Source organism: Anomaloglossus baeobatrachus, chromosome 1 (assembly GCF_048569485.1).
Source record: "Anomaloglossus baeobatrachus isolate aAnoBae1 chromosome 1, aAnoBae1.hap1, whole genome shotgun sequence".
In the NCBI taxonomy this organism is placed as follows: Eukaryota; Metazoa; Chordata; class Amphibia; order Anura; family Aromobatidae; genus Anomaloglossus; species Anomaloglossus baeobatrachus.
In genome coordinates, this window is record NC_134353.1 from 151,211,955 (window position 1) to 151,333,850 (window position 121,896).

At 44.2% G+C, this 121,896-nt stretch overlaps 1 protein-coding gene across 2 annotated transcripts; it reads left to right on the plus strand.

The window, feature by feature from the left end:
- The first annotated feature begins 38,936 nt into the window (after positions 1 to 38,936).
- Positions 38,937 to 121,621, plus strand: PDLIM3 (PDZ and LIM domain 3). Of its 2 annotated transcripts, XM_075347128.1 has the most exons (8): positions 38,937 to 39,236; positions 74,424 to 74,575; positions 81,664 to 81,736; positions 92,471 to 92,538; positions 102,017 to 102,271; positions 115,156 to 115,286; positions 115,566 to 115,674; positions 120,631 to 121,621. In XM_075347128.1, the coding sequence occupies exons 1-8, from the start codon at positions 39,144 to 39,146 to the stop codon at positions 120,818 to 120,820; spliced, it is 1,071 nt and encodes a 356-aa protein (XP_075203243.1). In that variant the 5' UTR covers positions 38,937 to 39,143; the 3' UTR covers positions 120,821 to 121,621. The 2 variants fall into 2 exon arrangements, with proteins under 2 accessions (XP_075203243.1, XP_075203244.1); XM_075347129.1 differs by lacking the exons at positions 92,471 to 92,538; positions 102,017 to 102,271 and adding an exon at positions 89,942 to 90,129.
- Positions 121,622 to 121,896: the final 275 nt, after the last annotated feature.

Below are 121,896 nucleotides of genomic sequence, written 5' to 3' on the forward strand. Positions count from 1 at the left end.
TGTAACGTGAGCCTCAAACTGCGATTACTGACAGTGCTGGAACTGCACCAGAGGTGAATACATAGTCTTTTATTTTTGCTGGGGGAAAAAAAGTGGAATCCGAAGGGGTTGTTAATTGATTCCTTCACAAATAATCCCCCCTCACACTGCTTCTCTCCAAAATAGCCTCACAAAGTTCACCTTTCCATAGTGTCCCTCCATATCGTCCCCTTTCCATAATATCACCTCCATACTATTTCTCTCATTGCCCCATAATGTACCCAACTACAACATAATATCCCCCATTGCACCATAATGTCACAATCATTTTGCTCCATAATTTCCTCACTGCTCCACAATGTCACAATTTTATTCAAAATGTCCAGAATTGTCCCATAATGTCCCAATTTTCTGCATAATGTACCCCACTGCCCCATAAAGACACGCACACATTTGAATATGGAGGCGTTATGTCCAGATATGTGCACCGTTTATTGTTGAGGTCTAGACTCCCGCAGTACAGCTTTAAGGACCTTTGGTGAGTCACATGACTGTGATGTCACCAAAGGTCATTCTGCAACTGCAGTGATAGTACAAGTTCTGTCCTATCACTGCTGTTTATGATTGAAAGGCTGGGGGCCCTGGTTCAGCTGCCCTGTCTATTCGCACTTAACGCCGGCTCTGAAAAACAGCCTGCCCTTGGCCCAGCCAGCGGGTACAAGCCCGCAGTTACCCCACACTATATTAAGCATGGGGGCCCACTGAGGACCCGGGACCCATCGGGGTTTCACCGTTAGCCCGGTAGGTCAGTCCGATCCTGATTCAAGTAGTTTAATTACGCTTTTCTTGACTTGAAAAGAGCCCTTTTTCAAGTCAAACTTCCATCTGTAGTTTGATTTAAAAAAGACTTTGAACCAGGAACGTGTTATAAAACTACTTGAATCTACCAGAAGTGCAGAACCTTTCATTTTTTTAATATAAACACTATTGCACAACTCTATGAACTTTGAACGTGCACCATAATTAAAGTTGATTTATCTGATTTTTCACTAAAATGCCTAAGTAGGTGGATGTATATACAGTATATGTCATAGAAAATTCATAAAGAATCTCTAGAGAAAGGAGGCATATCCACACTTAACACATGGAACTAACTATAACTGAGTAGGAAAGAGAGCTTGCAATCTAACACTCCATATGAGCTCTATGCATCAAAGACAGCTTGCTATGGACAGGTAATTAACACTGGTATATCTGATGGGAGAGTGACCACAAGTAAGAAATTTGTACATGCAGAGCTGCCAGTTCAATGCTGTGCTCAGCTAGGCCCGGTAAGGCTGATGAGTGTTGTAGTCAATACCTGGCAACTCTAAATAGCGGTACTTTACTGCTATTCACAGTCGCTGGAGCTGCATTCATGGATTGTGGACTACAATGGAGCTTCATGGGAAGATTTTTGATAATAAATTGGTGAACCAGGGAAAAAGTTGTGGAGAGTTTTTTTTCTGTGTGTCTTTTCTCTTTTCACTTACTTGGTAAGTAATGAGGGTAGTCTGATAGTTTCTTCTCTATTATGTAAACCTACATTTACATGGTGGCAAACCAAGGGGCCAAACGAGAATAATAGATAAAAGTGAACCGAGTGGTCAAAAACCAGCCAAATATAATACACAAAAATATGACATCTCTTGGTAAAATAGTCTTTTTGCAAACATAATAAAAAAATTGATACAAAATTTATCACATGAACAATAAATGGGAAGGAATAAAGACTAGTGATGGGCGAACTCGCAGAAATCGGGTCTGGCCAGGAATTGTTCCTGGATATCTGGCCAGATGCCGGTCCCCACATAAGTCTATGGGGACCAGAATCTGGTGCTTAAAAATGGTGGTAGAAGCGATAGGGAGATTAGAGCAAGAGTGCTGTACTTGCCGAGCCTCCGGCGCAACTGTAACTGCTTCCGGTTCGCTCATTCTACTTCTGATGCCTCTCATTATTGCTCATGCATATTCACTGCTTCCACTGGCAGTCCTGGCGTCTGTTATTGGTTGCAGTCATACAACGCACCCAACCTGTGTGACAGCGTGTCTGGCTGCTTGCAATCACAGATCCTGTCTGCTTGTCACTGTAGATGGAGAAAAAACAAACAAATAAATAGTCGTACGGTCTCCCCCATAATATGATACCCAGTACAGATAAAGCATAAAGCTATAAGCTGCAGCCCCTAGCCGTGCGGTTATCTTGGCTGGGTATGAAAATAAGAGAAACCACAGGCAGCTTTTTTTTTTCTTAATTATTTAAATAAATAATTTAAAAAAAACGTTGTGCGGTCCATCCCCAATTTTGATACCCAGCCACAATAAATCCAACAGCTAGGGGCTGGTATTCTCAGGCTGGAGAGACCCATGGTTATTGGGCCCCCCAGCCTAAATATAGCAGGCAATAGCCGCTAAGTGCTGTTTTCAGTCAGGAGGTGCAAATGTGGTGCTGAAATGTCTGCACCAGATTTCAGCACCAAATTTGCACTTCCTGGCAGAAAACCACACCGAGATGGCATTAAAACCGTTTTTTTGGCGTCTTTCATGACTAGTTTGTGATTCCTTCTTATTGTATTCCTGCATGTGTGTTTTATATTTCTTTAACCTGTACCTGTTATGTTTGGTTGTTTAAGAAACAAATTTAAAAAGAAACAAAAAACCTTTGTTTGCATTTTTAAGCCAAGAAATGCAAATTTGGTTAAGACGTTTTTACACCATATTCATGCACCCAACCTACACCTCCAAAAAAACGCATCACTACCACATCATACCACATGAGGTAGTGAGGCAGGTTTTTAATTTAAAAAAAAGCTTGCGGTTCCTTTTATTTTGAAACACAGCCAAGATAAGGGCATGGCTGTGGGGCTGCAGCCTGTAGCCATATGCTTGATCTGTGATTGGTATCATAATATGGGGAGACCCTATGCCAATTTTTTTTTTTTTTTAATTTATTTAGTTTTACACCACGATAGGAAACCGCAGACAGGGTTTGTGATTGGGGTTGCAACCAATAACAGACGCGGGGACTGTCAGTGGGCGGGGAAAGCAGTGCTTATGGATGAGTGATAATAAGAGGCCCCGGAAGCAGTTACATATGTGCGGGAGACTCAATAAGTATAACGCCCTTGCTTTATTCTTTTTTTTTTTCCTGAGTTACCGGACACTGATCGTTACCCGGAGTTCCCTGAGAACTCAATCTGGGCCTGGATTCGGCACCCAGATACTTTTGAAACAGCGTAGATACGGACTTTTACAGTTCGAGTCCGCCCACTTCACATTAAATAGCAATGTGTGACATAATAAGGCATAAATGTTTAAATGAGTGCAGATTATACACTGCAGTGCAAACAGCAGTAATCAGATTAAATAATATCAGATTAAATAATAATGGTGTTCATAGTGTAAAGCAGGTAACATAATCCTATTAGTCAAAAGGTAAATGTGAAAAGGAAAAACAGATTTAAAAAACCATAATGAAATGTAATGCTATGACTAGTGATGGGCAGACCGTAAAAGTCCATACCAGCGCGGATTCAAATTCTCAAGGAATTCCGGGTATTAATATGGATCCGGTAATAAAAAAAAAAGAAAAAAGAAAGAAAAAATAACAAAGCAATCGCGCTATACTTACCAAGTCTCAGGTGTGGCTGTAACTGCTTCAAGGTCCGCTCATTCTACGTCCAGAGCCAAGTATTATCCTTCATGTGTATGCACTGCTTCCCTCGCCCACTGGCATATGTGCTTGATTGCAGTCAGACAGCGCTCCACCCTGAATGGCAGCATGTCTGACGCTTCCAATCACAGACCCTGTCTGTGGGTCTATATCATACAGTGAAAATAAATAGATTAAAAAAAAATGTCTAAGGGTACTTTCACACATCCGGATTTTTGCTCTGCGGCACAATACGGCGTTCTGCAGAAAAACCGCAACCGGCTTTTGCAATGCCGATTGCGGTTTTTTTTGCATTGACTTACATTAGTGCCGCATTGTGCCGCAGGGGCTTGCGTTCGGTCCGGTTTTTGCCGCATGCGGCAGATGTAGCCGATGCGGCGGCCGGATCGAACGTACCCTGCAACGTTTTTTGCTCCGGCAAAAAACACCGCATCGCGCCGCATCCGGCCGCTGCGGCGCATTTTTCAATGCATCCCTATGGAGGCCGGATGCGGCGCGATGCGGAAAAAACCGCATCCGGTCGCCGCATGCGGTATTTTCCACTGCGCATGCTCAGTAGCATGCCGCAACCGGAAAAAAACGGACCGGCCGCATGTAAAAACTTATGCAAAGGATGCGGTGTTTTCACCGCATCCGTTGCATAGTTTTCACAGCCGGATTGAGCCGCAGGGCTCAAACCGGATGTGTGAAAGTAGCCTTAGGGTCCCCCCATATTATGATACCCAGCACAGATAAAACATACGACTACAGACTGCAGCCCCCAGCTGTGCCCTTATCTTGGCTGTGTTTCAAAATAAAAGAAACCGCAAGCTTTTTTTTAAATTATTTAAAATAAATAATATAAACAAACAGTGTGTGCTGTCCCTCCAATTTTGATACCCAGCCAAGATAAAGCCCGACAGCTGTGGGCTGGTATTCTCAGGCTAAGGAGACCAATGCTTATTGGGTCTCCCAGCCTAAAAATAGCAGCCTGCAGCCACCCCGAATTGTCACATCCATTAGATGCGACAATCCAAACCGATTAACCCCTTATTACCCCGATTGCCCTGGTGCAGTGCAGTCGGGCTAATAAGACTTAATCGCAGCTCGCAGCTGCCATTAAACCCTAGATTAGCAATGGGACGCGTCTATGAGACCCCCACATTACTAATCTGTAAGTGAAAGTAAATTGTTATTATTTATTATTATAGCGCCATTTATTCCATGGCGCTTTACAGGTGAAAGAGGGTATACGTACAACAATCATTAAAACTACAAAACAGACTAGTATAGAAGGAGAGAGGACCCTGCCTGCGAGGGCTCACAGTCTACAGGGAATGGGTGATGGTACAATAGGTGAGGACAGAGCTGGTTGTGCAGTGGTGTACTGGACTGAGGGTTATTGTAGGTTGTAGGCTTGTTGAAAGAGATGGGTCTTGAGGTTCCTCCTGAAGCTTTCCACAGTAAGGGAGAGTCTGATATGCTGAGGTAGAGCATTCCAGAGTATGGGGGAGGCACGGGAGAAATCTTGTATGCGATTGTGGGAAGAGGAGATAAGAGAGGAGTAGAGAAGGAGATCTTGTGAGGATCTGAGGTTGCGTGCAGGTAGGTACCAGGAGACTAGGTCACAGATGTAAGGAGGAGACAGGTTGTGGATGGCTTTGTATGTCATGGTTAATGTTTTGACATGGAGTCGTTGGGCGATGGGAAGCCAGTGAAGGGATTGGCAGAGTGTCGAGGCTGGGAAATAGCGAGGGGAAAGGTGGATTAAGCAGGCCGCAGAGTTTAGGATAGATTGGAGGGTAGCAAGAGTGTTGGAAGGGAGGCCAGGGAGCAGGAGGTTGCAGTAGTCGAGGCGGGAGATGATGAGGGCATGCACTAATGTTTTTGCTGATTCTTGGTTAAGGAAAGCACGGATCCGGGAGATATTTTTGAGTTGTAGTCTGCATGAGGTGAAGAGGGCTTGGATGTGTGGCTTGAAGGATAGAGCAAAGTCGAGGGTTACTCCAAGGCAATGGGCTTGTGAGACTGGGTAGAGTGAGCAACCATCAAGTTTGATGGAAAGGCTTGTTGGAGGAGATGAGTGAGGAGGAGGAAAGACAATGAACTCTGTTTTGTCCATGTTAAGTTTTAGGAATCGCGCAGAGAAGAAGGATGAAATAGACAGATATTGTGGAATTTTGGTTAGTAGAGAGGTAATGTCAGGTCCAGAGAGGTAGATCTGTGTGTCATCGGCATAGAGATGATACTGGAAGCCGTGGGACTCTATGAGCTGTCCCAGGCTGAAGGTGTACATGGAGAACAGCAGGGGTCGAAGAACTGAGCCTTGGGGGACACCGACAGATAGGGGGCGAGATGAGGAAGTGGTGTGATAATGGGAGACGCTGAAAGTTCGGTCGGTTAGGTATGAGGATATCCAAGATAGGGCCAAGTCTGTGATGCCCAAAGACGAGAGAATCTGTAGTAGGAGAGAATGGTCTACTGTGTCGAAGGCAGAGGACAGGTCCAGGAGGAGGAGGCTAGAGTAGTGTCGCTTGGCTTTGGCGGTTAGTAGATCATTGGTGACTTTGGTTAGGGCAGTTTCAGTAGAGTGATGTGGTCGGAAGCCAGATTGTAGCCAGTCAAAGAGGGAGCAGGAGGAGAGGTATGAGGACAATTCAAGATGGACATGCTGTTCCATTAGTTTTGAGGCATATGGGAGAAGGGATATGGAGCGATAGTTTGACACAGAGGATGGATCAAGGGAGGGCTTTTTGAGGATGGGTGTAATGGAGGCATGTTTAAAGCATGAGGGGAATATACCACTTGTAATGATAGGTTGAAGAGATGGGTTAGGGCTGGGATGAGGACTGCGGTGATGTTGGGGATGAGGTGCGATGGGAGCGGTTCAATGATGAGAGGGAGGTGGTGCTGGAGGACGGAGGAGAGAATTGAAAGTGTTGAATAGCTGTTTAGGGTTGTGAGAGAGAGGATATGAGGGATGAGAAGTAGGTTTGTTTTGCAGCAGTGAGTGTGGACTTGAAGGTGGTGAGGGACTCTTTATATGCAATGAAGTGCTCAGTGGAATGAGACTTTTTCCATCTGCGCTCAGCAATTCTGGAAGCACGTCTCAGTTCTTTAGTCTGACTCGTGTGCCAGGGTTGTCTGTTGATTGTGCAGGTTTTGGTGTGTGTGAGGGGGGAAGCTGATTCGAGAGCTGCAGAGATTGTAGTGTTCTATAAAGTTGCAGCAGCATCTGCATCGTGTAAAAATGCAATGTCTGTGAGAGGGAGAAGGGACTGAGAAAGTCCGTGTAAATCAAGGTGTTTGATATTTCTGCGAGGGTGTGAAAGTTTGTGGAGGGGGGTTGCGTGCTTGGAGAAGAGAGGGAAGAGAATGTGAGTAGGTTGTGATCAGACAGGGGGAGAGGTGAGTTAGAGAGGTTACATAGGAAACAGAGGTGTAAATAAACACAAACACTGAAAAAATCCTTTATTTGAAATAAAATACAAAAAAAAACCCTCTTTCACACCAAATGTTCACCAGAGCCTGTAAAGGTGTGGGTGTTGTGCTACAGGTAGAAGCCAAATGCCATTCAGGAAGATGATGCAGCAATACCAATAGGGTACAAGGCAGCAGCAGGTAAAGCAAATTTGGCTGACAGGGTACGATGCAGCAGTGGCTGGTATAGCAATTTTGGCCAACAGGGTATGATGCAGCAGTGGCTGGTATAGAAAACTCTGGCCAATAGTGTATGATGCAGCAGCGGATATGTCAGATGCTGGAACACAAAACGGTATTAGCCATGTGGAACACAGCATTAAACAGCAGCAGCAATTAGGGACCTGAAAACTAGCAACATAAAGACGACGTTGCCCAGGCACCTTCCTTAACACTAGAACTACTGGACTCGTGACACCTATATAGAAATACATGGTGCAAAGTAGTCAAAATGACTACCTCAGTAGTGCTAGTGTTAAGCAGGGAATGCCTTAAATACCAGATCCCACTGAGAAGCACATCCAGGTTAGGGAACTGACCCTGTAAGACAAGGTGTGTGCTCTCTTAGAGCACTGCCAAGAGGCGTGTGGTGTGTGCAGGCTCCAGGAGGTGGCAGCAGGAAACGAGGATGGGACAGCCACTGCTGAGCAGCCGGGAGGGTGAGTGTGTCGGCGTCCCTGCCGGGGGAAGGGAGCAGGGCCTTACAAATTATGTCTTATCTGCCTTTTTTCTGTGTTTTTTTTTTGTGTTGTTCCAAAGCACAGAAAGGAAATAAACAAGAATTACAAAATGTGTAATTGCAATAATTTTTGGGGAGAAATGTTTCATTTTCTGGAACAGTTTCAAGAGTGCCAACCCTTTGGGCCATGAAACTATATAAATATATAAACCTGTGCAATATTCCTACTTTCATACTGAAACTTTTGCCAAACAAATATGATCTTGTGTCCTCTTATTTAAGCATAATATTGGAATGTAACTATCAGATGCATGCTTAAGCAGGCTTTACACGCAACGACATCGCTAATGAGATGTCGTTGGGGTCACGGAATTCGTGACGCACATCCGGCCTCATTAACGACGTTAACGATCAAAATTACTTACCAAATCGTTGATCGTTGACCAGTCGTTCCTATCCCGAATATCGTTGCTGCTGCAGGCACGATGTCATTCCTGCGGCAGCACACATCGCTATGTGTGACACTGCAGGAACGAGGAACATCACCGTACCTGCGGCCGCCTGCAATGAAGAAGGAAGGAGGTGGGCAGGATGTTACGTCCCGCTCATCTCCGCCCCTCCGCTTCTATTCGGCGGCCTCTTAGTGACGCCGCTGTGACGCCGAACAAACCTCTCCCTTAGAAAGGAGGTGGTTCGCTGGCTACAGCGACGTCGCTAGGCAGGTAAGTATGTGTGACGGGTGTAAGCGATGTTGTGCGCCACGGGCAGCGATGTCGCCCGTGACGCTAGCGATGTCGCCCGTGACGCTAGCGATGTCGCTGCATGTAAAGCGGGCTTTACAATCAAGAGGGTTACATATAAAAATTCCGATTACTGGAAGCCATGAACAGAAGTTACACTACACAACAATTTCTACAGTTTTCTTTTAACTAGTATTTCGTAACGGTTATTTAAAAAGCTTATGTGGGAGCATAAGAAGTTGAGGCTGTAGTTAGCTACACAGGAAGATAAAACTATAAAACTCTATTATTCTGAAATTTAGTTAATGTCTGAGATCACAGATTGTACCAATTTGATCTATGTTGTATATATGACTTATCAAAATATAATTTTGACTGGAAATACTGATATAGACATGAAGAACACAGTGAACACAGAAAAAATGTTTTGAATTATTTGTTCTAAAATAAACCAGAGCATTGTGTTCCTCATTTTGCTTTACCATATATTTGAAACAGATGGTCATGTTTGTGAACTGTGAGCCCTCGCGGGCAGTGTCCTCTGTCCTCCTGTACCAGACTGTGCCTTGTATTATTCATAATTATTGTACTTGTTTTAATTACGTATACCCTTTTCCATATGTAAAGTGCCATGGAATAAATGATGCTATAATAATCTAATATATAAAGCTGAGTGTATGTACAGTGCCTACAAATAGTATTCAACCCCCTGCAGATTTAGCAGGTTTGATAAGATGCAAATACGTTAGAGCCTGCAAACTTCAAACAAGAGCAGGATTTATTAACAGATGCATAAATCTTACAAACCAACAAGTTATGTTGCTCAGTTAAATTTTAATAAATTTTCAACATAAAAGTGTGGGTCAATTATTTTTCAACCCCTAGGTTTAATATTTTGTGGAATAACCCTTGTTTGCAATTACAGCTAATAATCGTCTTTTATAAGACCTGATCAGGCCGGCACAGGTCTCTGGAGTTATCTTGGCCCACTCCTCCATGCAGATCTTCTCCAAGTTATCTAGGTTCTTTGGGTGTCTCATGTGGACTTTAATCTTGAGTTCCTTCCACAAGTTTTCAATTTGGTTAAGGTCAGGAGACTGACTAGGCCACTGCAACACCTTGATTTTTTCCCTCTGGAACCAGGCCTTGGTTTTCTTGGCTGTGTGCTTTGGGTCGTTGTCTTGTTGGAAGATGAAATGATGACCCATCTTAAGATCCTTGATGGAGGAGCGGAGGTTCTTGGCCAAAATCTCCAGGTAGGCCGTGCTATCCATCTTCCCATGGATGCGGATCAGATGGCCAGGCCCCTTGGCTGAGAAACAGCCCCACAGCATGATGCTGCCACCACCATGCTTGACTGTAGGGATGGTATTCTTGGGGTCGTATGCAGTGCCATCCAGTCTCCAAACGTCACGTGTGTGGTTGGCACCAAAGATCTCGATCTTGGTCTCATCAGACCAGAGAACCTTGAACCAGTCTGTCTCAGAGTCCTCCAAGTGATCATGAGCAAACTGTAGACGAGCCTTGACATGACGCTTTGAAAGTAAAGGTACCTTACGGGCTCGTCTGGAACGGAGACCATTGCGGTGGAGTACGTTACTTATGGTATTGACTGAAACCAATGTCCCCACTGCCATGAGATCTTCCCGAAGCTCCTTCCTTGTTGTCCTTGGGTTAGCCTTGACTCTTCGGACAAGCCTGGCCTCGGCACGGGTGGAAACTTTCAAAGGCTGTCCAGGCCGTGGAAGGCTAACAGTAGTTCCATAAGCCTTCCACTTCTGGATGATGCTCCCAACAGTGGAGACAGGTAGGCCTAACTCCTTGGAAAGGGTTTTGTACCCCTTGCCAGCCTTGTGACCCTCCACGATCTTGTCTCTGATGGCCTTGGAATGCTCCTTTGTCTTTCCCATGTTGACCAAGTATGAGTGCTGTTCACAAGTTTGGGGAGGGTCTTAATTAGTCAGAAAAGGCTGGAAAAAGAGATAATTAATCCAAACATATGAAGCTCATTATTCTTTGTGCCTGAAATACTTCTTAATACTTTAGGGGAACTAAACAGAATTCTGGTGGTTTGAGGGGTTGAATAATAAATGACCCTTTGAATAAACTTTTCACAATTTAAAAAAAAAGAAATAACATTCTTTTTTGCTGCAGTGCATTTCACACTTCCAGGCTGATCTACAGTCCAAATGTCACAATGCCAAGTTAATTCCGAATGTGTAAACCTGCTAAATCTGCAGGGGGTTGAATACTACTTGTAGGCACTGTATGTATGTATGTTCGCTAAAGGAATACGCACCGTCGCACTTACAATCACGAAATTTTGCATAGCCACCTTATTTAACTCAGGGAATGTCATAGACTAGGTTTTGAGGGGAAATTTTAACCCCGTGCTTTACAATTATTCACACCCCCTCCCCCCCAAAAAATGCATATTTACTATTTGGATGTGTGAGGTAATATCTTGACTGGCGTTACCTATAAATATTAATAATTACAAAAAAAAGTAGGGTCCCCCCCAAATTGGATCACCAGCCAAGGTAAAGCGGACAGCTGTGGTCTGGTATTCTCAGGGTGGGAAGTTCCATAGTTATTGGACCTTCACAGCCTAAAAATAGCAGGCCGCAGGCGCCCCAGAAGTGGCGCATCCACTAGATGCGCCAATCCTGGCGCTTCACCCCAGCTCATCCCGTGCCCTGGTGCGGTGGAAAACGGGGTAATAAATGGGGTTGATACTAGCTGTAAGGTCACCTGACATCAAGCCCAGCAGTTTGTGATGTCATGGCGTCTATCAGATACCCGACATCACAAACTGTCAGTACTAAAAAAACAAATAGACAACAAAAAATGTATTTGAAAAAACACTCCCCAAAACATTCCCTCTTTCACCAATTTATTGTAAGGAAAAAAAATAAGGGGGTCCCACGATGACTCTGGACCGTCTAGAATATGGGGGGACACGCTCAGGGAACGTATCCCCCATTTTCTAGGAGTGCAGCTCCTCCATGTGAGGAGTGTAGGTGCAATGAATCTGCACCCACTCTCCCCGGGTCCACAGCAGCAGAGTCCATGTCGTAAGTCTTGCTATCAAAGCTGCAATGCCCTGCTCATGAGGAAAGGGCATGCCTAATCAGGAGAACTATTCTAAATTCCAAATATTGGTATTTGCTGATATTATTGCTATTCCACCTACTATATATTGTGGATAGGATCTTGGAGATGGAATACCCCTTTATGTCCACTTATCCAGCTGAATGAATACTAAACAACAGAGCTCGCTATTTAGACATGTTTTCTTGTGGAGTATAACGGACTCTCATGTTTGGTAGTCGTTCAGCAGGGCAACTATAAAATCAAATACCTCCATTTGGAAATGTAGTATAGCTCTCCTGATTAACTATGTTCCTTACCTCATGAGCATGGCATTGCAGTAGCTTACAGATGCATAGTTACCACCACTCACTGTGTCTGAACACAGGAAGCTGAGCTGACAGCCACTCTAGAGCAGCAGCGTCTATTGTGAAGGAGGGGGGCGCGGGGGATCGACACTGCACAGGTACCGTGGGACACCGGGGAACACCGGTGGGGTTATAGGGGGTGACCTGGCAGGGCCTGGGGAGGAGTTTTCTGTCGCATGTGTCATGGCACATGCGACAGAAATCAGAGGAATAGGGTGAATGTGGCCGGCGCGCTGCTGTGCACGCGGCCATCTTGGATTTCCGGGAGGGGGTCGGGGGGGGCACTTTGGCGACATCGGGGGACCAGAGGGGACTGGGGAGGAGATTTATCTCCCATCTGACATGTTTGTTCATGCCAGATGGGAGATAAATAATTTTTTACCGGCGCTGTCATTTACTGTAACGTGATCATCGGTATACGGTGTATACCTGTGATCACTTGAGCAGGGACCGGAAAAACCGGCCTGAATCATGATCTCCAGGGTCTCAGCTACCCCTGAAACCCCGGAGATTTTCTGACGCTGGGGGGGCGCTATTCACTTATTTCTGCCTGCTGTTTATAAACGGCAGACCAGAATAAGGCTACATTCACACGACCGATCCGTTTTTGCGGTCCACAATAAACGGTCCGTTTTTTTCACGGGTGCATCAGTGTGGCATCCGTTTCCGTTCCGTATACGGTCCGTATGTCATCTGTTTGTCATTCGTGTGCCTTTTTTTTTTTTGCGTACTACAAAAAAACTGAAGGAGGGAAAATACATAAATTTACCCAGGATCCATAGCTTCAACCTACATGAGGCGGTCACATGTTCACCCCAGTGCCATTTTCTACTGCTTTTCACAGCATAGAGCGCTCTGGTGATTTTCCTGTGCTTGTACACTTCATATCAGTCTTTTCTGTCATTATAATGGCAGAAAGACACATAATGTCCCACTCTCCTGCATTTTGTAATTTTGCGCCCTTTGGTGCCTTTCATGTGGCACTAAGGGGTGCTTAGCCTTGTATTTAGCCAAAAACAAAAATAAATTTAAAAAAAAATGACGTAGGGTTCCCCCTATTTTTGATAGCCAGCTAGGGTAAAGCAGATGGCTGCAGCCTGCAGACCACAGCTGGCAGCTTCCCCTTGGCTGGTAATCAAAAACTGAGGGCACCCCATGCTGTTATTTTAAATTAAATAAATAATTTAAAAAAAAAAACACGTGGGGGTCCCCCCCAAAATTGGATCACCAGCCAAGGTAAAGCAGACAACTGGGATCTGATATTCTCAGACTAGGGAGGTCCATGGTTATTGGACTCTCCCCAGCCTAAAAATAGCAGGTCGCAGCCGCCCCAGAAGTGGCGCATCCATTAGATGCGCCAATCCTGGTGCTTCACCCCAGCTCATTCCGTGCTAATACGGGTTAATACCAGATGTGTAATGTCACCTGGCATCAAAGCCTGGGGTTCATGAGGTCAGGCGTCTATCAGATACCCAACATCACCAACCCAGTCAGTAATAAAAAAAAAATAGATGACAAACCCATTTTTATTTGAAAAAACACTCCCCAAAAACATTCCCTTTTTCACCAATTTATTACAAAGAAAAACAAATCCAGGTCTGCTGTAATCCAAGGGGTTCCCATGAAGCTCCATACCATAGTCAATGTCCCAGTCAATGAAGAACAGAATGTTCCCCATTGGCTGGGAGAGCAATGCAGTGACCTGAGCTAACATCAATAGGTCAGCCCAGGTCACTGCAGGGCATGACAAGTGCTGCTGTCAGGAGCGAGGTACATTACTTGCGGTGACGATCTCCTGCACTGCTGATAGCAGAGCTGTCACTGCCTTCAATGACCGCCGCCTTCACAGCCAAGTATCGCGGGAGCCTGTGACGTCACTGCTAGTCACAGTCTCGGGTCGGCAGCGAGAGGAGGAGATGTGACAAGCGGCGACCATGGAGGACAGTGACAGCGCTGAGGTCTGGAGGGCGGGACTCTATCACCGCAGGTAAGCCGAGCTGCGTAATGTGTGCGGAGTGCGAGGTGGGTGGAGCCAAGCGAGGTAATGTGTGCGGAGTGCGAGGTGGGTGGAGTCAAGTGGGGTAATGTGTGCAGAGTGTGAGGTGGGTGGAGCCAAGCAGGCTAATGTGTGAGGAGTGCGAGGTGGGTGGCGCCAAGTGGAGTAATGTGTGCGGAGTGCGAGGTTGGTGGAGCCAAGCGGGGGTAATGTGTGCGGTACGGAGTGCGAGGTTGGTGGAGCCAAGCGGGGTAATGTGTGCGGTGCGGAGTGCGAGGTGGGTGGAGCCAAGCAGGGTAATGTTTGCGGTCAGCGGAGTGCGAGGTGGGTGGAGCCAAGCTGGGTAATGTGTGCGGAGTGGGAGGTGGGTGGAGCCATGCAGGGTAATGTGTGCGGAGTGCGAGGTGGGTGGAGCCAAGCAGGGTAATGTGTGCACAGTGCGAGGTGGGTGGAGCCTAGCGGGGTAATGTGTGCAGAGTGTGAGGTGGGTGGAGCCAAGCAGGGTAATGTGTGCGGAGTGCGAGGTGGGTGGAGCCAAGTAGGGTAATGTGTGCGGAGTGCGAGGAGGGTGGAGCCAAGCGGGGTAATGTGTGCAGAGTGCGAGGTGGGTGGAGCCAAGCGGGGTAATGTGTGCGGAGTGTGAGGTGGGTGGAGCCAAGCAGGGTAATGTGTGCAGAGTTCGAGGTGGGTGGAGCCAAGCAGGGTAATGTGTGCGGAGTGCGAGGTAGGTGGAGCCAAGTAGGGTTATGTGTGCGGAGTGCGAGGTGGGTGGATCCTAGCGGGGTAATGTGTGCGGAGTGTGAGGAGGGTGGAGCCAAGCAGGGTAATGTGTGTGGAGTGCGAGGTGGGTGGAGCCAAGCAGGGTAATGTATGCGGAGTGCGAGGTGGGTGGAGCCAAGCAGGGTAATGTGTGCGGAGTGCGAGGTGGGTGGAGCCAAGCAGGGTAATGTGTGCGGAGTGCAAGGTGGATGGAGCCTAGCGGGGTAATGTATGCGGAGTGCGAGGTGGGTGGAGCCAAGCAGGGTAATGTGTGCGGAGTGCGAGGTGGGTGGAGCCAAGCAGGGTAATGTGTGCGGAGTGCAAGGTGGATGGAGCCTAGCGGGGTAATGTGTGCGGAGTGCGAGGTGGGTGGAGCCAAGTAGGGTAATGTGTGCGGAGTGTGAGGTGGGTGGAGCTAAGCGGGGTAATGTGTGCGGAGTGCGAGGTGGGTGGAGCCAAGCAGGGTAATGTTGTGGAGTGCGAGGTGGGTGGAGCCAAGCAGGGTAGTGTGTGTGGAGTGCGAGGTGGGTGGAGCCAAGCGGGGTAATGTGTGCGGAGTGCGAGGTGGGTGGAGCTAAGCAGGTTAATGTGTGCGCAGTGCGAGGTGGGTGGAGCTAAGCGGGTTAATGTGTGCGGAGTGCGAGGTGGGTGGAACCGAGCTGGGCCATGTGTGCGGAATGTGAAGTGAGTGGAGCCTAGCGGGGCCATGTGTGCAGGCGGCGGAGTGCGAGGTGAGTGGAGCCTAGCGGGGCCATGTGGCGCTGAGGACGTCAGTGCTGGGGACTGCATGGCTGGGGACAGGTGAGTGTGTGTGTGTGTGTACATGCCGAGTGCAGGAGGGGGTGGAGCTGAGCGGGGAAGTGTCGGCTCCCTGCACACGTAACCAGGGTAAATATTGGGTTACCAAGCAGAGCGCTTTGCTTGGATACCCGATATTTACATTGGTTACCAGCTTACCGCAGGCTGCCAGCGATGGTTCCCTGCACACTGTAGCTGTAAAAACCCCTGCTTTTGGTGATTGAACCATTATCGAACGTAACTCGAACTGTCGAGCAAAAAGCTCAAGTTCGAGTTTGATCTCGAGCACCCCTCAAAATCACTCGAACATGAAATTGGCGAACCTCGAACCTCGTTCATCTCTACTCAGCATGCAAAAAAACAAGCCCTCACACACCTGCAGTTTTTGCAACAATCTATGCAAGTTTGTTATTGCTGTAATCACACTGACTTGGTGAATCAGGTTTCCATTTTTACCATACAATAAATACAATAAAAACAAAACCCAAAAAAATACTTCAGAATTGCATTTATATTTTTACTATTTTATGCCACTTGTAATTTTTTCCCTTTTCCAGTACATTGTATTGTAAAATTAATAGTGTAATTCGAAATAAATCTAATCCTACAAATAAGAGCCCTCATACAGCTATGTCGACAAAAAATTATAACATTTTTGGCTCTCGTAAAATCAAAAATTGTCTGTGAGACCAGGATGATAAAATTGTTCTGCAGGAATACAGGCCCTTGCAGAAAGGAGAGCTTCTCCCAGATGCCACAAACTACAGTGGAGGTATAAAGGCCCCCAGAACAACCTGTTCCACTTTGTCGCAGAGATGCTATATAGAAATTAGGATCTGGTAATTGTGAAAGCTGGGTTAAACAAGGAAAGCTCGGTGTACATGGTTTGATGCCGCACTCCAGGGAAACAGCTAATTAATAACTCCAATCATGAAGGACAAGTGTCTCGTAAACACATTTCTTTTACATTACAGGACTTAGTAATCTACATATAATCATCTACTTAAAAAGGTCGTTAGCTCTGAGGTTTTATTTAACCTAATTCACAAAGTTTTCTAACATTTCTTCAGATTTGCTGTGGCATGCTTAAGGGCTATAGTCTTCCCTTCTCATTTCTTACAGTGTTGGCTCAGTTCCCAGTTGGAGCCTTTCCAAATCATCTCTCTTGGAATGAGCCTGCTCAGTTTCCATTTGCCAGACGGGGATGTAAGCTCCAACCAAATATGGAAGCCGCCTGCCAAACATGAGGGTGACGTATGACTGAAGATATTAAGCATGGAGCTTAGCCACAGATGACCAGCCACAGAATTGGATTTTTACGTCTAAGCCTTCAGTGTTGACAGGTTTCCCTTTGAGAAAAAAAAAAACCCTAAAAAATGGTGCATAGTAAATAGTTCATGAACTTTTGTCCGAAGTAACAGAGTGCCACATCAAGTACAATACAGCAACAACATGAAAATCACAGTATTCAGAATATGTTTTTGGCTTAGTAGTTTACTTTTTTGTACCTGCTAGAATTCAACCACATATATTAATAAGCATTGCTCATATAAAGAATAATTGGGTTACAAAGAGGTATATCTCCAAATGTATTAAATGCCAATAGTGAATGGAACATGATAACGGACATAAATTCTCAAAGTTTACAAATGTTCTGTGTCCTCCCATTGTCACACGACGCGACACACACTTCTACGGTAATCGAGTTCGACCCACACACTCTGGGTCATTTTCCGTGGATGGTCATTATAGCGGTGTAGAATTTGATCCAAATGCCGTGGCCGGCTGGCCATAAATGTTGCAATAACTGAATGCGATATATTTCTGGCAAAATCGCCATCGCAGAATCTCTCAAACGGTCGGCTGAGGGATGCCAAGTTCACGACTTGCACGACATTGTAACACCAATACCGCTCTGTCCTGCCCCCCTCCTCCGACAGGGATGCTGAAACTCTCACCTTCTCGGCTGCCCAGCGGTGGTTTCCCCATCCCCGGTCCATTCTACTGTTCCCCATGTCCTCTGCACGAAACACAGCCTCTGTGGGAATGCCCGTAAGGTGCACACGCGGCCACACCCTTTTCTTAAAGGGCCAGTACACTCTGACCTGGAAGTGACCTTTCAGTTTGTTGAGAGGCTGCAGGCATTTAAGGCATCTTCCCCTTAAGGGAAGTGCCTTGTTAGTTTTCAGGTCCCATTGTGCTGCTACTGCTGTCATTGTGCTGTATTCTACTGCTGATTCATATCTGTGTTTCAGTGCATTACCAGTCCACTGCTGCTGCTGCTGCTGCATGTATCCACGCCAGCCACCTACCATGATACCTGCTGCCTCAAGTATCCTCATCGGCCGCTGCTACAGCATCCATCTATCCATACCAACCGAATCCATAACACCGGTTGCTGCTGCTACAACCAGAGATTGTATTGCATCTGTGGCAACAGCTTCCAGGGTACCGCTGATCCCCTGGGAATGCCCTCTGCCGGCTGCTTACCTACATGTGCACATATTGCCACTTCCGGTGCCAGTAGTGAAGATTCAGTGGCCGGTCCAGTTCGCTTCTCCAGGCTAGTGATCGGTATCTTTGATGCAGAGGACCCACTAATCCTGTGCAAGCATAACAGTTTGCCCAAGCCCTGGATCCCACTGGCACCAATGCTGCCCAACTGGCCGAAGTACAAAAGAAGCTTGTCCGCCAATGTGAGACACAGACCAGAATGCTGGCTTTTATGACACTGGTGGATGCTTGCCTGAACAGCCTGCAAGCCGTAATCTCTCCAGTCCCCATTCAGAGTGCAGTACCAGATCTGTTGGTCAGCTCCATCTCTGTCTCCAAACTCTCTTGGCTCACCCTTGGTTTAATGGTGGTCCAAAGTTATGTAGATGATTTCTAAATCAGTGGTCACTGCATTTTTAGCTTCTTTCTCACCACTTTGCCTCTAATCAAAGTGGCCTTCTTCATGTCCCACCTTGAAGGGGAGGCTTTAGCCTGGATAAATCTGTTGTGGGACAGAGATGATCCAGTTACCTCCAACCTCCCGGTTTTCTTGGAGACATTCCACAAGGTGTTCGACGATCCGGGACGGGTCTCTTCGGCTGCATCCTTGCTGCTCAGACTACGCCAAGGAATGTTAGCATAGGCCAATATGCTGTGCGGTTCTGCACCCTGCCCTCTGAACTAGGCTGGAATAATAAAGCACAGGTGGCTATCTTTTGGTCAGGTTTGTCTGGAACAATAAAGGATGAGCTGGCGGGTCAAGATGTGCCAACTTCACTGGATGTCCTAGTATTGCTGGCTACCCACATCGACCTTTGGTTCCAAGAACAATTGAGAGGGATGAACTGGGAGAAGAAGTTGTTGCGCCTGGCTCCTTCATTCCAAAGGCCCATCATGCCACTTTCTGCAGCTTCTTCTTAGCCTATTGAGGTAGATCAAGTGCACCTGGCAAGTCGCTACTATGTAGGTTGATGCACAGCTGAGGGGTGTTTCTACTTCAGAAGTTCCTTTCAAGTGATCTGTTTCTGTCCCAAGAAGCCAGAAAACTGCCCTGCCTAGGTCAGTAGGAGAGGCTACCTTAAGTAAGAGCAAGTCCTCTTCACCTATATATTTCTGTGTCCGTAACCAGTGGTGATTCCCGGATCTCTGAAATAGCCTTACTGGACTCTAGTGCTGACGGAAATTTCATACAGCAGGTCATAGTGGATCGTTATTAGATTCCTGTTCATCAGCTGCAAACTCCAATTATAGTGCTGTCAGTGAATAGAAAGACTCTCCAGTTTGTCACCAAGGAACTTGTCCTGCGTGTGGAAATGCTGCATACAGAGAGAATCGCATTCCACATTTTACCCGAAATGTCACATCCGCTGTTGCTGGGCCTGCCATTGTTTCTTAAGCATGAACCAGTTCTGGACTGGAGATTTAGAGACGTGCTCAGGTGGGGTCACTCCTGCCATGAAAGCTGTCACATTGCCGTGCAACTTACTTGGCCGTCCGTGAGACCTTCTATCCTCCCAGGTCTGCCGCCTACACACTGGGCCTATGAGGATGTATTTGACAAGAAAACAAGAAAGAGGATGAGACTCTGCCACCACACAGACAGTACGACAGCACTATTGACCTACTCCCTGGTTCTACTCTTCCCAGCAATCATATTTTCCCTATGTCTCAGGCTGAGACCCAAGCTATGTCTGAGTACATAAAGGAGAATCTAGCAAGAGGTGTCATCCAAAAGTCTTCCTCACTGGCCAGAGCCGGTTTCTTCTTTGTCAACAAAAATGATGAGTCACTTTGGCCTTGTATCAACTGCAGAGGTCTCAATCAAATCACGGGTAAGAACAAATATCAGCTGCCGCCTATACCATAATTATTCAACCTGATTCCAGTTCCAGAATTTTCTCCAAGCTCAAACTTTGTGGTGCGTACAATCTGATCTGGACCCGATCAGGTGACGAATGGAAGACAGCCTTTAACACCCGTGAAAGTCACTATGAGCAGCATGTAATGCCATTCGGGCTTAGCAATGCCCCTGCAGTCTTCCAGAAATTCATCAATTATATTTTCCAAGACCTTCTCTACACATGTGTGGTGGTATACCTGGACAATAGTCTCGTGTTTTCACCGGACCTACGCACAGGAGGAATGTTCGTCAGATGCTGCAGAGACTAAAGGACTACAGTTTGCATGCCAAATACAATAAGTGTTTCTTTCAGCAGTCCTCTCTGTCTTTCTTAAGCTAGATTATCTCGCATACTGGTCTAAAGCCTGCTTTACACGTTGCAATTTGTCGTGCGATCACATTTGCGATCGCACCTGCCCCCATCGTTTGTGCGGCACGGGCAATTTGTTGCCTGTGTTGCACAATGTTGTAAACACCCATCACCCGTGCTTACCTCCCGAATGACCTCGCTGTGGGCGGCGAACATCCACTTCCTGAAGGGGGAGGGACATTCGGCGTCACAGCGACGTCACACAGCGGCCGGCCAATAGCAGCGGAGGGGCGGAGATGAGTGGGACGTAAACATCCCGCCCACCTCTTTCCTTCAGCATTGCCGGCGGGACGCAGGTAAGCTGTGTTCATCGTTCCCGGGGTGTCACACGGAGCGATGTGTGCTGCCTCGGGAACAATGAACAACAGGACGTTCGATTTTTAGAAAATGAGCGACGTGTCAACGATGAACGAGAAGGTGAGTATTTCTGCTCGTTCATAGCTGTCACACACTACGATATCACTAACAATGCCGGATGTGCGTCACTTACAACGTGACCCCGCCGACATCTCGTTAGATATATCGTAGCATGTAAAGCCCGCTTAAGGATGAATCCAGACAAGCTGTCAGTCGTACTGAAGTGGACTCGTCCTGAAGGTCTGCAAGTGATCCACTGGTTCCTTGGTATCGCCAATTATTATAGGCAGTTCATCCCGCGGTTCTTATCAATGGTTCTTTCCGTCTCAGCCTTGACCCGCAAAAGGGCAAATCCGATTGTGTGGACCCAAAAGCAGAAGACCCCTTTATCTCCCTCAAGCAGTCCTTCTCTTCGGCCCCAAAGCTGCATAGATCGAGACTAGCAAGCAGTTTATCCTGGAGGTGGATGCTTTGTTCTCCGGTGCTGGGTCGGTCGTCACGCAAAAGTTGGCTATGGGTAAGACTGTAACTTACGGATTCTTTTCCAGAGCCTTCTCTCCGGCTGAGTGCAACTACTCAATCGGTAACGGTAACAGAGAACTGCTGGAGATCAAATTGGCATTGGAGGAGTGGTGATACCTTCTGGAGGGCGCGGTGCATCCAGTATTCATGTTCACTGAACACAAGAACCTGGCTTATCTCCAATCGGCTCAGAGGTAGAATCAGCGACAAGCTCAGTGGTTACTGTTCTTCGTCCACTGGCTGAGAAGAACGTCAAGACTGATGCACTGTCGCGGTCGTTTCTGTTGGCCGATCTAGAGAAGGATCCTCAGCATATTATCAAGCCTTCCATTATGGTGACAGTGGCTTTTATTGACGTGTGCCAAGACCCTCAAGATCCTCACAGTAAGGCATTTATTGCTAAAACAGACAGGAAGCAAGTTCTTCAGTGGGGTCATTCCTCCAAGCTGGCTTGCCAGCTGGACATAAGTCCCTGCAGCTGATCTCTCGGCATTATTGGTGGCCAACACTGCAACAAGATGTCCTGGAATTTGTTTCAGCCTAACCTTTATGTGCCCATGACAAAACCCCAAACAAGCTTCCTGCGGGGCAACTGCCTCCTTTACCAGTGCCATCTGCCCCTTAGCAGCATATTGGAATGGACTTTATGACCGACCTCCCGAAGTCCTCTGGTTGCACCATCATCTGGGTGGTGGTAGATGGGTTATCTAAAATGGCCCATCCCAGATAGATATAAGTATGACACATAGAGAGAGATAGATCGATAGATAGATAGATAGATAGATCGATAGATAAATAGATAGATGTAGATAAAATATAGATATAAGTAAGAGATACATATAAGTGAAACCAGAAATTTACATACACTATCTAAGGCCTGCGAAATACATCCGTGCCTCCGGTACGTGTGTGCCTTTTTTTTCACGTACCAGAGACACGGGCCCATGTGGTCCTATGTTTTGTTATTGCTTTGGACACACGTAAGTATTCAGGAACGGAACGTGTGTCCGTTCCGTACTTACGTGTGTCCGTTTTTTAAAAATGCTGACATGTCCGTGTTTCTCCGGCAGCACGGGTGTCACACGGCCCGCACCCGTACCACACGGATGTAGTGTGGATGCAGGCCCGTGTGACATGCGCCGGAGAAAGACACGTGTCAGAGTAAAAATAAAAAAAACACACACTCACCTCCACCATACCTGCAGTCTCTGCCGCAGCTGTCCCCTGCATCCGTCCCCCAGTGAATTTGAACAACGCTTCTCCTTCACTGGGGGGCAGAAGCAGCGTCAGCAGGGCGTGGCTTTGGCCAGACGCTGTCATTCAGCACCACAGACAGCGCCGGATGATGCAGGTAAGGCGGGGCTTTCCGTTCTCCGTGTGTTATTACGTATAACACACGGAGAACACGTACGTGCCACAAACACGGCACACGGGGACAAAACCACCCCTTTAACACGTACGTGACACAAACGTTATGTTTTGTCACGTAAGTGTGGCAGAGGCCTAAAAAGGTCAATTAGGATTACCAAGCCAAGTGCCATAATAATGAGAGAGAGAGTCAGAGGAATTTTATTACTTTCTGCAAAGTCAAAAGTTTACAGGAGTACTATGCCTTTAAACATCATGGGTCAGCCCATATGGTGATGTCATATCTGAGTTAGAGACTCACCTGTGGATCTATTTTAAAGCACACCGGAAACATACTGCTTCTTTGTGTAGCACCATCGGAAGGTCAAAGGAAATCAGCCAAGATCTCAGGAAGATAATTGTGGACTTGCACAAGGCTGGTTCATCCTTGGGTGCAATTTTGAGGGACCTAAAAGTGCCTCGTTTATCTGTACAAACAATTATATGCAAGTACAAACAAGATGGGAATCTCCACTCATCAAACCTCTCAGGAAGGAGACAGGTTCTGTTTACCAGAGAAGAACGTGCTTTGGTCAAATATGTGGATATCAACCCAAGAACAAAAGCAAAAGACCTTGTGAAGATTCTGGCGGAAGCTAGGAAGATTGTGTCATTATCCACAGTGAAACAAGTACTGTATCAACATGGGCTGAAAGGCCACTCTGCCAGGAAGAAGCCATTAGGCTATGTGCGCACGTTGCGACTTGACCAGTGCGGAAAAGAACGCACCCTTTGGCAGACGTGACGCTGCGTGTTGACAAAAAGAATGTATCCAAAACGCATGTATTTTGGATGCATTTTGCATGCATTTTACATGCTTTTTGGATGCATTTTTGTCAGAGCATTCCCCCATCAATTCAGCTCTGCTACATGTCCGCTGACAGCAGACAGAGTTGGGCGATGAGAATGAACTCGGATGAACTGCACCCGACTTCATTGTCATCCCGCGGCTTTGTCTCTGTGTGCTGTCATGAACTCAGATGAACCTCCGAGGTCAGTGCCAGGACACAGGAGTCCACAGCAATGATGTCAGAGCTTCACCCGATTTCACTGACATCGCGTGGCTCTCTGTGGCAGCCTGATTTGCGGTCACACGTGAAGGACTCATCTGTGATCACAAATCCCCTGAGTGACTGCAGTGAGCCGCGCGATCAGCTGTGCTTTCACTCAGGTTACTCACGGCCACAGCTGCAGTCCTCCACCTGAGAGCGGTGGCCGCAGGTAACCTCAGTGACAGCACAGCTGATCGAGCGACTCACTTCAGTTGCTGCATGGAGCTCACAGGAGCGGCCGTGTTTTACTGCCGCTCCTGTCAGCTTCCGATGTAGCAGAGCTGGAAGCGTCGTGGGACCTCTGTGGATTACGTCGGACCTGGAGGTGTTTTTGAGGGGTTAATAAAGTGGTGAAAGAGGGTTTTTTTTGTCTTTCATTACAAATAAAGGATTTTTTGGATGTGTTTGTTTATTTTCTTTAACTTACAGGTTAATCATGGAAGGTATCTCAGGGAGACGCCTGCCATAATTAACCTAGGACTTAGTGGCAGCTATGGGCTGCTGCCATTAACTCCTTATTACCCCATTTGCCACCGAACCAGGGCAATTCGGGATGAGCCAGGTAGAGTCCCGGGACTGTTGCATCTAATGGATGTGGCAATTCCAGGCGGCTGCTGGCCGATATTGTTAGGCTGGGGGGCTTCGCATAACGTGGAGCTCTCCATCCTGAGAATACCAGCCTTCAGCCGTGTGGTTTTACCCTGGCTGGTATCCAAATTGGGGGGACCGCACGTCGGGTTTTTTTTTAAATTATTTATTTATTTTTTTAACTGCTCAATATAGACACGCCCACCGGCGGCTGTCATTGGTTGCAGTGAGACAGCTGTCACTCAGCGTGGGGGAGTGTCTGACTGCATCCAATCATAGGCGCCGGTGGGCGGAGAAGCAGGGAATACGTGATGGATTAATGAGCGGCCGGCATTTTCAAAAGACGAGAAGCCGCTACAGTGTGAACGCCGTGCAGCGCAGCGCTGGTGATCGTGGATCTGTGAGTATGAGAGAGGGGGTGGGAGGGAGAGACCGACATGGACAGAGAGAGAGATAGAGACAGAGAGAGAGACCGACTGACAGACCGACCGACAGAGAGAGAGAGAGACCGAAAGACCTGCGTTTATTATGTCAAAAACACATTCAGATTGCTAGTAAAAAGCAAGTGAAACGCATTCTTTCTTGAAAAATATGCGTTTAGACATTTCTCATTGACTTCAATGTTATTAAAACGCTGCCAAAATGGCAAAAACAATTGACATGTTGCTTCTTCAAACGCAGGGATTTTGACAAATTTTCTGCAACTAAAATGCAGCGTTTATAAATGCATCGTGTGCACAAGAAAGCCCTATTTTCCATAGACTTTGCCTGGAAATCAAAACGCATGCAATTTTGTATTAATACACTGCAGTTCAAAACGCTGCTGAAATGCATGAAAAAAAGCAAAGTGCGCACATAGCCTTACTCCAAAAGAAACATAAAAAGCCATATTAATGTTTGCACATACACACAGGAATAAAGACCTTAATTTTTGGAGACATGTCCTGTGGTCTGTTTAAACTAAAATTGAACTGTTTGGCCATAATGACGATCGTTATGTTTGGAGGAAAAAGGGAGATGTTTTGGAGCCTAAGGACACCATACCAACTGTGAAAAAATGGGGGAGGCAGCATCATATTGTGGGGTTGTTTTGCTGCAGGAGGGACTGGTGCACGTCACAAAATAGATGGCATCATGAGGAAAAAAGATTATGTGGCAATACTGAAGCGACCTCTCAAGACATCAGCCAGAAACTTAAAGCTTGGGCAGAAATAGATCTTCCAAATGGACAATGATGACCCGAAGCATACTGCCAAACTGGTTACAAAGTGGCTTAAGGATAACAAAGTCAATATTTTGGAGTGGCCATCACAAAGACTTGATCTCAATCCCATTGAAAATGTATGGGCAAAGCTGAAAAGGCAGGTGCGAGGAAGGCGATCTAGAAACATGGCTCAGTTACACCAGTTCTGTCAGGAGGAATTGGGCCAAATTCCTACCAACTATTGTGAGAAGCTTATGGAAAGATATCCACAATGTTTGACAGTTTAACCCCTTCAGCCCCGGGCGATTTTCCGATTTTCATTTTCTTGCTTCCGTTCTTCAGAGAGCCGTAACATTTTCATTTTTCTGCCAATCTTGTCATATGAAGGCTTATTTTTTGCGGACAAGTTGTACTTTTAAATGAATATGGTTTTACCATATAGTGTACTAGAGAATGGGGGAAAAATTACAAATGCGGTGAAATTGAAAAAAAGTGCGCTTGCACGATTGTTTTGGGGATATTTTATTAACCGTGTTCCCTATATGGTACAACTAACGTTTCAGTATGATGCCTGAAGTCGGTGTGAGTTTGTAGATACCAAACATGTATATTTTTACTTTTATCTAAGGGGTTACAAAAAATTCTCAAGTTTGGCCAAAAAGAGTAGCACTTTTGGTGCCATTTTCTGAGACCTGCAGCGTTCTCATTTTCCAGGACCCTAGGCTCAGTGATGGCTTATTTTTGTGTCACCAGCTAGTGTTTTTAATTATACCATTTTTATGTGGATCCTACTGTTGCGGGCGGGGAGGACGCTGCTGCTGCTCTCGCTAACGCTCGGGTCTGGCACTGCTGCGGCTGCTGCTCGGTGGCTCGAGCGGTGGGCCGGATCCGGGGACTCGAGCGGCGCTCCTCTCCCGTGAGTGAAAAGGGTGGTTGGTTTGGGGGATTTAGTCTGTGACGCCACCCACGGGTTGTGGTGAAGATGGGCACCACCGCTGCTGGTGACGGGGATCCCGGGAGTGATGGTAGGGAGCAGCTGGGATGTTGTTTTCCCCCTCCGTGGGTAGGGGTCGGTGGTCCCGGGGCCCGATGGTGTGATGGGGAGGCAGGGTTGGTGAGGTGCAGGGTTGCAGGGACAGCGCGGCGCGGTGCCGGATGGCACGGGTGTACTCACTTAGTAAGAGATGCACAAAGTCCTCGGTAAACCAAACGGCTGGATGGACGGGTCCCGCAGCCAGCTGCAGTGTCTCTCCCCGTACAGGTGATGGCGGCTGTCTTTCCCTGCACCTTTGTGTACTGTTTGACTACGATGGATCCCCAACGGTAGTCCGCTCCCCGGTGTATGGATGCCGGAGGAGCCCGTTTGCCCGCAGGCACTGGCCCTTGGGTCTCTAGCCTTAGGCGGTAGCTCTATACCCTCACGGTGCGGACGGTTGCCTTCTAACGGGTCTTTGGCTGGTAGGAAACCCCTGGGGTTCCTGTCACACTCGGATTTGACTGTTGACGGCGACTCCAAGCCTAGTCTGGGTCCGATGGCCCTGACTGTGTGTGCTGGCTTCACTTCGCTCCCCGGTTGGTACCGGTGGGCCACGGCCTGACCCCGGTCCTATGGTTCCACGTTGATTCACCACTCCTGCAGACGGCCACCACCGTCTGCCAACCTTGTTGTCAGTGCCTGGGCCACAAACCCAGACACTCTCCACTTGACTCCTCTCACTTCAACCTCCTGAACTTCACTCCTCCACTCCTAAACTGAACTGTCACTTTTCCCGCCTCCAGACCTGTGTACTCCTCAGTGGGTGGGGCCAACCACTTGGCTCCGCCCTACCTGGTGTGGACATCAGACCCTGGAGGGAGGCAACAAGGGTTTTGTGTTTGCGTAATGTTGCTGTCTAGTGGGGGTGGAGGTGTGTGTGTTACCTGTGACGACCTGGCTAGTCCAGGGCGCCACATTCCCCCTTGGTGAAATGCAGACCGTCCGCAGGCTGCCCTTCTATCACCGGTTTTATTTTTCAAAACTTTAAAATATAAATTAGCATGTAAACATATAAAACATAGGCATTTTTGTCAGGTCACTTGAACGTTACACATAAAAACATCTTTAATAATGACGGACGGATGTCTTCCGCTCTCCCACCCAAGCAACCTCGCCCTGATGCTGCCCCTAAGAAGTGCACAGCACCCCTTGACCCCAGTCCAGGTTCAGGCTGCCCGAGCGGGAACGGGTACGGTAACTCGCACCCGACTGTCACTTTAGGGGACCCCACGTACAAGGGGGACCCCTGACCCCCGGAGATGGCCACCGGTCCTGGTGGTTGCCGGGCCTCAGCCTGCTCTGCTGCGGGCCCTTCCTCCAATCTGCCTCTCCGGAGGCGGCAACGGTTTCCATCCCACAACATTATTTACAAACCCACCAGTTCGTGGGTGGCCTGCAAGTTCTGGGCCATGTCCATGAGCAGTTTCTCATGTGGGTATGGGGGTGTTAACTGAACAGGGACTACTCCAGTCCCAACGGGGACGGTTCTCTTCTCGGACGGTAATCAGATGATTTTTCGGTTTGATTTATTGTCATTCACTCACATATTTAACGGTGCTGGGGGTCCCAACGGGGGACAACGGTATGCAACGGTGGACCGCTGCCTTCACTTCAGGTCGACCTCCTCGTAGACTTCCTCCACCTCGACATCCGGCTGGCAAGATGGGGGAGGGGACTGGGACTCCGCCTGGAAACTGCGACCTTCCCTCACCTTTACATCGAGGGCAAACCAGCCCCTCTCCCCGCAGTGTCGGATATAGGACCACAGGTCGCCTGGCAGCAGGTCTCGGCCTGGGTGGCCCGTTGGCAAATGGGCATGCACGTCACGGCGGGCCACGAACACCTTGGCCTCCAAGCCCGACTCATAAATAAAGCCATACCCCCAGTGGGGATCAAATCTTCGGACCTGTCCTTCATACACTGGGCCCTGTACCCGGAATGTAGCATGGCGGAGGTTATCCTTCTCGCGGATGGTGCGGACCACCACTTCGGCTCGGTGTCGCTCTTTTTCCGCAATTTCCCGGCCCAGCGGGGTCGGCTCCCTGTCCCAGTAAGGGGCGTCTGCATGCCCCCGCGCACGGGTCAGGCCCCACGGGACTTCCTTTACGCTGCCCACAACTGGCGCCCTTTTTGGAAGGTCCCGCGGTGACATGGCCTGGGGTGCTGCCTCACAGCGGCGACCCGGCGCAGCCTCCGCCGAGGTTTGGGGTTTGGGAACAGGGGTCCTCACCGGCTGGGCCTCCGCCTCCTTCGGGACCGGATGGACTACCGGAGCCGGGACGGACTTAGGTGCGGCCACTTCCGGTCCCGACGGCTCTTCCTCGCGGACGGGCACCTCCCGCTGGATCTTCCATGGCAGCGGTGCGGTTCGTCTACGGACATCACTTGCAGGCTGGTCCTCCAGGGCGGACGGCCGGAACTCCGCAACCGGTGGTGGGGGTAGCGGGCCTAGTGGCGGGGTAGCAGCGACCGAAGCGGGTAGCGGGGGAGGCAGCAGGGTGAGCGGGCGTAGACCAGGCCCCTCAGCCACAGCGACCGGTCCCTCGGGGACACAGGGGCGTAGGTCACCTACCCGCTCCTCCAACTCCGTCTCCACCTCGCGTCTCCGCACGGCCGCCTCCACTTCTGCCATGTTGGCCATCTATTCCTCCACAAGGGACTTCACTTGGGCCTGCAGGCGGCTGCACGGCTGCACATCCGCGTGGTCCGGACCTCCACCCACGCCGCTGTTCCTGGCGTGGGCTCTGGGGTTTCAGCGGTACCGGACGGACGGGACATCGTGCGCAGCAGTGTTCCAGGAACCAAATGTTTGAAGAGTCCTGGCGTCCCCGCTCTTATAGCCTCGGCTACATTAGGCAGACACACATCCGCCCCCCCTTGGTTCTCTTCAGCACTTCCACTTGTTGGGGGCAGGGCTTCACGTTCGCTCCTTCCCTGCTCGGGAAAGACGCTCGAGCGGGAGATTTTCGCGCCAAAGATGGCGGCGCTTCAAAATTTTCGGCCGGACACCGCCGGCGGAGATCACAAGACGCACTTCTACTGGTAAGTAGATGGGTTCAATCCTGTTCGTGACGCCAAGTTGTCGCGGGTGGGGAGGACGCCGCTGCTGCTCTCGCTAACGCTCGGGTCCAGCGCTGCTGCGGCTGCTGCTCGGTGGCTCGAGCGGTGGGCCGGATCCGGGGACTCGAGCGGCGCTCCTCGCTCGTGAGTGAAAAGGGTGGTTGGTTTGGGGGATTTAGTCTGTGACGCCACCCACGGGTTGTGGTGAAGATGGGCACCACCGCTGCTGGTGACGGGGATCCCGGGAGTGATGGTAGGGAGCAGCTGGGATGTTGTTTTCCCCCTCCGTGGGTAGGGGTCGGTGGTCCCGGGGCCCGATGGTGTGATGGGGAGGCAGGGTTGGTAAGGTGCAGGGTTGCAGGGACAGCGCGGCGCGGTGCCGGATGGCACGGGTGTACTCACTCAGTAAGAGATGCACAAAGTCCTCGGTAAACCAAACGGCTGGATGGACTGGTCCCGCAGCCAGCTGCAGTGTCTCTCCCCGTACAGGTGATGGCGGCTGTCTTTCCCTGCACCTTTGTGTACTGTTTGACTACGATGGATCCCCAACAGTAGTCCGCTCCCCGGTGCATGGATGCCGGAGGAGCCCGTTTGCCTGCAGGCACTGGCCCTTGGTTGGGTCTCTAGCCTTAGGCAGTAGCTCTATACCCTCACGGTGCGGACGGTTGCCTTCTAACGGGTCTTTGGCTGGTAGGAAACCCCAGGGGTTCCTTTCACACTCGGATTTGACTGTTGACGGCGACTCCAAGCCTAGTCTGGGTCCGATGGCCCTGACTGTGTGTGCTGGCTTCACTTCGCTCCCCGGTCGGTACCGGTGGGCCACCGCCCGACCCCGGTCCTACGGTTCCGCTTTGATTCACCACTCCTGCAGACGGCCACCACCGTCTGCAAACCTTATTGTCAGTGCCTGGGCCACAAACCCAGACACTCTCCACTTGACTCCTCTCACTTCAACCTCCTGAACTTCACTCCTCCACTCCTAAACTGAACTGTCACTTTTCCCGCCTACAGGCCTGTGTACTCCTCGGTGGGTGGGGCCAACCACTTGGCTCCGCCCTACCTGGTGTGGACATCAGACCCTGGAGGGAGGCAACAAGGGTTTTGTGTTTGGCTAATGTTGCTGTCTAGTGGGGGTGGGGGTGTGTGTGTGTAACCTGTGACGACCTGGCTAGTCCAGGGCGCCACACTACATTTTTATCACCTGTTATTGCAGTTTATAAAAAATTTGCGGAGACCAAAATAAATAATTTTGGCGTTTGGATTTTTTTTTCTTACCACGCCGTGTTCCGATCAGATTAATTGATTTTATATTTTGATAGATAGGGCATTTCTGAACTCGATGAGACCCATTTTTTTAACAGTTTTATTTTCAACTTTTAGTTTTTTGGGGGTGGGATTTCATATTTTTAAAAACTTTTTTTATACATTTTTTATTTATTTTACTGGTCCCCCAAGGGGAACTTTGTGGATCAGTAGTCTGATTGCTTGTTCATTTCTGTTGATCAGACCTGCACAGCTCTGATGAGCAGAAATGCACCGTTCCTGTGAGAGACGACAATCTGTCGGCTCACACAGGAAATATGTCATGGCAGCATCAGGGGTCATCATATGACCCCGAGCTACTGTGGTAACCATTGGCTCCTCATGATCACGTCACGGGCTTCCAATAGCAGCGGGGAACAGTGTGATCCCCACATCGGCCATTTAAATCGCACTGTCACATTGTGACAGTGCAATCTACATGGCAAGCAGGCGAAGGTGGATCGCGGATCCACTCATGCCTGTTAGCCCTACATGTTTGCTGTTCAAATCAGCAGACATGTGGGGGAATCACCACTGGCTCACCGCAGCAGCCAGCGGTGATTACCGCAACATGACCGATAATGTACCAGTACATCATTGGTCGTGAAAGGGTTAAAGGCAATGATACCAAATATTAATAAAATGTATGTAAACTTTTGACTTTGCAAAAAAGTAATAAAAATGTCTCATAACATTCTCTCTCTCTCATTATTCTGGCATTTTGCAAATATAAATTATTTTTTTAATCCTACTTGACCTAAAAAGGGGAAAGTTTATTTTGATTTCATGTCACATAGTGAGAAAAACATGCATATGTGTCTTTTTAGACAGTGTATATAAACTTCTGGTTTCAACTGTATATAGCAGAATTCATGGTCTGCTATGAACGCCCCCTACTGGCACGCATTAAATTCCACTGTAAAGCTATGACCAGTTACTTCTCTATTATGCTACCTAACCTTCCAGACTTTGACTATTTCTGACTATATTCTAGGAACCTGTCCCAATTACTAGGGACCCTAGAGTGAAGGCCAGATGCCTGTGTAAAAAATAAAGGGTTAATGCCAAGGAGTCACTGTTAATCAGAGTGGTCAGTACAAAAGTCTGATTGTGGAAGGCCATTTTGAAGTCAGAGATTGTTAAAGTACAACAGGAATTAATATGATAGTTGATCTCGTGAAAAGTTGTTCAATTGTTATAAACTCTATTTTATGTTGCACAAAAGGAAAGTATAACTTAGTTGTGATCAGGCCGTTGGTTACTTTAGCTTCTTAAGCACTTAATTAATATGTCATTGAATGCATGGCTCCTTTCCTGACCTCTTCAAGCTCTTAAAGTTTCTTATTACATGTTACAGTATTTCTTCCAGGAACTTGCCCTAAAGTGAAATATCACTACTGACTGTAGCAACATAGTAGTATTGTAGTTTGAATATAGATTCTACTTATCTAATTCACAGATAAAAAAAAAAATAACATTATTATTTATATAGCTTTAGAAAATAAAACAACTAGTAATATTAACATTGTGATATAGTCTAAGGCGGGCTTTACACGCTGCGACATCGCTAGCAATTGCTAGCAATGTCGAGCGCGATAGCACCCGCCCCCGTCGCACATGCGATATGTGGTGATTGTTGCCGTAGCGAACATTATCGCTACGGCAGCTTCACACGCACATATCTGGTCGGCGACGTCGCTGTGACCGCCGAACAATATCTCCTTCAAGGGGGAGGAGCGTTCGGCGTCACAGCGACGTCACCGCGACGTCACTAAGAGGCCGGCCAATAGAAGCGGAGGGGCGGAGATGAGCGGGACGTAACATCCCGCCCACCTTCTCCCTTCCGCATTGTCGGTGGAGGTAGGTAAGGAGATGTTTGTCGTTCCTGCGTTGTCACCACATGTGTGGTGCTGCAGGAATGACATACAACATCGGGCCGGCAGCAGCAGCGATATTATGAAAAGATGCGACGTGTCACCGCTCAACGATTTTTGCCGTTTTTGCGATCGGTGATCGTTGCTCCTAGGGTTTACACTCTGCAATGTTAGTAACGGCACCGGATGTGCGTCACTAATGACGTGACCCCGACGATATATCGTTACCGATGTCGCAACGTGTAAAGCCCGCCTTACAACTAGATGAGAATAAATGGAAAAGTAAATTAAAAACTTGAAAAATAAAGAATGGACCTGCAAAAGAAAACAAGAGAGTTAAGGCAATGAGCCCATTTGCAGTTGTCATCTGTTTGTAACAGTTAGAGCAAAGAAAAATAATTTAATAAAAAGCCAACACAGGTTCAAATTGACAACTAAAGTTTCCGTTTTTGAACAAAACCGTCTTTGTGAAAAAGTGATCTGTTTAAAAATGGACCCTTAATTTTTCATTGTGCATCGGTTTTGTTTGTTTCATTTGTAAGGATCTATTTTTATTAGCAATTGCTCTGAACAACTCTAGCGCAAAAATTAGATCTAATAGATGATATAAAGAATGACTGTTAAAATCTGTTTCCCTTATACTTCAATGCAAAGAAAAAAAAGAACAAAGGAAACATTTGCTATCCGTTTTGGGGTTTTTTTTTGGCGGGACAGACAAAAAAGCTGTGCAGACTAAATTTTTTATTCTGGCTGCAAAAAAAAAGGATAGCAGATAGAAAGTAGGCAAACTAATGACATTTATGATACTTTCATCTCCATTGAAATGAATGGGTCCTGTACTGAACATTTTATTTTAGATTTTAGGATTCAAACACAGAAATAACTAATGGACATGTGAATAGAGCCTAACAATAATAAAGAGAATCTGACATCTGATACGGGCTGCCCAAAACGTGGCCAGCATGTATCAGGCTCTGGCTGTATGAACTCAGCCCGGTATGTTTGATGCTGAAACACTTCACTTTTAATAGCCACGAGTGACTGAGCGACACTGTTAACTAAATGGACAAGCGGATCTCCATCGGCTTCTACTTTACTGCTGCTTTGGATTGACAGGTCTGTGCCTATAAGGGCACGTATGCAGAGACTTGTCATTCAAGGACAGCAGACGGGGAGAAGCCAGAGGGGACCTGCCTGTCCAACTAGTCTACAGCACAACTTGGTCCCGGGCGCCTATTGAAAGAATGTTTTTCTCTGAAATGCCATATTTCAGAGTCAAACATACCTGTCTGAGTCCATATAGCCAGTGTCTGATACATGCTACCCACAATTTGGGCAGCATGTATCAGCTGTCAGATTCTCTTTAAATTGTTGGACTAGTAATATGAGGAATAATGACACAGAAAAACAAAAAAGCCAGCCAATTACTACCTTCTAAAGGGGGCTTTACACGCAACGACATTGCTAATGAGATGACGTTGGGGTCACGGAATTCGTGACGCACATCCGGCCTCGTTAGCAACGTCGTTGCGTGTGAAACGCGCGAACGACCGCTAACGATCAAAATTACTTACCTAATCGTTGATTGTTGACACGTTGTTCTAATCCCAAATATCGTTGCTGTTGCAGGACGCAGGTTATTCGTCGTTCCTGAGGCAGCACACATCGCTACGTGTGACACCCCAGGAACGGGGAACAACACCGTACCTGCGTCCTCCGGCAACGAGGTGGGCGTCAGTTTCTTTTGGCTGCTCTCCGCCCCTCCGCTTCTATTGGACGGCTGTCGTGTGACGTCATTGTGACACCGCACAAAGCGTCCCCTTAGAAAGGAGGCAGTTCACCGGCCACAGCGACGTCGCTAGGCAGGTAAGTCCGTGTGACGGGTCCTAGCGATGTTGTGCGCCACGGGCAGCGATTTGCCCGTGACGCACAAACGACGGGGACGGGTGCTTTCACCAGCGACATCGCTAGCGATGTCACTGCGTGTAAAGCAGCCTTAAGGCAATATGATATCTTGAAGAAAAATAAATGCATTATAATAATTCACTTATATTAATACCATAGCACACATATACATTTACATGCAGAGTTTGAAACGGAAAGAAAAAGTTCTTCTTGATCACAGTATTATGGGATCATAATATATGATACATTGATACATGATTATGTGATACAGTACTATGTATAGCAGGTAAAATAAGTATTAGACACGTCACCAATTTTTTAACTAAATAAACTTCTAAAGGTACTATTGACATGAATTTCTCACCAGATGTCAGTAACAGCCCACCCAATCCACACAGCCAAAGAAATCAAACCATAGGTGTCGATATATTTAGTGATGTCTAATAATGAGAAATGACACAGGGAAAAAGTATTGAATACATGAAGAAAGGTGCAAAAAGCCATGGAAAGTCATGATACTAGATGAAATACATCAGTAATTAGAAAGCAATCCTGACACTTAGTTAAAAATAATGTCAGCTGGTTCAACTGATGGCCTATAAAGAGGTGTCTCATTACTAACGTGCCACACAAGAAACATCTCATGATGGGTAAAACCAGTGAGTTGTCTCAAGACCTTCACAACCTTATTTTTACAAAACATACTGATGATATTGATTACAGAAAATTTTCTAAACTACTGAAGGTTACAGTGAGCACTATTGGGGTTCTATAATCGGAAAGTGAAAAGAACACAATTTTACCATAAACCGGACACAACCAGGTGCTCACCACAAGATTTCAGACAGGGGAGTAAAAAGAATTAACAGAAGAATTGTCCAAAAGCCAAGGAGACCCTGTGGGGAGCTACAAAAAGACCTAGAATCCGCAGGTACAATTGCTTGAAGAAAACATTAAGTAATGCTCTCACCCTCTATGGCCTGTATGCACGCTCACCATGCAAGTCTCCATTTCTGAAAAACAAGAATACTAGTTTGCCAATTTTTGATATCTTGTCCATATTTGAAGAAATTAAGGGGATTGAGTGCATTTACTCTGAAATTTAGCCCAAAGTGCTCAATAGAAGGAAGACCAGGCACATGTTGCATATTGCCAATCAAATACTTCCCTTTATGGACTGGCTTCCTGGTTCTTTACCAAAAAGTATTCCAGAACTTTAAAGTAAAATTTGAATTGTTGTCCTTCAATATACATTTGCATCAATTAATAGCTAGTTTCTGAGGACAACATGATGCTGTAAAATAGTAACCTTGTAGTAACTTTTCTGAGTCTTAACTAAGTATAAATTGAAATGGGTGTAAATATTGTTCCATCATCCCAAATAATTTGTTCCATCTTCCTAAATAGTATCAGGGGCCTTCAAAAGAGAAACATATTATCGTAGTTTATCTTCACAATCCTAGGAAATAGCAAGGAAAAAGTAAATTTCAGGTCATCTGTAGAAAAAAGCTGAACCAACTAAAATAGTCCTTCTTGTACCCCCAAGCCTCTAGGGTTTGCAGTAAATTATTATCCATGTGATGGTACTGCTAATACCACATAGTAGAGAAAAATTTCTAAGGTCCTAACAGGTGTTTATACTGCAGCAGCAATGGCATCCCAACTGTAAGGTCAACACCGCATAATAGACTGACGAAGACATGTGCTTGTTGGACATCAGCAGTTCAGAAGGATTTGAAAGTTAAAAAGGTTGTCTCGAGACAGGCGTTTATGGCATGCTATAATTGTCTACCAGACGTGGGTTTCATCTATTAGATACTTGTTTAGCTGTATTCAGAACTAACCATAGCAGTCAATAACGAGAGCAGCACATTTACGACAACTTCTCCTGCCACCACAGCCCAGGTACTGGCTGGAATGGTAGATCAGGAGAGACACGTTCTGGAAACAGATGCAGAACTCATTAGTGGGACCCATATCTGATCTTCACAACACGTTTGTGGAAGAGTATCAGGGAACAGATAGAGGATATTACTGAGGAGCTCAAAAGAAAAGTTGCTGATGCTCATCAGGCTGGAAACGTTTACAAAACCATCACTCAAGAATTTGGACTACACCAAACCACAGTCAGATTGTTTACAGTTGGAGGAAATTCAAGATCCTTCCTTACCCTTTTTGGGAGTGGTCAACCAACAGTCCATGAGCTCACAAAGAAACCCAAGGTAACCTCTTAGCAACTAAAGGCCTCTCTCACATTAGCTAGTATTAATATTCATGAATTAATTATCTGGAGAATACTGGAAGAACATTTGTGAGCTTAGCCAGATTGCAAAGAGAAAGCCATTGCTCTCAAAAAAGAACATTGCTACCTGTTCTCAGTTTGCTAAAGATCACATAAACTATGCAGAAGGCTATAAGAACAATTTTTTTGTTAGATGAAACCAAGAGCTTTTTGATTTAAATGAAAAACATTATGTTTAGAGAAAGAAAAAGACTGCATTATGGCATCAAAACCTCACTAGCTATGAAACTATAGTAGTATGACTATGGGCTCATTTAGCTGCAATTGGGCCAGGATGGTTTGCCATTATGAACAATGAAATAAGAACAGCCACAAGGGCAAAACGTCCTAGACTAATGGAAAATTATTTAGTTGTGTAAACTGAGGAAAAAGTAATATCTTCTGAAAATTGTGGAAATATATATTATACTGGGTCCTAAAGGGTTACTGCTCAACATGCTAAATAGTTAAAATTACAAAGTGCTTGGAGATAAAAGAAACATTTAGCAGTTTACTTGTTATTAAAAATCTTCTCCATTCTCAAGAACAGAGGGAGTTTTAAAGTTGCTTACTGCTCATCACTAGAGAGGTGGCCGGTCTCCTAGGCGATTGGTTGCTGAGGTGCTTGAAATCACAAGCTGTATTGCTGAATCCGCCTGTGATTTCAAGTTGGCTGGAGGTGAAGGTGGCTGGATCACTGAATCCACCTGTGATTTCAATGTGGCTAGATTGATGAATCCACCTGTGATTTCAAGGTGGCAGTATTGCTGAATCGCCTGTGATTTCAAGGTGGCTGGAGGTGAAGGTGGCTAGAGGTGTAGGTGGCTGGATCACTGACTCCGCCTGTAATTTCAAGGTGGCTGGAGGTGAAGGTGGCTGAAGGTAAAGGTGGCTAGATCATTGAACCCGCCTGTGATTTCAAGGTGGCTGGAGGTGAAGGTGGCTGGAGTTGAAGGTGGCTGAAGGTAAAGGTGGCTAGATCATTGAACCCGCCTGTGATTTCAAGGTGGCTGGAGGTGAAGGTGGCTAGAGGTGAAGGTGGCTGGATCACTGACTCCGCCTGTAATTTCAAGGTGGCTGGAGGAGAAGGTGGCTAGGTCACTGTATCCGCTTGTAATTTCCAAGAGGCTGGAGGTGAGGGTGACTGGATTGCTGAATCCATTTGTGATTTCAAGGTGGGTGGATCGCTAAATCTGCCCAGCTTAAATTCCGCCCTTCTCTAATGCTTCAGAGCCAAAGTCGCCTTTGCATGCAGCACTGAACAGTGCACAGTTCAGCTTCAGGTCCAAACTGTCAATAACAAAGAGTAATTCTTGGCACTCAAATTGGTGAAAGAACTGAATATTTATTGAGAAAATCCAGACTAGAAACAGCACAGACGTTTCGGTCCAATATGGACCTTCATCAGTGTGAAGTGTTAAAGTCTGTTCAAGCCACAAGGAGAGCAAGCACTGAGATTAAGTCGCAGTATCCACCATGGTGTAGAGTGAGCGCTCATTCTGGTTTTTCTCAATAAATAATCAGTTCTTTCACCAATTTCAGTGCCAATTATTACTCTTTGCTATTAACAGAACTAGATCCTACTTGTGCACCTCCAACAGAAGTGCTGTGCTTATCTACAACACCAAACTGTCAATAAATCAGAAGCGCACTGCCTGACGCAGCAAGCAGAAAACCAGAAGACTGGGGAGCCCTGCGCTCCTCAAGATTGATATTGTGAAAAATCCTTTAACTAGTGTAGGTTCTCACAATGAAACACAGGATAATCTAAAGTATTAAATGATATATCTATATTCTGGCAAATATTTAAATATGATTTCATTCTTAACATTATACAGCAATCCTAAACCTGAATGAAAACAAGTTGTCAGGCTAATTTAAGAGTTAAAATACTGTAGCTGTAATGACTAAAGTATCTTGAGGTTCAGGAATGTCAGCTCCCAAACACATCCCTCGCTGTCTTTCTTTTCCCTCCCTCTGTTCATTCTCCTCCACTCATTCTCCCTTCTCGCTAGGTCTCTAGGTCTCTATTCGAGGCTATGACGTCGGTCTGAGTAAAAGCATAAAGAGAAGATCATTAGGCATTAAGCAGTTGGGCTGTTTCAGCTGCTGCTTGAAGAAGGCTATAATCTTTGGACTCTGGATCTGAGACTTTTTTCTTCCATTGTTTATTTTTTCTTTAAACACTAGATCTTCGAACAGGAAAAGGAAAATGCCACAAAATGTGGTCCTACCTGGACCTGCTCCTTGGGGCTTTAGATTGACAGGGGGCATAGATTTTAACCAGCCTCTAGTTATCTCAAGGGTAAGTAAAACTCCAAAATATATATTATTTCTTTACTATTGTCAGTGATCTGATAACTGGGATGTAACTGTAGTGAATGAGGGGCTGCAGTCACACCTGGGTCCTGGTGACTTAGGAAGGCTACACTAAATTAGCATGTGACACATCAGTGTGAAAGTTATTGTAAGGGCATAATGAATAGCATTTGGTGTAGAATAGGTAATGCAAAAAAACTGAGAATGAACTATACCAAGTGGTGACAAGAGCACACTCCGGGTACACAGAACTACTTAGTGCGAATCCAGTAATTTTGTTGGAAAATAAATAGCTATGTTTTGTTCCATATTTTAATTAGTAATACACTGCTTGTTATACTATTTAGTAATTACTCATAGAGAGTAAAAGTATGCAAAATTAAAGGGTTATTCCCACAATAGTGAGTTAACTCATGTACACAGGGTTCTACATAGACCCCCGTCATCCTGGGAATGGTACTCTGGACCTCAATGCAACCTACGCAAGTGCCCTGCCTTGAATGGAGCAGAGGTGCAGATACTTGACTTCTGCGCTATTCACTGTCTGTGGTGCTACCGGAAACAATGGAGGCTGTGCTTGGCTTTTTCTGGCAGGCTCATTGACAATAACTGGAGTGCATATCGAGCATGCACGCCTCCACTCCAGACATGGGCTTTCCAGGTTTTAGAATCCCATTCTTGGGTTACAAGTAGTCGGACTGACATTGATCATCTAAGTATTCCTACCCTATGGATAGAGGATAACTTACTATCTTGGGGATAACCCAGGGGCGAACACAGACAGATAATGGACCCTGTTAAAAAACAATATATGACCTCTTGGTACCTTCTTGAACTGCTCAATGGACACATGCCAATTGCATAAGTTAGCTATTTTAGGTTGCTTCTGGTCGCACGCGGGGGGGGGGGGCTGTTTTGATTATAATGTCATCAATGGAATGTTCTTTGTATAAGAGCAGATTGTAAAAGTAATTCTGTTAAAATTCAATAAAAAGATGTTTAAAAAAAAACCCAAAACAATATATGGGCCCTTTACAATCCAAGAGCTCATCAAAATGCACATTTCCACCTGGTTTTGGAGGTATAATGGTCCCCTTACCACTTGGTCCCCTGTGCGGCCGCAGATGTTGCACCAATGATATGTCTGCTCCTTGAATAACCAAAGTGCTTAATGCATTCAGTTAAAAATCACAGTAAATATACAAAATTACCAAACATCAAAAAATAAAGACAATAATTACACAGTTTATGTAGTATGTGCTAAGCAATTTTTTCATTAACAAGATGGATCTGAAAAGTGTTGTACTGCCCAAAACTATATAACTCTATACTGCAGTCATCGACCAAGGGTTCAGTTTCACTACCGACGTGCAAAGTATGATGAGAATAGGAATAATGCATCCTTCTCAGACCTCTCTTCTCAGTCCCTATCATTGCTCTGCTCTCTTTCCCAGGCATAGCGTTCCTCCTCTCAGTCCTTAGTAGCTTCTCGTCTCATTTTTCACATGTCCACAGTAAGTTGCTCTTCTTGCCGAGGTAGAATCAGGCTGTGCTCCAGCTTATAGCAGGGGCGAAGCCTTGATCATATGAAGGCTAACGATCAGAGTTGCAGAAGGGTCCATTAAGGTATGCGTGCTGTCTTTTTGCTTGAAAAGGCTGATCACCGGTCAGAATAAAATATAATTAGTCCTGTAGTTTCAAATTGTAATAGAAAATAATGGTCTTAACAATAATGAATATGACTAATGTATCGATCAAGATGCAGTCCGGAACAATGGCGTTTTGCTGAATCTACTACTTGCTCACATTGAATAATTTAGCTACATCTGTTTATATTTTAAAGTTTTAATCCAACCATCAATATTTCTCACTCAACAATGGAATAGGTGATCAATATTAGCTTAAAAGGAATCTGTCAGCAAGTTTTTGCTGTGTAAGCTGAAGACAGCATGTTGCAAGGGTTAAAACATAGAATTCAGGGATGCCTGTCTTGTCAAATTGTTTATTTGTTTATTCAATCTGTTGTTTATTTGTGATGTTAGTTTAACCGGCAGGACTTCTCATTGTACAGACTACAATGACACGCACACGGCAGTCCGACACGCCCTTTCCTCTGATTGACATCTGTCAATGTACAATCTTTATTGAGAGCCTAGTGTGGGCGGGAAAAGCTCTCTCAGCTCTGCTAGATCTAAAAATTCTGATTGCGTCATAACGGCTGCAGCCAGTAATCTAAGTGATACACTGTTGGATTCAGTATGTGTTTGCCTACATCATACTGCCCTCAGATGAGGTAGCAAAAACCTGCTGACAGATTCCCTATAATGGGAGTTTAAATTCCACAACCAGATCACTCTCTTTTAGGGTGAAGTTTTATGTAGCAGTTGCAGAGCTTGTGCATGGCTTTACTTAGTTCCTACTTTAAAGGAGTTGTCAAGTGAAAACAGGTTGTCACTTATTCACAGGATAGGTGATAACTTGTTGATCAGTGTGGATCTTGACCACTGGAACCCACACCGATAGGGAGAATGGGGAACTTTTATAACAGTCAGGATGGCGCAACAGTGCACAGCTCAACCAATGGGCCATGTATTCCTTATGGGGCTGCCAAATGTGAGGATAAAAATTACCAATCTGCAAAATGGTGCAGGTCCAGATGATGAGACTCTCACCAATCAGTAAGTTTTCACCTATCCTATGGATAGGTGATAAGTTGTTTTAAGTGGAAAAAAACTTTAAGCTGTGTGTGATATATATGCAAACAAGTGAGTGCGTTGTGGCAGTTATACTTTATTGGTTTAGTAATAATGTTTAATGTACATGTGGAGCCCCGCATTACCTTCTGATGCAGGGCGCCGCAGGGTCTCCATGGGCTTGGAAGTCTTCTGGTCACAGGTAGGTTACCTTAAATGGGGGATTCGTGACGCCACTCTCGGTATTTGCGGTCAGGGGGTGACCACCACTGCAGTTTAGGGGACGCCTGGGGCTGATGGTAAATGCAGTCTGATGTTACGGCCTCCCGAGAGTGAGGCTGGCCCCAGGGCCCAGTGTAAGTGTGTAGTACCACAGGTCGCAGAAGAACTCACACACAAGCAGCAAAGTATTTCAGGGTTTTTACTTACTTCAGGTGGCAGGGGTGAGGTAACCCAGGCGATGCTATGGTGAACCAGGTGGAACCAGGTATCCGTTCGGCTGATGTAGGGGTGACTGATGACTCGCCTTCCTAGCCTTTCTTGTTTTGAGGTGACCCCGACTTGAAGTCTTGCTGGGATCACTCAGGGAAGTCGCATACGCCATTCTCCCCTTTCTGGCCCGTTTGCGGGCAGCGTGGACCAAGTAATTCTGGCTGCTTGTCTTCTGTCACTTATCGGCCCCTTGTTGCTGCTGTAGCTGCAGACTCTGTGTAGGTTGGTGAGGCGCATAAAGTGCCCTCACCAGCAGGTTTGGCAGGCCAACTGAATAGGCACCCTGCTCTGGGGACCTGTAACCCCGTGCGGGCTCGGTCCACCGGCAGTCCCCTTACTCAGCCACCTCTCTGCACTCCGGCCTTAGGTGGTTTTCAGGCGGCCCTGCAAGGTAGCCGTTCTCCCCCGCCAGTAGCCACTGACTGGCGCAGTGTCAGCCTAGCTTCTCTGCACTCCACTTCCTTGCTCTCTCAGCTCCACTAGCCGACTGGCTCACCACTACCTCCCCTCTGTGCCTGCCTCTACACACTCCTCATCTCCAGTCTCACCACCCACCACTAGCTGGGAGGCTACTGCCACGCCCCCTCCCTGAGTCTACTCAGGGGTCCCCTCTAGCTGTGTGTGTGTTCCTGGTTACTGGTGTCTGTGTGTCCACACACTAGTAAGCCTCTGGGATTACCTGTGTTGTACTGACCCAGCATGGGTGCAGTACTCAGTGGTGCCTGACCAGGTCAGGGGCGCCACATACACATATTCAGTTACATAGAGCATTTTCTTATACATTTATTTTTTATAGCAACCAACATATAACTTGTACACACTCTTGGACCAAAAGCCATAAAACAGTTATGAAGGTCTATAACACAAATGAAAATTTCCCATTAAAGTATCAGTCCTGTGTTTTTATTTTAATTCAGTACCGGAGAGGTATCACTAATGATTGCTCCCTATGTGTAATCAAATACTTACCAGTCACAGTCGTCTACAAGTTTTGGCACCACTCCAGGCACTATCTGCCATATTGTGACCGCAGCTGTGTTTGACTGGAAGCCACAGCTAATGATCACAAGCTCTCAATCCAAGCTTATAAAAGACTAATTCTAACTCTTATAGACTTACATTGAGAAGGGACTTCACTTGAGCAATCCGGCAGGTCATAACCTCAGCCACATGGACTAGATCAATGACAGAAAAAGCAGAAGAGGACAAGGGGCAACTCTTGTACTATTGGAGAGAAAAAATGTGCCCTACAATAGCTTAGACCAGGTTTCTCAGTGTGTGAGATGTAACGATGCATTCCTTATCTTCTGGTCTACCTTCCTCCATGATTAGAAAGTGCTGGAAGTAGAGCACAGATGACTAACACCTTTCAGATAAGGTCATAATAGGCTGTCTTTATATGTCTTACAAAAGAGTAGCCTGCGCTACTCTCACTGCAGAATAGTTTCAAATTGCTGTGAGCACAAAGATATGTGTGATAATGACATCTTTTGAACCCATCTCTGGACAGGCAAGGGGGAGCAGTACAGCAGAGGTTACATTGCTATGAGAGCTGATAGAAGGGTTTGTAATGTGACACAGCTAAACTCTGTCCTGCATTCTCACCCCACACTGACTGCCGTAACCTTATCTAAGGCCCTGTGCGCACTTACCGGTTTATCCCACGGATTTCCTGCGGTTTTGCGGCATGTTTCACTGCAGAAAATGTTCATAACATCTCTGCAGTGATTCACCAGCAAAACCTATGGGAAAAAAAAATGCTGTGCGCACTATGCGGAATTTGACAGCTGCATGTTTTGCTGCGGGATTCCCGCAGCAAAAACAATTGCATGTCACTTCTTTTCCGCAGGTCTCTGCGGGATTTCACTCCATTGACTGCAATGTTATCGTGAAATCCCACAGGGAAGTGATGTCATTACAGGAAGAGGAAGCGGAGCAGACACACACACATCACAGACACAGACACAAACATAGAACACAGACACATCACTCACACACAGACATATAGACTACACATACAAATCAAACAGAAATCTAGAAAAAAAAACCACGTGGGCTCCACCGTATTTTTACCTTCCAGCCGAGGTAAGCACACAGCGGCGGCCCAGTATTCTCAGGCTGGGGAGGGCGGGGGGCAGGGTTAATGTCCCCCCTCCTCCTGCAGACGAGAATATCAGCCGCAGCATTATGCGACAGTCCCGGAGTGTCCCCGTCTCTTCCAGATGCCGTGATACGGTGGCTATCCAGGTAATAACGAGTTAATGGCAGCGGATCGCCGCCATTAACTCCAGGCTTGATCATGGCAGCGTCTATGTGACAGCTGACATGATCAACCCGTAAGTAAAGTGAATAAACACACACCAAAAAATCCTTTATTTTAAATAAAACACAAAAAAGTCTCCTCTTTCACCCGTTTATTAACCCCTCCCGAAACACAGCTCCGGCGTAATCCACAGAAGCGAGTGACACAGACACAGGTTGAATGCAGCCTCGCAACGAGACAACAGAGAGGTAACCACAGGGCATTTCCCTCGGCCGGTAATGTGAACTCACATTACCGCTCAGGAGAAATGCAGCGTGTGCTCACAGGGACTCTATCTATCCCGCTATCTATCCTTCTATCTGTCTATCTATCTATTCATCTATCTACTCTCTATCTCAGAAGGAAATGACCTTTTTTTTCAATGTGCTTTATTGCATGGAATGCAGTAAAGCACATGTACCAACCCATACGCGGCAAAACCGCAGCAATACCGCGAAAAATACTACGGTAAAACCGCGGCAAACCGCATGCAGTTTTCGGGTGCAGTTTGCCACTTTTATTTACCGCGGGTGTGATAATCTTTCAGACCCTGCGGAATTTTCATAAGAAAATTCCGTTTTCCAGTGCGCACAGGGCCTAAAACATGTTAATAATCTGTTTTCTATTTCCAGGACTATCTAATTATGCAGGATGTTGGACCAGGAGGTCATGGAAGTACACTGAGAAACCAAATATAAGCTATTGTTGAGTGAAGCAAGTTCTTTATTCTCCTGTATGGTACTGCCTGCTTATGTTTGGTCAGCATCGTAGAAGGAGAAGCACAGTCATGACCAAAAGTGTTTGCAACCTTGAAATTGTTCCAGAAAATGAAGCACTTCTCTCCTAAAATTATTGCAATTACCCAAGTTTTGTGATATACATGTTTATTTCTTTTGTGTATATTTGGACAACACAAAAAAAAAAAACAACAACAGAAAAAAGGTCAAATTTTACATCATTTCACACAAAACCCCAAAAATGGGCCGGACATAATTGTTGGCACTTTTCCAAAATTGTGGGTAAACAACTTTGATTCACGCGTGTGAAGATCATTACAACTCACCTATGCAAGTAACGGTGTGGGCAATATAAAAATCCCACTTGAAACCTCATAAACAGGGGAGAAGTTGACCCAATCTTTCATTGTGTATCTGTGTGTACCACACTAAGCATGAAGAATAGAAAGAGGAAAAAAGGACTGTGTGGAGGACTTGAGAACCAAAATTGTTGCACAATATCAACAAAATCAAGATTACAAGTACATCTTCAGAGATTTTGATGTTCCTTTGTCCACAGTGCACAACATATTCAAGACGTTTACAACCCATGGCACTGTAACTAAACTCCATGGACATGCACGGCAGAGAAAAATCGATGAAAGGTTGCAATGCAGGATACTACAGAGGGTGGATAAGCAGCGCCAATCATGTTACAAAGAAATTCAAGCTATCCTGCAAGCTCAGGTTGTATCAGTGTCAGAGCAAACTATCCGTCGAACATTTGAATCCTGACACAGAGACATAAAAAGTTAGATTGTAGTTTGCCAAAATATACGTACTCCAAAATCTTTCTGAGAAAGCGTCTTGTGGACAGATGAGACAAAGATAGAGCTTTTTGGTATACCACATAATTTTACTGTTTACCGAAAATGGAATGAGGCCTACAAAAAAAAACAAAAAAAAAAAGTACTGTCAAATATGGTGGAGGTTCAAAGATGTTTTGGGGTTGTTTTGCTACCTCTGGCACTGGGTGCCTTGATTATGTTTCCCTTGTCATATCTTTAAACTTGGAGTTGGATATTGACAAAAAGGGCCACTTAATATGGTGGTTACAGTGGTTTCCTAAAAAGAGCCTGTCCTTAGCTAGGTCCTTCCCGGAGGAATATCTGGCTAGTTTCTGTGTCAAGACTCCTAACAGAGGCTCCCAGACTTTTTTGATTTGCATATTTCCCAGGGGGCAATGCACCTAGGATTTCACTGTGTTGAGCGCCCTCTTTGGCTGCCTGGAGTGTTTTCTCTGGCTGGTCTCCCTGAGATCAGTGATTGTTTTGTCTTGTTGGTCTACTAGGCATTGCTCCCACCTGGCCAGAATCCTATTCCACACTGATGAGGGGCAATACCCCGAAACAGCTGTCTGTGGATGGATACCTGGCCTTGGTATTTCCCTTGTCATATCTTTAAACTTTTCAAAGAGTTGGATATTGACTGAAAGGGCCACTTAATATGGTAAATAGAGCAAAAGCAGAATCGGGCACTGCAGAGCAGGAACTGCCGGACAGTGGAGCCGTACTCACAATTACGTGGGATCAGATGTTCCTGGATCTCATATGCGCCTGAATATGAAGTGGCTGGTGAAGTGGTGCTCAGCAGTAACATAAGACAATGTCCCTAGACCCACTACGAGAAAAGCGACAAAGCGCTACTCAGCGCGAAACAGGCTGTCGTCCGCTCTCCGTCCCCCGCACCCCCTCTCTCCCCACTGCTCCTGAAGTTGTCTGCTACCGCAGAATAAAGACATTTTGTGCATATGATGGAGTGAGCTGCCACTTAATATGGTGGTTACAGTGGTTTCCTAAAAAGAGCCACTCCTTGGCTAGGTCCTTCCCGGAGGGATATCTGGCTAGTTTCTGTGTCGAGACTCCTAACAGAGGCTCCACTGACTTTTTCTATTTGACTGTGTGCAAGACATCATCAAATCTGAAGATTACCAAAGGAGTTTGGGTCACAATGTCGCAATGTATTGCACAGTGTGAGAAAGCTGGGTTTGTATTCTTGGTCATGGGTTTTCCAGCAGGACAATGACCCTAAACATACTTCAAAGCCCCAAGAAATGGATGAAATCAAATTGCAGGAGAGTTCTTAAAATTGCTGTTGGGAAAAGGCACCTTACAAATATGACATACCTGGGGCAGTTTGCAAAAGAGAGTGATCCAAAATTCCAGTTGAGAGGTGTAAGAAGCTTGTTGGTGGTCATAGGAAGCGATTGATTGTAGTTATTTATTCCAAAGGGTGTGCAACCAAATATTAAATTGAGGGTGCCAACAATTTTGTCCGGAGTTTGGTGTGACATTATGTTCCATTTGCCTTTTTTTCTCTGTTTTTTTTGTATTGTTCCAAGACACACAAAGAAAATAAACTTGTGTATGATAAAATGAGTAACTGCAAATATTTTCTAGGAGAAACACTTGATTTTCTGAACAATTGTAAGGGTGCCAATCAGGAATGACTGTACATGGCCCCGATACACCCTTTAACTTAACAAACGTTAACTGATTGGCTGCCAAATATTTTGACTGTTAACATCGTTGTAACAAAGAGGTAAACAAAAATAAAAAACAAAACATTTTATTCCACTCTGCAGCCCAAAAGACATTGTGTTTACAGTTCAACAAGAAAAATTGGGGGAAGGTCCCTTTTTAAGCACATTTATGTTTAAAAAAAACATACAGGATTTTTCCTGTATGATTTCCTCTTCCCATGTACCTGGGGATTGGTAAACGTCCATATATTACTTATGATTTCAGGAGACTCATTATTTAACCTTACTTCTAAAAGATTATACAGTGTGTCCACCCATATCCTGTCCACCGCCATGAACTTGAGAACGGCGGCAGCTATAGGCATGGAAGTGGTGTCTAGGTATAGTAAAGTAGCCATGCGCTATGCAATGAAACCACCTATTGCGCCACCTGGTGGAAAACAACGGAGTTGGCATTTTTATCTCGAAAACGGAACGAGATAGAGAAAAAAAGTGAATTAAAAAAATTGAAGGGCATGATCACTTCCATACGAATTGACACCTTTCAAACAGAAATGCTATGATATGAAACCCATGACCCCCCCAAAACATTGAATGCTGGTCACGCATATGGTGCTCATTTAACTTTGATGCTCAAAGTGGCCACCGTCAGCTGCAATACACATCTGGACTCTGGACAGCATACTGTATCTTGCTGCACGTTGTGCAATATCGTAGGTGACACGTTTGCACAAGCATCTGTGATACGTCGCCGTAGGTCCTGCAATGTTGGTGGAGGAATCGCATACATCTGCTGTTTGATGTGACCTCACAGAAAAAAGTCAAATGGGGTCAGGTCAGGTGAGCATGGAGGCCACTCCACGCAGCCGCCATACCCAATGACTTGTAGGAAGGTCTCCATGAGGTATTGCTTCATGTCCGCAGCCTTGTGAGTTTACTATGTTCTAATCATAGCATTTCTGTATGCAAGGTGTCGAAATCGTATTGAACTGATGATGCCCTACAACTTTGTAATTCACTTTTTTTCTCTATCTCGTTCCGTTTTCGAGATAAAAATGCTAACGCCGTTGTATTCCACCAGGTGGCGCTATAGGTGGTTTCATTGCGTAGCGCATGGATACTTTACTTTACCTAGACATCACATCTATGCCTATAGCTGCCGCCGTTCTCAAGTTAATGGCAGTGGACACACTGTATGAATGTGACTACAGCAATCTAGGGTATTTGTAACACAGACCCATATTGTTCCTATATTGCTATATTAGCTTAGCATAAAGATTTGAGGTGAGAAAAAAATTGGATAGCAGCTTTCAGTCGTCCAACTTTTCAGATTTTTTTATATGCACATGTGAACAAACCCTAATATGGTTTAGTCTGTATCAAAAAATACTATTTAATCCTATAAATATATTGAATGATCATCTTTTATTAGCGGAATACACTAGTATCTAAACCAAGATACGTGTGTTATAATAAAGTTCAGATTTAAATTTATGACATTCTAGAAATGTGATGCTACAAGCCATCTTTGGTATCTACTTGGCTCATAAATGCCAGGAAGGAAAACTTTATAGACACGCAAAGGAATGCTAGTAAGATTTACAGGACACAGTGCTGTTCTACGGAAACTCGCACTTTATTGATTTATTCCTTGCATGCATCTCACATAAAACGTTTAACATGCATTTTTTTAGTGGTGTTTGAAGAATGTTTTGTGCCGTTATGTGCAAAACGGACTCCCAAAACACCTTTATAATGAAAAAAAAACCCAAAAATGCACTTTCATAATATCAAACAGACTCCTCCACAAATAAAGACAAAGAAACACATGTAAAATGCTGCTAAACATTATTTGGGAGACGTATTAATATACGTACAGCTTTCTGGTGATTAAAAGGTACACATTTTGCCATATACATACTCATGACACTTTATTTTATATAGCAACTGTCAGATTTAGTAAAATTTTACATTTTTCTATACATTATAGCAGCAATCTGCTCACAGCTGGTACAGATATCAGATTGTGGTTCACAGACAACACAAGACTAGGATTGCTTCTCAATAAATGTAACACATCTTACTTCAGTAGGCTTCTGTTTAAGTCAAGGATATGAAAAAAAAACTAAAATGGTAAATTTCCTACTATGTTTTAAAAGATCAAAAATGAGCAAAAAGATTTGCAGTATTCCGTTCAAACCTCTAGTCAGGTCCTCTCTTCCATCCGTGCTTCACTTCTGTGGACAAACTCGTTGGCCCGGCATCTCTTCAATGCCTCTGCCGCTAGGCCACATAACTGCTTGAGGCCTTGTCATTAGATCAAGATATCATGATGTTTCAGGGCATAGTCAGACAGAACTGAGTACCACACATCTTTTTTCTCATCTAAATCTTAAAACAAAATCAAATCAACCACAATGGTAATCTTTTAATTAGACGGGTTGTTCAAAAATATTCATCTGTGTTGCCATTATAAATATATAAAAGTTACTAATATACTTTTATATCCAAATGTTCATGGAAAATCCTTGGTGAGGCTCCATTTCTAAATCAGTACATCAGTGCTAATTGTTAGGCTGAGTTCACGTTACATCAAAAATCTCTATATAAGGTGTCACCCAAAAAGTTATAGATTTCAAAAAGACCTCCTCGGAATAGTGGAAAGCAAATTCTCATCCGTCAGGGTCAACAGTGGCACAAGAAAAACAGCAGAACTATTAAAATATATATGCTTTATTACTAGCAAAAATTAAAATAATCTCCATAATATTTGGACAAACCATAGAAAGAGTTCAGGTAGACAATTCAAATTTGCAGGCTTCCATTGTGTGAGTCTCACAAACCCCCCCTGAGGAAGTCTAATGGCAACGAAACACGTGTTGGGAATGGAGGCCTGCAAATTTAATAGGCTCTTTAGCAGGTAACTCCTATATTGTGAATTTGGGATTGTCTACCTGAACTCTTTCTATTGGTTGTCCAAATATTTTGGCACTAAGCACTTTAATATAACATTGGACAATTATTGACTATTCGCATTTTTTCATTATTTTTTGGACACTATTTTAATCTTTTTTATTTTTGGATATTCATCTTAGGTTTTCTCAAAAAAAGGTAATTTACACATTATTTTGATATTTTTTTGTATTTATCCACATATAGAGCTCATCTTTCAACTGGTTATCCTGCACGGCCCCATATGTTAAATCCTTTTTTGTATAGCCTCCTTGGGGAGAAATCTGTCTTTATATTTGGCACACCGACCCTAGTTATGTAAAAGAGATTATTTTAATTTTTGCTATTAATAAAGCATATATATTTTTATAGTTCTGTTGTTTTTCTTGTGCCACTGTTGACCCTGACGGATGGGGATTTTCTTCCACCATTCCATGGGGGTCTTTTTGAAATCCATGAGTTCACATGTGCAGTAATCATCTGTTACAACGGATCCAGCAGCAATCCGTTGGTAAAAGAGTTGTGCAAACACAATTTTTCTTGTTAGTTTTGAAAAAATAGATTTTTGCAGGATCTGTTTTTTAACATGGGAGTCTATGAAAAATGCATCCGCTAACTGATTTCAAACGCATTGCTGCTGGATCCTAATTCAACATTAGCTGTTGATATGAGTAGTCAGCCAGCACTCTTCACACACAGCATCGGCCAGATGCCGACAAGGACACTTTGTGGCAAATAGTAGCTGCATACAGGCTTAATATCACCATGCTAAATCCCAAGGGTAGACTGGTATGGTATGAAGTTCATGTTTGCTGATACTGGACTTGGCACTGGAGTTGTGGAAACATGTTTGGAAAGCTGAATGTTTCACATTCTAGTTTTCTTATAGATTAATCTGGGTTTGGCAGATGTCAAAACAATATGTAACATAATTTATAGTACATAAGCTAAAATTTGGTACAGGAAGTCTAACAAAATGGAGACATTTTTCAGAATTTGGGCTAGGTTACTTATATCCAGTGAAGGTTAATGTTAATGCTATAGCTTACAAAGACATTTTAGAGGATTGTATGCTTCTGTTTGGCAACAGTATGAGGAAGATCTGCACACAAACCGACATCCATGGTTTCATGATTTGGTGCAGACTAGGGAGGCACAACCTTTTCTGGCATGAGGGCCACACTCTCAGATTGAACTAGACCCAACCTAAAGAGATATGGTATGGTGAAAGTATGTCATAAATTTATGACGGGTGTCTCAACCCCATCTCCATTCACACTCTAGAAAAGAAAAGACCATGCAACTATTTTAGTTCATGTGAATTGCTGAAGTGACAAGTGTTTTACTACTACTCTTGTAAAGCTACATTGAAAATAGCCGCACAGATGCATTGCCAATTCTTCACTTCATCTGGTCCTCACAGGAGTGCCAAAAGGGGGTCAGGAGAACACCCATTCTTCAAATATAAAGGGAATCCAAAGAGGGATACACACTGCTAGAATTTATCCGTCCCTGCTTCTACACTACATGCGACTCCCCTTCTCTTCAACATGGAAAATACATGTGAGCAGCCACCAAATAAAGCCACACATGTCTGTGATCAGACAGTTTTGGGCCGCACAGAAACTCATCAGGGGTTTTCGAGTCGCAAGTTGCGCCCCCCCGATGTAGAGGAACTTAAGTGCCTGTGTGACGCCCTGGACTAGCCAGGTAGTCACAGTTAGAGCCCCGCACAACACCTGTCCCCAACAAGGTGTCAGCAGCCAAGCACTTTAAACCCTAGTCACCCTCTCTGGGCTTGATGGGCACACCAGGGGGCGGAGCCAGGTGGTTGGCCCCGCCCACCGAGGAGTCCAGAGAGCCTGAGGCGGGATAACAGCCAGTGAGTTGCTAGTCAGTCAGTGAGTTCAGGAGGTGAAGGAGAGTGGAAGCAGGCCTGTGCCCAGGTCTGCAGCAGTCTGACAGGTGCCAGGGTTGGAGCCCGGGCACCTTTGGCTAAGAGGCATACAGAGGCCTTTGCCTACAGGAGCTGGGAAGACGACTCGGTGGTGGAACCGGGGTGGACCGGGACAGGGTAGTGGCCCGCCGGTACCGACCCGGGGAACTGACTCGGAAACCGGAGCACCGAGGGGGGTACTCAGACCCTGAAACGAGGTCCAGAAGCTACTGGACTGAGTTAATTAACTGATTGCGGCCAGGACTATAGGTCCTTTCCCACCCAAAGTCCCGACTGAAGACAACAGCTCAACGAGGGGGATAGAAAGCCACCGCTCAGGCAGAGAGATCCCACGGGCCAGCATCTGCGGGCAAAGGGCTCCTCCGACATACACAAGCCGGGGAGTGGACTCCTGTATTGCAAGTTCAGGTAGTCCATCAAAACTCAAAAAGGTGCAGGAGAAAGGCAGAGACCACCAACCGAGTGGGGGACCAGACTGCAGCCGGCAGCGGGCACCGACTACCATCATCTTGGTTTACCAGAGACTTGTGTGTGTTTCTAATCGTGAGTGCACCAGTGCCCTCCGGCCGCGCACCTCCCTGCACCACCCAACTACTCCCCCCCAACGGGTTCCGGGGTCACCATCCCTACCCACGGAGGGGTTAACATCTTGCTGCACAACATCTCCCCCGGGTGCCCCGTAACCGTAGCGGTGGTGTCCACCTTCACCACAACCACTTAACCAAGGCTCCGGCCGTAAACCTGCGTCCCCCAAAACGCCAGCCCTTTCAGATCGGAGTGACCACAGGGCCCCCGGGTCCGGAGAAGCTCGAGCCACCCAGCAGCCGAGCCCGGGGCGGTATACCTGCACAGTCTGACCTAAAGCATGATTGGGATGAATTGAAATACTTAGGCCAACCAGACCTTCTAGCCTAACATCAGTTGTTGAACTCACAAATGCTCTTTTGTTTTTTTTAAACAGGATAGGCAACAAATTCATACAGATGTAATGGTCAGGTGTCATATGCTTTTGGCTATATAGTGGAAATTATTTCCTGATGTGCCTATTTTAGGTTTCAGAGTAACTAGTCTTCCTTTGTCTTAGATATACAATTACAAGCAGAACTCTATGTATATTTTTAAATTATAGGACAGCCAGAAAGAAGTCGTCCACTACTTGTGCAACCCCTTCATAAATGCTGCAGAGCCCAGAATAAAATAAACTTTATAACCTCCTCTCATACCATCGCAATTATAGTGATTTTGGTGCAGAGTTCCTCAGCAATTCCGTGACATTATCTCATGTGACCACTGAAGCCAATCAACTTCTACTAAAAGGCTGCAGCGCTCACAGTTGCCCCATACTCATAAGTTTCGGTACAGGGAAGCGTGAGCACTCAAGTCCTTCAGTGGTCGCTGATTGCCTACAGGGCTCAAGTGAAAAAACAATGTCACATGAGGGCTGGCACCAGAGTCAACATTGCTAGAAGGGCAGCAATGCTGGAGGCGAGTATAAGGGTTTTGGGTTTTTTATCATTTTACTAAGGGGAACATAGTATTTCAGAGAGGGTTGTCCAAGAAGTGGACAACCCCTATAAAGTGGAAATCAAGGACATTATACTTATAACTTATTTTTATGACAGACCATCAATGCATCAATGTATGTGTAGTGGGTTATCCCTACAAGAAGGGTAAGCTTTGCCTTTGAGATGGTACCCCTGTTCCAATTCCCATGGATTGGCCGTCGAGCCAGTGCTTCTTCTGTGCAGTACGTGCCAAAGCTGACACCGAGACCAAAACCGTAGAAGTTGGATTTATTCCCCATCAGCAGTACCGTGAGTCGATACTGTGCGCGAACTCTGTAGGGTGTAGTGTAGACCTCATTAACCAGAGCACGGCATCTGCACGACCCTGTTAGCAGAGGACAGTTAGGTTGTAGCGTAGCATAGTAATTTCATTGCTTCATTTGTTCCGTACTCATAATCTTGTGTCTGTGATAGTTGGGGGATACATGCAGTTTGCTGGCCTCAGCTAGCAGCCTAAGCTTGTAATTTTGTATTGTTCTAAAAGATATCCCCTGACTGCTTTTACCATCGTGATGTGTCTTGCCTGTAAATAAAGCAAACCTTTCTTTTCTGAGACCTGATCTTGTATTTTGTGAATTCTCTGCACCACGGTGGTCCATCGGCCATCGCTACATATGATGAGTAGAAGGTTGGGGTCACACGAGCGTTGATTTGTTCATGCAAGAGAATCGGAATGATCATGGTAATGACACACTGATCAAACTTTTACCAGTGTTTGATCAGAGTCTCAGCTTAGCCCAACCCAATCCTCTCCTATGAGAGAATCGGAGCACACTGTCAGGAGAAAATGGAGAACAAAATATCTCCATCTTCTCTATTTTGTGAGTTTGTGGAAATTGGACTGCACTCAAATATCATCCAAGTGCTGTCCGATGATTTCCATGCACACATAGACTTGTAAAGGTGTGCACCATCAGATTTGCGCTGCCACTCACAGCATGCTTTGCCTTTTTTGTTTTCATGCCAAATTGGCATGAAAAGAAAAACGCTGATCGGCACAGTCCCATAGTATAAATTTGGTCCCAGTGCTATCCAATAAAACATCAGAATGATATTCTGGGGTCAGTGAGTCCGAAATCTCATCCCTGAAACACCCACCAATTACTAGACTGCAGGGGCAACAGAGCTCATTACTGCATCTTCAGCGTACACAGCCAATTAACTTGAATATACTGCATTAGGTAGAGCCACAATCATGTTGATATTGCTGTAATAAAGTGATTCCTTTAGTTCTGCTGATTAGTCAGGGTTGAGATTGTCAATCTCCATCATTCATATACTGATCTTAATTATTGTTGCATTAGAAAACCAGAAATGAAGTCCATAATTAATTTTTCAATGCAAGTCAATTGTATACATCTATGGCTAGACATTCAGATGCATGCTGGGAAAATAAATGCCCAAAAATATAGTGAACCTACCTTGATTTCATGTTCCCCCAAAAAGCTAGAAGAGAGGGATCACCGTCTGACTGCTCATCTCTCTTTACCTTGGAGATCTTAAGAATAAGTAAAATGTGACTTTTGCTTTTCTTCCACCAATTCCAGAGTGAAGTAGGCCTAAATAATGTTCTGAAGAGACTCCTCAAATGAGTGGGAGTGATGTAAATAGCTCATGATGCTTAATTTTAAGCTCAGAAATCTAGATCTGTTTACACCTTTCAGTATGCAGATTACATTTCACAACCAGGGCTTGCCTCAGTGAGGATCATGTAGACTGATCCAACTGAAGCGGGTTGCCCTTGTCAGGCAAATGAGGAATGAGGTGATGATATCACAGATCTGATGTACACTATGTATTCAGGGAGCATGAGGAGGTCATATACTCATGTGCACCTGCCCAGCAGCTGAGATGGACAGTATGTTATTCCCATAGCACCCTATGCATTTAGAACAGGACAACAAAGCAAAATATTTCAGCTTATTTAAACCATACATAAAATAAAATGGAATTGCAAATTTAAGACAGGTTCTTGGCTTAATTTTGGGTATCCCCATGCAAAGATGAAGCCACCTGTTTCATTCCCATTTTGTCCAAGTAGCTCTATGTCACACTCAAACAGAGCTCTGCATATAGGTTAGTCCTCAAAGTAACTTTTTCTGTGAATTGCTGACTTCTAACAAGAACTTAAAGAGAAACTTTTCTTTTTGATTATTGATGATCCACTGTAAAGTTATGAAAATTAGTAGTATTAGACTGAATTAACTTATTTTGCCACCTTCTAATGTTTAAAGGGATTGTCTGAGAGCATGAGAGAGGGGTGTTTAATACTGCGCCAAAAGATCACTGGAACAGATGTTTAGATTAATGTATCTTTATTTTCATCCAGGTCTACGCGTTTCAGGAGCCACTGCCCCTTCCACAGGACCGTCAGGAAAGACAAACATCAAAATGAGAGATTTAGAGATTTGATGTTTGTCTTTCCTGACGGTCCTGAGGAAGGGGACAGTGGCTCCTGAAACGCGTAGACCTGGATGAAAACAAAGATACATTAATCTAAACATCTGTTCCAGTGATCTTTTGGCGCAGTATTAAACACCCCTCTCTCATGCTCTCTGTTATCTGCCTTTTCGGGTGGCTGCAGCCTTTGATCAGATTCTACATGCGACTACAGTTGTTGTGACTTTCACAACGATATCTGGTGAGTAGTTTCACCCTCCTCCCACCCCTTATATACTGGGGTAAGACCCTATATGCGCTTTCTTTCCACAGCTTTCTTGTCTAAAGGGATTGTCTGGGACTTTTCCTATCTTTTTGTATGGGGATAAGGACTTACCGACAGGTATTTACCAACTACCTGACTGTTCTGCTCAGTAAGGATCTTATACAGTACAGTTGTGGGCTAATATTTTTAGGCAGGGAAGGGCCCAATAACTATGGACCTTTCCAGCCTGATAATATCAGACCTTAGCTGTCTGCTTTAACTTTGCTGGTTATCAACAAAAGAACCCCACGTTATTTTTTTACATTTAATTATTTGGCTAATTATATGTACTGTACAATCTATCTATCTTTGAACATCTTTTACACATTTTTGCCAGGACATACTACAAGTATGTCACACGGACAGGACACACATACACACGGATGACAACGACGTACCGAAGGATGATCAAATGGATGGACAAAACGGAACATGCCACACACGCATTTTTTCATGTGTGAAGGGGCCGAAAATATCTAGATAAAAAAAGTTATTGAGGGAAAAAAAGACGTAAGAGGTGGTCCTGGAGTTGCACTGGGGTTCTCAAGCCAGGACATTATATAAGTTAGCCAGTTAGGATCAGAACGCATGGTTGGGTTACTAGACTGTAGGGAGTTTGGAAAAATTATACTGGGATAACCCCTTTAATATTACCGATACTTTAAACAATAATTTACCTGACACTCAAATGGGCATACGTTGTTGGTAGGACCTGGTGTTATAGCCGAATCTCAATTTTTTATTCCAAATTTAAGCATGATTCTTGATCTTAATTGTCTTGGGGTTTTTTTGCTAAACAAGCTAAAATAAATACCAAATGTCCCTTGACTCTTTTACTGTGGCTACAAAGGTACTTTTTAGCACCCTTGAATGAATTTAACAGCTGAGGGAGTGTCAAGTGTAGTCCTAAAAATTGCATGCAATTCATGTCTTCCTTTTGCCTGCAGCACACAAGTACAAATCAATCAGTAGAGCACAAAAAGTCTTGGTGTAGCCCTTTCCATGGGATAAGGTCCAACCTACTGGACTTTTGCATAACTCTATGATTGTTAAACTGTGATGGGCAATTAATCTGAATTGTTGTCCCCAGCAGTCGATGTAAGAAACTGAACCATGAAAGGGTCAATTCTAATAACGGATCAGTTTGAAAGATGAAACAATTTTCAGAAAGTAGTTGAAAATGAAAATGAAGGTTAGAAATATTAGAGACTTGCAAAGCTTTCCTAGTGGTTAGGTAGCAACAACTGATGGAGGATGGTTGTCCCAATAGTAAGATCCCCCAATATAAACTTGTCACGTAAGGACTTAATTCTTCCCATCTAGGCAAGACTGTATGTGCAGCTCCCTACCAAATCACCTATACCCAAAAGCATAGCACTCAGCTACTCTTTGACTTACCCTATATCTAGTAGTGTATCAGCTGCTCCTATACCCAGCATTTATCAACTACCCGCTGCTGACTGAACCTAGTTCCAACAGTGTATCAGCTACTCCCTACTGACGGCCCCTATACCCAGCAGTGTATCAGCTACTGCCTGCTGACGGCCCCTATACCCAGCAGTACATTATCAGCACCCTGCTGACTGCTCCTATACATAGAAATACATCTGCTGCTCCCTGCTGACTGCCCCTATACCCCGCAGTATATCAGCTACTCCCTGATGACTGCTCCTATACCCAGAAATACATCTGCTCCCTGCTGACTCTCCTTATACCTAGCATGACATCAGCTGGCACTGCATATCAGGTGAGTAGTACTTTTGTGACTGGGTCTATATATTAGGCAGGTAATGTGTTGTGGCTAAAATGCCAATGCAATTAGTGATGGACAAAAATTATGGAACTATAGCGCCAGTACTAGCCAAATGTAAGTGCCAGCAGGGTATAAATATTTATTTTAACATTCAGTAGTAATTTTAGCTAGGAGGAGATTGTGGATGTACTGTTACTTGTTTGTATATGATCCTCCTGAATTGTAAAGCGCTGCGGAATATGTTGGCGCTATAGAAATAAAGATTATTATTATTATTATTATTATTAATTTGGGGCCGTGGTTTCAATAACGCCAAGTGTACAGCTTTCCTGTGCCCTGGCATAAGCTGTTTCTCTAAGACTATATGATGACATAAAGCTGCCCATAGACATCTATCACTCCTGGCCGAACAGTCCTGTGTTATCTATGAGAGTCGCCACCAGGCCGGCACTGATTGGGCGCAGGTCTCGTGTGACGTAGCAATCTTATGTGAGCCCTGGGAGAGTAAGTGCCAACACCACTGAAGCGGCGCCGGCGAGTGTAAGCTTTTATATTTTAACGGGGTCACACATGGGGAATGAGAAGGGACCGTCCTACTAGTGGATAACCCCTTTAAAGCTCCTGGGAGGAAAAGTAAAAATGGAAGCACAGAAAGAAACAGAAAATCTTCCTGTCCTTAAAGGGATAAATAGGTGAATACCATAAATAAAAACAAAAAAACAAAATGCCAGAAATGCTGTCATTTAGTCACCAACTTCCATCCAAAAAAAGTTAGTGAAACTTACAGCTCGGACCACAAAACACCAGCTCTTACATGGCTCCAGAGATGGAAAAATAAAGATAGACATATTAGAATATGGCAACAGAAATTAATTTTAAAACAGAATGTTAAAAGTTAGCAACAAAAAAGCTAAATAATTTTTATTATCAACATAATCAAACTGAATAATGTTAATATGCCACATATACGGCACAATTGATGTAAAAAACTAATCGAACCGTAAACTAATGGTGAAAGTGTTTCTTTCATCGGGTGGCATGGTGGCTCTGGGATTCTGGGTTCAAATCCCACCAAGGACAACATCTGCAAGGAGTTTGTATGTTCTCCCTGTGTTTGCGTGGGTTTCCTCCTAGTTCTCCGGTTTCCTCCCACATTCCAAAAACATACTGATAGGGAACTTAGATTGTGAGCCCTAATGGGGACAGTGTTACCATTGAATGTAAAGAGCTGTGGAATTAATAGCGCTATATAAATGAATAAATATTATTATTATTATTATATTTTTCTATTTTACCAAAGAAGGATTTTTATTTTTTTCAGTAGTTTATGTGGTAAATAAAATGGTGTTGTTAAAAATACAATTATTGTATTTTTCGGATTATAAGACGCACTTTTCCTCCCAAAAAGTAGCAGCCAGCAGTAGCGGCCTGCTGGATGCTACTCTGTGCGTGCGGATGGCTGTGCGGACTGCGGTGGCTGTGTGGCAGGTGTCCCAGTGTGTCCGTGGTCCCAGTTTCAAATGATGGCGCCAGGAGTCACCACGTGATGGATGAGATCTCCATCTGCGCATGCGCAGCTCCAGGAGCCATCATTTGAACCAGGACAGTCGACAGACTGGGACACTCACCGCACTGGCCTGCTCCACCACTGACCTGCCCCAGCTGCTGCCACTACAGACCCGCTGCCGCCAATGACCCTCCGCCACTGCAGCTGCCAGCACAACCTCTGCCTCCGGAGACCCCGCTTCACCCCCACTGCTGCCCCCTCCGGTAAGACAACACTAGAATATAAGATGGACCCCATTTTTTATTTTATTTTACCTTTTTTATCTCTAAATTTGGGGTGCGTATTATAATCCAGTGCGTCTTATAAAACGAAAAATATTGTATGTCGCTCATACAGCTATATGGCCAGAAAAAAAAAGTTGTAAGTCTTTAAAAATGAATGATAAAAAAATAGCCTAGCTAAGTTATTGCATATTCAAGAAATTAGTTTATCAAAATAAGCAATAATAAGGTAAAACAAACTTAGTGGCACTTTGCACACTATGACATCGCAAGCCGATGCTTGCGATGCCGAGCGCGATAGTCCCCGCCCCCGTCGCAGCAGCGATATCATGGTGATAGCTGCCATAGCAAACATTATCGCTATGCCAGCTTCACATGCACTCACCTGCCCTGCGACATTGCTCTGGCCGGCGACCCGTCTCCTTATTAAGGGGGCGGGTCGTGCGGCGTCATAGCGACGTCACACAGCAGGCGGCCAATAGAAGCGGAGGGGCGGAGATGAGCAGGACATAAACATCCCGCCCACCTCCTTCCTTTCGCATAGCCGGCGTGAGCCGCAGGACGCAGGTAGGAGATGTTCCTCGCTCCTGCGGCTTCGCACACAGCGATATGTGATGCCGCTGGAACGAGGAACAACATCGTAACATCGGTCATTTCCAAATTATGGAAATGACCGAGCCTACACCGATGATACGATTACGATTTTGCGCTCGTTAATCGTATCAAAAAGGCTTTACACACTACGATATCGCCTGCGACGCCGGATGTGCGTCACTTTCAATTTGACCCCACCGACATCGCAGCTGCGTTGTCATAGTGTGCAAAGTGCCCCTAAGACTTGGCCATTATATGATTTATTTTGCATTTTTAGCAGCTTTTTTCCTCTGTAGAAGAAGCATATCTCTCTATAAAGCCTCATTAAGATGTTCGTGATTCCTCTATGTTGTCTATCCGTGGTTTTTACTGATAAAACATGTGCCCATAAAAGTTAATAGAGTTGATCAAATGCCTGTGTGTCTGCAAAAAAATCATGGGCTCCGTGAAAATTACAGACAGCACATGGATATGATCAGTATGCAGATATCATCAAAGGAACAGTCTTGAATTAGGCAATCCCAATGGTCACAATGGATATGCAACTAATAAACATGCATCCAAGAGGCTTAAGTTCCCTTTACACACTGAGACTTTCTAGCGATCATGCTGCACAGCGGGAAACAAAGGACCAAAGAATGGTCCTGAACGATTTGTAGCGATCAGCAACTTCACAGCAGGGGCCAGGTCGCTGATGCGTGTCACACACTGCAATGTCGCTGGGGAGGTCGCTATTACGTCACAAAACCGGTGACGTTACAGCGATGTCGTTTGCGATGTTGCAGTGTGTAAAGCCACCTTTAGAAACAAGATGCATAAATTGTAGCACTAAAGGTAATACAGTAATATAATGTAACCAAATTATAGGAAAGATATCATGAGACTGCAATAATGGGGATCCTCCCTGAAATGTAGACTTAACTACAAAGCATTGTATGAAATCAATGAAGCATCAGGCTTAAAGATTGTGAAGTCATAAACTGAGATACACCAATCATGGATGGATCTGCATTTCAGGATCTGTCTCATGATATCTTTACTATAATTTGGTTATGTTATAATACTCTTTTCCCTCTAGTGCTACAATTTAACCAGCCTATATGATAGCATCCTGGGTGCATATTTTGTTCTCTGTTGTATATCCATTGTGACCATTGTGAGGGTTTGGACAGCTTCATTTAACCCCATAGCGACGGCCTAACGTCTCAAGACGTCGGAAAAACAGGGTACTTATTCTGTTCCGACGTCTTGAGACGTCAGGCCGGAAAAAGCTTGTAGCGCCCCCCAGTGACGAAAAATCTCGGGGGTTTCAGCTACCGGAGGTAGCTGAGACCCCCAAGATTATGAATCGGGGTGTTTTTTTTGGACCCCGTTAATGCGATCGCCGGTATACACCGTATACCGGCGACAACATTAAAAAAAAATAAATGGCCGGTAAAATTGATTTATTTCTCATCTGACATGATCAAACATGTCAGATGAGAAATAAATATGAGCCCTTAGTGCCCCCAAAGCCCCCGGTACCGGAGAGTCCCCCCACCACCCCTACCCCCCCTCCGGAAAATCCAAGATGGCGCCGACGCGCGCTGAAAACTCCCGCCGCCGCCGGCTCTGCATTCATTTCCCTCCGATCTGAAATGATCAAACATTTCAGATCGGAGGGAAATGTCCTCCCCCTGACCCCTCCTCCGGTCCACCGGAGATCTCTGGTCCCCGGAGCCCCCTCCGGTCTCCAGAGCCGCCTCCCCCCTCCCCCCTCCGGAGCGTGGAAGATGGCGGCCGCATTCATCCTGCACTTTCTGCCGCATGTGACACGTCACATGCGGCAGAGAGTTGTCCCCAGGTCCCACCGTCGCCCCCCCCCCCCAGCCCCCGGTTTTACGTTACCTGGCTGCTGGTGCTCCTGCTCCGGCCCCGCGATCACAGCACGCCGCCTCCTTCTTGAAAGCTGACGGCGCATGCGCAGACAGCGGCTGTCAGCTGGATCCCTGCAAGCAGGGATCCTGCTGACGTCGCTACTGCACAGGCTACTCCACTGTGGACCGGGGGAGGGTGAGTGCGGTAATCTGCAGTCACACTCCTCACATGGAGAGACTGCTTTTCTAGAAAATGGGGGGTACGTTCTGTGAGCGTGCCCCTCATATTCTAGAATGAGGTTACTGCAGGTCACTCTGCCCTAGGTTGGACCGGGGCAGTGTGAGTGCAGTATTCTCAGATTACTGCACCCACACTGCTCATGGAGAGCTTGCTGTTCCAGAAAATGGGGGATACGTTCCCTGAACGTGCACCCCATATTCTAGAAGATCCAGAGTCGGCGTGGGACCTCCAAAATGGATTACAGCGACCGAAATTTATTTATTTTCAATAAATTGGTAAAAGAGGAATGTTTCGGGGAGGTTTTTTTTCAAATAAATTTTTTTTTGTCTTTATTTTTTTCTATTACTTGACTGGGTTAGTAATGTCGGGTATCTGTTCAGATGCCGTGACATCACTAACCCCAGGGCTTGATGCCAGGTGACATTACAGCTGGTATCAACCCCATATATTACCCCGTCTGCCACCGCACCAGGGCGCGGGATGAGCTGGAGCGAAGCGCCAGGATTGGCGCATCTAATGGATGCGCCACTTCTGGGGCGGCTGCGGCCTGCTATTTTTAGGCTGGGAAGAGTCCAATAACCATGGCTCTTCCCACCCTGAGAATACCAGACCCCAGCTGTCCGCTTCACCTTGGCTGGTGATCTAATTTGGGGGGGACCCCACGTTTTTTTTTTTTTTTAAAAAAAACGCCTGGGGAGCCCTCCAAATTGATCACCAGCCAAGGTGAAGCTGTCAGCTGTGGTTTGCAGGCTACAGCTGTCTGCTTTACCCTAGCTGGCTATCAAAAATAGGGGGGACCCCACGTCGTTTATTTTAATTATTAATTTTTTGGGGGGCTAAATACAAGGCTAGGCACCCTTTAGTGCCACATGAAAGGCACTAAAGGGCGCCAGCTTAGAATATGCAGGGGGTGGGACGTTATATTTGTTTGACATCTATCCATTCATCCATTGTAGCATTTTAGGCTGTGTGCCCACGATCAGGGTTTGCAGCGTTTTGGGCGCAGAGTGTTTTCCCTGCGTCCATAACGCTGCGTTGTGCAGTAGAAGCACAGTGGAAGGATTTTTAGAAATCCCATGCCCACTGTGCTTCTCTTCTCCGCAGCATACACTGACCTGTGGTGCAGCTTCCCAAGCCTCCGCATGTCAATTTATGCTGCGGAGATGAGTGTCCTCTGCAGGTAGCATAGAGCTCCACAGCGGCCTGAACCCAAATCGTGGGCATGGCCAGCTGCGTTCTCCCGTGGACAACACTCACATCTCTGCAGGAAGGCTGACACTGTGTACTAGACGCCGTGTCGCTGGATCATGGCCACATAGCCTAAAAGTGAGACATTTGTTGCTACAGCAACATTTTTTTGAAGTACCTGTGGATTCAAAATGCTTACTATACTCCTGAATAAAATCCAGTTTCCAAAATGGGGTCACTTGTGGGGGGTTTCTAATGTATAGGTACCCAAGGGGCCCTGCAAATGTGACATGGTGCCCGCAATTTATCTCAACTTTTCCAGAATTCAAATGGTGCTCCTTCCATTCCAAGCCCTCCAATTTATCAAAACAGAGGTTTTTGGCCACATGTGGGGTATCCCTGTGCTCATAAGACATTGGATAAAAACCTGTTGGGTCCACGGTTTGTTGTTGTCTCTTGAAAAAGTGAGAAATTTGATGCTGAAGCAACATTTTTGTGAAAAAAATGAAAATTTTCAATATGGCAACCTAAGCTTATCAAATTCTGTGAAGTATTCGTGGATTCAAACTGCTCACTATACACCTAGATAAAAGCCTTGAGGTGTCTTGTTTCCAGAATGGAGTCACTTGTGGGGGACAGCCACTGTTTAGGCACCTCAAGGGCTCTCCAAATGCAACCTGGCGTCCGCTATTGATTACAGCCAATTTTGCAGTCAAATGGCACTCCTTCCCTTCCGAGCCCTGCCATGCGCCCAAACAGTTGATTTCCACCACATATAAGGTATCGCCAAACTCAGGAGAAATTGCACAATAAATGTTATGCTGAATTTTTTCCTTTTACTCTTGTAAAAAAAAAGCTACCTGGTTGAAATAACAATTTTGTGGTAAAATTTTTTTTTTTTTTTTTCATGGCTCAACGTTATAAAATTCTGTGAAGCACCTGGGGGTTCAAGGTACTCACCAAACATCTAGATAAATTCCTTGAGGGGCCTAGTTTCCAAAATGGGGTCACTTGTGCGGGGTTTCTGCTGTTTAGGTACCTTAGGGGTCCTCCAAATGTGACATGGTGCCCGCAATCTTTTTCAGCCAAATTTCCTTTCCAAAATTCAAATATTGCTCCTTTCGTTCCAAGCCCTCCCATTTGTCCAAACAAAGGTTTCAGACCCCATGTGAGGTATCACCGCGCTCATAAAAAAGTGGTTAACAAACCTTGAGGTCACATTTTTGGAATTACCTCTTGAAAAAGTGAGAAAATTGATGCTAAAGCAACATTTTTGAGAAAATTATTAAAATTTTCAATATGACAACGCAACGTTAACAAAATCTGTGAAGTACCTGTGGATCTAAAATGCTCACTATACCCCTAGATAGAAGCCTTGAGGGGTCTAGTTTCCAAAATGGTGTCACTTGTGAGGGGTTTCTTCTGTTTAGGTACCTTAGCGGACCTGTAAATGCAACATGGTGCCCGCAATCTATTTCAGCCAAATTTGCTTTCCAAAATTCAAATATTGCTCCTTCTGTTCCGAGCCCTCCCATTTGTCCAAACAGAGGTTTCTGACCACATGTGGGGTATCGGCGTGCTCATAAGAAAGTGGGGAACAAGTCTTGGGGTCCATTTTGTTGTGTTATTTCTTCTAAAAGTGAATAAATTTGGGTTAGAGCAACATTTTTAGGTAAAATTTAATTTTTGCTTTTTTTCATTCCACATTGCTTTTGTTCATGTGAAGCACCTGAAGGGTTAATAAATTTCTTGAATGTGGTTTTGAGTACTTTGGGGGGTGCAGTTTTTATAATGGTGTCACTTTTGGGTATTTTCTGTCATCTAGGCCTATTGAAGTCACTTCAAATGTGATGTGGTCCCTAAAAAACTGGTTTTGTAAATTTTGATGTAAAAATGAGAAATCGCTGATAAACTTTGAACCCCTCTAACGTCCTAACGAAAAAAAAATTTTGTTCCCAAAATTGTGCTGATGTAAAGTAGACATGTGGGAAATGTTATTTATTAACTATTTTGTGTCACAGAAATCTCTGGTTTAACGGTATAAAAATTCAAAAGTTGAAAATTGCAAAATTTTCAAAATTTTTGCCAATATTCAATTTTTTTCATTAATAAACGCAAAAAATATTGTCCTAAATTTGGTACTAACATGAAGTCCAATATGTGACGAAAAAACAATCTCAGAATCACCGGGATCCGTTGAAGCGTTCTAGAGTTATAACCTCATGAAGTGACACTGGTCAGAATTGCAAAATTTGGTCTGGTCATTAAGGTGAAAATTAGCTCCGTCACTAAAGGGTTAAGGCAGTTCCTTGGATGTTTATATATTCACTATAGTGATTTTAGGTGTTTTTATACTGTCCTTTTCTGGTGTAATTTTTGGATTGTCTTTTCACATATTTTTTCACACCAGACTTGTGCACTCACGTCTTACACACAATACATATTATTGATGCTTGTTTTTTCTTGCAAACGACCTTGATTAACATTGGATATTACAAGGGAACCTGTCACCAGATTTTGGTGTTCTAAACCAAGATTAGCACCTTAAGCAGTGTCTGTGCTGCACTCTATAGAGGTGCATTTTGTGCCCTGACGTCCTGGCACACCCTACAAATTGCTTTTATAAAATCTCCCACCATGTATGTAAATTTGTTGGTCTGGTCCGATGGATGTCCTATTTCACGGCTCCTGTGCCTCCTTTCGGCACTGACCTCAGCCTCCTTTGATGATTGATGTGGGTGACACCTCCGGCACTATCCACGTAGCTGGGCAGAATCTTGTGCCTGCGCAGAAACATTGCAGGCTCACTTCGTTCTGCCCTATTGTGGGCAAAGCTGAAAACATAAATGCATCTACGTAAACCGGTGAGTTCTCTGCGCAGGTGCGAGATTTTGCCAGTGATGTGGATCACATCACATGCGTCATCCATGTAGCCGGGCTATATCGCACCTGCACAGAGACATTGCCAGCTCATGCAGGCACACTTATGCTTTCCGCTCTGCCCGCAGTAGGGCACAACGAACTGCGCCTGCGTGAACCTGCAATGTCTCTGAGATTTTGCCCGGCTACGTGGATGGTGCTGGAGGTGTCATCCACATCAATCATCAGATGCAGAGATCAGCGCTGACCAACTGATTTCTGACCCCCCCTTCCCCGCCCTTCTGAACTAAATGGCAATTTAACTAACTGCTATTTAGTTACCTTAAGCAAAAACAGAAATGCACTTAAATGTGATCAAAGTCAATCATCTCCACACCTAACACAAATCATATAAATACTTAAACATCATCATAAAAATATTTTCCACTTTAAGGAGTGGCTCACAAATACAATAGTAGATGCGAGTGAAGGTAAACACAATGTTTAGGGTATTATAATTAATGAGTGGCAGATTATTTTTGATGAAATATGCGTGTTTCAGAGAGTGCTCTTAAAAAGTTGTTTAACAACACAGTAGATCAATGCCTGAGAATGTAAAATAAAGCTCTTAACCCTTAATAAGTGCCACAATTTTTACAGCAGTCATTAAGGGACCTTATTCTTCAGCTGCCATTTTACAGTGGTAGCAATATCAGCATCTAAATAGTTAACAGAAGGAGCAGCTATCTCTTTAACCCCATTGACACTCCACGATTACAGAATCATAAAGGTTACTACTATGACAATCTGAAGCCAAGTAATGGTGATCAGAATATTTAAGTCCCATAGTGGAACTAAAAAAAAATGAAGTTCAATAAAATTTGTAAAAAGGTAAGAAACCCCCCCCTACACACAAAATCATGAAAAAAAATGTGGAAATAACTGTTTTGCCATTAAAAAATAAGCTGTTATGTAAAAACAAAAATAAACCAAAAAAATGTACACAATTGGAATTGCATTGTACGGAATGACACGAAATATAAAACTGTCACATTTTTTATCCCATACATAAAAGAAGACGATATTACTAAAATTCTGTAATGCACCTGTGGGTTCAAAATGCTTACCATTACCAATGAACACCATAGGAGGGGTAGTTTTAAAAATGGTGTCACTTATGATGGGTTTCTACTGCTCTGGCACTTCAAAAACTAAAAACTGCTTTTCTAAGCCTTGAAGTGTGCCCAAAGTTTTTGACCATATCAACATGTTCAATAAAAATTTTAGAACAAATTATGCAGTCTATTTTCTCCTATTACCCCTTGTGAAAATGACAAATTTAGGGCCAAAAACACATTTTACTGGAAATAATGTAATGTGGATAAAAAATGCACACCAAAACCCTAGATGAATTCTTTAAGAAGTCATTTCTAAAATAGGGTCACGTGTGTGTGTGTGTGTGTGTGTGTGTAAGACGGGTTTCTGACACCTAAGGCACTATGCAAAAGAAACATGGTATACGCAATCTATTTCATCCCAATTTGTGCTCTAAAAATGAAATAGTAGTCTGTCCTTTCTAAGCCATGCCATGGGTCTAAACAATAGTTATTTTTATCACTTTCTCGGATATTGCCATGTTTGGGAGAAATTGTGCAACTCATTGTGGTGTCCATTTTCTCTTATTAGCCCTTATGAAAACAAATACTTTGGGGCTTAACCAATATGTTCGTGAAAACATTTAACATTTTTCTTTCCACTGTGCGTTAATTCTTGTGCGACATTTGAAAGATTAAGATATTTCCAGATAGCACTTTTGAATATTTTAAGGGATGTTGTTTTTAAAGGGAACCTGTCAAGTCCAATATGCACCCAGACTTTAGATTTTAGTGCAGGTTTTCGTTCAGCTTTTCGAAATGTAAATCCCATTTCAATTTGTCGATTTCACTCTTAAATATTGACAGCTGCTTTTGCACATTTGTTTTTCATTTGTTTTATGGAGCATTTTCTATGTTCGAGGCATATTGCTTTGAGTTTTCTGTCTCTGTGCTCTTTTATTTTAAGTCTCCAAAAACATGCTAACGCTCATAAAATTTAGTAAGAATATGGATGCCAGATTTCACTTTTGAGGGATAAAAATATTAATGTCTCGTAAGAGGTTGTGTTTTCTGTAAAGGTAACAGGAGCTTTAGTGAACGCCTGGCTGGCAGCAAAATCAGCTTGCCATTAGAGATGAGCAGTTCCGTGGAGGTTCGGTTTTCCGGCAGCAAACGAGCTAAGCCTTCACCGGCTCGAGCTTGATCCGAACCCCGGAGCAAGTAACTGATTGACAGTTTGAGTCTCTGTCTACAAACAGCCAGCCATAAGCAGATTACTTCCGGGGGAGGATGGACGGGCTTTTCAAACAATTTTTTGGGTTGCACACTACATGTAATTATGCTTATGTTACCCCCAGTGCAAGCCGTTGAAACACTGCAAGCGGCTCACACTGGGCTGAGCACCGCGTTGATTGCTCGAGTGAAGTAAGCACATAAAGCATCCAAACCCTGAACTCGATCCTTGAATTTTTAGTTGGTGTTCGGTTCAGCAATCGAAGCTCAGGTTCGCTCATCTCTACTTGCCATCACATAAAAGTTCAAGCCCAATTTGAACTATCATATGGAAAATCAAGATGTCAAATGACTGCTTTTCAGCTAACGCACCACAGCATTATCAATAACAGGCATCTACCTTGCTACTCTTCTTTTCCACTATATAGTTATGTAGAATATGTTGTTGATTGCATTACTCATTGTCAATTCTATTTTCATTCAGACAGGGATTGTTTCACATAATTTCTGTCTAGATGGAACATCTTATCTCCATCTTGTGAAGTCAACATCCCATAACAGCTGTTTTCTTTTGTCTAGAAAAAATAGCTTTTATGTGGTATCTAGCATCTTTTGTGGTATCAATATGAATCACATCAAACTTTTTTAACTATTAATTAGTTTATTAAAGAAAATCTCTTCTCAATCTTGCTTGAGGAGCCAGCATCAGTCTACAATGCACAATACAGACCAAAAGTTTGGACACACCTTATCATTCAAAGAGTTTTCTTTATTTTCATGACTCTGAAAACTGTAGATTCACATTGAAGGTATCAAAACTATGAATTAACACATGTGGAATGAAATACTTAACAAAAAAGTGTGAAACAACTGAAAATATGTCTTATGTTCTAGGTTCTTCAAAGTAGCCATCTTTTGCTTTGATTACTGCTTAGCACACTCTTGGCATTCTCTTGATGAGCTTCAAGAGGTAGTCACCGGAAATGGTTTTCCAACAGTCTTGAAGGAGTTCCCAGAGATGCTTAGCACTTGTTGGCCCTTTTGCCTTCACTCTGCGGTCCAGCTCACCCCAAACCATCTCGATTCGATTCAGGTCTGGTGACTGTGGAGGCCTGGTCATCTGGCGTAGCACCCCATCCCTCTCCTTCTTAGACAAATAGCCCTTACACAGCCTGGAGGTGTGTTTGGCGTCATTGTCCTGTTGAAAAATAAGTGATGGTCCAACTAAACGCAAACCGGATGGAATAGCATGCCGCTGCAAGATGCTGTGGTAGCCATGCTGGTTCAGTATGCCTTCAATTTTGAATAAATCCCCAACAGTATCACCAGCAAAGCACCCCCACACCATCACACCTCCTCCTCCATGCTTCACGGTGGGAACCAGGCATGTAGAGTCCATCCGTTCACCTTTTCTGCGTCGCACAAAGACACGGTGGTTGGATCCAAAGATTTCAAACCCCATTTATAAGGCAAGAAATCCCACTTATTAAACCTGACAGGGCACACCTGTGAAGTTAAAACCATTTCCGGTGACTACCTCTTGAAGCTCATCAAGAGAATGCCAAGAGTGTGCAAAGCAGTAATCAAAGCAAAAGGTGGCCACTTTGAAGAACCTAGAATACAAGACATTTTCAGTTGTTTCACACTTTAAGTATTTCATTCCACATGTGTTAATTCATAGTTTTGATGCCTTCCGTGTGAATCTACAATTTTCAGAGTCATGAAAATAAAGAAAACTCTTTGAATGAGAAGGTGTGTCCAAACTTTTGGTCTGTACTGTACGTTTATGCTGAATTGTTTCTTTAAGATGAAAGTTGAGTAGTCCTTCTGGCCTTGCCCCAATCGACCTTTCATCAAGTTATCAAATGACACTTGTGCCTCTCATCCCAATGATAGGTGATTCAATTCTTCACAAGAATAAAAGTATGAAATATGAGTTAGGAAATAGATTCATAAATTAAGAAACCTATTCTCAGTGCCATGTGGAAAGGATATATAAGAGTGGACGCATAAAGCTACCTTGCTGAACACCAGTAACGAGAAAGCTAGTCAAGTAGCAGAAAGATATTGCTGATATCTGTAGGAGCAACTCCAGTTCTGGAGAATGTGAGGTATCCTTGTATTACATGTAGGGGACATGCCTTCTGGCCACAGCTTTCCATTGAAAAAATAAGAATTTAGCGGTACAATGGAAGCAGATTGCTCAGGGACAGCATTTCTGATCCTTTCAAGGATTCTGACACCAAAAACAACCTATGAACAGTCTCTGAAGCTTTACTGTCATTAAGGTATTTTTAGCAACAGGTTAAAGGGCAGCTTTATTATAGAGGTCTCCAAAATAAGATGCTTCTGGACTGCTGTACTAGGGAACTAGAAGAAGGTCCTGCTATGACTACTGTAGAAAACATAAGGGGGGCTATTTTTGACTGCTGGAGGAATGGGGGATGCTGTGACTTTTGGGAAAATGATGCATGACTTTGCTGAGCCTACTGGATAAATGGAGTGTCAGCTCTGATGACTGACTAAGTGGGGAAGGAGAAATAGGGTAAAGAACAAACATGTGAGAACGATCTGACATAAAACATTACTTTAAATGATGGGCATACCAATAGAGGGCAGACATAAGAATTGTCCACGGCTTCCTGCTTCCCAACCGGCAGACACTATTACACAATATTTCCCAACATTATGGGAGTTAATTACAAAAATAGCCTAGTTATAACAAATTATTAAGGTAATTCCTGCTCATGCAATGTGAACATAGAGATTGTGCAAATCAGCAAACAATTCCCCTTAATGAATACAGTTTTGATTCTTTATATTTTTTTGGCAGTGTATTTTAACTACAAGGGAATGTTCACACGTACCTTAAAGTGTCGGTCCAGTACCTAAATTGTCCTTCCTAAATATGTATCCTTAAACCCTAACCACATTTGCAATATGCTTTATCACACATTACCCTATACTTCTCCTTATCTAGATAATCCCTAAATGTGTTTTTCTTATTGCACTTCCTGTAACGTTTAATTTAAGACGATTCTCAAATGTAATGTCCCAGAAACCTAGGGCTGCACTTACTCCCCGCAGCACCTATCACCCTACCTGGAGCAGGACGTCACCAGGAGGCAGCACTGCAGCTACTTACTAGTTTCATGCACAACAGCCCTTTAAAGATGTACTACATCCAAAGTAATAGATGCTGTGATAGATGTGATTGCAGGTCTAGCATTCTGCTTCTATATCTGTTTTAGCGTCTGTGAAAGAAGACATCAACAGGGGGTACAGATAGAAGCAGTGAGTGACACCAGTGCCGTCCCACAGCTTCTAGCGCCGCTTTCAAAGGAATCATTATCAAGGGTGGAGATAGAAGAAGCAAGTGACCCCATTGCCGCCACACAGCTTATAGCACTGCCCTCAAACAAATCATCATCAGGGGGCGGCACTGGTGTCACTCACTGCTTCTATCTCTGTTCCCTGATGATTCATTTGAGGGTGGTGCCAGATGTTGTGGGGCAGCACTGGTGTCACTGACTACTTCTATCCATGCCCCTGATGATGTTTTTTTTTCCCAGTAGCGACGTCAGAGATAGAAGTAGAGTGTCGATGTGCACTCACATCTCCCACAGAATTTATCAATATGGATCCAAGATGTCTTCAGAGGGGGCGGTGATACAGGGAACTAGGTACTTCTCCAGGAGGGGAGATAGATGCTGCAGAAGTAAGTGCAGCTCCAGCCTCCTGTGACATTATGTTTGAAACTCCTCTTAAAAGAAACATCACGGGAAGTGCAGCAAAAAAAAAATTAAGCTAGATGTGGAGAAATGTAGGGTAATATATTATAAAGCAAATTACAAAATTGGTTATGGTGTAAAGCTAGATATTTAAGAAGGACATTTTAGGTGCTGGACTACCTCTTTTATCTGCAGCAAACATGCCTTTTTTATTTTAATGGAAAAACAACTGTTCATACACCTCTAGTGCAGTTTCCAAGACTATTTTTAAAGGGAACCTGTCACCTGTAAAAATACTATTAATATGCAGATGTGGGGTTAATAGCATTTGAATCCTGGATAGTGTCCGCACATTGAACTCCGCTGCTGTGAGGAAATGAACTTTAATCCTGCCGACAACACTCAGGTTTCAGTAACGGGGGCCGCGTTGGTGCGGGTTCAGCCACTGCTCTGTGAATCTAGAGCGGCTGCTATAACGGCTCCCTCCACACTGACTGACAGCTGCTCATCATTAGAACCAGCTGTCAGTCAGTGCGGGGGCAGTTACAGCCGCCACTCTAGATTCACAGAGTGGTAACTGAACCAGCACCACCTCTGTGACTAAAACCCAAATGCTACCAGGAGGTTTAAAGTTTATTTCTTCCCGGCAGCGGGGATCAAAGTGCAAATGCTGGGAAGGATTCAAATGCTACTAACCTGCAGATTAACCCCATATCTGTAAGTTGTGTTTTTTAGGTGACAGGTTCCCTTTAATAAATTACATGTCATTCTGCCTGAAAACAGTGGCAAGTAGCAGAAAATGGCAGTATAAACTGCAAACCTTGAGTAGAAAACCGATGTCCGCTTCAGATTTCTGCAGCAAATACATGTCGTATTTTTCTTGCATGTGCTCAAGTATTGTTAACTTTTACAGATAACGCCAGGAAGTAAATCTTCTCTTGCTAATTTGTGCCCTGGAGATGTGATACTCGCCATCGATGGATACAGCACTGATACTATGACACATGCTGAAGCACAGGATAGGATTAAAGCTGCAACTGACCAGCTCTGTTTAAAGATTGACAGGTATACATTGCCGGTCTGTTTTGTACTATAATAACCCTGCAGGACTTGCAGGTGTCAGCTTACTAATGTGAGGCTAGAACTCATAATGCCAATTACAGTGTGAAGTTTTCTTGAGAGCAGTGCTTAAAAGGGAATCTGTCACCAGGGTTTTGCTTCTTTGAGAGTAGCATAATGTAGAGACAGAGATCCTGATTCCAGCGATGTGTCACTTACACACATTATTATCATTTTGATAAAATCAATGTTTTCTCTGCTGCAGATCTAGCAGTTATACAGAGCTCATGAATATGCTGGACTACCTGCAGCACACCAAGTAGTCCTCTAATGATAATCCCCTCCTAATTAAAGAGTGATTTTATCAAAACTACGCAAAGCAGCTCAGTAAGTGACACACGACTTGAATCAGGATCTCTGCCCTTATGTTAAGTTGCTCTCAGATTAGGTTTTAAAAACCTGGTAACAAATTCCCTTTTAAATTTAACCTATGTCAGTAGTGTTAAATATATGAAACATTATGATAATTTCTCAAACTTCATCTATGCTATTAATAATAACAATCATTATAAATACAATTATAGGAATATCATGTAATAGACAAAAATGTTCTCTTCAATATTGGTGTTTCCCACCATTAATATTTATTACCAATAGTTAAAAATGATTTAGTGATCCTTAAGTGAGGTTATCACTATTAAAATACCATAACTGCATCTTGTAAATTCACATGGAGGTAAACTGATAAGTGTCCCCTCTTCTCTTGATCCATTAATCAAACTTTACCCCCTTATCCTATTAATAAAATATACCATAAATGATGGTTTGTATTAAAAACATCACCATGATAAATACTTCATTTGGGGAACTCAAAGTAAATTAGTAAATGCCTTTATCAATCAATATTTTCATCGATGATGATTTTTGTAGCAATACAAACATCCTATCCTTGCTGGGCCTTTGATGGAAAGACGAAATGCAGAGATACAGTTATGTGGCTGGATCATGTGAGCGAAATACACACTTTTTATGCCTCTGGAACTCCAAATTAATAAGATTTGTTTTACGAGTACTCGGGAAATCAATACAGCACACACATGCCTTGTGGTGTACTCAAAGAATTCACCTTTATAAGGCTAGTTTCACACTTGCGTTGAACGGCATCCGTTGCATTGTGTTGTGTGACGGATGCAACGGATGTGTTGCATTTAGTGGCACAACGGATGCAACGGATCGTACAAAACGGAATCTTTTTTTTTTTTTTTCTTCTTTCGTTTTACCTGCGAAAGACTATTGTGAACGATCAGCTGATTGCTCACAGCAGCCGGCAGCCGATCGCCGGGTGATCAGCTGATCGCTCACAGCAGCCAGTCGCCGGGTGATCAGCTCATCGCTCACAGCAGCCGGTCGCCAGGTAATCAGGTGATCGTTCAGCCGCCAAAAATGTGTGAGGGGGAGGAGTGCGGGGGCGGAGTGCGTGGTGGGTGGAGCCGAGCAGGACCATGGCGCTGAGGACGTAAGTGCAGCGAGGAATGCAAGGCTGAGGACAGGTGAGTGTGAGTGTGTGTGTGTGTGTGTGTGTGTGTGTGTGCGTGCGTGCGTGTGTACATGTGGAGTGGAGTGCGGGAGGGGGCGGAGCCGAGCGGGAAAGTGTCGGGCTCTGTGCACGCGTAGCCAGGCTAATTATCGGGTAACTAGGCAAAGCACTTTGCTTAGTTACCCGATATTTACCTTGGTTACCAGCGTACACCGCTTAGCGCTGGCTACTTGCACCCGTAGCCAGGGTAAATATTGGGTAACTAGGCAAAGCGCATTGCTTAGTAACCCGATGTTTACCCTGGTTACGTGTGCAGGGAGCCAGAGAGAGCATGCGAAGCAAAATCCTACGGACTGCACTGCTCAAAAAACGCAACATGCAGCGTTCCCTCCGTCCGACGCGTCAAAATAACAACGCATGCATGCAGCGGATGCAACGCAAGACCATCCGTTGCTATCCGTAGCTAATAGAAGTCAGCCTGTCTTCTTCATTGTGAGCGTGAGTGAGCAAAGTGTGAGCAAAAGTAAGTGTGAATAGAATTGTTTGTATTTAGTTGTTTAATTACTTAACATTTGTTTAGTGCTATCCCCATTAGAAAATGTGCTCCACTATTGCTAATGCGATCCAGTGTACATCTTGTCTCATGTATGCAGTCCTTGAAAAGCCGTTCGAGGGTGCATACTGTTGTTCGAGATGTGAGCAAGTTGCACGTTTGGAAGCCCAGATACTGGATCTAAATGAGCAGCTGGCAACTCTGAGATGCATTAGCAATATGGAAAGGAGTGTGCTGCTCACTGAGCAGCAGCTTGCTGGGTCAGATGTGGGGGAGGATCGTAGTAGGGAGCGGCAGGACGGTGAGGTAGGTAGCTGGGTGACAGTTAGAAAGGGGGGTAAAGGGAAAAGTGCTAGGGAGGCTAGTCCTGAACTGACACACCCCAATAGGTTTGCAAACTTGGCAGATGAGGGGGATGTCATTACAGGGGTAGCATTGCTGCAGCAAGGCATGACCTCTGAACGCCAGAGGAGTGTCTGCTCCAGTAAGGGGGGGAATAGGAGTGCAGGGCAGGCAAGACAGGTACTGGTAGTGGGGGACTCAATTATTAGGGGGACAGATAGGGCAATCTGTCACAAAGACAGGGATCGCCGAACAGTGTGTTGTCTTCTTGGCGCTCGAGTTCGGCACATCGCTGATCGGGTTGACAGATTACTGGGAGGGGCTGGGGAGGACCCAGCGGTCATTGTACATATTGGCACAAATGACAAAGTTAGAGGTAGGTGGAAGGTCCTTAAAGATGATTTCAGGGAATTAGGTTGTAAGCTTAAAGCATGGACCTCAAAGGTGGTATTTTCGGAAATACTACCTGTGCCACGAGCCACACCAGAGAGGCAAAGAGAGATCAGGGAGGTTAACAGGTGGCTCAAGAATTGGTGTAGGAAAGAGGGTTTTGGGTTCCTGGAGAATTGGGCCGACTTTTCAGTTGGCTACAGATTCTATGCTAGGGATGGGCTGCATCTTAATGGGGAGGGTGCAGCTCTGCTGGGGCAGAAAATGGCTAGAAGGTTGGAGGAGTGTTTAAACTAGGAATGGGGGGCGAGGGTATTCACTTTATAGAAGGGGAATGTAGTGCAGATAGTGACCAGGGCACAAGTAATGAAATTGGGGGTGGTACGGGGGGAAGGGTTAGGACAGTCAATACAGTAAGCAGGAATATAGGTACAGAGTCATACGTAACGTGCATGTACACTAATGCCCGAAGCCTCACAAATAAGGTGGAGGAATTAGAATTAATATTGTTGGAAGAAAATTATGATATAGTGGGGATATCAGAGACATGGCTGGATGAGAGCTATGACTGGGCTGTTAATTTACAGGGTTATAGGCTATTCAGGAATGACCGTACAAATAAGCGAGGGGAGGGTGTGTCTATATGTAAAATCATCCTTAAAACCCATCCTGCGTGACAACATATGTGAGGGTACTGAGAATGTAGAGTCCCTATGGGTGGAGATAAGGGGGGGGAGAATGAATAATAAAATACTGATAGGGGTGTGTTATAAGACGCCGAATATTATGGAAGAGGTAGAGAATCTCCTCATAAAGCAAATTGATAAAGCAGCGAGTCTCGGAGAGGTAATTATTATGGGGGACTTTAACTATCCTGATATAAATTGGGGAACAGAAACTTGCAGTTCCAGCAAAGGAAATAGATTTTTGATAACAATGAAAGATAATTACCTTTCACAAATGGTACAGGACCCCACAAGAGGGGGAGCACTACTAGACCTTGTACTAACCAATAGGCCAGACCGCATATCAAATATACAAGTTGGGGGTTACTTGGGGAATAGTGATCACAAAATAATAAGTTTTCATGTATTCTTTAGTAAGATGTATAGTAGAGGGGCTACAAGGACACTAAACTTCAGGAAAGCAAATTTTAAACGGTTGAGAGATGATCTTAGTGCAATAAACTGGGATGATGTACTAAGTAATAAAAGTACACAAAGCAAATGGGAGACTTTTATGAGCATCCTGAATAGGGCTTGTGCAGAAAATATACCCTATGGGAACAAACATGCTAGAAATAGGAGGAAACCCCTATGGCTAAATAGAGCTGTAAGGGAAGCAATAAAAGAAAAACAGAAAGCCTTAAAAGAATTAAAGAGGGTAGGTAGTGATGAGGCATTATATAATTATAGAAAATTAAATAAAATATGTAAAAAGCAAATTAAGTTAGCTAAGTTTGAGACAGAGAGACTCATTGCGAGAGAAAGTAAAAATAATCCTAAAATATTCTTTAACTACATAAACAGTAAAAAACTGAAAAGCGATAGTGTTGGCCCCTTTAAAAATAGTCTTGGTGAAATGGTGGAAGGGGATGAGGGTAAAGCCAACCTGCTGAATGACTTTTTTTCTACGGTTTTTATACAAGAAAATGCCATGGCAGATGACATGACCAGTGATGCCATAAATTCACCCTTGAATATTACCTGCTTAACCCAGCAGGAAGTACGCCGCCGCCTCGAAATCACTAAGGTTGACAAATCTCCGGGCCCGGATGGCATACACCCCAGAGTACTACAGGAATTGAGATCCGTGATAGATAGACCATTATTTTTAATCTTCTCAGATTCCTTAATAACAGGGTCGGTACCGCAGGACTGGCGCATAGCAAATGTGGTGCCAATATTCAAAAAGGGGACAAAAACTGAGCCGGGAATTTATAGGCCGGTAAGTTTAACCTCTACGGTTGGTAAAATCCTTGAGGGTTTCTTGAGAGATGCTATACTGGAGTATCTCAAGAAAAATAACCTTATGACAGAGTATCAACATGGGTTTATGAGGGATCGATCCTGTCAAACTAATTTGATCAGCTTCTATGAAGAGGTAAGTTCAAGCCTGGACCAGGGAAATGCAGTGGATGTTGTGTATATGGACTTTTCAAAAGCTTTTGATACGGTGCCACACAAAAGGTTGGTACATAAAATGAGAATAATGGGGATAGGGGAAAATATTTGTAACTGGGTTAAAAACTGGCTCAGTGATAGGAAACAAAGGGTGGTTATTAATGGTACGTACTCGGACTGGGTCTCAGTTCATAGTGGGGTACCACAGGGGTCAGTATTGGGCCCGCTTCTTTTCAACATATTTATAAATGACCTTGTTGGGGGCATGCGGAGTAGAATTTCAATATTTGCAGATGATACTAAACTCTGCAGGGTAATCAATACAGAGGAGGATAATTTTATATTACAGGGAGATTTATGTAAATTGGAGGATTGGGCTGAGAAGTGGCAATTGAAGTTTAATGTAGATAAATGTAAGGTCATGCACTTGGGTAGAGGAAATAACATTTATGATTATGTACTTAATTGTAGAACACTGGGTAAAACAGACACAGAAAAAGACTTGGGTGTATGGGTGGATGGTAAACTTCACTTTAGTGGACAGTGTCAGGCAGCTGCTGCCAGGGCTAATAAAATAATGGGATGTATTAAAAGAGGTATAAGTGTTCATAAAAAAAATATAGTTCTACCTCTGTACAAGTCACTAGTGCGACCGCACGTAGAATACTGTGTACAATTCTGGTCACCGATATATAAGAAGGACATAGCTGAACTGGAGAGGGTGCAAAGAAGAGCGACCAAGATTATTAGAGGAATGGGGGGGCTGCAATACGAAGACAGGTTATTAAACTTGGGTTTATTTAGTCTGGAAAAACGAAGGCTTAGGGGAGATCTAATCACAATGTATAAATATATGAGGGGACAGTACAGAGACCTTTCCAAAGATCTATTTACACCTAGGCCTGCGACTGGAACACGGGGGCATCCGCTACGTCTTGAGGAAAGAAGGTTTAATCATAATCACAGACGAGGATTCTTTACTGTACGAGCAGTGAGACTATGGAACTCTCTGCCGCATGATGTTGTAATGAGTGATTCACTACTAACATTTAAGCAGAGCCTGGATGCCTTTCTTGAAAAATTTAATATAACCAGTTATGTATATTAGATTTTATGACAGGGTATTGATCCAGGGAACTAGTCTGATTGCCGGATGTGGAGTCAGGAAGGAAATTTTTTCTCCATTGGAACTTGTTTGCCACATTGGGGTTTTTTGCCTTCCTCTGGATCAACATGTTAGGCTACGGGTTGAACTAGATGGACTTAGAGTCTCCCTTCAACCTTAAAACTATGATACTATGATACTATGAAGTCTATGAGGAATATAACGGTTTCCTTCAATGGTTAACGTAATTCCTCAAGGCTGCGGATAGCAACGGAAGCGTCCAACGCAAATGTGAAAGTAGCCTTAGTGTATGCAACCAGTTATATAAGCTCACAGGCAAAGGCCTTGTCCATCTGAACTATGCACCAATAAGAACAATAGGGGCGTGAACGGAAATGTGAAACTTCCCCTCCCATCAGTGTTAGCTGAGCCCTATGACATCATTAGCTATAGGACAAGATGGACTATAAGAGCAAAATGGAATCTATTCTCTTACAATCATTAAGGAGAGACATTTTGTAGGTGCAATTTTGCAACAAAACTGCAATAGGGTTATCATTCTTACACAACCATTCACAATCTGCAATATATTTATATTTGGTTGAAATTGCAATTTATTTTAATATTCATCCTTACATGTCTGGATGAAGTTACAGACTACTATTGTATCTAGTTTACACAGTATCACTAGTGATGAGCGAGCACTCAAATGCTCGGTACTGGAATCGAGCAGGTCGGACTCGACTCAAGTAACGAACATAATGTAAGTCAATGGGAAATGCAAGCATTTTTCTAGAAGAGCCTAACAACATCTCTCTCTCCGGGCGAGGAGTCGAGCATGTCGAACACTCACAAGATACTTGATCGAGTACGTGCGTCTTAAGCACCCTGATGCTCGATTGAGTATCAAGCTGTGCCGAGCATGCTCACTCATCACTATTTATCCCTAGAAAAAGCTTCAGATGTTTCTCACACTGAAACAAGCAATATGGAGTTGATCTGTTAAAAGTTTATGAATCCTTAAAAGGGTACATGTATCTTTAGAGCTGAAACGAGGATGTGGTCTCCGCTCACTTGTGAAGATCCATATAAAATAAACCTTGAAGCTGAATCACAGGTAAGAAAAACTTATTGTACTGCTTTCTATTGAAATATTGATGTTACACATGAATGGTCATAGTGTCTGACTTTGTTATACCCAAATATTTTTTAATTTTCCTACAGAGCAGTGACACGCATACCTGTGTCCGCTGTCATGACCAGAAGTGCCCAGACTTCTGATCAGTGGTGACAGCAGACACAGTTACGCGTGTCACTGCTGATGACGCTGGCATTGAATAGCAATTTAGCATGCCCTTGTGGGCGTACTAACATGGTAAGAGGGCGGACTAGTTGGGGGATATACAGTGCTGGCCAAAAGCACCCCTGCAATTCTGTCAGATAATACTCAGTTTCTTCTTGAAAATGATTGCAATCACAAATTCTTTGGTATTATTATCTTCATTTATTTTGCTTGCAATGAAAAAACACAAAAGAGAATGAAACAAAAATCAAATCATTGATCATTTCACACAAAACTCCAAAAATGGGCCAGACAAAAGTATTGGCACCCTTAGCCTAATACTTGGTTGCACAACCTTTAGCCAAAATAACTGCGAACGACCGCTTCCGGTAACCATCAATGAGTTTCTTACAATGCTCTCCTGGAATTTTAGATCATTCTTCTTTGTCAAACTGCTCCAGGTCCCTGAGATTTGAAGGGCGCCTTCTCCAAACTGCATTTTGAGATCTCTCCACAGGTGTTCTATGGGATTCAGGTCTGGATTCATTGCTGGCCACTTTAGTAGTCTCCAGTGCTTTCTATCAAACCATTTTCTAGTGCTTTTTGAAGTGTGTTTTGGGTCATTGTCCTGCTGGAAGACCCATGACCTCTGAGGGAGACCCAGCTTTCTCACACTGGGCCCTACATTATGCTGCAAAATTTGTTGGTAGTCTTCAGACTTCATAATGCCATGTACATGGTCAAGCAGTCCAGTGCCAGAGGCAGCAAAGCAACCCCAAAACATCAGGGAACCTCTGCCATGTTTGACTGTAGGGACCGTGCTCTTTTCTTTGAATGCCTTTTTTTTTCCATGTAAACTCTATGTTGATGGCTTTCCCCAAAAAGCTCTACTTTTGTCTCATCTGAGCAGAGAACATTCTTCAAAAACATTTTAGGCTTTCTCAGGTAAGTTTTGGCAAACTCCAGCCTGGCTTTTTTATGTCTCGGGGTAAGAAGTGGGGTCTTCCTGGGTATCCTACCTTACAGTCCCTTTTCATTCAGACGCCGACGGATAGTACAGGTTGACACTGTTGTACCCTCGGACTGCAGGGCAGCTTGAACTTGTTTGGATGTTAGTCGAGGTTCTTTATCCACCATCCGCACAATCTTGCGTTGAAATCTCTCGGCAATTTTTCTTTTCCTTCCACATCTAGGGAGGTTAGCCACAGTGCCATGGGCTTTAAACTTGTTGATGACACCACGCACCGTAGACACAGGAACTTTCAGGTCTTTGGAGATGGACTTGTAGCCTTGAGATTGCTCATGCTTCTTCACAAGTTGGATTCTCAAGTCCTCAGACAGTTCTTTGGTCTTCTTTCTTTTCTCCATGCTCAATGTGGTACACACAAGGACACAGGACAGAGGTTGAGTCAACTTTAATCCATGTCAACTGGCTGTAAGTGTGATTTAGTTATTGCCAACACCTGTTAGGTGCCACAGGTAAGTTACAGGTGCTGTTAATTACACAAATTAGAGAAGCTTCATATGATTTTTCAAACAGTGCCAATACTTTTGTCCACCCCTTTTTTTATGTTTGGTGTGGAATTATATCCAATTTGACTTTATGACAAATTTATTTATTTTTTTTCATTGATGATAAATTAAATGAAGATAATAATACCAAAGAATTTGTGATTGCAAACATTTTCAAGAAGAAACTGAGTATTATCTGACAGAATTGCAGGGGTGCCAATACTTTTGGCCAGCACTGTAACTCCCTTGGGACTAGTCCCTGCACTCATTAGCATGTTATAAAGAATATTTAGAAATACTTTTTCTAAAGATCTCTTTATGTATGCTACTAGATCCATGGAGTTAGGCAGGGATTAGAAATATGCACCCAGAACTGCTCGTAGGTCTGGGTGCATAAGGGACCTGATAGGTTCACTTTAGTTAGTACTAGCACCAAAGTAGTATCACTAACTTTTTCAGCACTGGATTGGATTTTTAAATCTAAACTCCTGGCCCCATGTCATATACTCACCTTCCAACGGCTTCACCTTTTACTGATGTCGCTCCAATCCCACAGAATCATCTTCTGACTGTAACTTCTGGCTGGACAAAAGTCAGAAGTTAAGTCACAAACTCCCAATGCAAGAGTATGAGAGCCAAAACAAGGCTCTTGTAGACTTGTATTGAGTTGTGGCCTCCAGCACACTCCATGAAACACCGGATCTGCCAGCAAGTCACAAATCACGGGAGACCGATGGGAGCGGTAGCAACAGAAGATGATGCCGATGGAACATGAATATAAGACAGGGCGCAAGGGACTTACATTTTAAGCACCACTCCAGCAGTGCAATAACAAACGGAAAAAAAACCCAGCTGGAATTGGTTTTAAAATACTTTTATACAGTACTCAATTATTACCACCATATAAATCCAAAATAATTACACCATACAAAGCTCAAAAAATACCCCCAGGTATTCCACCCACAGTATATTCCTTTACACATAAAAAGTCCTTATATGTCGTTTCCCTGAACTCCATGATACCCATAACCTGTAAACCTTCATATTATAGACATATTATAAACAATGTACAACTTGTGCGGTAAAGCATCAGAGAAGATAAAAGAAGTCTACAGTAGCTGCATTGAAGGGAAACAAAACAGTATTGTCTCTACAGATGGCAGCATTAAATATAAAAATATTTCATATTCAACACCCACAAACTGACACACGTAACTGTAGGGGTGGAAAAAAGGCAGAAGAGAACAATATATGGCCCCTGCAGCCAATAGCTCATCATAAGGACAAATTCCTCATTTGTGGAAGGTGGATGTGGCCCACTTACCTCTTGGAAGAAATATACCAATCTTTCACCACCTAGTGATAAAATCATATAAAACTTGACTTTTGTTAGATAAAATAAAACTGTTTTGTAACCCTTTAAGGATTGGGGATTCTTTATTTTTGCGCTTTTATTTGTTCCTCCCCTTATTCCAGGAGCCATATCTTTTTTATTTTTCCATCTATATAGCCGTGTGAGGGCTTGTTTTTTGCGGGATGAGTTGTACTTTTGAAGGACAAAAAAAATATGTAATTATGCAGCTGATTTTTTTATTTATTAACTTTTTGTTTACTTTAAGGGTATGTGCGCACACTTTTCTGAAATTTTCTGTATCAAAATCTACACCTTGTGGCAGAAAAACGCACCAAAAAATGCATCCTTTTTGGTGTATATTTTTGGTGCATTTTTGTGCCATACGATTTTTTTAGTAAAATCAATGGCTGGAAGGGTTACAAAACACAGCAAAAAAGGCACCAACAATTGACATCCTGAAGATTTCTTTCTGCACCTAAACCTGCAAGAGAAAAAATAAGCAACGTGCGCACAGCACTACCGCAGTCACATTAACTTTGCTGTCATATGGATAGAAATGTGTTTTTTGTCACAAACTGCACAAAAAATGACATTAAAAAAATGCATAAAAAACGCAGTGTGAGCGCACCGCTTAAAACTGACCTGGCAAAATGATTCTCTAGGTCAGTATGATTACGCTGATAACAAACATGTACAGATTTGCTTTATTTAAGTGGTGAAAAAAATTCTGAAATTTAAAAAAAAAAAAAAAGTTTTGCTTGTGTCCCGACATTCCTGGTTTTTGCAGGAGTGCCGTGATGACAGACAGGGGTCTTCAGCTGACCCCTAGCTCATGACATCATGGTGCTCAAATGATCGGTTAGAACAGCACGATCCCCTGCTGGTGAGCATTAACTGCAGCTGTCAGAGATTGATAGCGCCATTTAACAGGTTAACAGCCACGGGTAGCAAATGAGACAAATGATGGCTGATTAATTCATCTATATATAAACCGTATTTTTCAGATTATAAAACGCATTTTTCCTCCCAAAAATTTGGGTGGAAAATGAGGGGTGCGTCTTATGCAAATGTAGCTTACCGGGCGGTGGTGAAGGGTTGCAAGAAGCAGGGGAAATGCTGCGGGCAATGAGCTGCTCTGTGCTGTGGGCGGTGCGCTGCAGGCGGGTGGTGCACTGCTCTGTGCTGCGGGCGGGCAGTTCACTGCATGTGGGTGGTGCGCTGCTCTGTGCTGCATTCGGGCGAAGCGATATGGATGGTGCTCTGCTCTGTGCTGCAAGTGGGCACTGCTCTGCTGCGGGCGGTGCACTGTGAGTTGTGGTGAAGCAAGGGCCATCCTGAAGATGTTGGCAGTGCAGGCTTCAAACAATGGCGCCCGGAGTCGGCGCATGAGCAGATAGAGCTCTCAACTCAAGCTCTCATCGCGTCACCTCCGGCCCTTTGATGTGCCAGCAGCGGACTTAAGGAAAATGGCACCCGATGCTGTCACATGCGTAGATGAGATCTCGAATTGTCAATGAGCCGAGAGCTCAATCTGCGCACGCGCCGACTCTGGGTGCCATTTCTTTGAAGCCTACACCACCGATAGTTCCTGGATGTTCTCTCTGTCTCACAGAGCCGTAAGCATCTGAAACATCCGCCGCATCATCGCCCTGCTCTACCACTGCCCCTGCCTCCTGGGACCCCCGCTGCACCACCGCTGCTCCGGTAAGACACCACCTTTTTTTTTTCACTAAATTTGGGGTGCGTCTTATAATCCGGTCCGTCTTATCAAACGAAAAATACGGTACTATTTGGTTTTGTCTGAGAGATTATGTTGGGCATATTTAGCTTGTATAAGCATTAACATAGAGATTAATTCTCAAGTATTGTTGGGAAGTGTGTTATTTTAACTACCATGAAGCACAATAAAGGCTAGTTTTATTATATCTAATAAAAGTCAAGTTTTCTATAATTATATAATTACATAATGAAAGATTGGTTTATATTATCATTTGGAACTTAGTATTTGTTTCTATCAATCATTCTATCAATAATTCTCACTGTTTCTCCCTCATACACGTATCTGTGATAAGGTGCCACAGCTATAGCTTTCAGGTGCCACAGCTACAGCTTTCAGGTGCCACAACTATAGCTTTCAGCTGCACAACTATAGCTTTCAGCTGCACACCTACAGCTTTCAGGTGCCACAGCTACAGCTTTCAGGTGGCACAGCTATAGCTTTCAGGTGCTGCTCTGCCCTCCTCATGATTAGACCATAGAGCATATATTCCTAATTTATGCCTGTACATGGTTGGATGGTTCACAGGGAGGTAAAACAGTGAGTGCACATTATAAGCTCTGCACAAAACAAGTAACCTTTTCAGCTTGATGCCTGGCCTTCCAAAGTGCTAGATTACATTAGAAACTTAATTATATAACTTATTGCTCCCCTGCACTACACTGAGCCTGCCAATCGTGGAATATGGAATATTACTGAACGCAGGATAATCTAGTGATAGCACATAAAATGCAAAGTAGGGGCATGTTATGAAGGAAATACTGTGTGAGAAATTATTTGTCTATCTTGAGACTTTATAGGAGTCTCAGGATGGAGTTTTGTAGGGATATGAGCGGGCACAGAGAGAGGGAGTGATCTGTAATCTGTGTGGCAGATACAGCTATGCCTCTTGGGAAATATAGTCTAAAAGCACAAAGAAGAGAGCCGTCAGGAAGTTGAGGATGTAACAATAACAAATCACAAGAAATGCTGTAGGGGGCTGAAGGGGAGCTAAAAAGGTAAAAAAAAAAAAAAGTAACAATGGGGACTTAATACAGGGACAGCCAGATGTTGTGTTGGTGTTAGTTACGCTAGTCCACATTTTTTAAGCATGTTAGTATGTTTCCTAAGGCGGGCTTTACATACTGCAACATCGCTAGCAATTGCTAGCGATGTCAAGCGCAATAGCACCCGCCCCCGTCGTTGTAACGATATGTGGTGATCGCTGCCGTAGCGAACATTATCGCTACGGCAGCATCACACGCATATACCTGCTCTGCGACGTTGCTGTGACCGCTGAACAATCTCTCCCTCAAGGGGGAGGTGCGTTCTGCCTCACCGCGACGTCACAGCGACATCACTAAGCGCCCACCCAATCAAAGCGGAGGGGCGGAGATGAGCGGGATGTAACATCCCGCCCACCTCCTTCCTTCCTCATTGCTGGCGGGAGGCAGGTAAGGTGAGGTTCTTCGTTCCTGTGGTGTCACACGTAGCGATATGTGCTGCCGCAGAAACGAGGAACAACATCGATACTGCAGCAGCAACGATAATTGGGAATAGGAGGGCATGTCATCGATTAGCGATTTTGAACATTTTTGCAACGATTCAAAATCGCTAATAGGTGTTACATACAACGACATCGCTAACGCGGCCGGATGTGCGTCACAAATTTCGTGACCCCAACGAGATCGATTTAGCGTGTAAAGTGACCTTAAATGTTAGATATGATCAGGAAACCAAATGTTTAAAATTTCTGACATCACAGCTTTTCTTTTTGTGCAAATTTTTAAATATTGATAAACTTCCCAATGTTTGAAAAGATCAGTGACCAATGTGTTAAATGTCACACAATAATGTAGAATTTTTCTATATTTGTGCCAATTTGATGTTGAAATACATTGACAAATATGGTACTTCATGCCAAAAGGTTATACTCCCTTTTCTTGTCATTTTTAAGTTTTGACATAACAACTAAAATATGATATATTAAATGGCATGAAACATTTATAAATTTCACATAAGCCTTTTTAATATGAAAATTTAGAGTGCAAACACAATGACAAATGTCCCCCAATGTCCTTTCTACAAACTAATAAGGTTTTGTGATTTGCATATGTTTTGTTATATTTGGATCAGAGCTAAGACAGGGGTTGATAACTTTATGAAACTTTGGCCTCCTTGGTGGTTTGATGAAGCTTTTAACCTGTTGGATTTAGTTGTGAACATTCTTTGGACATTATTTTACATTTTCTATGCAATGTGATCCGAAAATATCTAGTGATTGCTAATATATTTGTAGTTTGTGTCTACATTTATATTAGAAGAAAGTGTTAAAATTCTTTTAAAGGCAATGTATCAGTAGGACCCTTCAAGCCATCTTTATTTAGGTCCTTCAAAGTTGCATTAAATGATACCGTTATATCTGTAATCTGTTGTGTTATCCCAGAGATCTATGGGCCGGACATAGATCTACCTGAGAATCTGCCTCCAGAGTTTACTTGAAATAAAAGGGGGTGTTACTAGTGTGAGTCATGTAACGACTGACACTTTGCCTATATAATCACACATAACTCTGCATGAGATCAGAAACAACAGTACAGCTGAGCTACTATAGTACAGCCGAAGTGAACTTTGTCTTACTACAAATATTTGCAGCAGCACGTGTCCTCTCATAGTGCTGTCAGCTCTGCTGAACAGCTGTGCCTGATTATACCTAACATAGTTGAGCCTTGCCTCATTATAAACACATTAGCAGTTGTCCTCTCACACTGCTGTCAGCTCTGCTGTACTGCACTTTCCCCACACTGGTTGCCTATGAGATTGAAGCTGAAGCACTGTGAGAGGACAACTGTTTTTCTAATGAGACAAACTTCAACTTTACTGTGCAGTGTTAGTTCTGCTGTACTGTGTTAGTTCTGATATCACCGCAGAGCTGTATGTGATTATGAGAGCAGACTATCAGTCATTACATGTCTCACACTGTTAACGCCCCCTTTCATTTACAATAAACTCTGGATAAAGATTATCAGGGAGATCAGTGTTCAGTCCATAGATCTTAACAGCTCATTTGTTATAAGTAAAATGTGAATTCCTCCGCAACAAGACATTAGATCGCAGATATCAAAGTATCATTTTATTTGACTTTTTATGATCTGCAAGCCCATATACACAGCTTATGGGAGTTGATGCTGCCAGATTCCCATATAGAGAACTTTAAAGTTAAACATAATTTTATTTACTCTCCACTATCTAAGCTATCTACAAGCTACTTGGGGGTTCATCGTTCACAAAGTAGATAATTATTCAGAACTAATATGAGCATGCTATGTTTATGTGTGAAATATAACTGTTGGTCATTTGCTTGTGTGTTTAATCCGCATGAATTGTCGTTTGGTGTGTTTTATCCAAATGTACGCAGGAGTTCAAGCCTATTGGTACAGCTCATAACAGAAAAGCACAACCATTTTTAGCTGGTGCACATATTGGTGACAAAAAGCAGGTAGTGAGTTCTTCCTATAATACCCCAATTGGACTATATTCATCTGGCAACATTAAAGATGCCTTCCATGGACAAATGAGAGGTCTTATTCCGAATGCAGATCAAATGTGAGTATGCATGCAAAGACAATGTTGTGCTTAGTAAAAAAAAAAATAAAATCTAACCATTGTGACCAATGATTTGATCAATCCTAAACTCCTACTTTTATGTATCTTAAATGTCAATTAGATGTGTGATGCAAATATAACTGGAGAAGGTTGAAATTCTTATCATTTAACTGATGATCATTGCAATGGTAACTCACAACTGGGAAACAATGTCAGACAAGTGTTTGAACACTGTGCGCAATATTCGCTTTGGTCTAGACAGGTACGGTAATCTTATTTAGCATTCGACTTTCCACTTCTTTTTGCCAGTCAAATTGTTAATTGAGCGAAAAATCTTCACTTACATTATACAATTTGTGAAAGTTGAACAAGAGTTTTTTTCGCTCAAATGAATGATTTCATGCACGCTGAGCGTTTTTGGACACATTGTTCCACCCAGTCACATTACATAATTATTGTGAATGATGGATTGTTAGAGTTAAAATCTGACAGATCGGCCAGTCTAAATGAGCCTTATCATATTATGTTAGTTTTGGCTTATGGGTTCTTTAAAGGGAAGATACCATCAGAAAATTACCTATTGATTTTTCTGTTAAATTTATTATTCAGTTAAATATATTTGTAATTTCTATATTAAAAAATCACAATATCTATAAAAGTAAAAGAAAATGTGCTTTTTTAACTTTGGTCACTGAGGCTTTTTTTATAGACTCTTTTGTGTTTCAGGAAACAACATACGTATGTACATAGCTACAATAGTGAGAAATCGACCCTATATTTTGTATTGAAGTGTCTAATGAGAGAGTGCAAAGGCCATTGTGAAAAGAGGGGAAGCAGGATCAGGGTTATTGTGGATCTTGTGTTATCTGTTGTGTATTATCTGTCATTATAATCCTGTCCATGATGATATGAAGCCTTGCTAAAAACTATTAAGGCCCAGTCACACTAAACAACTTACCAGCGATCCCAACAACGATACAACCTGATAGGGATCGCTGGTAATTTGCTAGGAGGTCGCTGGTGAGATGTCACACTAAGCGACGCTCCAGTGATCCCACCAGCAACCTGACCTGGCAGGGATCGCTGGAGCGTCGCTACACATGGAAGCATGCTGCGCTTGGTAACTAAAGTAAATATCGGGTAACCAACCCGATATTTACCTTGGTTACCAGCGCACACCGCTTAGCGCTGGCTCCCTGCACTCCTAGCCAGAGTATACATCGGGTTAATTACCCGATGTGTACTCTGCTACGTGTGCAGGCAGTAGGGAGCCGGCTTCTGCGGACGCTGGTAACCACGGTAAACATCGGGTAACCAAGAAGCCCTTCCCTTAGTTACCCGATATTTACCTTCGTTACCAGCGTCCGCCGCTCTCACACTACCAGTGCCGGCTCCCTGTTCCCTGCACTCCTAGCCACAGTACACATCGGGTTAATTACGCGATGTGTACTCCAGCTACGTGTGCAGGGAGCAGGGAGCCTGCACTGACAGATGAGAGCGGCGGACGCTGGTAACGAAGGTAAATATCGGGTAACCAAGGAAAGGGCTTCTTGGTTACCCGATGTTTACTGTGGTTACCAGCGTCCGCAGAAGCCGGCTCCCTACTCACTGCACATTTAGTTGTTGCTCTGTCGCTGTCACACACAGCGATGTGCGCTTCACAGCGGGAGAGCAACAACTAAAAAATGGTCCAGGACATTCAGCAACAACCAACGACCTCACAGCAGGGGCCAGGTTGTTGCTGGATGTCACACACAGCGACATCACTAGCAACATCGCTGCTACATCACAAAAGTCGTGCCTCAGCAGCGATGTTGCTAGCGACGTTGCTTTGTGTGACGGTACCTTTACTGAAAGACAGAAATTCTAATTCTAAAGATGCCCCAGTATCCAGAGCAAAAATTGTAAGAATATATATTATATATATATACACTGTGTACTGTGATTTTTTAAATTGCATGTATACATGTAAAACAAAAGAACAAAGACCTAGATTAAACAATGGGTTATTCTAATGATAGCTTACCTTTAAAGGAAAACCAATAGATCCTTTTTGTCTCAAGGTTATGTTAATTGTAAAGATGGAGTAGTTCTATCCTTCAAAAATCATCTGTACAAAAAGATAAATGCAGTTGCTTTCCAGGATACTTAATTACCAAAGCACTAAGTTATTTGTATGTAACTTTTCTCATGGGAAATTATTGGTAGTCTTTACAATTGAAGTGCGGATATCTAATTTTTACCCTTGATTAATCTCTGAAAAAATATGCATTGATCATTCCTGATTTGAAATAATATATCCTTTATGGTTTACATTTACAAACCATTTTTTATCCTGCAGGATTTGGGATACTTTGAGCACAAGCATAATATCAGGCCTAAGCCTTTCATACTTCCAGGCAGGACCAGGTTATGATCATTTGAATTCTTTGTGTTGTATGCATGCTACTAAATAGTATTAAATTACTAGTAATATATTTGTGTAAGCTTCAAGATTAATTTGGCAAATATAGAGGTGAAACACAGGATTTACATTCAGAAATATAATTTATTATATAGAAATGAAGATAAGATATACTGTAAAAATGACACATAATAAGCATAAGTAGCTAGAAAAAATGTTGAAAAAGATACCTTTATAGTATATGCAAAACTTAAAGGGGTTGTTCAAAACTAGGACAACCCCTTTTGATTCCACATGTTTAGCCCCAATAAAATTATAAAGAATATACTCACCTCCCGCTCCGGCGTTGTTCAAGCGTTGCTGGGGCTCAAGTGGGGGTGTGACATCACGTGAACCCCGCGTCCAATCAGCAACCCATTTAAACATGTTTTAATTGAATGCTTGCAAACAAGTAAATTCAAATACTGCAAGCCAAAAATATATATATAAGTATTAGGCCCCTTTCACACATCAGTTTTTTGCCATGAGTCACAAAAAACGGACTGATGCCGCTGGATCCGGTTTTTCTCCATGACTTGTATTAGTGACGGATGGCCTCACATTTCATCTGTTGTTCGATGGATCCGTCGAAAAATCGGAGACGACGGCCAAAGTAGCGTTTTTTGTGTACATCGAAAAAACGGACAGTGACAGATCTGTCGCTGTCTGTCGTTTGGTAGAATGGAAGCCTATGGGCACAGGATCCGTTGTCATCTGTCAAATGATGGTATACGGCAACGGATTCCATTTTTTTTTTAACTGAGCATGCTCCAATTTATTATTTAGCCCCCAGCTAGTTGGATCCATCGAAAAACGGATCCGTCGCATCAGTTTAGCCAAAATGTGCAACGGATCCGTCGAGAAAACGGATTGTGACAGATGGCAAAAAACTGATGTGTGAAAGGGGCTTTACACACAAGGGCACATACAAAGTAAAGTCACTGGCCACACTGAATCTAGCATTTGTATCAGTTATTTTAGTTTAATCATTATATGAGTTTTTCACAAGATTACAAGACTTTTTGGATCCTGAAAATAGAATCAGATCCGAAAAAAATAAAACATAAAACAACTACAACAAATGCAGATTGATATCATTTTGTCCATTTAGAAAAAAAACATACAATATGGTAACTTGTACTTTTCTGAGCATTTTAACAACAATGAAAACAATTACAGATGTATGGTAATACGACTGATATGTTGTCCTATTGCGGCATCATACAGAAGCACACTGAGGGCCTACAGCGACTCTACAGGGTCTGTGCTCTCTGATTTGCATAAAGCATAAGGAAAGGGTTACACGGGTCATTATAAGTCTCTAAGGCAGTGTCTACATAAGGTTTACATTGCTCCTTCATAGCAGGATCCTGAATTAATTGTTACATTTAAATAGAAAACTAAAAAGTGGATTAGGTTACTGCATATGACTACTACCCTGAGCCAACAATACTGGGGAGGAAGACAGAAAGAGAAATGTGTTTTTCAGTGCTATTTCTGGTGATCGTTAATTTCACTGGATATAGAAAAATGGTACTATCAATATAAAAAATCATTTAATGGCGTGTCTTTTAGAATTACACTAAATGGCGTAACTAGAGTTTGATGGGCCCCGATGCAAAATTCAGACCTGGGCCCCCCCACCTCCATCCCCGCCCCCCTCGGGGTGCAGGATAATTATGCTGACACTTGGTTCTTTCCCTCAGCACCCAGCTTTCCCATACTCAGATATCCCAATATAATATCCGATATTATAATGCATCTCATAGCCCTCCATATATTATAATGCACCCCCATAGTCATCCATATAATATAATGCATCCCCCATAGTCATCCATTTATTATAATGCATCCCCCATAGTCATCCATATATTATAATGCATCCCCCATAGTCATCCATATATTATAATGCATCCCCACAGTTCTTTATATCATATAATGCATCTCATAGTCCTCCATATATTATAATGCAACCCCCATAGTTGTCCATATATTATAATGCACCCCCCCATAGTTATCCATATATTATCATGCACCCCATAGTCATCCATATATTATAATGCATTTCCACAGTTCTTTATATCATATAATGCATCTCATAGTCCTCCATATATTATAACGCAACCCCCATAGTTGTCCATATATTATAATGCACCCCCCATAATTATCCATACATTAAAATGCACCCCCCATAGTTATCCATATATTATAATGCACCCCCATAGTCATCCATATATTATAATGCAGCCCCACAGTTCTTTATATCATATACTGCATCTCATAGTCTTCCACATATTATAATACACTCCCCATAGTCCTCTATATATTATAATGCACCCCCCATAGTTGTCCATATATTAAAATGCACCCCCCATAGTTATCCATATATTATAATTAATCCCATAGTTATCCATAGATTATAATGCATCCCCATACCCCTTCATATCATATAATACACTACCCATAGTCTTCGATATATTATAATACACTCCCTATAATCCTCCATTTATTATAATGCACCCCCCATTGCAGCTTAGGTATCCATGGTTACGACCACAAGCAACTAACTGATTAATTAACTGTCACTATTTGAGTGGAGGTAACCATGGACACCTAAGCTGCAATGCCCTGCACATTAGGTAAGGCTACTTTCACACATCCGGTTTTTGCTCTGCGGTATAATACGGCGCTCTGCAGAAAAACCACAACTGTTTTTTTTTCCGCCGGTTGCGGGTTTTTTTTGCATAGACTTACATTAGTGCCGTATTGTGCCACATGGGCTTGCGTTCGGTCCGGTTTTTGCCGCCTGCGGCAGATTTAGCCGATGCCGCGGCCGGATGGAACGTTCCCTGGCACGTTTTTTGCTCCAGCAAAAAAAACGCACCGCGCCGAATCCGGCCGCTGCGGTGCATTTTTCAATGCATGCCTATGGACGCCGGATGCGGCGCGATGCGGAAAAAAACGCATCCTGCCGACGCATGCGGTTTCTTCCACTGCGCATGCTCAGTAGCGTGCCGCAACCGGAAAAAAACGGACGGGCCGCATGTAAAAACTTATGCAAAGGATGCAGTGTTTTCGCCGCATCCGTTGCATAGGTTTCACAGCCGGATTGAGTCGTAGTGCTCAAACCGGATGTGTGAAAGTAGCCTAAGAGACATTGCTATATCAGGAGAACTATTTTACATTTCTAATTGGAGGTATTTGCTATGATTATTATTATTATTACACTTACTACATATTGTGATGGTATCTTGGAGATGGGAATACCCTTTAATGGCGGCACTGCAAAAATATTGTGTGCATAAAACGTGTTCCCATATTTAGAAGCCAAGTACAGAAAATGGATAAAAAAAAATCTAGGATTTTACTGATTAAAATTTATGGTCATAGTATTATATTTACATGAGGATCGTTCCTATTTTTACTATGGTTACAAATATCATGTAGTTTATGGTCTTTAATAACTAGCATCTACATGTTAAAAATGATCCACACAATGGTTGAATTGAAAACAAATCTTTCCATGCACAGTAAGGTTAGAAAAAAAATTAAAAAAAATTAAGAGGAAAGTGCTAACAACTTGTGCAACACTTTAACTAAGCTGTCTAATGGCAATTTAAATGTCAGAAAGTGTCCTTATTATTTGTACATTCAGGCCCCGATTCATAAAGACCCGCAATTTTCTTGCTGATTTTGATTAGGAGACGTGCTGCAGTCAGACACTCATTAGCTCGCACATGCCTCTTAATGAATCAGGAGTAGCGTGTGTCTCTGTCCACCCGTCTTATCCCAGGCCCTGACAGGAGTAAGCTTTCTGGCATAGGGAACACCACAGCTCTTCATAAATTAAACTGGGTGTGGTGTCACACAACAGCTCCACCAATTTTGGCAGAGCTGGGAGAAAGGAGTGTAAAACGCAAAAAGTCGCCAATTTTTGCCCAACTACAAGTTGCGGTAAAAATATTGTAACTATGCAAAGCAACTTACGCCAGAATTCTGTCAAAATTGCTCTGATGAATTGGGAGCTATGTGTGTAGAACATTTCCATCACTAGTAAGGTTCATTCACAATTTTTTTCATCTGCATGTCTATCTGATCACTCAGAAATATTGGTGTCTCTATTGCTTACAAATAATAATACTAGAAAAACTGTGCATAATTCTTAGACTTTGTGCACATTACCAGATGGTGCAGAAGTGCAAACTGTACCTTTGTAGTTCCATGTGGTGCTGTATTTTTAGGAATTCATATATGGTGTTCTGCAGGAGTATATGTAGAATGACAAAAATACCTTAAGGCTATGTGCGCACGTTGCGTCGGTGTACCTGCAGTTTATTCTGCACGTTTTCCTTCCCTTGGTTTTTGACCAAATGGCTTCTGACCATTTTTTAGCGCTAAAAACGCATGCGTTTTTACCGCGTTTTTAGTGCGTTTTTAGCGCTTTTTACCTGCGTTTTCACCTGCGTTTCTGCAGATGCGTTTTTGAGATCAAGACACTGAGAAATAAAGTTGAAATAGTCAAAAAGATTGAAAAAAGAGAAAAAAATTATAAAATTAACTTTTAATAAAATTAAATGGGAAATTATCAATTTAAATGTAATAATAGCGGTTATGCACATTTTAACATAAAAATAGCTAAAGTTTATTATTTTTTAGCATTTAAATTTTCGGTTATTGTGTGTGTGTAAAGGAACATTAGAACCCATTAATTTTATGCCAGAAAAGCATGCGTTTTTGGAGCCAAAAACGCAGTTGAAAAGCAGGTAAAAAGCATGAAAAACGCAGGAATTGTGATTTTGGTTGCTTTTTGCCATTTCTCATTGACTCCAATGTTAAGGAAACGCTGCAGAAATGGCAAAAACAACTGACATGCTGCTTCTTTTTCAGCATGGTTTTTGACCACAAATATGCAAATTAAACGCTGCTGAACAAAAAGCAAAGTGCAGACAGGATTTCTGCTTTTCCCATAGACTTTGCTGGAAATCAAAAATGCATGCATTTTTGCCCAAAAACGCTGCTGCCAAAAACGCTGCAGAAACGCGGTAAAAAACGCAACGTGCGAACATAGCCTCATTCAAGCTGTTTATCCCATTGATGTGCGTGTCTTTGATTTAGGGATAAAAAAAATGTGTACTATTCATACAATATATAGTGGAACCTTGGATTACGAGCATAATTGGTTCCGGGAGTGAGCTCTTAAACCAAGTTACTTTTTATATCAAAGCGAATTTTCCCATAGGAAATAATAATAATTTTATTAATTTATATAGCGCTGTTAATTCCACAGCGCTTTACATACATTGGCAACACTGTCCCCATTGGGCCTCATAATCTAGAGTCCCTATCAGTAGGTCTTTGGAGTGTGGGAGGAAACCAGAGTACCCGGAGGAAACCCACGCAAACATGGGGAGAACATACAAACTCCTTGCAGATGGTGTCCTTTATGGGATTTGAACCCAGGACCCCAGCGCTGCAAGACTGCAGTGCTAACCACTGAGCCACCGTGCCGCCCGATAGGAAATAAGTGAAATGCAGACAATTCGTTCCACAACCCAAAAATATTTACTGTATTTATATAAACGCTTTACAGTAATACAATATAATGTACTGTATTAATATACAATTATTACAGTACACTCATACAAAATACAGTACAGTAAAAAGCATATAAAGCAAATTAAAGTGCACGATAGCTTGCAATAGAATTGTTGGTGTGTGAGAGGTACAGTACAAGAAATGTGCTCTACTGGTTAGCAGAAAGAAGGTACAGTGCTATATACACACATGCAAATTGATAGAGATGCTATATAGTATATACTGTACTATGGTATTCTGTATACAGTACATATGTACATACCTCCAGTGCAGGTAAGAGTGCAGTGAAAGGATGGAACCGGGTGCATGCATGTTAAGTATTTGCTCTTATTGCAAAGCATTGCTCTTATACCAAGTTACAAATTTTTAAAAAGCTTTGCTTCTCTTGCAAACCCTTCTCAAACCAAGTTACTGTTAGGCTGGGGCCACATGGGGCACTACTGCGATGCTCGCATGAGACTCGGCTCACGCTGGCAGCCGAGTGTCATGCAAGCGTGCCTGCATCTGAAGTCCGACCCTGCGAGCGGACCTCAGCTGCGGGGGGCGGGCCGGCGATGCGGAGGGGCGGACCAGCACTGCAGAGGGGCGGACCGGCATGGAGGAGGGAGGGAGGGATTTCTCTCCCTCTCTCCTCCATAGCCGGATATTGTGATTCTCGCTCTGCACGCACGGTACACCGGTATACCGTGAGTGCAGTGCGATTTTTCTCTCGCCCCATTCACTTGAATGGGTGCGAGAGAAAGAGTCTCAGCTTACAATCGCAGCATGCTGCGATTGTTTTCTCGGTCCGATTAGGGCTGAGAGAATAATCGCTCATGTGTGCTGTCACACAGGCTAGAATTTGTCCGAGGGGAATGCGATGTTTTATCGCACTCCACTCGCACCGATTTTCTCGCCGTGTGGCTTAGGCCTTAATCCAAGGTTCCACTGTACTGTCGAAAAGGTTTCAGCATGTGTGGAAAAACTCTACAAAGTAAAATGCTGTAAAAAGTAAAATTATTAATAGTTTATTTTTATCAATTAACAAAATGCAAAGTGAATGAACAGAAGAGAAATATAAATCAAATCACTATTTCGTGTACTCGGTGGTTAGCACTATAGTCTTGCAGCTCTGGGGTCCTGGATCAAATCCCACCACGAACAACATCTGCTAGAAGTTTGCATGTTTTCCCTGTGTTTGCGTGGGTTTCATCCAGGTTCTCTGGTTTTCTCCCACAATACAAAGACATAATAATGATAGGAAATTTAGATTGTGAGTCCCAATGGGGACAGGGATGATGATGTCTATAAAGCGCTGTGGAATTAATAACGCTATATAAGTGAGTAAAATACATAAACAAATTAAAAAACACTCTTTATCTTCAAAACAGTGTTAGAGCATCTATTCATCTTGAAATTTTCTCTCCAGGAAAGGAGACAAACTGTAGCGCCACCTATTGGAAGTAGCAATCCTAAAAGTCAAAGTGGCCTTTTCATATGACCTAGGATATATGCCAGATCAGAATCCCAATTTGCAGACATGGTGTTTCGGGGTGATTTTCCCTCGTCAGTGCAAAGTGTGGGTATCTGGTCTGGCTTATGAGAAGCTATGTGGGGACCACGGGGGAAGACTATTCTCCTTATGGAGACCTGACAAACCAGTCTGGCTGTCAGTGGTAAGGGGACTTATAGCTGCAATGCCCCTCTGGAAATTATTCAAATTGTCTCTCCAGAAAAGGAGACAAACTCTAGCGCCACCTATTGGAAGTAGTAATCCTAAAAGTCACAAGTGGCCTTTTAACAAGCCTTTTCATATGACCTAGGATATATGCCAGATCAGAATCCCAATTCTTGGTCACTTTTTTGTTTGAAATTTGAAGGACCTAATCAGGGAGGTTGTTACAAACATCTTAGATAACTAACCACAGATCTTCGAATTGTGCAAATCCTTGTGTCTCTTCAGGTAATCATGGGCAGACTGGATGATGCTGGGATCAGAGCGCCGTTGGGCCCATATCATCACTTCCAGGACTCCTTGTTCTTCTTAACACTGAAGATAACTCTTAAACTACTCCAGCTGTTTTTTGTTTTTTTTTTTCAATGCTGGAGTAGCGCTGTAAATCTAAGCCCACCTGCCCCTGAAATGTGCTAAACTTCAAGTAGCTTCACCTTTTACTACTACTGCTCCGGTCCCATGGCCCCATCTTGTGACTGTAACTTTTGACTACCCGGAAGTCAGAAGCTATGTTACAATCTCTGAATGCAACTCTATGAGAGCCAGAGCAAGGCTCGGATAGAAATGTATTGAGTTGTGACCTATGGCGCACTTCATGAAACACTGAATCTGCCGGCAATAGGTTACAAAAACAGGAGACCGACTGAGGCAGTGGCAATAGAAGATGAAGGTGATTATAAGACAGGGAGCAAAGGACTTATATTTAAAGCACTACTCCAGCAGTGCAATAAAAATAAATGCTGGAGTGGTGCTTTAATGAGATTGGCTGTGTGTTTGGAGTTGTTGTCCTGATGCAGAATACATTTACAGTCAGACACCTCACTGATGATACGACATGATGGATAAGTAGCGGACTGGATTCTAAGCATTGAGGACACCAAGAACTGGGCACCTTTGAGGATCATAGATACAATGGTCAGCCAAGGGCACTTAGTGCAGCAGATGAAAGACACATCATCCTCACATTCCTTTGAAATTGGAAACTGTCCAGCAGTGCCATCAGCTCAGAACTGGCAGCAACCAGGGGACCCAGCTAAGCACATTTAATGTTTGGAAAAGTCTGGCTAGAAGTTGTCTTCATGGAAACATTGTGGCTATGTCATATAGTCCACATGAAAGAAGGCCAAATTAATCTACTGAATGACCACCTAGGAACTGGGGTGCAGAAAATGACATAAGGTGCTCTGGATTGACAAGTGATATGTGAAATATTGGGCTGTAAGAAAAGGCAGTTTGCTCACTGAACGACTGGATGAATGAGTGTCAATGAATGTCGGAAAGCAGCAGTTCAGCAAATGGAGATGCAATTTGGTCAAGATTAATGGTGTCTTTAAAAATACAGGCAGAACCTACCATTATTCAAAACCATCCGGGAGGCATTGGATTGGTTCCAAATGTACTGTGCAGCAGAACAACAAGATCCTGGAAGTGATGATATGGCCCCCACAGAGACCTGATCTCAAGATCATTGAGTGTGTCTGAGATTACATGACTGGTAAGGATCTGCACAAGACGAGATCCACAGAAAATCTATGGTTAGTTCTCCAAGATGTTTGCACACCCTCCCTGATGGATTGATGCTTTGATATTGCTTTGAAGGGAAAGTGTGATCACACCAAATATTGATTTGTATTAGATTTCTCTTTTGTTCATTCATTTTGCATTTTGTTAATTGATCAAAAATAACACATTAATACTTCTATTTTTAAAAACATTCTTAATTTGCAGATTTTTTATATCCACTATGTGTGGGTTTATATACACATATAGATCCAATTTCTAATTCCTCATTCACCTGCATGGGAAAAAAAAGGCAACCAATCAATAAAGCATGCCACAATTTGTTCACATATGGCTGCACACCGATTTAATAAAATAAACTAAAATGAGAAAACAAAGGCTGATATGGAATCCTCCTCAGGATAACCACAGCACCACATTGAACACTGCAGAGCCATAATCTGGCTGTGTGCATGGGGCCAGAGCATTAGTTTCCTCACTATGTGCATGCCTCCATCATTTCACTGATTGATTTAACATGTATGCATGCCACGTATTCTTACCACACTTTGGCTAATACCTCTGCACCTCTTTAACTTTTTCCTTCCTACTATGTCACTGGCTGTGTAACACAGTGGATGCAGCACACCTTCAGGCTTTGACCCTGGCAGTGGACGCAGTACCCCCTCCACAGTCAGCACTATAGATCCTGGTGAGCTGAAAGCTGCCTCCAGAATTGCACCTAACATTCCTCTGGAAATGGAGCTTCCTGGTGTGAAGATTGTCCATGCACAGTTTAATACACCGATGCAACTATATTCTGATGATAATATTATGGAGAGTCTACATGGCCAAGTTTCCACCATCTTGGGGGAGAAACCTCAGATGAGGTACACGGTATTTCAATTAGCATTGTGTTATAGATGTGATGTGACATACAGAACCTTTACATTCCCATGAGTAAGGAAAAGTAACTAACTGAGATACCGAGGCTAGTATGCACAAAACTACCTTAATAGGGCTCTTTATGAGAAAGGCCGCGCCCACTAGACGGCTGCACCTACTAGTCGGACACGTACATAACATATATTTGTATTAAGTGAGGTTGGCACGATAGTCGGGTCCTTGCCATGAACATGCATATCGCACAATTTCAGCTTAGAAACTGATGAATCCTCGCAGCACACAGTGTGTGCGCTGGGTGGCTTCATAAGTCTGCAGTCACATAGAGTGATTGCAGATTTATTATTTTAGACTGGGCAATCCCTTTAAAGAGAATCTGTCAGGTGATTTTCTAGTACAATACTAATGTTATCTTTAAATAGGGCTTAAGCAGCTCTAAAGGCCCCGTCACACTAAGCAACATCGCTGCTAACGAACAACTTTTGTGACGTTGCTAGCGATGTTGCTGTGTGTGACGTCCAGCAACAACCTGGCCCCTGCTGTGAGGTCGTTGGTTGTTGCTGAATGTCCTGGGCCATTTTTTAGTTGTTGTTGTCCCGCTGTGAAGCACAGATCGCTGTGTGTGACAGCGAGACAGCAACAACTGAATGTGCAGGCAGCAGGAGCCGGCTTCTGTGGAGGCTGGTAACCAATGTAAACATCGGGTAACCAAGAAGCCCTGTCCTTGGTTACCCGATATTTACCTTTGTTACCAGCCTCCACCGCTCTCACTGTCAGTGCCGGCTCCTGCTCTGTGCACATGTAGCTGCAGCACACATCGGGTTAATTAACCCGATGTGTGCTGTAACTAGGAGAGCAGGGAGCCAGCGCTCAGTGTGCGCTGCTCCCTGCTCTGTGCACATTTAGCTGCAGCACACATCAGGTAATTAACCCGATGTGTGCTGTAACTAGGAGAGCAGGGAGCCAGCGCTCAGTGTGCGCTGCTCCCTGCTCTCTGCACGTGCGGTGGTAACCAAGGTAAATATTGGGTTGGTTACCCGATATTTACCTTAGTTACCAAGCGCAGCATCTTCCACGCGGCGCTGGGGGCTTGTCACTGGTTGCTGGTGAGCTCACCAGCAACTTGTGTAGCGACGCTCCAGCGATCCCTGCCAGGTCAGGTTGCTGGTGGGATCGCTGGAGCGTCGCAGTGTGACATCTCACCAGCAACCTCCTAGCAACTTACCAGCGATCCCTATCGTTGTTGGGATCGCTGGTAAGTTGCTTAGTGTGACTGGACCTTAAGGGGTGCTTCACACACAGCGAGATCGCTACTGAGATCGCTGCTGAGTCACGGTTTTTGTGACATCATTAGCGATCTCGCTGTGTGTGACACTGAGCAGCGATCTGGCCCCTGCTGTGAGATCGCTGCTCGTTGCACACAGCCCTGGTTCGTTTTTTTATTGTTGCTCTACCGCTGATAAGCACACATCGCTGTGTGTGACAGCGAGAGAGCAACAATCCTGAATGTGCAGGGAGCAGGAGCCGGCGTCTGACAGCCTGTGATAAGCTGTAACCAAGGTAAACATCGGGTAACCAAGGTGGTTACCCGATATTTACCTTCGTTACCAGCCTCCGCAGCTCTCACGCTGCCAGTGCCGGCTCCTGCTCCCTGCACACGCTAAGCTAAGCGGTGTGCGCTGGTAAACTAAGGTAAACATCGGGTAACCATACCCGATGTTTACCTTAGTTACCAGTGTCCGCAGCTTCCAGACGCCGGCTCCGTGCAAGCGCAACGTCGCTTGCACGTCGCTGCTGGCTGGGGGCTGGTCACTGGTCGCTGGTGATATCTGCCTGTTTGACAGCTCACCAGCGACCATGTAGCGACGCAGCAGCGATCCTGACCAGGTCAGATCGCTGGTGGGATCGCTGCTGAGTCGCTAAAGTGTGACGGTATCCTAAGGCTGGGTTCACACATAGCGACAGCGATAACGACGTCGCTGTTACGTCACCATTTTCTGTGACGTAACAGCGACCTAGTAAGTCGCTGTTATGACTGCTGCTTAGCTGTCAAACACAGCGACGCAGCAGCGATCATCACGTCGCTACATGTGCAGAGAGCAGGGAGCCGCGCACACTGCTTAGCGCTGGCTCCCTGCTCTCCTAGCTACAGTACACATCGGGTTAATTACCCGATGTGTACTGCAGTTACATGTGCAGTGAGCAGGGAGTCGGCAGCGTGAGAGCGGCGGAGGCTGGTAACGAAGGTAAATATCGGGTAACCACCTTGGTTACAGCTTACCGCAGCTGCCAGATGCCGGCTTCTGTTCTCTGCTCGCTTCATTTCATCACTCTCTCGCTGTCACACACAGCGATCTGTGTGTCACAGCGGGAGAGCGACAATAAAAAAACGAACCAGGGCTGTGTGTAACGAGCAGCAATCTCACAGCAGGGGCCAGATCGCTGCTCAGTGTCACACACAGCGAGATCGCTAATGAGGTCACTGTTGCGTCACCAAAACCGTGACGTAGCAGCGATTTCGGTAGCGATCTCGCTATGTGTGAAGCACCCCTAACTGGAACAGTAAGTTTTATTGCTGTACCTTCTCCTGTTATCTTGTTGTAAGCTCCAGTGTGAGGTCATAACTAATCAAGCATATGTAAATACAAACTGAATTTGCACTGCTGCTCCCACCCATTCTCCCTCTCACCTCTCAGCAGTATTAGTAAATGCACTGGGAGGTGAGTAGGGGGAGCAGTGAATATGCAAATTGTATTTACATACACTTGCCTAACTGTAATGAGACACTGAATTCTCAAGAACATAAAACAAAATAACAGAAGAATCTAGAGCAATACAAGTTACTGATCCTAAAAGGTCTGCTTGAGCCATATTTAAAGATAACATTAGTATTGTAATAGAATATCATCTGACAGAATCCCTTTAAGCCCTACATATTGTAAATGATCACAATTTTACACAACCATATTACATCTATGGATGAAACGATAATGTAGTTCTAAATAGAATAATGTCTGTAGCTGTCCATTTTCTACTGTCAAAGATCTGCTCTTGGCTGGGGACTGAATCACTACAGTGAAAATGCTAAGATAGAGAATATCAGGGTGCAATATCCGCTGTAAAAGATGTCCTTTTGGATCATACCTTAAGAACCTTTGGAGCTGTTGAATGTCAATATGACATGTCAATATATGTAGTCATAGTAGACTAAAATGATGCTTGATAGCCACTTTTGGAAACATTGTATATTACTTATATAGTATTTTACAAAATGTCTGAAAAGTATTTTTGAAAAAGGGTTTTTATTAAAAATGTTGCTTTGATTAGCTTTTGCAACTGATTTGTATGTTGTCTATACAGTCAGCCATACAATGCCACTCACAGTAAGAGCTAAAGTACTTGTCTGGTGGCCTGGGTCTCTAACCCCTCTCACTCCTCTTCTCAATTAGGCTAAAAGATGATTTATGACTAAATCCAAACTAAACTTTGATTTGGTTAAAAATCAACTTAGACGGTTATTCAGAAGAGGAGAGAGTGAGCCTGGAGACCCAATATTTCAATTAAAAGTTATCCACTATTATGATATTGATGACCAGACATTAGAATAAATCACCAGTATCAGATTGATGATGGTCGCCCAGCACCCGCACTGATCAGTTATCAGTTCCCATAGGCGCCAAATGTAAACAGTGTAGAGTGGAACACCACCTCTTCTTCACCCGGTTTAGTGCCTGCTTGGTACCAGACAGGGCAGGGCCTCCATGACAAATATTCAGTATCATAGTAGTAGACATACCCTCTAATAAAATGCCATTGCAAAAATATATTAAAAATATTATACGTTTTCCTCCTGTACTTGTTAGTACAGCTTTCATAAAGTGCTGTGCATAAATAATAAATAAAAGGATGGATCTCACCCGATACGTCTCCCAAGTAGATCAGACGCCACCGGAAAACCAAAGGCGGAAGAGAGCAGAGTTGGAAAATGGGGGGGGAAATTCAATAAATCCTTACCTCTGTCGTGCCCAAGCAAAATACCTCCGCCCTTACAAGGGCAGCACCCAAGTCAGGATAAACTACCCCAATGGGAATACACCCCTTCCAACGCGTTTCCCACTGGCCATTAGCACGCATGCAGAAAGTGAGCTGTGTGTGAACACATATGCCACAAACGTGCTTTGTGTTGTATATACCTGCCATTGCAGGTTATACGTTCTAGTTCTCCCCTGATGAACTCTCTGATAACGTGGAGAGGGAAACGCGTTGGGAGGAGTGTATTCCCATTGGGGTAGTTTATCCTGACTTCGGTGCTTCCCTTGTAAGGGCGGAAGTATTTTGCATGGGCACGACAGGGGTAAGGATTTATTGAATTTGCCCCCCCCCCCCCCCCATTTTCCAACTCTGCTCTCTTCCGCCTTTGGTTTTCCGGTGGTGTCTGATCTACTCGGGAGAAGTATCGGGTGAGATCCATCCTTTATTTTTTATTTATGCACTGCACTTTATGATCTGTCGGTTTTAGACAATTAATATTAAAAGTTATATTTTAATCCTTGCTATACTGTTACTAACATTAGGATTTGGGCTGTACCTTTTTGTCTGTGAAGCAGGATTGCTTTTCTATCAGTACAGCTTTCCTCAAACTGCACAGCTCTTCTGTTCTCAGATGCTGATGAAGGGGCATGCAGCCATTGTTCTCTATAAGCTGTGAACTCTGAAATTGCTAGTTACAGTCTCTGCAGAGGGTTCTATCTGCAATTGTCCTCGTTAGGCCACATTCACATGTTCAGTATTTGGTCAGTATTTTACCTGAGTATTTGTAAGCCTAACCCAGGAGTGGATGAAAAATGCAGAAGTGGTGCATGTTTTTCCATGAGGCCTAAGGCACACGGCATGAAAATCGGAGCGAATGGAATGCGATAAAACATCGCATTCCACTCGGACCAATATTAGCCTATGTGCCAGCACCCATGAGCGATTATTTTCTCGGCCCTAATCGGACTGAGAATACAATCGCGGCATGCTGTCATTGTAATGCAATCCTAGTTTCTCTCGCACCCATTTAAGTCTATGGGGTGAGAGAATCGCACTGCGAGAGAATGGCAATAGCTGGCAACGGAGGAGAGAGGGAGATAAATCCCTCCCCTTTGCATGGCCGACCCTCCCCTCCTCAGAGCCGGCCCTCCCCTCCTCAGCACTGGCCCACCCCTTCTCAGAGCCGGCCCACCCCCCGTAGTAGAGGTCCGATCGCATCATCGGACCTCAGTCGCAGTGACACTCGCATAACACTCGGCTCCCGTTGTACTGCCAACGTGAACTGAGTGTCATGCGAGGATTGCAGTAGTCCCCTGTGTGGCCCCGGCCTTATACTTTCCCTCTAATTGTTCCATTTCTGATTTTGGCTTAGAAATACTGATGTAAAATATTGACCAAATAACATATGACCGCGACCTATACCTCATTATCAGCCTATTTTATCCCTTTTCTTTTTAAATGATTCAGCTAAGGCTGGAGTCACACTAGCGTATGGCATGTAATGTGAGAGCATCGGATGCGATATGCTAATGACCCCCGACTTAGGCTTTGCTGTGAACGTGGTCCGAGTGCCATGCGACTGTGACCCGATCTTGCAATCGGGTCATAGATGAGAGCGGGCACTGCGGAAGAAAGGGAGGGGTTAATCCCCCCATCTCCTCCATTGTCAGCCTATGTGTATATCGCACTGCACTTGGATAACATCCGAATGCAGTCCGATGTTTCTCTCGCACCCATTCACTTGAATGGGTGCGAGTGATACGGCTCTCGCAGAAAATCGCAGCATGTTGCGAAAAGCTGACCAACTACTCTCCCTCTTTGACTAACATTGGTCAGAGTGCAATGCGAGATTTTCTTGCATTGCACTCATTAATTTTTCACACTCGTCTGAGCGTGCCCTAAGAGGCAACATTGCATGTGACCTCACCAGGCTGTCAGTCTCCAATTGAATAAGGGCACGTACCCACGATCAGGACCCGCTGGGTCCTGGACACGGTGCGTCCTGACCTTTGGGGCTGCGAGTCTCCTCTGCAGGAGACCACAGCTGCCCGTGCCCAAGATCAGGGTTCGGGGCGCTGTGGTCTCTCAATTGTGTTCTCCCTACAGAGAATGCTTGCAACTCCACAGCAAAGAATTGACATGCTTTCAGCTTGGAAAGCAGCACCACAAGTTAGTGTTCACTGCGGGCTATACACGCATAGTGAGCCTGGAATTTCTATAAATCCCATCCACTTTGCTTGTGCTGTACAACGCAGTGTTTTGGATGCAGCGAAAACACTCTGCATCCAAAACGCTGCAAACACTGATCGTGGGCACGCACCCTTAGAGATTTTCTATGTGCAGCATTTTTCGTATTGAAGGAGGCCGATGGACAGTTGTGCTCTTTTGCGCCTCCATCAACAGTGATACTTAGAACAGGAGAGCTGTAAAGTCTGTGAAGAAAATTGTGCTATAAAAGAGGTGTTGCTTTACAAGGAGGGGAACCTGTAATACTCATATATTTGTAATTGGCACAAAATCAGGTCCTAAACACTTTTCTTACAATAAAAATAAAGTGGACAGCCCCTTTAAGTACAATAAATCTGGAAGAGAGGCAGAGAGGACCCTGTCTACAAGAGCCTACAAACGGCAATATATATTTTTTCCTACTGAGGGAAATCTAAGATTTATTTGAGTTTTTAAAAAAATGGAAGTGAAGCTTAAACAATTAAATCTGCTGTTAGCGTCATATACAGTGGTGTGAAAAAGTGTTTGTTCCCTTCCTGATTTCTTATTCTTTTAAAAGTTTGTCTCACTTAAATACTTCAGATCACCAAATAAATGTAAATATTAGACAGATAACACAAGTAAACACAAAATGCAGTTTATAAATGATCATCTTTATTAATAAGTGAAAAAAAAAAATCCAAACCTACAGGGACCTGTGTGAAAAAGTGATGCCTCCCCCCCCCCACCCCCAACTCTTTAAAACATAAATTAACTGTGGTTTATCTTTGGGTAGCTAAGTTCAATTTCCCCAGGCCTGATTACTGCCACACCTGTTATCAATCAAGAATTCACTTAAAGTTGACCTGCCTGGCAAAGTGAAGTAGACCAAAAGATCCTCAAAAGGTAGACATCATGCCGCGATACAAAGAAATTCAGGAAGATTGAGAAACAAAGTACTGTATTTTTCGGACTATAAGACGCACCGGACCATAAGACGCACCCTGGTTTTAGAGGAGGAAAATAGGAAAATAAAATTTTAAGCAAAACCTGTGGTCATGACACACTGTTATGGGGCGAGGATCTGCTGCTGACACTGTTATGGGGTAATGTCCCCAAATTCTCTACTAAGGTACCCCATCCTGGTAATGATCCTCCTGCCTTGTATATGATCCCCATGCTTTTATATATATATATATATATATATATATATATATAGTTCCCTCATCCTGGTATAGCCCCCATCCTGCTATATACTGCCATCCTAGTATGTGCTCCCATCCTGCTATATACCCCTTCCTGGCATATGGCCGCATCCTGCTATATACCCCCATCCTGGCATATGGCCGTATCCTGCTATACACCCCCATCCTGGTGTATGGCCGCATCCTAATATTTACCCCATCCTGGCATATGGCCGCATCCTGCTATATACCCCATCCTGCTATATGCCCTCATCCTGCTCAGAATATACCCCATCCTGGTGTATGGCCGCGTCCTGCTATATACCCCCATCCTGACATATACCCCCATCCTGCTATATGGCTTGCATCCTGTGGCACACAAAAAAATAACCGTTCATACTCACATTTCCTCACTCCCTACAGCATCGCTTCTCCTCCCGTCTGTGCCAGCAGCAGCGCCGCTGAGTGGAGCCGGCCACGATCCCTGCAGCATCGCGATGTCCTCCTGTCTGTGCCGGCTGCGGCTGTGTGTGGACATGTGACCACAGCGATGACGTCATCACTGTGCACACCGCTAGTCTCCACACACAGCCGCGGCCGGCAGACAGGAGGACGAGAGATGCTGCAGGGATCGTGGCCGGTGAGTATACTGATTCACTGCACCATGCGCTGTAGATGATACTCGGGGGGCACTGAATACAGCCGCACATGATCACTCCAGGCTGTGGTTGCCAGGGGGGTGATCATGCGGGCTGGCTGTTTAGTATGCACCCATCCCCTGCCCATCAACCCGCCTACATGTCAGCGCCGGCAACAGCTCTGAGGGATGATGGGCGGGAGGATGGGCGTGCATAGTAAATGAGCGGGCCCACGTAGTCACGGCAGGCAATGCTACAGCCTGCTCGTGCCCCTGATGACCCGCTCTACCGCAGCACCCTCATTCCTCGCATCCATGACTTACATTCAGATTATAAGACACACCCTCCACTTTCCCCCAACATTTGGGGGGAAAAAAGTGCGTCTTGTAGTCCGAAAAATATGGTAGTTGAGATCTATCAGTGTGGAAAAGGTTATAAAGCTATTCCTAAAGACTTGGGACCCCAGTGAATCACAGTAAGAGCTATTATCCACAAATCATGAAAATATAGAACAGTGGTGACCCTTACCAGTAGTGTCTGGCCTACCAAAATTACCCAAAGAGAATAGCAAAGACTCATCATAGAAGTAACAAAAGACCCCACAACATACAAAAGAACTGCAGGCCTCACTTGCCTCAGTTAAGGTCAAAGTTCATGGCTCCACTTTAAGAAAGAGACTGGGCAAAAATGGCCTGCATAGCAGAGTTCCAGGATGAAAACCACTGAACAAAAACAACATAAAGACTTGTTTCAGTTTTGCCAGAAAAAATCTTGATGATCCCCAAGACTTTTTGGAAAATACTGTGTGGCCTGACGAGACAAAAGATGAACTTTTTGGAAGGTGTATGTCCCATTACATCTAGAGTAGAAGTAACACAGCATTTCAGAAAAGGAACATCATACCAACAGTAAAATATAGTCGTGGTAGTTGAATGGTCTGGGGCTGTTTTACTGCTTCAGGACTTGGAAGGCTTGCTGTGGTGAATGGAACCATGAATCCTGCTGTCTACCAAAAAATCCTGAAGTAGAATATCCGTCTATCTGTTTATGACCTCAAGGTGAAGCGCACTTGGGCTATGCATCACGACAATGATCCAAAACCCACCAGCAAGTCCACCTCTGAATTGCCTAAGAAAATCAAAATTGAGACTTTGGATTGGCCTAGTCAAAGTCCTAAACCAGGTGTGGGGAACCTTTTTTCTGTCGGGGGCCATTTGGAAATTTCTACCAACCTTCGGGGGCCGCACAAAATTATCAATGTTTAAATGACCCTGCTATATTGGGTGAAGCAATTAATTAACTGGGGGCATGGGGCTGGGGGCACAGACACCACACGCGGGGCTGGGGGCACAGACACCACACGCGGGGCTGGGGGCACAGACACCACACGCGGGGCTGGGGGCACAGACACCACACGCGGGGCTGGGGGCACAGACACCACTGAAGGGGCTGGGGGCACAGACATCACTGTGGGGAGGCAGCACAGACATCACTGTGGGGAGGCAGCACAGACATCACTGGGGGGAGGCACAGACATCACTGGGGGGAGGCACAGACATCACTGGGGGGAGGCACAGACATCACTGGGGGGAGGCACAGACATCACTGGGGGGAGGCACAGACATCACTGGGGGGAGGCACAGACATCACTGGGGGGAGGCACAGACATCACTGGGGGGGGGGCTGCACACAGGACTGGGGGGGGCTGCACACAGGACTGGGGGGGCTGCACACAGGACTGGGGGGGGGCTGCACCACACAGGACTGGGGGGGGTGCGCACGCAGGACTGGGGGGGTGCGCACACAGGACGGGGGGGTGCGCACGCAGGACTGGGGGGGTGCGCACGCAGGACTGGGGGGGTGCGCACGCAGGACTGGGGGGGGTGCGCACGCAGGACTGGAGGGGTGCGCACACAGGACTGGGGGGGTGCGCACTCAGGACTGGGGGGGTGCACTCAGGACTAGGGGGGTGCGCACTCAGGACTGGGGGGGGTGCACACAGGACTGGGTGATGGGCTGCACATAGGATTGTGTGGGGGTGCACACAGGACATTGGGGGGCTGCACACAGGACTGGGGGAGGGGTGGACACAGGACATTGGGGGGCTGCACACAGGACTGGGGGAGGGGTGCACATAGGACATTGGGGGGCAGACTGCGCTGAGTTTCATGCAACTCTGAGGGAGAAGGTTTACAGAACTGGTGTGGGGAGGCACAAAGCATTGGGCAGGGCACATAGCAGCAGAGGGTCGGCGCTGGACTCACAGCAGCATTGCATTCACATCACCGGAGTGCAGGAGCCGGACACACTGCATCAGAAGGAGAAGGCAGGCACTGATCTCCGGAGGGCAGGGGGCGGACACACAACGCTGGAAGCTGTGAGGCTGCTATAGACCCGCCCACAATTGGCACTGGCCGACGGGAGAACACATTGCAGCACAAACAGCAATGTGTGGATTTAAAGGGCCGGCGGCAGCAAGACCGCGGTGACAGCACCAGCACTGCCTCCCCCGGGAATCTCCCCACCCCTGTGCCTTAATTTGATTGAGATGCTGTGGCATGACCTTAAAAAGGCGGTTCATATTCAGAAACCCTCCAATGTGGCTGAATTACAACAATTCTCCAAAAAGATGACTGGGTCAAAATTCCTCAAGAGTGTTGTAAAAGACTCATTGCCAGTTATTGCACACGCTTGAATGCAGTCCTTGCGGCTAAGAGTGGCCCAACCAGTTATTAGGTTTAGAGGAAGGGCAATCAGTTTTTTCACAAAGGGCCCTGTAAGTTTGGATTTCTTTTTCCCTTAATAATAAAAACCTTCATTTATAAACTGCATTTTATGTTTACTTGTGTTATCTTTGTCCAATATTTATATCTGTTTGGTGATCTCAAACATTTACCGTATTTTTTGGACTATAAAACGCACCGGACTATGAGACGCACCCTGGTTTTAGAGGAGGAAAATGGGAAAATAAAACTTTAAGCAAAAAATGTGGTCATGACACACTGTTATGGGGCGAGGATCTGCTGCTGACACAGTTATGGGGGTAATGTCCCCAAATTCTCTACTAAGGTACCCCATCCTGGTAATGATCCTCCTGCCTTGTATATGATCCTGCTATAAACCCCCATCCTGCTCCTATACCAGCATCCTGCTCATATTCCCCCTTCCTGCTCATATACTCCCATCCTGTTCATATACCCCATCCTGTTCATATACCCCGATCCTATTGATATACCCCCATCCTATTGGTATACCCCCATCCATCCTGCTCATATTCCCCCATCCATCCTGTTCATATACTCCCATCCTGTTCATATACCCCCCATCCTGTTCATATACTCCCATCCTGTTCATATACCCCCCCATCCTGTTCATATACCCCCCATCCTGTTCATATACTCCCCATCCTGTTCATATACTCCCTTCCTGTTCATATACCCCCCATCCTGTTCATATACCCCCATCCTGCCTGCTCATATACTCCCATCCTGCTATATGCCCCCATCGTGCTCATATACCATCCTGGTATATGGCCTGTATCCTATAGCACAGAGAAAAAAATAAACATTTATACTCACCTTTTCCTCACTCCCTCCAGCACCGATCATCTTCCTCTCTGCGCCACTGACCTGTGTGTGTGGAGCCGTTCCCCTGCTGCATTGCGATGTCTTCCTGTCTGTGCCGATCAGCTGACCAGCTCAGCACAGATCAGCTGACCGGCACAGACAGGAAGACATCGCGTGCAGCAGGGGGGCGGCTCCACACACGGGGACGGGTGAGTGTACTGATTCACTGCACCCCACGCTGGTAATGACGCGCGGGGGGCAGTGAATATAGCCGCACATGATCACTCCAGGCTGTAATTGCCAGGGGTGATCATGCGGCCGGCTCTTTGCTATGCACGCGTCCCCGCTCGTCCTCATGCCCACCTGTCAGTGCCGGCTTCAGCGCTGAGAGATGGGCGGGAGGATGGGCGTGCATATGTAATGAGTGGGCCCACGTGGTCACGGCAGGCGCTGCTGCTGCCTGCTCGTGCCCCCGATGACCCGCAGCACCCTCATTCACAGCCGCAGCCCTATAGTCAGACCATAAGACGCACCCCTAACTTTCCCCCAACATTTGGGGGAAAAAAAGTGCGTCTTATGGTCCGAAAATAAGTGTGACAAACATGCAAAAGAATAACAAATTAGGAAGGCAAATACTTTCTCACACCAATGCACATAGGATTATAATGACACTTGGGTTTGTACCAAGCAATAAAAATGTCGCCTATCGATAATCTCCTGATTGCTTGGAATCCGACCACTGGTACCCCTATTGATTCTCGTTCTCGAGATTGGTGGAGGTCCTAGTAGTAGGACCTTGAGCATTTAGGACATTATCTCCCAACCATAACTTCACATTATGGTACACTTTAACAAGATTGTCCACAATTTAAACAACACTTTGTTTTCAATACAACAGTGCCCCATGTAAGCTAAAAACATCATATACAGTATCCTTGACTGGGGCAATTTCAGTGATGCCAGCGCAGTGTCTTCTGGTGCTTATGTGACAATATGTCATGTGAGTGCTGCAGCCTATCAATGTCGATGGCAGACATGGCGCCAACATTGTTAGAATTATTTGGGAGGTGAGTATATGATGTTTTTATTTTATATAGGTCACTGTTGCGTTTAAGAAGGGTTGTTCGAGTAGTAAAGACCCCAGTACCTGCAGTCCCTTGGTAAATCCTTTCACAGGAGATTGTAACACTATGTTCTACAAAACAGTACTCTTTATGTTATGGATCTATTATTATTATTTTTTTAGTGATCCATTACCTGCCTCAGGGCCACAGTCAGATGTTTACAGGCTCCTTCATGATGACGCAGATCTTGAAAGTAGACCACGGCAGTCTGGTTCCTTCAGAATGCTGCAGGACATGGTTGACGATGATTCTGGTTAGTATCCACGTATGTATTATGTAGCTAGAAAGAAGACGATTTTTACTGTCATGCAGGAGCGGAACAAGTGTGCCCACCACCACCCCCCACCTTCACCATTGCTCCGTGAGATTATTTCTTTATATCTAGCCCCATCAATTACTTTACATAAAAGAAATAACATATTAGCTACAACCTTGATATCAAAATCATTCAGAAATTGCATTTTATACTAAGCAGGGTCCTGTAATATTAAAAATATTAAAAAAAAACTAATTGTAGAAATTCTTGTTTTAGATCGCCCTGTAGGCACAAGAAGTGTCAGAGCTCCAGTCTCTAAGCCCAGCACAGGTGTGCCCGCTGTGCAAAAAGTTCCCCTATGTGACAGATGTGGGACCGGGATTGTGTAAGTATAATATTGGTATGAAATACGCATTGACTATATTCTGCTGAATCAGTATTACATAGGTTGAAAAAAGAAATAAGCCCATCAAATTCAGCCTTCCTTGACAGATCATCTAGCCTTTTTTGTAGTGGATATATCACCTTGTTTTCTATTTCGTTTGAAAGCAGCATGATATGGGAGCATATAGTTTGATTCCAGTGATGTATCATTTACTGGGCTGCTTGCTGCAGTTTTTATACAATCACTGTTTGATCTGCTGAAGGCTGAGCTCGGTATAAACTCTGCTTCCACCACTGACTGGCAACTTTTTGTGCACACTGGACATAGGCATATAACTCCTAATCAGTGGTTGGGGCGAGGTACAAAGAGCAGGAGCATTACATGGCACAAGATACTTGCCGGTAATCCTTGTGATAATCTGCTGGTTAAACACTGATTTTAGTGAAATGACAACAAGTAGCCCAGTAAGTGACCTATCGCTGGAATCAGGGTCTCTGCCCCTACATCATGCTGCTCTCAGCTGAAATAGCAAAACCTGCTGACAGATTCCGTTTACACGAAAATATAGTGTCTACCTGTAGTAGAACAATCCACAGTCTGACTACTTTAACAGTAAAGAACCCTTTAGCATGGGAACACAGTGGGCAGTTATTCACCATTAACATACATCCAAACTCACTTGAATGCTATAAATTGTGTGTGCATGTACCATCATATAAATCAGGGATCTCAAACTCGGCTGGGTATAAGGGCCACACATATAAAAAAATAATTTGGGATGCCGCATTCTTTTCAGGACAAAGTGACATTTTTATTGATACTATATAATTTTTTTTTTATACATCTTTGGATCACTGTTTTTGAACATTTTTTTGCTTGTTTAAAATAACAAACGTGCCCTTTTCTGCTTAAATATAAAAAAACATAAAAAAAACATTTTTGATGGTAAGAAAAATTTTCATGCTTTATTTTGATATTTTTTTACATTTAATCCACTTTTTGTAAGTAATACAGTTTCACAATTAGCGCCATATAGTAATTTTGGCCAATATCTTGTGGTAATGTTCCCATCCTTTTCCCGTTCTTGTAGCAATATGCACCATCCTGATCCCCTTCTTGTAGTACTGTGCCCCTCCTTATCCCCTTGTAGTAATGTGCTCATCCTTATTTCCATCTTGTAGTAATGTGCCTATCCTTGTCCCCTTCTTGTAGTAATGTGCCCCATCTTGTAGTAATGTGCCCCAATCTGGTCCCCATCCTATAGTAATGTACCCCATCCTGGTCCTCATCCTGTAGTAATGTGCCCATCCTTGAAACCATCCTGTAGCAATGTGCCCACCCTGTAGTAATATGTCCATTCTTGTCTCTATCCTGTAGTAATTTGCTCATCCTTGTCCCCATCCTGTAGTAATTTGCTCATCCTTGTCCCCATCCTGTAGTAATATGCCAATTCTTGTGCCCATCCTGTAGTAATATGCTCAACCGGTAGTAATGTGCGCATCGAGTAGTAATGTGCCCATCCTATAGTAATATGCCCATCCTTTTCCCCCTCCTGTAGTAATATGCCAATCTTCTAGTTATGTACCCATTCTTGTCCCTTTTTTCTAATATACCCATGCAGGTCCTCTTTTTGTAGTAATGTCCCCTTTACTGGTTCTCTTCTTGTTGCAATGTCCCATCCTGGTCCCCTATTGTGCCATTCTTCACACATACATTCTCACAAGCTTTCTCTCACACACACACACACCTCTCACACATACACATTCTCACACATCTCTCTCAGTCACACACACATACACACGCACAAACCAAAACATTATTCTCACTTATCCTCCACACCATCCTTCATGAAGCCCGTAGGCACGTGAGCCCGGTAATGATCACAGCCGCTGCAGGAGTCACAGCCCTCAGCGCTTTGTTTCTGTTGAACGTTTTGCCTGCGCTGTGCAGAATCAAGCTCTGTGCACAACTATTCCAATGGCAGCTGCCAACCAATCAGAGGCAAGCAGCTGAGGTCATACGCAGCAGTTGCTTGCCTCTGATTGGCCGGCGGCTGCCACTGAGTTGTCCAGAGAGAGCTTGACTCTGCGCAGCATGAGCAAAACATTCATCTGAAATAAAGGGCTGATGGCTGCGGCCCCTGCGCCGGCTGCGATCATTACCGGGTCCAAGTGCTTGTGGGCCGCAAGAAGTAGCCTGAGGGGCCACATGTGGCCCGCGGGCCATGTGTTTGTGTTTTGATATAAATGGTAGAAATGTCAGAAAAAAAGAAGGCAACAACGTTAAATAGGGCACTATGCCTGAACAGCAGAGAAAGCAAAAGCAGAGAAAGCAAAAGCAACCTTAGGCTATGTGCGCACGTTGCGTACAGTTCACTGCAGAAATTTCTGCAGCGATCTGAAGAGCACATGTGCGCTTTAAATCGCTGCAGAAATGTCCGTAGTGAAGCCAATTCCATGCGCTCTGCCTGCAGCTCCTGCCATAGACAGAGCAGGAGCTGCCGGCAAAGCGCACGGAAGAAGTGACATGTCACTTCTTTTTACGCAGCGCTTCGGCAGTAGCCGAAGCGCTGCGCTCTAACACGCCACGTGCGCACGGCCCCTGCACAATCTCCATAGACTGTGCAGGGGACGCAGGACGCATGCAGTTACGCTGCGCTGCAAAGCGCAGCGTAACTGCATGTATTTACGCAACGTGCGCACATAGCCTTATGCTTGTAAGTTATTGTGATTCTCAGGTTAAATAGTTGTTGAAGTATTCTTCTCACAAGGGATGTTCCAGGGGACCACCAGATGCAAACACAGGGTGACAGTTCTCAGGATCAAGCTCTCAGTGAATTCCATAAAATGCCGATAATTCCGAGGTCTGTAAATAAGTAATGCATTTTGGGGAAAGGGTTCCCCTACAGAGAATATTTGTCTTGTCTGAAGATGGGGAACGCCTCCCCCAAAGAAAATTATGTTGTACTTAAAGGTCTAAAACTAAAATAATTTTTAAAGTTAAATGCCTATCTATTTGATGTCATAATTAGAAATGAGTGGTCTCATGGACGTTTGGGTTTCGCGGATGCAGCCTTACTTTAGATACGATTTGGGACCAAGGCTTGACCTGAACCCCAATGGAAGTAACTGATTGGCAGTTCTGGTCGGTATGAACATCGAACTTTACTTTTCAGGTTTGCTCATCTCTAGTCATAATCTAATCTCTTTTCTATTACACTTTAATTTAAAAGTCCCTACCGTTCCCTCACTGCTCTAACTGCTTTATGTTTTTTTTTTTTCTACATCCTCTTTGATGATGCTTTGTTTGTGAATCCCAGTGCATGCTGGAATAGTCTAACGTGTTGACATCAGGGGACAGAGGCTGCAGTCACTGCCACAGCTCCTACCCCATTCCTGAAATGAAGCGTCATCAGTGACCTCCGTTTCAGGGGCTGGGTTACTCCCTGCTCCACTGAGCATGTGTCAGTTGTCGATTTCAACATATCCTCAGTAGATTCTTGTCCTGTGTAATATGTACAGAGATAGTATGCTTGCTCGCCAGCTCTCATTAGAAGTAATGAACCAGCAAGAGAGCGTACTGTCAGTTTGCGGGGGCACTGCTGATCTATGCTTTTTCTGCACGCCAGTTATTCTTCTTACTATGCAAACTGACACTGTTCACAGTGACAGGAATCTACTGAGCATAAGGCGAAATTGACAACTGACACGTGCTCAGTAAAGCAGGGACTAGCCAGCCTGTGACATGGACACTTTGTTTCAGGGAGAGGGCAGAGGCTGTGCCAGTAACCGCTGCCTCTGCCCCCTGATGACGACTCGTTTGACTATCCCAGCATGCACTGGGATTCTCAAACGATGCGTCATCAAAGAGAAAGTACCCACAACAAATAAAGTAGTGAGGGAATGGTAGGGACTTTTTAATTAAAGCATACTAGAAAAGAGATTAGATTATGACATTAAAAAGATAGGCATTTAGGATTAAAATAAATTTTAGTTTCCGACTCCTCTTTAAGTATTGAACTGCTAAATAAAGGAACAGAAACAATATACATTTCTGAGATTTTTATTGGGAATTTGGTATCAGAATAATCTTTCCATCATGATGTAAATGTTGATCATTCTAGAACCACATAATGGGGCACCTTACTAATTCATTTTCACTAGCACTTTGATATAAATACAATGATATACAGCATATGGAATTTAAGCCAATTGTCACATTGAAGCAGCCCCGGTGGCATTTATATTGAATGTCTAGTAAACAATTGGCATTAGTGATTTTTTTCCAGATGATCTTTATCCCTGTTTAAATGCAATAATGTAACATGTCACGAGGCGGTAATCGTAGTCAAGGTGTTGCTCCCTGACGCCCCGCCATGCCTTATGAAACATGAGGTCCTGGCTGGGTGTGCGTGTTGATGTCGTAGGGGCGGTAGGCCCATGTAGGCCGTGTGAGGCCAATGGTTTTGGCCGGCCAGGACCAGATGATGCCTTACTCAGGAATGGAGACCACTAGTTCTTCAAAAACAACATAAAAGCGTTACTTGACAGTCCTTCAATGACAACTACATACAGCAGGTAGCGGGCACACAACTTCTCGTACATTTCAGTAACACAAGAGTATCCTTGTGCTACTGCACATCTTCTTCTGACACATCTGGAATGTTCCTCTTTGCACAGGCACAGATAACTTCAGCACAATCCAGCTCAACTCCACGGTGCAGTCCATAGAAACCATTTTACACTCCTTGGAGTTCTGTGTCTGATTTTTTTCATATGGGAAGAGGTTGGAGGTTTTGCCAATATGGTGGGATTCAAGCTTTAAACTTTCAGACGCTTGGGGAACTCTAGCCCTGGACGGTCTTTTGTCTCGTGTAAAATTAAAAAGAAATATACAAAATAATAACCAATTATAGATGAACATTAAAACATCATTTTTATTTATTTCAAAATATAGCGGCACTGTGGTAAAAGCCAAGGATAAGTTCCGCCATCCCGACTGCTTTGTCTGTGCAGACTGCAATCTGAACCTGAAACAGAAAGGCTACTTCTTCGTGGAGGGTCAGCTGTATTGTGAAGCCCACGCAAGAGCACGCATGAGACCACCAGAAGGATATGATGCGGTCACCGTCTACCCAAAAGCCTAAATAGTGCCAACTTCAACCACAACTTCGTTCAAGAATCCCAGACAGCTTTAATGATGCATATTGTAGGCTTTCAAATGGTTTACAAATGAAAGCTTTATCAACTATGGAAAAAAAAATGAAAGCTGCATCTAGAAAGTCAGAAAAGAATAGGGTTTTTTTTAAAGCTTAATACGCCAAGTGTCATGAAAAAAGGCTTTTGTAAAAAAAAAAAAAATGTTTTGATAGCCTATAGCTTAGATAAATAATTTCACGCACATGAAAGCACTGCACTTTCACCTTTATAAGAACTAGAGATATTGCACTTTTCACAATAAGCCTGCTTTCTGAAGGTTACAATATATACTAGTTCATATGTACCACTCAAAAATCATACAGGTGACAGATACAGGATTAGGGTATCTAAAGGGCGGTCCGCTCAGCTTTGTGCAATGTCAAGCAGCCCAATCCAGCGAGTAACAGAACAAAAAACAGATTTCTATCAATACAGCTGAAACCTGCGTGTGAAGAACCAGAGATACTAAACATCGAGAGGGACATTTACAGAAACATATGAGGGAATAAAGGAAGGTTTATTAGCTCTTTATTGGTAAACTGCATTTTAACAAAACCATCACTACAGTATGTGCTAATTGTACTGTATATCCCATCAATGCCGCACCCACTGGACTAGAGACGATGATCATAATGTCTTTGTTTGGATCTGATCAAACCCTGGAGTTTTTTTCCTTGCGTTTCAGTTATTTTTTGACCAAAGACATTTGGAATGGAAAATAAAAATATATGACATTTATTTCACAACAATTTTCTTGTCATTAACAAAAGCTTGTTGTTACATGTACACATACATTGTTTAACCTGTTTTTCAATTTAAAGGAGCAAAAAAATGCACAAGAAACAAACAAAATGCTAGAATGTCCTACCTTAATATTTTGTTGTACTTTGATTACGATAAAAACAGACGGGTGTAGTACAAAGAAATGTTTCTGTGTCTCAGGAGCTGGGCAATGTCCACTTACCTCCTCACTGTCCTATTTCTGGCTGTAAGACAACTGGCTGAAGCAGAAACCTCCCACTGC

What these genes read in the sequence shown, in the direction of transcription:
- PDLIM3 (XM_075347128.1), top strand. Translation starts at nt 39,144, where the DNA reads ATGCCACAAAATGTGGTCCTACCTGGACCTGCTCCTTGGGGCTTTAGA. An exon ending in ACCTTGAAGCTGAATCACAG is followed by an intron (nt 81,737 to 92,470) that starts GTAAGAAAAACT and finishes TTTATCCTGCAG; the next exon opens with GATTTGGGATACTTTGAGCA. An exon ending in ATACTTCCAGGCAGGACCAG is followed by an intron (nt 92,539 to 102,016) that starts GTTATGATCATT and finishes TGTGTAACACAG; the next exon opens with TGGATGCAGCACACCTTCAG.